The sequence below is a fragment of the Myotis myotis genome, unplaced genomic scaffold (assembly GCF_014108235.1).
Source record: "Myotis myotis isolate mMyoMyo1 unplaced genomic scaffold, mMyoMyo1.p scaffold_m19_p_6, whole genome shotgun sequence".
Lineage (NCBI taxonomy): Eukaryota > Metazoa > Chordata > Mammalia > Chiroptera > Vespertilionidae > Myotis > Myotis myotis.
The window spans coordinates 20,469,817-20,608,715 of NW_023416368.1; the positions used below are offsets into that span (position 1 = coordinate 20,469,817).

At 48.8% G+C, this 138,899-nt stretch overlaps 4 protein-coding genes and 3 long non-coding RNA genes across 28 annotated transcripts; 3 read left to right on the plus strand and 4 right to left on the minus strand.

Moving 5' to 3' along the window:
* The first annotated feature begins 4,392 nt into the window (after positions 1-4,392).
* TNIP1 (TNFAIP3 interacting protein 1) lies at positions 4,393-56,154 on the plus strand. 19 transcript variants are annotated; one of them, XM_036313651.1, is made up of 18 exons: positions 4,393-4,533; positions 28,077-28,248; positions 29,400-29,552; positions 30,468-30,553; positions 32,180-32,260; positions 34,028-34,219; positions 37,717-37,811; positions 39,600-39,720; positions 42,855-42,944; positions 44,752-44,817; positions 44,951-45,082; positions 47,653-47,781; positions 49,935-50,063; positions 51,974-52,099; positions 52,636-52,701; positions 53,244-53,408; positions 54,744-54,834; positions 55,385-56,154. In XM_036313651.1, exons 2-18 carry the CDS (start codon positions 28,113-28,115, stop codon positions 55,417-55,419), a joined length of 1,893 nt encoding a protein of 630 aa, XP_036169544.1. In that variant the 5' UTR covers positions 4,393-4,533; positions 28,077-28,112; the 3' UTR covers positions 55,420-56,154. The 19 variants fall into 19 exon arrangements, 16 of the variants coding, with proteins under 16 accessions (XP_036169544.1, XP_036169546.1, XP_036169536.1 ...); XM_036313650.1 differs by lacking the exon at positions 4,393-4,533 and adding an exon at positions 12,443-12,574; XM_036313652.1 differs by lacking the exon at positions 4,393-4,533 and adding an exon at positions 28,538-28,634 and having other exon boundaries at positions 28,106-28,248.
* On the minus strand, positions 10,994-12,431 carry LOC118658305. The gene is made up of 2 exons (XR_004968281.1): positions 11,923-12,431; positions 10,994-11,538 (listed from the first exon to the last, which is right to left on the minus strand). It is a non-coding gene; the product is annotated as an uncharacterized LOC118658305 (long non-coding RNA).
* Positions 56,155-56,676: 522 nt separating the features above from the next.
* On the minus strand, positions 56,677-64,128 carry GPX3 (glutathione peroxidase 3). Its single transcript, XM_036313656.1, has 5 exons — positions 63,961-64,128; positions 59,632-59,785; positions 58,424-58,541; positions 57,878-57,977; positions 56,677-57,713 (listed from the first exon to the last, which is right to left on the minus strand). Exons 1-5 carry the CDS (start codon positions 64,042-64,044, stop codon positions 57,492-57,494), a joined length of 678 nt encoding a protein of 225 aa, XP_036169549.1. The 5' UTR covers positions 64,045-64,128; the 3' UTR covers positions 56,677-57,491.
* Positions 64,129-87,070: 22,942 nt separating this feature from the next.
* Positions 87,071-94,774, plus strand: ZNF300 (zinc finger protein 300). Of its 4 annotated transcripts, XM_036312806.1 has the most exons (7): positions 87,173-87,210; positions 87,918-88,020; positions 88,380-88,459; positions 88,581-88,624; positions 90,879-91,005; positions 91,243-91,338; positions 92,821-94,774. In XM_036312806.1, exons 3-7 carry the CDS (start codon positions 88,384-88,386, stop codon positions 94,314-94,316), a joined length of 1,839 nt encoding a protein of 612 aa, XP_036168699.1. In that variant the 5' UTR covers positions 87,173-87,210; positions 87,918-88,020; positions 88,380-88,383; the 3' UTR covers positions 94,317-94,774. The 4 variants fall into 4 exon arrangements, with proteins under 4 accessions (XP_036168701.1, XP_036168699.1, XP_036168698.1 ...); XM_036312808.1 differs by lacking the exon at positions 88,380-88,459 and having other exon boundaries at positions 87,071-87,210; XM_036312805.1 differs by lacking the exons at positions 87,173-87,210; positions 87,918-88,020 and having other exon boundaries at positions 88,369-88,459.
* Positions 88,455-91,249, minus strand: LOC118657993. Its single transcript, XR_004968165.1, has 3 exons — positions 91,116-91,249; positions 90,231-90,416; positions 88,455-88,589 (listed from the first exon to the last, which is right to left on the minus strand). It is a non-coding gene; the product is annotated as an uncharacterized LOC118657993 (long non-coding RNA).
* Positions 94,775-104,958: 10,184 nt separating the features above from the next.
* On the plus strand, positions 104,959-106,993 carry LOC118657992. Its single transcript, XR_004968164.1, has 3 exons — positions 104,959-105,700; positions 105,807-105,858; positions 105,973-106,993. It is a non-coding gene; the product is annotated as an uncharacterized LOC118657992 (long non-coding RNA).
* Positions 106,994-111,833: 4,840 nt separating this feature from the next.
* SMIM3 (small integral membrane protein 3) lies at positions 111,834-129,933 on the minus strand. Its single transcript, XM_036312810.1, has 2 exons — positions 129,681-129,933; positions 111,834-113,184 (listed from the first exon to the last, which is right to left on the minus strand). Exon 2 carries the CDS (start codon positions 113,171-113,173, stop codon positions 112,991-112,993), a length of 183 nt encoding a protein of 60 aa, XP_036168703.1. The 5' UTR covers positions 113,174-113,184; positions 129,681-129,933; the 3' UTR covers positions 111,834-112,990.
* Positions 129,934-138,899: the final 8,966 nt, after the last annotated feature.

Below are 138,899 nucleotides of genomic sequence, written 5' to 3' on the forward strand. Positions count from 1 at the left end.
TTTCACCTCCATCATGTATAATGTTCTAAAATCTGTCGTCCTTATGGTCTCTGACCCTGGTGCTGAGAAAGCACCTTCCCTGACACAAAAAAAGGGGAAGAGGTGGGGAGAGATCACAGAGCCCCAAGAAACTGTGAGGTCCTGGGGCCACCTGCATCAGATCTGTTAGAATGGCCCCTTTGAGAGCGATAGTCCCAACTTTGAACCAACTGGGAAGCTTTTAAAATTGCAAACCCAGGCCACACCCTCTGAGATCCTGCTGTAATTAGTCTGGGGTGGGACCTGGGCATCTGTGTTTTCACAGGGCTCACCAGATGATTCTAATGTGCAGCCAGGACTGAAAACCGCTGATGGAAGGACCCACCCGAGACCAGATAGATCAGATGATTCTGATGGACACTAGAGTTGACGAACCCCTGACCTATGTTATTCTTTGCAAAGTTATCCTAACGGGTACCCCTTCTGGGCATATGCCCAGGGTTGTAGATGGGCACAGAGCACTGACCCCCTTTCACAGATGAGGAAAGTGTGGGACAGAGAGAGGAAACGACTTGCTGAGGTCACACGGGGAGTTCAGGAATGGCAGTGGGCCTGGCACCGAGTGGATGTTCACAGACTCAAAGCGCTTTTGCAAAAATCACGGACTGGATGCTTGGGGGACCCCGAGAAGCACTAGCCTACTGGTACCTCCTGAGGGTTCATGACACTGAGGTCTCTTTGGCTGCCTGTCTACAAGCAGATACTTCTCACTTTGGAGTTGGAAGGCCCAGCTTAAGGACTTGGCTTTCTCAAACTCTCCTAAGTACTAAGGTCACCCCTGGGAGGTTATTAAAAATGCTGCCTCCAGTCCTCCCTCCACCCGAGAGTCTGATTTCTTAGGTTTACAGTGGGACCTGGATCTGCCCAGACTCCTGGGCTAGGTCCTAAGAGCATGAGGAGTCCCCATCCTGGGGAGCTTTCAATAGAATTCGTGAGTCAGGAAACCCAGGCGCTCAAATCCATTCCTTCACTAAATAAATACTGATTGACTGACTATTATGAGACTGGCCTGGTGCTGTCCCCACACATTAACAAGGTGGAAGAGGTGGAGCTGAATAATTAAGCATCAAAGGCGTGGGCCTAGGAGGGGTTCCCATGTACACCCACATCTCACCCATCCTTCGAGGTCCAGCACCGAGGACTCCTCTCCAGGTGAGCTCTGGAGACATTACCTGGGTTTGTACTCCAGCTGTGCCACTTGTTAGCCGTTGGCCTAAACCACCATGAGCCTCAGCGTCCTCATCTGCAGAATAGCAGTACCAGTCTCTGAGGGCTCTGATGCGGAATGCATGCCATCATTAAGAACACGGAGGGCTTTGTCTGGTAGATGTTAACCCTAAATATTACCGATTATTTCCTGACCATCTTAGCCTTCCCCGATTTCTCCTTCTTCTGAACTTTGGGACTTCTGTACCGAGTCAGAATGGAAGGTCCCTTAGTGATGATCTAGTCTGACTCCTTTCTTTACCTCACAGAAGGGGAAATTCAGAGAGGGGGAAGGACTTGCCCCGGACCACACAGCAGAACCAGGACTCAGTCCAAGGGCCTCTTCTTCCTTGATGTCTATCGCATGAGCCGAACAGAAGAGGCAATTTCAGGGAATTCATAGCTGGAAGAAAGAAGAGGTGAGAGAGGTGTGAGAAGCTAATTGCCCTCAGCATCTTGGCAGGGAAAGAAACCCAGTGCTAATCTTCCCCTAGATGTGCAAGCCAAGTATTCCTGACTGGAGATTCCAGTTCAGGGGTGGGGTGGAGGTGGGGGACGGTAGGTGGGGGGGGGGGGGCGCGGGGATCCAACTCCTTCAGCCACCTTAGTGCTTTCAGGTCCCCCTGCCATTTAAGACTCCATGAGCAGGAACCCGTCTCAGTGGGGCTCCACGAACTGACAGAGGACTCACAGATTATTGTGGCCTCGGGAGAGAAAACATTGCGTTTGGAGGGAATGTAGCGATCCAGAAATATTAGGACTGAATGATACATTCTACTGAAGAGGAATCTAAAACTCCATTTCCTCCAGTTAGGGACATTTGTCAGTTTCACGGAAGGCTCTGGCTGACCCTGGGGGCTGATCCCAGGTCACCAGGAGATTTCACAAAGGGAGCCGGGACGAGATCTCTCTCCCTGATGCTGGGTCCTGCCACCAGCCCAGATGCCTGCTTCTGAGCTGTGAGGGAGGCCCTTCAGTTTGGTATCAGGGGGCAGAGAGAAGAGCATCTGACAGCATGAGTGTGGGAAGCTGTGTTTACTCCCAGCAGAGAAAAGGGTCTATGTGGAGAGAAGGTAGCAACCATCCTGTGCGCCTGGTCTAACTCAAGGACTGGTGCGTCTAGTCCTATAGAGCTTCCTATGGTGACGGGAGTGTCTGCCCATTCTGGTACGCTAGCCACTTGTGTGGCTACTGAACATTTATTATTTTTTAAAATATATTTTTATTAACTTCAGAGAGGAAAGGAGAGGGAGAGAGAGATAGAAACATCAATGATGAGAGAGAATCATTGATCGGCTGACTCCTGCATGCCCCACACTGGGATCAAGCTTGCAACACGGGCATGTGCCCTGCCTGGGAATCGAACTGTGACCTCTTGGTTCATAGGTCGACGCTCAACCACTGAGCCACATCTGCCGGGTGGCTATTGCACATTTTAAAAGTGTTACTGTCACCGAGGGACTGAATGTGGTGTGTGACCGAGCACTGGACTAGGAGCCAGGAAGTCCCTCCATGTACTCACTTGGACAGTCACTTCCCTTGCCTGTCCCTCACTTCCTCATCTGTAAAGTGAGGCCATTGAGCCAGGAGGTGTCTCTAGCATTCCCGTGGAATCCCAGTGTGAAGGGCACAGAGCAGTTGAGGATTGGATTCCGTGAACTCTCCCCCTCCTCCCTCCTATCCCCCACTTCACCCCCCTGCCCTACCCCCAGGAATAAATGTGGCTCCTGTGACTGGCCTGCCTATTTCCCCAGGCCCTACCTATGTTACTTCTCCTTGCCTGCTTCAAACTCCATGCTCCATTCAGAGCGACCGATTTTAAGTTCCCCCAATGTCGTCTTCTCTTTGCACAGTCTCTTCCTTTTGCTGAGAACACGCTTCCTTATGCTCTCGCTTGGTTACTTTCAGGTCTCAGCTAAGGCGTCACTTCCTCAGGAGGACTTCCCAGATCCCCAAATTCTGACCAGCTGCTCCCTTGTCCAAGCTCTGCAGCTCCCTGTATTTCTCCTGCCAAAACACATCTCTACCACGCTTTACTGTCACTGCCTATGAATTTGCCTACAGCCCCCACAGCAATGCTGTCCGATAGAACTCTTGGCAATGATAGAAATGTTCTGCACATGTGCAGCTAATGTGATGGCCATATGTGGCCACTGAGCACTTGAAATGTGGCTGGTGCTGAGGAACTGAATTCCTGATTTTAATGAATTTATATTCAAATAGCCACGAGTGGCCATTGGCTACTGTTCTGGACGGGCAGCCACCAAATCTGTGAGTAGGCAGGAGCTGGCTTGTCCACCCCTGTATCCTCAGTGGTCTGTAAGCCTGTGAGTGGTCTTGAAGAAACTGTAAGAATGAAGAAACTCTGTACCGGGGCTGATCGAGAGAGAGAGAGAGAGAGAGAGAGAGAGAGAGAGAGAGAGGCCAGCTCATCCACACGGCCCCCTCCCATCCCTTCTCCAGGCGTCAGCAGATAATGAACTGAGAACTTATGTTTGTAAAGCAGTTGATAGTTTACAAAGAATGTCTGCAATCCATTGTTTTACTTTACTTATCATCACAGGAGGCAGCCAAAGCAGGACTCACTGTCCCCATTTTCCAGCAGGGATCACTGAGACACCAGATGGGGAAGCAAGATTCCGGAGCACCCGCGCTGGTTCGTGCAGAGCTGGCTGCTCGGGGTGGTGCGGTCTCTAAGACCCCCCTCGACATCTGAATGAGGTCTGGCACAGAGGGGAGTAAGCTCTTCCTGCCCAGAGGAGAATCCACCAGACTAAGTGGAAACAGATGGGGTAGGACTGGGGGCAGGAGGATGTGGGCTGGACATCTGGTGATTTCCTCAGGGTCCTGAGCACTGGAATCCCCCATGTTAGGCAAAGGAGGAAATAGAGGTCCTTGGGAGAACCCTGGGGCGAGGTGGGGTGAGCAGACCAGGTGGCCCCTGCCTGCCCTGCGCCAGTCCTCAGACCAGCCCCGGAATCCGCAGGCTCCAGCTCTTCCCCTGAGCCGTCTCCTGGAATTCACAGCTAGCGACAGCCAGTCTGGGCAGTGACAGGTGGGGACTGATAGAGAAGGGCCCTGTGCTCTGCCAGGGGTGGGAAGGGGCCTCTGCTGAGCCTTGTGTGGCTGCCTGGCTCCTCCATCTCGGGGAATTCCCCTCCTGCTAAAAGTCAGCCCAGCCCAGCCCAGCCCAGCCCTCCTTCCTGCAGAAGCACAGTGAGTGGAGCAGCCTTCACAGGGCCGGCAGCCCCCGCCACACACACCCTGTCTCCTCCTGCCCTTCTCCAGGTGAGTGACCCAGCCTGGGGGCGGCGAGCCAGGCAGGACAGGGGAAAGGGCTCACTGCACCAGGGTGCTGGGCCCACCAGGCCCTCCCACCTCTGGGCCAAGAGCCACCAGCCTCCCACTTTCCTGCCTGCTGGGGTCGCTGCTCCAGGCCCAGGTTCCTCTTCCCCCACTTAGGGCTTGGGCTCTGGGCCTCTCTATGTCCCTGCCCGCCCGCCCAGCAGGCCCTGCCGTTCTCTTCTTGCTTCTCTCCCTCCTTTTATTTCCTTTTCCTGCCCTCCTCTTCTTGCCCGGCTTCCTCAGCCAGTCTTTTCTCTCTAGTCGCTACTAGTTTTTCCAAAGAGAAGGAAAAGAAAGGTCTATTTTTATCTTATTCTTCCCCCAAGAAAAGGGAGTAGGTTCCCTAGTGTGAACATGGATGTTTGTGTGTGTGTGTGACGACGTGTGTCTTCGTTGGTGAGCATGTGTCCAATCTACTGAGGTGTATATGTGTATGACCCTGTGAGCAAAAGTGTGTTTATACATGTCTGTGTGTGAGGGCAGTGTGTAGCTTTGTGTGAGTGTGTGTGTGTGTGTGTGTTTTGGTATTATGTGAGTGTGTGTGTGTGTGTCTGTGTGTGAGGAGTGTGTAGGGGTGTGTGTTTGGGTATTATGAGTGTGTGTGTGTGTCTGTGTGTGAGGGGTGTGTAGGTATGTGTGTGAGTGGGTGTTATGAGTGTGTGTGAGGGGAGTGTGTAGGGGTGTGTGTGAGTGTTTGGGTATTATGAGTGTGTGTGTGTGTGTCTGTGTCTGTGTGTGAGGGATGTGTAGGTGTGTGAGGGATGTGTAGGTGTGTGTGTGTCTGTGTGAGGGGTGTGTAGGTGTGTGTGTGTGTCTCTGTGTGTGAGGGGTGTGTAGGTGTGTGTGTGTTTGGGTATTATGAGTGTGTGTGTGTGTGTGTGTCTGTGTGTGAGGAGTGTGTAGGGGTGTGTGTTTGGGTATTATGAGTGTGTGTGTGTGTCTGTGTGTGAGGGGTGTGTAGGTATGTGTGTGAGTGGGTGTTATGAGTGTGTGTGAGGGGAGTGTGTAGGGGTGTGTGTGAGTGTTTGGGTATTATGAGTGTGTGTGTGTGTCTGTGTCTGTGTGTGAGGGATGTGTAGGTGTGTGAGGGATGTGTAGGTGTGTGTGTGTCTGTGTGAGGGGTGTGTAGGTGTGTGTGTGTGTCTCTGTGTGTGAGGGGTGTGTAGGTGTGTGTGTGAGTGGGTATTATGAGTGTGTGTGTGTGTGTGTGTGTGTGTGAGGGTGTGTGTGTGTTGGGAACTTTGTGATCTAAAGACTGGAAGGCTGGGACCCTATGGAGCACTCCCCCACCTGCTTCCCTCCCGGGGCGGCTGGGCCTTTCTGGGGTTGAACCTTTAACAGAGCCCAAAGCACCAGGAGGGGGTGAAGGGCTGGCAGCAGCGGCGATGCGGCCTCCTCTTTGATCACAAACAGTCCAGATTTTCCAAAGCTGGTCAGAGGCCCAGCCCAGGGAAGTCCCTGGCGAGAAGTGGCAAGGAGTGGAGGCCAAGTCACTGCAGTGGCTTCTGGCTGGGAGAAGCAGGAGGGGCCAGGCAGAGCGAGCATGAGAGGACAGGGGTGAGGCTGAGGGAGGATTGATTACTCTCAGGGCCCTGTCAGGGCTTCCCAGGATTAGAAATCGCTCTGGTTCCCATGGGTCTGCCTCCCTCGGGGGCTGGGCTGGGCCTGGCCTACCACTTCCCACTTCTGGGAGGATGACAGGGGGCAAGCTTGGATCTAAACCCAAATCCGATCGGAACCCTGACTGGAGACAGGGAGGCCAGAGGGAGAGGAGCTGGAACAGGGGAGGCCTGGCTCTTAGGAACTAGGAGAGGAGACTGATGAGGTCACGAAGGCCAGCATGTCCCTAGTGTCATTTTACCTCTCCTCTCTCTAGTGGTGCCCTAGAAACCCCAGGTCCAGGGACTTAGGGGAAATAGTTGGGGTGGAGAAAGAGGAAAACAGGAGAGCGCTTCCAGGCCTGGCATTTCCGAGAACACACTCTGTGAGGTCTGGGGCAAGTTCCTCCAGGCTCTAGGCCAGCCATGGGCAAACTACGGCCAGCGGGCCAGATCCGGCCCGTTTGAAATGAATAAAACTAAAAAAAAAGACCGTACCCTTTTATGTAATGATGTTTACTTTGAATTTATATTAGTTCACACAAACACTCCATCCATGCTTTTGTTCCGGCCCTCCGGTCCAGTTTAAGAACCCACTGTGGCCCTCGAGTCAAAAAGTTTGCCCACCCCTGCTCTAGGCTGTGGGGACCCTATAGGATTGATTGTAATTATTGTTGCTGCCTTTCACTGATGCCAGACCCTGTGGTATTTCACTTGCTCCACCCTGTGTGTTGGGCACTGTTCTAACCTTCATGCTGTGGATGAGGAAACAGGCAGAGAACAATCACGAGGAGTACTTGCTGACGCAGGGCTGTCCTCTAGGCCCAGGTCTGTCTGACGCCCTAATTCTCTCAGGCTCTGCTTCTTGGAGGAAGGGCAATCGTGGGCACAGCACATGGTTTAATTCACATCAGGGTGCCGAGTGAATGTGCAAAGCGAACGCTGTCTTACTGTCGTTGTGTCTGTGCCCTCATTCAGTTATGGTATTTGGGAGTAGACAGAATTAAAGACTGATTTACTTCTTACCAAGAAACACGATAACCTAGTACAACTTCAGTCAACAGAAACGTGCTTGACACCCATTTCTCATTTAACTATCGCTGACATCTCTCTTGTGTACACACACACCCAATACCAGAAAGCACCTAGAATCCAGAGAGGGTTTTACATCCCGGGGTGGCCTCAGGCTAAGGACACGTGGATCTAAGGAAGGGACCCAGAGCCAGGATTGTTCTTTTCTTTCGTCCGTAGCTGCTGGCCCTGAGTTTCACTGACCCCCCCAGCCAAGGCCCCGGCTCACTAATGCACACAATGGAATGATACACGTGCTTGTTTGAAAGCTCCATTTCCCATCGGTGGAGGGTGTGGATATAACACTGATCTGGAAGCAGGAGATGGGTTCCAGTCCCAAGTTACTAATCACGAACTTGTGAGATCTCCAGCACATCCCTGCTTCTCTGGTCCTCGGTGGCTTCATCCCTACAAGTAAAAGGCTGGGTTTGATCCTTTCTAACAGCTCTTTAAAAGGTCTGGCATTTTGAGTTCTATGTCTTGCTAGCTGGCAAGACTCCATAACACAATGCTTAGGAGTGTTTCGACTTTAAGAGCCTGGATCTTCCTGCTCCAGTTACCTGTTGCTGTATGTGACCTCGTCCAAGTCATTTAACAGCTCCAAGCCCCAGTTTCATCTGAGAAATGGGGATGATAATAGTCCTGACTTCAGAGCGTGGCTGGGAGACACAGTATGTGAAAGTGCAGGCCTAGCACACAGCAAATACTCCACAAATGTTACCTTTTAATGTTTTTAATATGTAGCCTTCACTCTTCTTTAGGCACTTGATTTAGAGTTCAATCAGTTATGGGAGGGTTTGGGAGTATGAACTTTTTGGTTAGAAGTACAAGATTTTTTGAAATTTATTTTTGATTGTTGACAGTATTACAGATGTCCCCCATTACCCCTTCCACTTGAGCCCCATGTATGTTCTTTGGTTAATCTCTTTCTGTCCCCACCACTCCCTCTCCCCTCTGAGATCTGTCAGTCTGCTCCATGTTTCCATGCCTCTGGACCTATTTTGTTCGTCAGTTTATTTTATTCATTAGATTCCACATTTAAATGAGATCATGTGATATTTGTCTTTCTCTGACTGGCTTATTTCACTTAGCATAATAATCTCCAGGTCCATCCATGCTATTGCAAAGGGTAAGAGATCCTTCTTTTTTACAGCTGCATAATATTCCATGATGGAAATGTCCCACTTCTTTATTTATCCACTCATCTACTGATGGACACTTGGGCTGTTTCCAGATCTTAGCCATTGTAAACAATGCTGCTATGAACATAGGAATGCATATAATCTTTCTGGTTGGTGTTTCCGGATTCTTAGGATACATTCCCAGAAGTGGGATTGCTGGGTCAAATGACAGTTCCATTTTCAATTTTTTGAGGCAACTCCATACTGTTTTCCATATTGGCTGCACCACCCTGCATTCCCACCACCAGTGTACTAGGGTTCCCTTTTCTCTACATCCTCACCAGCACTTGTCATTTGTTGATTTGTTGATGGTAGCCATTGTTGAGGTGATTAAAACCTCACTGTAGATTTAATTTGCATCTCTCTGCTGATTAGTGATGTTGAGCATTTTTTTCATATCTGTTGGCCAATCTGTATGTCCTCTCTGGAGAAGTGTCTATTTAAGTCCTTTGCCCACTTTTTAAAGTTGGATTGTTTGTGTTCCTGGTATTAAGTTCTATAAGTTCTTTATGTATTTTGGAAATCAACGCCTTATCAGATGTATCATTGGCAAATATGTTCTCCCACACATGGGTTATTTTCATTTTGATGAGGGTTTCTTGTGCTGTGCAGCTTTTTAGTTTGATGTAGTCCCATTTAATTATTTTTTCCTTTGTTTCTCTTGCCATAGATGTATCAGTGAAAATACTGCTATGTGAGATGTCTGAGATTTTACTGCCTATGTTTTCTTTAGAATTTTTATGGTTTGCAACTTACATTTGTCTTTAATCCATTTTGAATTTATTCTCGTGTGTGGTGTAAGTTGGTGGTCCAGTTCCTTTTTTTTTTTTTTTTTTTCATGTACCCATCCAATTTCCCAACACCATTTATTTTATTTTTTAAAAATGTTTTAATATTTCATTATTGAAATTTTCAAACATGGATAAATATAGAGAGAATAGTATAAAGCAGAGCTATTCTAAGTGCTGTTTATTTATTTCTTAAAATATATTTTTATTGATTTCAGAGAGGAAGGGAGGGGGAGAGAGAGAAACATCAATGATGAGAGAAAATCATTGATTGGCTGCCTCCTGTACGCCCCACAATGGGGATTGAGCCTGCAACCTGGGCATGTGCCCTGACCAGGAATCAAACCGTGACCTCCTGGTTCATAGGTCAGTGTTCAACCACTGAGCCACACCAGCTGGGCCCAACACCATTTATTGAAGAGACTGTCTCTACCCCATTGTATGCTCTTGCCTCCTTTGTCAAATATTAATTGACCGTAATGGCGTGGGTTGATTTTTGGGGTCTCCGTTCTGTTCCATTGATGTATATGACTGTTCTTATGCCAGTACCAGGCTGTTTTGATTACAATGGCTTTGTAGTATAGTTTAATATACAGTATTGTGACCCTCCAACTTTTTTCTTCTTTGGGGTCTGTTTTTTATTTTCCTCAAATGTGGATTTAGGTCTGACTTTGGAACAGCTTTGGTGGAGGAGGGGAGGGAGTGGCAGAAAGGAGATTAGGAATCTGTGTGCTTTAAAGCAAAGCAAAACAAAACACAGGCCTTTTGATTGTCCTCCCAGGTGGGGCTTTGCACAGGTGCTTGTTGTCACTCTGGAAGAGCAAGAGGTTCCCAGCTGCCTGGGTCGCTTAGCTTCCAGTGTGAGGTCAAGCTTCCTGGCTTGGAAATCTTCCAGATCTGGGGGGAGCAGAAGTGACAGGCTAGGGGACCTGTTTCCCGCCCTGCCAGGCCCCCGGTCTAGGGCCCTATCGTGGATGTGGATGGTGGCTGGCAACTGGGGAGACTATATTCCTGGGTTTAACTGTGACGGTCTACCCAATGCATGTAACCCATGTCTACATGCATTATCATTTCTCAAATGCCTTCTTTGTGCCAAGTTTTGGGCTTTACTCGCATTATCTCATTTATCCTCAGGATCATCTGAGGGGTAGGTTCAATGATCATCTCTACATTCAGAGAGAAACAGGCTTAGAGAGGCCACCCAGGTAGCAAGTGGTTGAGTAGGGATTAGAACCCCATTAGTTAAATTCATAGCCTATGTTCATAATGAGTGCTGAGTTCCTGTAAGACAGTACGAAAAATCATGACACTGTAAAGGCAACATGGTGCAGTGGAAAGTGTACATGTGCTGGGCAGCCCAAGTCCTGAGTTCCAACACTGGTTGCATCACTCGACACATGTGGCCTTTAACAAGTCCTTTACTACATTGAAGCCTCTGCTTTCCTACCCGTCAAGTAAGAGATTGTGATCAGTGGTCCCCATGGCCTCTAACATGGAGGGATGTTCTGAAGTCCAACAAAGACTTAAAAAAGGATGGAAGGGGTGGGTGCGGTCATGACTTTGAAGAGATGAGTTTTCTCACACGTTGTAATTGTTAAGAAAAATTATCCCAAAGTAGGAATACAGGCAACAAGATGACTATGTAACCTTTTTATGTCATACTAGAGCATTGTCCAAAAAAACCCACCTAGGAGTCGTCTGGTATTTTAGGGAATGGAATTATTTTCCTAACTCTCTAAGTTCAGTTGGACTTTTTATAAAAACAGCTGAAATAGTTTGGAAACAAAATTCAAATAGTTGAAGATCCTTCTCTCTCTCTCTCTTTAAAGTAAATGTCAATGTTCATGAGAAGAGAGGTTGGGCTTAGGAAGAGAGCATTCTAAGAAGAGGCAATTTGGGGTGTACAGATGAAGAACAGGAAGGAGGCTGGTGTGGGGACCCAATGGGTAGAGGTGATGCCTGAGGGCTGCCTTATAGATTCTAATCTCCCTGTAACCTCCCTCTTGGTGACACTCAATGGCGCTTTGGTGTTTGCATTCCTTGGCTCCCTCCCTTCAAAATCTGGGTATATGTGTATTTATTTTCATAATTAAAATGAACTAGAATTATTATTTTTTAAATCCTCACCTGAGGATATTCTTTCTTTTTTTTTTTTTTTTTAAAGAGAATGGAAGGGAGGGAGGCAGAGAGAAAAACATCAATGTATCATTGGTGCCTCTGGCACGCACCCTGAACCAACCAGCCAGGGCTGTTTTGAGAATTTGATAACACCTTTGAAGTAATTGAAGGCATCCCAGGTTGTCACCGAGCCTGAAAGGAGAATGCTTGGATTAGGCATATGCTTGTGTGTGTGTTTGCACAGAATCAGTTGATTGACAGATCCCTCAATTTGTAAAATGAGGGCCTGTGTGAAACAGCTCCTCAAATCCCTTCTGAAATTAAACTTACCCTCTGTAGAATAAAATTATGACCTTAAAAAGACCAGTGTTCCCAACCTTAAGCCAAACTACTGCTCCTTATGCATCTGGGAAATCCCTGGTCCACCTACCGTAAGATATACTCTGTGTTTCATATATTTATGGTAAAAATAAAATAAAATAAAATAAAATAAATAAAATAAAATAAATAAGGTGTACAAAACCCATCTCATTAGGGTGGCCGAGTAAATTGAAGTAGTGCGTGCAAAGTGCTTACAGTGTCTGGAGCAGTGCATGTTAGCAGCAACAGTGAGAGTCCTGCAGGGTCCCTCCAGCTCGGAATTTCTATGAGCTCTGCTCACAAGTCCGGGAGCGCCCAGCCCCGATCGCCGGGGCCCTGAGCAGCCGCTCCGGCTGAGCTCCAAACGCTATGTGCCTTTTGGCAAGTTCCTTCCTCGCTCTGGCCCGGTGCCCCTCGGCCCCAGGAAGTTGTGGGGTGGTCTCTGCGGCTCGTCTCCGCTCGGTAGTTTGGGCTTTCAAGTGGCCGCAGCCTCATTCCGGAGCCCGGGGCTTCCGGCGCCGGGAATGCCGTCTGGAGCTGCCCAGACCCAGGGCGTCCCCGGCCCGAGGGACGGACACCCGTGGCCGCTCGGCAGCTGCTCCGGCTGTTTACCTCGCCCGGCCCCACCCCAGCAGCCGCGGGCCCGCCCGTAGAGCACGGCGCGATTGGACGACAGGACTGTCAATCTCCGGGGACTTTCCCAGGGGTGGGGCCGCCCGGGCCCGGGCACTTCCTCGTCCCAGCCCCTTCCCAGGAGCCGGAGGTGTGCCGCCCGGGCCGCTACCCCGCCACCCCATCCCTGGAGCGTCCCCGGAGCCCGTGCTGGGCGCGGAGAGAGGGCGCTGTCCCTCAAGGCCCTCACCCTCAGGTAAGCCTGCCGGGCCGGAGCGGGGATGGAGGGGGAGGAAGGGAGTCTGAGACCGGCCGTCAGCCCTCGGCAGCGGCCTGGCATGGAGTGGGAGGTCAGGCCCCGCCAGGTGGCCTGGGATTCTCGGCTCCGGGGCAATGGCGCTTGAGGCCCCGGGTCGCGGGGCGCATCCTGGGGGTCCGGCTCTGTGGGGAATCGCTGCTCTCGCGGAGGGTGGTGGGTGCGCGTGCGCACTGCGTAGGCGCGCGTGTCTAGAAACGGGGTGCAGGCCAGTGCCGGGCTTGCAGGCGGTGTGCGCCAGCCGGTGGAGAGAGCGCGTGAGCTTGAGTCTGTTTACACTCACGCAGTGGTTCTCAACCTTCCTGATGCCGCGACCCTTTCAATACAGTTCCTCATGTTGTGTTGACCCCCAACCATACAATTATTTTCGTTGCTACTTCATTACTGTAATTTTGCCAGTGTTTTGAATCGTAATGTAAATACCTGATATGCAGGATGTATTTAGGCGACCCCTGTGAAAGGGCCGTTCGACCCCCAAAGGGATCGCGACCCACAGGTTGAGAACCGCTGGGGGAGGCCAGTTTTGGAAGCAGTGTGCATGGGTAATGAAGAGGAAAATAACATTCCTCTTCAAAATGAGTATTAGTATTATTGTTCCCATTTTGCTCCCAACCGAGGCACTTGGAGACTGGGGTCACACAGCTAGGGGGGTTGCAGGATTTGAAAGCTGGCATTTGTCTCCGAGTCCCCCGCTCTGCTGTTGACCATATTTGCACAGTGTTGGAGACTCCATCGGTGTGCATGTGCGGGGTATCTGTAAGTGAATTTCTGGGAATGATTTTGCGTGTGGAGTTTCTCCGTATGGGTGACTTTTCCACTGTCGGACATTGTGTGCATACATTGATGCGTATGGAAGCGATGGCATTATACATTCGTTAATCGTGTGTATGGACGTGTTTATGTGACTGGGCAACAGATTGTGTTTGGGTTGGGAGGGCGGGACTTTTGTGGACGATGCGGAAGAATCTGCAACATCCTTCCCCACCCCCTTGCAGAATGACAGCGCAGGGGAAGCTGTGGATTCCAAATGCATCATTTTTATTTCACAGTATAGTCAAAATGGAATTTAAGCAGCACTTACTCACTTTCCAAATAGTGAGGTATGGTAGAGGGGAATTCGGCATCTGATGAGAGGTCAGGAAAGGGGACTCTCAGCATTTTTTTTTTTAAAAATTCCCGACAATGGATATTGCATTAGGAAGCTGGAATATTTATTAGTACAGACTTATAGCAATCCTATGATGTTGTATCAATATCCCTATTTTACAGCAGAGGGAACTGAGGCAGTGAACAACCACTACTAGTAATAATAACAGCTTACATTTATGAACACTTACCATGTGCCAGGCCTGGTGCTTTACATTCAGTATCTCATTTAATATTTCAGCCATCCTACAAGATCATGACTGTTAGTAGCCTCAGTTTTCAGGTGAGGAAACTGAGGCCCAAAAGGTTAAGACTTGCCCCAAACTAGGAAGCTTTGAACCCTGGATCTTGTTCCTTTTCCACTGACCAAGGCTCTTGTCCTTGCTGTGTCCTGGGAAAATAATGTGAGCGGGGACTGGCGCTTCATGGAAGCACTTGATCATGTCCCTCTGAAAGCGGCAGCCGTGAGAGTCCTGTGTTCTACATACTTACGTGACCCTGTTTCCCCCCACCCGTGGGTGTCCCGTGGGTATGGCATGGCACTCATGCTGAGGGTTGGTGCCTGCCCCTATGCCCACACCAGTCCTTTGGGGCCCCAGGAAGCCGTGGGGTCTGACTCATACCCTTACCCCCAGTGCTGCTTGTGACTTGGGCCCGGATGTCCTGGGTTGTGTCGGGCCGACCTGATTTGCGCACCTTAGACTTGTAAGAGGTTGTTTGCCTCCCTCTCTGAGTCCCCTGGGTACTACCTTACTTCTGCTCTCACTGCGGTGTAGCCATGGCCCCTGCTTTTCTTCCCTGCCAGGCTTGGCCTTTCCTTGAGGCCTTTGTATATGCTGTTCCTTCTGCTTGGAACTCCTTTCTCTGGCTCTTTCTATGGCTGGTTCTTCCTTATTTGTCAAGTCTCAGCTCAAATGTCACCTCCTCAGAGGGGCCTTCCCTGACCTTTCTATGCAAAGTAGCCCCTTTTTTCACTTTCTGTAATAAAACTGTTGTATTTTTTTTTAATGCAGTTGTCATCCTCTGAAATAATCTTATTTTTTTGTGAATGAGAAAGTCTATGTATAGAACTCAGTGTCTGGCATATAGTAATTTCAGTTTGTCGTCTTTCTCTTTTTCCTAGAAGAGAAGAGTGAGAGCAGGGGCCTCTTTGGTTTCATGTGTGCATCCCTGATAATAGATAAGAGGGTCTAGGGTAAGGCTCTGTTGGCTTTGTTCAATGGGGGAGTAGAATAGAAGAAACTAGGATAATGGTGCATTTCCCAGGTGGGAAACTGAGGCCTAGAGATGGGCAGGCACTTGCCCCAGAGGGGTAGTGGCAGAGTTGGAATGAGAACCAGAACTTTCTTCCTGAGGCTTTTTTTTTTTTTTCATTTTTAAAGAATTTAATCTTTCCCATCACCCTTTATCCCTCTCTACAGTCAGCAGACATTTCCTGATGGCCCTCGTGCCTGGTGCTGTGAATATGGCCCGATGCTCAGGTGCATAGGAACTGGCCCTGCCCTTGAGGAGCTTGTAGTAAATGGGGAGGAAGGTGCCCAGAGTGCTGTCTGGAAGCCCTTGTGTGCCAGCAAGTGCCCGGCAGTAAGTCTCTGACTGTCATCCGGAGCAGTTTGCAGGTGCCAGGTGGGCTGGGGGCTTCTGGAGAGAGGTGACTCCAAGGCCAGGCCTGATGATGAGGTGCAGAGGGGGGCCTGAGCCCCTTCTGGAACTTGGTGGGCTGAGCAGCAGATGTGGGGTAAGGTTCTGCTGGGTTGGGGAAGCTGACCAGCTGGGCTAGGAAAAACCCTAAGGTCTTGACTACCAGGTAGAGACGTGTTGGTTTTTCCCTGTGGGCAGCATTGGGAAGTGATTAGACCATTTGGTTGGCAAACTTAAGCAGGCTTCAGCACCACCTGGGTGTCTTGTTAGATCGCTGGGCTGTGGCCCCTGGTGTCTGATCCAGTAAGTGTTGGAGATGCTGCTGCTGGTCCGGGCGGCTCTTTGAGAACCCCTGGTGTGGAGCCCCTCCTTTCGAGTTGGGCACTCCTGGGTGGGTGCTGCCTCTGCTTCCTCACCTGTAAGGTTCTGTGCCCCCCGTGCTACCTTCTAGAGTGGGGCGAATGAATGAGACAGTGCATGCAAGCACTCAGTGCAGGGCTGGTGCAGGGTAAGCCATCAGTAAATGCCACTGCTGACCTTGTGAATGGTGATGATCACAAGGACATTGAAGGGATTTTAATAGGAGAAGATGAGGATGGTCTGTGTTTCTGTGCTTCAGGAAAACTTGCCATCGACCCTCTGCCACCTATGGGCCATGCCGTGTCCTCTCGGACGGGGTCATCCTTTGCTGTCTCAGACCTCTTTCCATCCCTGATTAGAATAGTGGAAGCTTACCTGTGTGAGGGGCACACAGGACATCTGGCCCAAGTTCCCTCAACAGCACCCAGCACCCCAGCAGGTGATCATCCAGCCTCCACTTGATCCCCACCCTCAGGGTCAGGGAGCACGCTGCCTCCCGGTGTTGTTACAGATGGCTTGCTTTCACAGCAGTGCGGGGGAGGCTTGATGCAGGTCCTTCCTTTCTTACCTCCTCTTTGCTCCCTCCTCGCTTACCTGACCACTTTGGGGGAGAGAGGGAAGGAAAGAGACAGGGTCGTAGGGTGGTGAGGCAGAGAAGGCACAGCTGGCCACCGGGCCCCTCCCCTCTGCCTCACTGCCATCCCGTGCCACCTTGGGCAGGCCTCTTCGCTTTGCTGACTTTGGCATCCCAGCTGCAACATGAAGGGATTGCACTGGCTGCTGCCTCAGGGTGTCCTCTTCCAGCTCTGAAAGTTCTGTAGCCCAGCGATTGGGCGTCCAGCAGTTTCTGAGCTTTTCCTGGTGGGCCATGTCTTCCTGTGCCCACCCTCCCTGCTCCTAGAGCTGTGCCACTGCCCTCCTTTCCCGTCCTTCTCTGAAGGGAGGGTGTCTGGAGTCTTCTGGAGGGTTGCGCCAAAGAAGGCACAGGGAAGCAGGGAGAAGCTCCCCAACCCTAGAGACAGATCTTGGCAGCCTCCACAGCCAGTTGCAGGAAGTTCTCCATGTTTTTCCCCATGACCGGCCCAGGACAGTCACTCTTCCTAGAGGAATGGATGACTGGCCTGGGGAACTGCTGGCTCTTTGTCTGGGGCTGCCTTCCTGTGGAGCTCTTCTCTTCCCAAGGACCTTGCCCCGAGGCTGGTCTCTGTGTCCTTGAGCACCTATGGGTGGACTAACTGGTGGTCCAGGCAGATGGGTGTGTGTGGGGGGAGGACAAGGGGAAGGGTGCTGTGGGAGTCTTGTCACCGAGGAGTCATACTCAGAGGCCAGAGCTGGTATTTTTAGGGCGGGCGTGGGGGGTGACCCATGAGTCAGGGGGCCTTTGGTTTGGTCTCCACCCACACTGGAGAGTGCAGGCAGTGCTGGTCATTGCCCTCTGCCTTTGTCATGGCCAGCTTTGTCAGAGACCTCAGGAACCCTGGTCCCTCCGTACCCCACTTCTGCCTCTGCAAGTGCGACCCCCTCCCATTCTGGAGGCTGGAGATCGAAGTGCCTTACAAGTTTGTCACCTGGGAAGAGGTTCTGAGGACAGCAACATGGACTTTTAGAAAATACAAAGGAATCTTTCAGGTATAGAGGGTAAGAGGCAGATACCTGGGCACCCACGAGGACACATTTCTGTGCACCTGAAATTTCTCCCTGATCATCCCCTTTCTTTCCCCTGAATTTAGAGTTTATCCTCTTGCATTTCTCCATAGTTTTATTATAAATGTATGCCTCCCTAAGCAATATGTAGTATTGTTTTGTATGTTTTAAAATGTTACTTAAATGCTATCATACTGTCTGTATTATTCTGAAACTTGCTTGTTTTGCTTAATATATTTGTGAGATTCATCCATGTTGATATCTCTAGGTCTGGGTCACTAAAAGTTCATTCATTTTTTATGGCTTTGTAGTATTTCCTAATATGAGATTGCCCCATTGTATTTACTCATTTTCTTTTTCATTAGGTAGTTCCCAGCTTTTGCTGTTAAAACAAGACCTATTTGGCTTTTATCTGAGTGTCCTTACCCCGTCCAGCTGTCTCTTTCCTAGCCATTATGGCTTCTGTTGGCCAGCACTTTAAAATCTACAGGGAGCTGGCGCCCTCTTAGCGCAGCAGGCAGCGCGTCAGTCTCATAAAATCTACAGGGAGCTATATGGTTTCTAGTTGGTCCTCTCAGCATTTCCAGAGGGAGAAACAAGGAAAGTGAGGTCACTCATTGTCACCTGGAAAGGGAGCAGAACCAGGATTTGAACCCATTCAACCTTCTTCCATCATATTTGTTATAAAGGAATTCTCACAAGTTGTCATCTTTCCTCTTAGAAAGGGTAATTACAGAGTTGGAGAAACCACCTCTGGGTATATTGGGGACTAGGAGACAGGAGGACAGTTGAGTTCCCCATCCCTTTTATCCCACAGTTGGGCCTAGTGCCCTTTGGCCCTGTAGCTGATAGTTGAGGTCCTTCTGGGTTGGGTGAGTTCCCAGCTGCTGGGAGGGAAGTGGGCTTCTAGTCATGGAATGTGCACACTGTGGACCCCAGAATCTGAGAGGAGGTGTGCATGGGGGAGAAGGAAAGTGAGCTGGGGTTGCTTGTGCTGCCTTCTTAGCCCTCCTTAGGGGCTGTTGGCCATGGGGAGCACAGGTGATGGTTCCGTTTTGTCCCTTGGGAACTGTGTGGCCTTGAGCCAAGTTCTGCACCTGTCTCAACCCAGCTTCCTCTCCAGCAAAGCAGGTGTCAAGCCCGGTGTGAGGACCCACAGGCAGTGGGCAGGGAGCTTGGCACCTGTACCCAGCTGAGGATGGTATTCAAAGCCCGGAGTTTCTCTTCCCACCGTTGCCACCTCAAGGCCAGCCCTGACCTTCCTGAAGCCAGATCCTTTCTGGCAGGTTCCAGGCTGAAACTCTCCTCTGTAGTTGCCAACTCTCCATCTACTGAATTCCTTGACTAGAAACCTTGCTCCTGGACTTAACCTCCTGATTTATGATCACATCCCTATAGCCTTGTCTGTCTGCATGAAGCAAATGCATGGCCAGGAGGCTCTCAACCCTCCCATAGCCCTCCAGCCTTCTTTGGTGCCGGAACAATAGGCTTTCCCTATTGTCCCAATCTTGTCAAGATACTTAAATTTAAAAAAAAAAAAATTATTTAAAAATCTCTCTTTAGCCCTCGCTGGTGTTGCTCAATGCTTAGAGCGTCGGCCTACGCCCCTAAGGGTATTGGTTCGATTCCCTGGCAGGGGCACATACCTGGGTTGCAGGTTCCATCCCCGGTGCTGGTTGGGGTGCATGCAGGAGGCAACCAATCGATGTGTTCTCTCATATCAATGGTTCTCTCTCTCTCTTACTCTCTTCCTTCCTTCCTTTCCCCTCCCTCCTTCACTCCCTCCCCTCCACTCTCTCTATAAAGTCAATGGGGAAAAAGTTACAGAATAGCATGTGCTCATTGGAGAAAAAAATACCTCCCTTCAGACTCAACCAATACGAAGGTATAAAGTAAAAACTGAAGTTGTCTTCTCTCTTCTTCCTCTCCCCTGCTCCGTCCCCGTTGTATTTTAAAATGAATTTAAAAAAATAGAACAGAACTAGATTTCCCTTTAAAAGAGCTAAAATAACTGTAGGTAACAATAAGAGCTTCTTTTGATTCTAGTCTTGTATCTCAATTTCTCCTCTAGAGCTGTCTACTAGTAGCAGTTTGGTATATATCTTTCAAGAGCTTTTCCTATACACATTTGGGATTTCATACACACACATACACACATAGTTATGTGTGTGTTTGTTTTTTAAACCCTGTTTACATATAAATCTGTACTTTGCTTTTTTCCTTAACAGTATCTTACAGGCACCTTTCTTGTCGTTGCAAAGCAGTCTGCCCCCTTCTTTTCTATGGCTGTCTAGCATTCCATTGAGTAAGTTCACTGTAGTTAATTAATCCGATCCCCTCTTGATGGGCATTCAGGACAGTTTTGCTATTACAAAGCATACGACAGTACACATCTCTGTCCAGCGCCCTGTGTACAGTGATGCAAAGATTTCTAGATTCTTAGATAGGGGATTACTCAGTCAGTTACCTGTGGGCCTTTAGATAATTGAAACCTCCTCAAGCGTACTCTTCTACAAGAGAACTTTGTTCTCAGCAGTCAAGCAAACAGCAGTCTCAATGTTGACATCATTGAGAAAGGGCATGAGTTACTGTGGGTGACCAGCTGTAAGAAAAACAAATATTTATTAGGTGAGATCAGTAGAAACATAACGTATAAAAGGGTGGAGGAGAAAGTTTCTCTGTTTGGTCAGGCAAACCACACCTGGAGCCTGTGTTCCATTTCAGGACCAGCTACAAGCAGCGCACAGGAGGTGGGGGTTGAGGGGAGTGGATGGAGAGGGGTCGGTCTGGAAGCCAGTCCCTGTGAGAAACCATGGAGGGCACAGGGGCTGATCAGCTTTAAGAGAAAGCATCAGGGTCCAGATCTCTTCAGGGCTGAAATGGAGAAGAGAGGCAGGCATCTTGTTCCTTATTCCAGGAACCCCAGAGTCAGAGCAAGGGCTGGTGGAAGCAGAACTGGGAGTAGCCGACTGCAGCCAGTGCTGGCCGCTGAGGGGAGGCTCCTTGGGAAGGAAGTCTGGGTCACTAAAGGTGATCAATGGCAGTCCCTCCGCCCCCTCCCCTAGGCACTGGACAAGCACGGGACTGAATTTCCCCTGAGCTTCCTTCCAGCCCGAGACCTAAGCCCTGGTGACTGCTGGTGATTAAGGGCAGCCTGGGATCTGATTGCATGCAAGGTTATAGCCACACAGGCAGCGCTGGGAACCTGGGGCCATGTTCCAGATAGCCGACAGCAGGACTGGTTTCCTCCCTCTGAGGTTCAGTCAGTTGCCTCTGGGGCAGTGCAGGCCGGTGGGAAGGGCATGGGTATTGGATCGAGACTGGATTCTTTGTCCTGCCAAGAACCAGCTGTGTGTCCTTAGGCAAGTTACTTAACCAATCTGAGTCTGTTTCTGATCTGGAAAATAGGAATAATGCTACCTAGCCGAGAGGATTGGTTTCCTTGCTGGAACCCAGGGATAATAATTTTTATCTCTGTGTGGGAGGGAAAAGTGAGCCAATGTGCTTCATGGCACAGCCCATGGCCTGGCATATGGGAGACTTCACAACGGTCAGGCCCTCTCCCAGCTTTAAGTAGGTGCTCCTTAGTCTTCTTTTGCAGTGATTCCAGCTGGCTGATGGCCCTGATCTACCCCCCTGTCTCCAGGCTGGTGGTGTGGAGCCTAGGTCTTGCAGGCTGAGTGGAAGTTCCCTCTGTGGGTGAGTCAGAGGAGGGGACAGGAGGGAAGGGAAGGGAGAAGGACACAGCAGGAGGGTAGGACCTTGTGAAGGGGTGCAGACATTATCTGGGAGTTTCTGACTGCTCTTGGGGAGGCGACAGCACCCCCCACCTCCATAGCACTTGTGGGAGGGCTCATGGGTCAGGGAAATCCACTTGGGTGTTAGGAGGAATTGGGGCTGCAGAGAGTAGCCTTCTCAAAGTCATAAGGTTATAGAAAGGGGTGATAACAAATTGCAAGTTCTGGACTGTTAGAATTAGAAGGGGCCTTAAAGATTGTCTAGTCCCCCCATGATGGTATTGCTATTGTTGCAAACTGAGGCCCAGTGAGGGGAAGATGTTTGCTCTGATATCCCTTGACTACATCCCATGATTTCTGAGCCCTGGCTCCTCATATTGCACCCGATGCCTGCAGCCTCTTGATTGCTGAATTGGTTGCAAAGACTTACTAAGTCCTTGGCTCCTCACTGGCGAGGATGCCAGGGTGGGCTCCCTGATACACACCATCAAAAGTAGGTGCTGTGTCTTTGCTGACAGTCATCAAGAGGGCACAGCCAGCTCTCTGATTGGATGGGCCTGGGACCACAGTGTCCCTGACCGTGAAATGGGCAGGGAAAGATTTTTGCTTTCGTTGGCAAGATGCTTTTAGGACACCTCAGTTCCTCTCATCTTTGGGGGGAATTGAAGGACATTTCCATTTACAGTTGAGGAGAATGAGGCTCAGATGATTCTCAGTCTTGCATGAGTGTGGTACCCTGCTCCATGGCTGCTTCTACCTACATCTTCACTGGCTGTAGTATTGTGCCAGTGTCCCTGCTTAATGGTTATTTGCAGTCACCAGACATTGAGTAGATGCCACGACCTAGCTTACAGAGCCTACAGATGAACCTTAAAACTTGTTAAAAGAAGGATTAAATGGGGTTGGGGGAGACTTGGCCCTTAAAACAGCTGGGCACAGTTATGGGTACCAAGAACCTACTATGTACCAGGTACTTAGCTAAGTGCGATAAACACATTATAACTATTTCAGAAATTTTATTATAAAATGAGTACATTTCTTGTTGCATTAACCAAATAATGAGGAAGTATGAAATGAGAACTCCCAACTGTACACATATTGCTTCATGTAATGTTTTTAATCTGATACCAGCTACTTCTATTATTATTCCTACTAGAGACCCAGTGCACAAAATTTGTGCACTGGTAGGGCCCCTAGCCACTGCCGGCTGCTGGCCGGGTCGGCCCCGCCCCCTGGTCAAACTCCCAGATAGCTCCCAGTCGAGGGGACAATTTGCATACTATGCTTTTATTATATAGGGTTTTTGCAGATGAGGCAGCTGAGGCTTAGAAGAGGTGAGGGACTGGTTTGGTATCACTCAGCCTGCAGGGGTGGACAGAGCTGGAACTGGGGTGAGGCAAGGGCAGGTGTGGCCCCAGGTGCAGCACCTGAGGCACTCAAGGTCACGTGCTTGCATGTGAGTGCCGCTTCAGCACTGCACCCTGCATGCTTCACCTGCTCCACCCTGTTTGGACCCTTTCTTCCTGACTCCCAGGCTGTATTATCTCCAGTGTGCTGGGTCCCCTCTCTTTCTGTGACTTGCTGCTGGGCCTCAGTCAGTCCTCAGGCCAGCTTTAAGCCATCCCCCAGCTTCTCTCTAGTGCAGGCTCCTCCCTGTGCACACCAGGGAACTAAGGTGCCGGGAGTGGGCAGGTTTGCCCATGGCCAGGAGTAGCTGAGTAGACGCTAGGACAGTCTGGCTTTCTGTCCTGTGCCTTCCTCCCTAGAGACCCCTCTGCTTCACATCTCTGTCACCTCCACCCACCATCATCCCTGGAAGCCCCTGCCGCTTCTGGTCAAGCTACCTGGTAGTTGACCGTTGGCCACTGTGACCTTCCACCTCAAAATACCTGAGATCTGCCTGGACTTTTCCCTCTGGGACAGGGAGAGCTTCAGGACCTCCCCCCCCCTTCCCCGCCCAGCCCCGCTTCACCCCCCCCTCCCCCGCCCCTCGGCTGTAGGGTATAGCTGGCCCCAGGATGCAGCCAGTTCCCAGCAGCAATAGATCGGGCGATTAAATCCCCAGGTGGGCCTCAGTTTCCTCATCTGTGAGCATCAGCCCTGCCTTCCTCCCAAGGCTGTGTGGCAATCAGAGGGAAAAACAGTGCTTGGGAAACTACTAGGTATTTTGCAAATGTTACTGGTGTGCAAATTTTCATCGTTTGGGGGGCCCGGGAGCTCTCCTCCCGGTGACAGCACATGACAATCTCAGATGGACTGAAGCACTTCAGGGCAGAAGCTGGGGTGTAAATTTAAATCCGAATCTCACCTTTTTCAACCTTCTTCTTCTTGGGTGGAGACTGTGATTTGGACCCATGCTCCCACCCCCTCACACTTCCTTAGCTGCTGCCTGTCACCCTGCCACCTCCTCTTTTTTGGGGGGCTGGTGACTCCTCCTGTTTCAACAGCATCATTTTACATCTTCACTCTGTGGTCCCTGCCTGGCCTATCTGTCTAGACTCTAGGCCCTTTTCTGCCCCTAAACTGGGTCTCTCAGGTTCCAGTGGGCACCCCCACCCCACCCCCTGCCCCTGCTGAGGTTTTGTTTTGGAAGAAGGTCCGAGCTGGCTGCCTCTTCACTACCGTCTCTTTCTGTTTTTGGAGGGCGGGTTGGTGTCCCTCTGCTGATCTGTAGCTGCCGGAACAAGGCCCAGGTGGATATGGGGTCAGGGCCAGACCCCGCAAGAACATAGGGTGGGGCCTCTCCTTGCAGTGGGATCCCAGTAATGGAGGAGGGGTGTGTGTGTGTGGAGCCGGGGGGGGGGGGGGGGGGGGTGTGTTGGCGGGCAGTGGGCAGGCTGGAGAGAGCAGAGACCTTCTGGTTCCAGCCCCGTCCTGACTTTTGGTGACTTTGGTCTTCGTGCTCTGGCCCTGACTGGTGGCCTTCATATCATGAGGGAGAGTTGGAGGGCCCTAGGACCCTAGGCACTGAGCTCCCGCACTGCCCCAGGCGAGGGGTGGGATCTGTGACCCCACATGCTGCCAGCCTGGCGGGCAAGATAGTGTAAAGCCGCCTCTCATCCAGAGAGCCCCTGGACGCCTGGGAATGGTCTCGGTCTGGGCCTGGCCTCATTGCCCTTGGAGATTCCTGTGCAGCTCCGTCATCCTGGGAATGATCCTCTCTCCAGGAAAGGGTGAAAAAACCACCCTGGCCAGGAGGAGATTCCTTTCTGCCCAGCAGCATCCTGGAACTGCTGACGACCATCTGGGCGTGAGGTCAGCAGGACGTGGAAATTCCCCATTTTCCTCTTTGTCTGTCTTTCCTCCAGAAGCCAGGGTGGCTCCTCTGACCTCCAGAGAGGGTTTCTCAAGGAGGCCCTTTCGCCTTTCTTCATCCACCCTCTGCCTGTTCTTCTCCCTGCTGAGGCTGGAGGTGGGGAGAATGGTGCTGCCTGCCCCCTCTTTGGCTTCTCTTGAACCTCCTTCCCTGTCAACCCCCAGTGCCGAGGAAGAGCCTGAGCATTGTGTGGTTTGCAGGATGTGGAGATGGGCTTTCAGTTCCTCTATCTTGCATCCTGCCGTGCGCTTGGCCCTACATCTGGGCATCTCTAACGGAGCACGGCCGTGCCAGCCCTGATTTTACAAGTGTATGGTTGCTCAGAGTGCCTCCGGTCAGTGGGCCACGGTCAGGCTCTTGGATGTTTGCACATGGCCTCTCAGGAAGCAGGGGCAGGGGCTCCCCCACACCTGATTAGAGATGTATTAAGGCTTTCTTCTGGACCACTCTGAAGATACTTTGGTGGACAAGATGGACTCGGCCTGGCTCGCCTGGAGCTTCTAATCTATTGGGCAAGCCAGATGTGAAGCAAAAAGCATACCCAAATTATCACGTAAAGTCATCTGTCAGTCCCATTCTGGGTGGGCGCGGAGTGGTGAGCAGGAACCAGGACTCCTGCCGCCCCTTATCACCAGAGGTGGCTACAAGTCCCTTCCAGCTCTCAGCCTTCCCCTTGGTGAACTTCATTCAGCTGTCAATCATGGCTCACCTTCCAAGTGCCAGACCTGTGAAAACAGGGAGTTCTCTGTCAAATGTGCGAATGCTTATGGCACTCAGATACATTCCACGCTGGTCCGTAGGTTTTGCTAGAGCAGCACATGAAGAGGAAGGGGAGCATCAAGGAAGTCCCCCCTCCCTCTCTCACACACCTACCAACATTTCTGAGTACCTTGCTCTGTGCCAGTCATTGCGTTAGTGCTTTACCCACACTGCCTCTTAAGTCAGTGAACATTTCAGGGCTTTCTTGTTCTACTGTGTAGTATTGACCTTTCAGCTTGAAAACAAGCCCCCTTCCCCCACCCCCAAGATGAGTGATGACTTTTGTGTGGGGTGGGCAGGCTGCTGTCCTCTGCCTCTGTGGGGCCCAGCAGGGCATGGGTGCCTCGAGAAGGGCGTGGGTGTATTCGTCTTCTCTGTTTGTCAGGCTTTCAGGGAGGGGTTCTGCTCACCAGAACTTTATTTTTCGTTCTGACCTATGGCAATGTGGACCCTCTGGCCAAAATCCTTGTTATTTCTTATGCTTCAAGGCAGGGGACACTGCCCAGAGGGTACCTAAGAGCCCCATGTTACCCTACAGTATGGCTTGAACTCCTCTGGCCAGAGCCTTTGGGGAGCTGCTCAAGTGTAGCAGGGGGCAACTGGGCTTTCTTAGGCAGAGCTGGCTTTTCATCTCCCCTGTCACCTGCTGGCCATGTAATCCTGGCTCTCTTATAACATGAGGACAAGTTAGTATGTATCTTAGGGTCATTTGCAGCTTACCTGAGATAGTGCACCTGAGGCGTTCAATGCCTGGCGTGTAGAAGATTCATGGATGGTGGTTGTTATCATTAGTCCCTTTTCACTCTTCTTTCGGGGATCATTGTGGGGATGGTGATCTTGGGAGGGAGGTTTCAGGGCCCAAAGTCCTTCTGAGGTCCCAGTGGAGGCCTTTGGAACTCCTTAGTGTTGGGAAGCTCTTTGTAGGTCTGGAGGCTGGATCCGTTTTTCAGCCTCAGAGCCTTTGCACTCACTGTTCTGTCTGCCTGGAGTATTCTTCCCCCAGATATCTGTCTGCATAACTAGTCCCCTCTCCTCCTTCAGATGTTTGCTAAAATAACCCCTTCTCTGTGAGGCTTTTCCTGACAGTTCCATGTACAATTAAAGTCCCTGCCTCGTGCTTCCTGTTTAAATTTTGTCCATAGATATTTTGATATTTTCATCACTCCTAATACTGTGTCTGTCTGTCCATCATCTATCTATCTATCTATCTATCTATCTATCTATCTATCTATCTATCACATCCGCCACTAGAATGTAAGCTGCATAAGGGATTTTTGTCTGTTTTTTTAGCTGATAATTTCCCAAACTAGTACCTGGCAAGGAGTAGGTGCTCAATAAATAATTGCTGAATGAATGAACAAATGCAAGAATGAAGTTTCTCTACTAAGTCACAGATCTAGGAGTCTAAAATCACTTCTCAGAGAGGTTTCAAATGAAAGAAAGCAGATGAAATTGAACAGATAAATGTGAAACACTTGAGCAAGTAGTTAGTGGTTTGGTGGAAAATTCATCTGTTCAGTAGAAATGCAAGGGACAGGCCATGCATGATAGGAGACTAGAGGAGAGTGACAGTGTCAACTAGTATATTAAATATTAGTCAGGGTTTTTTCTTCTTTCTTTTTAAAAAAGATGACATACATATAAATGGAACTTGGGATTGGATTGACTGGCTTAACTGTTAGGGCATAAGCATTTCACTATAAAGTCCTAATTTAGTGAACAACTTTCATTTCCCCTCTGCAGGGAGGGGAAGGGACTGCCCATGATTTCATAGTGAGTTAATGGTTAGACCACTTATTTACTTAGTGTTTATTGGGCACTCTTTTATAGCTAACTAGGAGCCCAGTGCATGAGTTTGTGCACCTTGAAAGGAACTGTACTCTGCGAGGCTGCAGTGGGCACAGGGGCAGGTCTCGGCCCATCCTCCGAGCCCCAACCTGTCCCCTCCCGCCGTGGCCCCCAGTCCCCTGTCTGCCAGCAGCCCTGCTCCCTGATGGCACTGGCCTCACTCGCACCCGCTGACAGCATGGAGTGATTGGGGCTGGTGCCAGCAGCGGGCGCAAACAGTGGCTGCTGCCCTGATTGCCCCTTAGGAGCAGGGGGAGGTGGAGAAGCCTTGAGAGGTGATTGGGGCTGGCGCCAGGCTCTGGCGCCAGCAGCAGGTGCAAGCGCTGGGTGGGACCGCGGCACACAAGAGCAAAGAATTTTCAGTAATTACCAGAGGCTCACCCCAATGACAGCAATCTGCACCCCACCTTGGTCTGGTGTCCCCACTCACCTGCTCCACCATCCCACACAGCCCACACCTGCCATGTTCCACACTCTGCTGCCTGCTGCCGATGCCCACCAAGTTCCATGCACACACCCCCTGGTGGTCAGCGCATGTCATAGCGACCAGTTGTTCGGTTGTTCATTTGTTCTACCATTCGGTCTATTTACAGGTTAGCCTTTTATTATATAGAATACTGTGCTGGGTTCTGGGATCCTGTGATGCAGGGACCCTGGCCTCCTGGACCCCACCAATAGGACATGAACTCAAGTATTTTTACTCTGAGTCTAGTGCTTTCTTATACTCCATCCACATTGTACTTCATAGTTGATTGCTGTTGCAAAGGAACCAGCAGTGAGTGTAGTGAGGCCACTGAAAGAAACTGATGCCATTCTTAGGTTGCATTAATAGAGGCAGAGCATCCAGATCAAAGGAGGTGACTGTCTTCCTCTGTTATGCTGTGGCCAGACCAGTCGAAGTGCTATGTTCTCTTCTGGGTTATGGGGACTGCCTTCTGGGGCACCTCAATGGCCTGGCCAGCCCCCTGATTTCCTGCTGTTGTCCTTACAGCCAGGCGGGCACCCCAGCAGGGGCTGAGCCACCCTCATGGAAGGGAGAGGACCGTACCGGATCTACGACCCTGGGGGCAGCATCCCTCCGGGAGAGGCGTCCACAGCTTTTGAGCGCCTAGTGGAGGAGAATTCCCGACTAAAGGAAAAAATGCAAGGGATAAAGATGTTAGGTAAAGCAGACGCTGCACTCTCCCTGCGAGCCATCTCCCTGTAGCCTGCAGTGCCAGCTGGCATATGCCTCCACCCATGTCATCCCTCTGCCCTTCCCGGCCCTGCCCTGGCTCCTGCCCCACAGCTGTGTCTTTATGCACTTCCATAGCCCTGAATCCCCAGCACCCAAGAACCATGGTGACAGGACTCAGAATACCCTGAGGGGCTGAGAAAGAGGTGTGGGGTTAGGGAAAGGGAGCTAGAAGGCCCATTTTGTGGATGTGGAAACAGAGTGGCCTTATTTTCCAGAACACCAGCGAAGGGGGAGCTGGCATCATCTGGACCACCAGGGCTCGGTCCCCAGGTGTTGGAGCAGGGAGCCAAGCTTGGCTTGAAGCAGATGGGAGTAGGTCCCTTGATTTCTCTTTTCCTGGCTTTTGCTCAAGCTGTTCCCACTGCCAAGGAGCTCCCCTTGCCTTGCATGACTGTCATCCCCATCCATCAGCACCCAGCTCAGATGCCACCTCCTCCTCCACGACATTCCGTGATTTCCCCGCAGAGGGGTCTCTCTGTCCTCCACACTCCTACAACTACTCCTTTGCCTTGCTGCCACCTTCGCTGGTCTTAGGCTTTGGGGGCGAGCTCAGTTCCCCAGTTTTCCAAATGCTTTCTCCTTGCTTCACAGACCGCTGCTTAAAATGGCAGATTGGGGAACGAGAAGTAGAGTTGCCTCTTCTCCACCTGTGGGAGAAGGACGACTGAGGCCCAGAGGATAACTGGCATTATCAAGGGGCTCGTCCCTTAAGACTGCCCCAGGCTGTGGGTGGCCCCTGGGTGCCATGATGGTAGGTTTAAGAGAGCCCTGACTTTTTGTGGAGTCCCAGCCAGCTGTGGCGGGATGGAGCAGGAAGAGGGAACCAGGGGCCAGGAGTTTGTCCTAGATTCCCCTCCACCTCTTCCCTGATTGCAGGGCCCTCTTCCTTAGGGCCTGTCTCTGATTGTGGGCTGGAATGATGTTCGTCCCACTCAACCCATAAGGCAATGGTGGCAGTAAAGTCCAGGGCCTGGAGCATCCAAAGCCAGGCCGAAGCAGGTTTAGGGGCACAGGGTGGAGAACCCGCGTACAGTGCTGAGTAATTCCTCTTGCTCCTCCTTTCCCCGTTCTTTCCAGGGGAGCTTTTGGAAGAGTCCCAGATGGAAGCATCCAGGCTGCGGCAGAAGGCAGAAGCGCTGGTCGAGGACAGTGAGCTGGGCAAGGACAGGCAGCTGCTCCCACCACCGTCTCCCACTTTGACTTCCTTCGACCACCTGCCTGAGCTCACAGGTCCAAGGGCACCAGCTTGTCCTCTGCCTTTCCTTGTAACTCCCAGCTCCCAAAACCCTCAACAGTGGACCCCTTCCTGTTTAGAAGTCCACATCTCCTCCACTTACCCTTGGGCCACAGGCCATCCTTCCAGTCATATTTTGGATGGGACTCTGCACTCCCAAGGCCCTCGCAGACATCAGTTATGGATCACAGCGATCCACTGTACCCGAGATATGGCCTAAGATCTTCATCAGATAAAGATCAGCATATTTATGCAGCAAATATTTAATGAGCAGCTGCTATGTACCAGGCCGAGCACGCCAGTAGATGCCGGGCTGAATGGACACATAGAGGAAAGTGATGACCTCAGAGTCCACTGTGCCCATCAGTGGGTGTTTCTAGTCTCTACTTGTCCCTTCAGCAATGTTTGCTGAGTCCCAGATTGGTACTGGGCCCATCCCCAGGGCGAGATGTGCAGCTACCCTCAAGGGACTCCCTATGGCAGGAGCCCCAGAAGGTCGGGGGGTGGGGAGCCAAGTGTGAGTCCTGGTTTTTCAATCACTGGCTCTGTGACTTTTCCATGCCTCAGTGTCCTTACCTTTAAAATGGGAATTTGGAGCCGCCATGAGAATTGGCTGAGATAATACATATAAAAACGCTTTGTTACTTGTTAATCATCATCCTGTCATTATTGAGGCAGGTCTAGGGGAGCAGAAAGCAGTGGCCAGCAAGTCCAGGAAAGTTGGTCTCTCTGCCCAAGCTCTGTCCCCGCTATTCCAGGGCCGGTCCCTGGGCCTGGTGGGACCACCTCCCATTTTCCCAGACTCATGGAGGGAACTCGGAGACGTCTTCTGGCCAGGACTGTCCTGGAGGGGGCGGTGTCTGGGCTTTCCCCTTTCCCTACTGCTCATCTATGTTTTCTCCATTCTCCAGGAAAGGATGCAAATGTCCCAGCACCCCCTACTAACCCTGCACCCCCCAGTGACAAGCCAGAACCAGTCCAAAAACCTCCATCCAGTGTAAGTTGCATTTGGAGTCCTGGCTGAAAGCTGCCTGGACTTCGAGGTCCCTTTGGCAGATACAAGGACATGAAGAGAGAGGATTGGCATCTGGAAGCCTAGATTCTGACTTGCTGGGTGATGTAGGGCAGGCCGATCTCAATCTCTCTGGGGTCTCAGTTTCCCCATCTTTAAATGAAGGTCACAATTAAAACTTGCTAGGAAGACCCTGCTATGCACAAGGAGTTCCTCCCTTATGCTAAGTCGCAGAATGTGAAGCATGTATCTACCTACTACACAGTGCTAGGAAAGCAAGTGGATGTGACATAGAACTCATTCTCAGAGGGGCTGAAGAGTCGCCTCGAGACGTTTTGCTTGGTGTCCTAGGCCTGGAAGAGACTCAAGGGATCGTATCCTGTAGCATCTTTATCCTACAGATCAGGTCCAAAGTGAGAAGAGCATTTTCCACGGTCTCGCAGACAGTGGGGGAAATGTAGAGGTGAACGTGAGGTTTTATAGGACACGGCCAAGATTCAGAGCTGGCTTCCTGGTGGCCATGAGGCTCAGAGCAGAGATCCAGAAGCTGCGAGTGGAGATCCTCCCGTCCATTCCCATCCATCTGCCCTTTCCGAGGGAGGGCTGCAGTCAACTTTGTAGACCAGGTTGATAGCAATCCCAGAGCCAGTTACTAGTTCAGAGGGACCATTGGCCTATCTGTTGGTTGCACAACCAGTACACATTCCACTTGGAGTGGCTGAGAGATGAGAAAAAGGCTGGGAGTCTTTTTTTTTTTTTTCTTAATAGAAATGTCTTTGAAATTTTAATTTTCACATTATGTAACAGATTCCTGACCCCATTCATAAAGCATCAAAGTTCAGACTCAGATTTCACTGTTCTTTGTTGTTAATCCTCACCCGAGGATATTTTTCCCATTTATTTATTTATTTATTTACGTATTTATGTATTTATTTTTTAGAGAGAGAGAGTGGAAGGGAGGGAGGAAGAGAGAGAGAATAGGGTTTTCTGGAGCTGGTTTGGTAAGGCTGGCACAGAACCACTTCTTTGTGGCCACACTGACTGCTGTCTGTTCTCCATCCGAATAGTCAGGGGACACCTGGACCTGGGAGACAGCTCTGAGGCCGTAATAGGAACATTGGTTTTGCAGGCCTTGGGTTCACCCCCTACTTTTTGCATTAGCTAACAAAGTACCTTCAGTTTCCTTATCTGACCAAAGGGGATATAACTCTCTCACCATAATGGAGTTCATGAAAACATTTTAAGTCTCTGTGGGAGAGATTTTAAAAGTACAAGTTTAAAAAAGAAAAGATCCTGAAGTTCTGGTGGTTCAAGGTCAGCTAGCCCAATATCCCTGTTCTCCAGATAAGGAAACTGGTCACAGAGGGCCTGTAAGCTCAGACCTCACAGTGAGTGGGTTGTGGGCAGACTTGGGATCCTGCTTCATGGTTGCACATGAACTGATGTGTAACCGCCCGGGGAGCTCAGCTCTGCATGGAGTGGCTGCCGGGATGAACTGGATGTGAGAAGAGATTTTTGTCCTTCCATTCCCTGCCCCTCCCTGCTGCTGTCAGCTGTGGGTTGAGTGTTTTTTCTCTCAGGCAGCCTGTAACTAACTCCCTTTCTGCACAGGGCACTTCCTCTGAATTTGAAGTGGTTCCCAACGAGCAGAATTCTCCACCCGAGAGCAGCGGCCAAACCAGAAACATGATGGTGAGTGGATGGCAGGTCCCGGCATATCCCATGTCTCCTCTCTGTTTCAGTCACCTGCCCCGGGTCAGAGGCACAGGGTCCCTTGGGCACCCTGGAGTCAATTGGGGACCCGTGGGGGGCCGGAGGAGGGGATGCTTCTCAAACATGCAAATCCCTTGCTGGTGACTTCCCCTACTTGGGTCACACAGGCGCCCGATCATTGTGAAAGCCCTGCTGGTCTCCATGAATGCCGGGCACCTCCACACACTATGACTCAGCCTCTGGGCCAGTGGGCTCCTAGAAGGTGGAACAGAAAGGGTCAGGGAGACCCAGAGCAGCTTAGCCAAGCAGTTTACCCTTTTGTGCAGGCTGAGTGTTAGAAAGGTTCTGAGTTTTGTCTCCTGGGAACTTCTGTGCCTTTACCCTGCTCTGTCTCTGAGGGCTCTGAGAAGCTGGTGGAGGCGGCAAGAACCCCCTGCTCAGAAAGTATTTGCCCTATGACCTTGGACCAGTAACATTATCTCATTAATAAGTTCCTCCTTAGCCCCACCATGTGCCTAGTCTGTGCTGAGTCAAGACAAGACAGCCTCCCTGCCCTCTGGGAGCTTGTAGGCTAGTTGGGGAGATGAGTGGATGAAGCAATTCATAGACCTTAAATAGAGCAGCTTTTGCCACCTCAAATCCTTTATGAAGAGAGGCAGTGGAGGATGAATGCAGAGTCCAAGAAGCCGCGTTATCTCCTGTTAGAATAAAGTGCTAACAGTATTGCATAGGCACTTACTGAGCATCAGGAAGCCTCAGTTCCAGTCCTGGTGCTGCCACTGAGCCACTGGGCGGCTCTGGGCAAGTTCCTGTTCCTTGTAGCTTAGTTTCCCAGCCTGAACCCGGAGGCTCCCCATAGCTCTACCATCCTGCAACATCCATGTTTAGGGGATGCCTGCTAGAAGAGTGGAAACGTGGGCAAGGCCAGGAAGGATGAGCAGAGGGGACACTGGGAATGGAGCCATAGGAGGTGTGTGGGGACGGTGGGGTCTCAGATGCCTGGCAGGGTAGCAGTTAGCTGCAAGGGGCCACTCTGGATCCTCAGGCACAGTGTTGGCATAACTAAGGCACTGTCTTCGGAAGGAATGTTCTAGACACAGGAGAGATGGAGAGAGAAAGATTGATTGATTGTTGACATTGGACTCCCTTGCCCATAGTATGCTACTGGATTGGGTTCTGTGAAATATCTAGATTATGGTTCTTAACCTGTCTTGAGTCTTGGTTCCTCTGAGAAGCTGATGAATGCTGCAGCTATTCCCCAGAAGACACACAATAGACATGGAAGTCAGGCAGCTCTGCTCTGTGTAGCTCCCTTAGCAAGACTCCCTAAGCCAAAGGAGCAGTACTGTGGAGTGAGACCCCTTTCCTGGGCTTGCTGCCTTCACGTGGCAGTTCACCCTCCTGAGCACCCTGTGAGCTCAGAGGGAAGCAACGGGTGTGTGCACATTTGGTAGATGAGGATTCCGAAGCCCAACAGATGAGCGATCCACCCCCAGGCACTCGGGGAGGCCCAGAGTGTGGGAGGAAAGTGGCTCTACTGCTGGTAAGCTAGCTGCTGGCCTGGGAGTCCCGGTCCTGCCCTGTGAGTCAGCCCCAGACAGGGAACCTGCGTAACTGGAGAATTTCCCTGGGCTGAGCTGGGATCAGAGGGGGAAACTGAGTCATGAGGAATGGGGAAGCAGGAGAATGGCTGACAGCGCCTACTCAGACCCTGGTAAAGAACGGCCCTGTTCCCCTCCTCGCCAGGAGCTGGGTCCTCTGCCCCACGAGGACAGCAACCTGATGCTCCACCTGCAGCGCCTGGAGACCACCCTGAGTGTGTGCGCCGAGGAGCCGGACCACAGCCAGCTCTTCACCCACCTGGGCCGCATGGCCCTCGAGTTTAACCGGCTAGCCTCCAAGGTGCACAAGAATGAGCAGCGCACCTCCATCCTGCAGGTGAGGCTGGCCGGGAGAGGGTCACCTGGGGTGGGCAGGTGTGCTTCCCCTCCCTCCTCCTCTAGCTCTTCTTGGGAATCCAGGGTACTCGGGGGACTTCGGAGAATGACGTTGCCATTGGGGGCTGACTTTGGGCTTCTTGTTTGGGGTGGTGAGCAGGGTAAGGAAGTTGTGGGAAGGGGTGAGGAAGAGGAAGGAAGTTGGGAAATATGGGATGGGCAATGCAGATTTCATGGTTAGGGGTCATGGATGTGGGCAGGCTGGGAACAGCCCTGCCTTGTTCTTCACCGACAGACAGGTGGGGAAAGGGAGGGGACCAAGGCAAGGGGGCCATCATTATCCCCACTTCACAGGTTGCCCAGCTGGTAGATGGTGCACTTGGGATTTGAACCTCAACCTGTCATATTCCAAAGCCCATGCTCTCCACCACCATCCCAGCTTATCTCCCAGTAGAGGAGGCTTCCTTTCATAACCTTCCCCGTGCCGTGGGAATGAAGCCAGATTGACTTCTAGGCCAGTTCAGGCCTTGAAGCCATATGGTCCTTGGTTTCAGTAGGGACTCTATTGCTGTATGACCTTGGACAAGTCACTTAACCTTTCTGTCCCTCACTGTCCCTCTCAGTAGCATGGTGCTGGGAGTGCCTGGTCATGGGATTGCTGGGAGTAATAAATGAAGTCCAGTCTAGAACATTTAAGTGCTCAAAAAGTGGTCACTGTTAGGATTTGATGATGACCAGACTGCCATACTGAGCCGGGGGTCCTAGCCTTGAGGGCTTGGGGGTAGGGCAGGATTCACAGATGGCAAAACTGAGGCTCCTGGGGAACCTGCTCAGGACCTGAGCACCTATCCCCTCAGTGACAGGGCTGTAACTTTAAGTCCCCTGCCTCCCGCCCGGGCCCTCCTACTCCAGTCACTGGTCAGTGGTCTCATTCGTGGCAGCAAACCCTCACGTGCCCAGTTAATGGGCGAGAAGTCTACCAGGTGTGACCTCAAGAAGGGCCTAGGTTGACAAGAGCAGAAGGGCATCCAAGCTGGAGACAGTGTGAGGAGAGATGTGGGGAGCAGAGGACCCCAAGGAGAGTGCAGGACCCCCAACCCCCCTCAGGTGAGGGCACAAGGGAGGCAAGGCTGGAGGAGTGATTGGAGCCCGAGAGCCAGGCTGAGGGAGATTCTCAGATGTCAGCAAGGCTTAGAGGTGTCAAACTGAGCTCCGGGAGGCGAAGCCAGTGCATCGCACGGGTGACAGAATTTTCAGTGTCAACATTTTGGCCTCATCAAAGGGGGTCCTGTCTACCTCTGTTGTTTTTTATACCAGGCCCTTGTTTATTTCCTTCTTAGCTCTTAACATAGTTTGTAATAGTTTTATTGCATTAGGTGGTTTATTTGCTTTGTGGCTTTTTTCCTTGTACTTCCTGCTGGAATATAAGCCTCACAGGAGGGGCAGGGACTGTGTCTGTTATATGCATCACTGTACCCCAGTGCCTGGCACTAAATAGGTGCTTAATGCACATTTGGTGAGCAAATGAATGAATGAGTAAGTGAGTGGACTAAGGAACTCACAGGTTAGCTCTGTTACCCCTTCAATGGACTGTGACCTTTGTGACAACTCACCTCCGTCAGCTGCTTTGTAAGCAGGGCATTTCCCCAGAAGCTTGGAGGGAACAGCCCTCTAGCCTAGAAAGGTGGACAGCACACCCTGGCCTTCCCTTAGTGTCCAGGAGCAGGACATTCTGTTCCCTGGAGGCCCCACCCAGGGCTGTGGCATCCTGGGTATTTGCCCCGCCTGTGGGTAGAGGCAAATTAATCCGGTTCCTCTTCATTCATTTGTGGATTTGTTTCTTGGTTTACTCCACAACATTTTCAAGGCCAGCTATGACGCAAGGCTTCTGCTAGGCATTGGAACTAATTACAGTAGTTTTCTGTTCTCTGCCTCGGACCTCTCATGTCCAACCATCCCCAGTTCAGGCTTTGATGCCTTCCCAAGTCTCTCCTGGGAAACAAACAACTCTGAAATCCCTCAGGATAACAAAAGTTTTCCCTCAATCCCTGTAGCAGGGACTCCTCATTTCTGCTCCTCAGTTACTTAGCGGCCCCTTCATCTTGTGCCCTTTGGATTATGAGGCAGCCACAGGAAGAGAGACAAGAGAATGTGTATGGGCCAGCCCAGGACAGACCCTTATCACTTCCACTCACCTTTCCTTGGCCAGAAATAGTCACATGACCACAGCAAGGGGGGAGAGGGGAAGTTTGGGGAGAGACCAGATTAGGGCCTGCCAGATGGAGTTTAATCCCCCTGGTGGTTCTTAACAGCTGTTCAACCTCATGCAAATTAATTCACCTGCCTTAACCTACTTTAAAAATAGACATGAATTATGTCGCTTTGAGGACACTGTGAGGCTCCTATGATGCAGTGAGTGGAAGAGCACCCAGCCATGTGCCTGGCGCAGTTAGGTGCTCACTCAGTATTTGTTAAAGATTGAGTACTCAGTACGACACGGCACAGCACCATTGCTATTCTGCACCTCCCTCCCTTCCCCATCTGTAATGCCCTGAGTCTGGCTGTCCATCTTATATGCCCTCACCTCAAAGCTCTTAGAACACAGGTCGTCAGGTATTATCAGGGGACTGACAGTTCAAAGGTGCTTGCCCTCTCTCGGTCTTGTTTGTCCTCTGAGGGACCCTACGAAGGAGGCAGAGAAGGCACAGTTGCCCACATTTTGTAGGGGAGGGAACTGTGGCTCAGAGGCGAAGGAAGCCTGGGCCACACCCGAGGAGTTGACCGGAGACCCTGTCTTCTGACGTGCCATTTGACCACCGTGGAAGCCTCGTCCACTTCCCAAATCGTCCACTTCCCAAATCGACTAAGCTTGTAGGGCTCTAGGTCTCAGATCTTTACTGGTTGTTCATTCGTTTGGCCATTCAGTCATTCAGTCGTACGTTCCTTTAACAGAGTTAAGTGTCAGCCTGTGTAGACCCTGAGCTGGGCTGGGATCTGGCAGTGGACAAGAGAATGGGGAGGGGTCCCAGGCCTCAGGTTGCTCACAGACTAGAGAGGGTGGGTTGGAGTTGGATATTAAGAAAATTAGGACAAAAATGGCTCTTCAGCTCTCATTGCCACAAGTACCGAGAACAGGGGGCTGTGAGCAAGGATAATGGAGGTGACCTAACTCACTGGGATGTAGAAATCGGGGAGGGCTTCTCCGAGGAGGTGGTGTTTAGGCTAACTTGAAGCAGGAGGAGAAATCGGGAAGGCCTGTGGGGAAGAGTGTTCTAGGATGAGGGAACAGCAGTGAAGGAGGGGAGATGGAGCTCTCTGCCTTGGAGAAGGAAAAGGCCCTTTGGTTGATTCTTGTGTGGGCATCTTCATGGCTGGTTTTATGAGGATGCTTAAAGGAGCTTGGGTGGGCCCAGCCCCTGTCCTGTCCTCCAACATCAGCGTGGATTAGGGATGCACCCCTCCCCTTCCCTTGTCCTCATCTACCCCTCTGCCCTTCAGACCCTGTGTGAGCAGCTTCGGAAGGAGAATGAGACCCTGAAGGCCAAACTGGACAAGGGCCTGGAACAGCGGGATCAGGCTGCTGAGAGGCTGCGGTAAGTCCAGGCTCCTCAGAGAGGGGATGAGGAGTCAGATGGCCGAGGAGGGGGCGGGTGCATGGCAGTGATTTCTGGGCTGAGGGCTCAGAGGCCTGGGGAACTCTGAGGCCTCTGCCCAGAGCCCTGCTTTGGATGTCTTTGGTTCTTCTTCTTGGGTACCTTGCGGGGTGTCTATTTATAAAGTGCCTTGAGAACTTCAGAAGGTCTGTACAAATTGCACTCCTTCCTTGGGAGCCTACGCCTAAGCTTAGCCTGTGAACTGTGAACAGCTGCTGGCTGGTTGTAGGAGAGCTCAGGACTGTGCTGCCCCCTGCTGGCCATCATTCTGTTCTGCTCTGTATTCCTGAGAACAGCCAGGGCTCCCTCATCAGGGCTAGTGGATCATGGACTTAATTATGCACCAGGATTACCGAGGATCAGGCAAGGCCCCCATTTTACACTCCCACACCTCCCTCCTCACCAAGATTCTGAGACTGTGGGTCTGAGGCAAGACCTGGGTATCTGCATGTTCCGAAGGGCCGCTGGGATTATGATGTCGGCTGGTCCAGGATCACACTTGAGAAACACCGATCTTGACTGTCAGAACTCGAAGGGCCTGTGAGATCTCAGGGGCTAAACCTTTACGTCATTATGCAGAGGGAGACTGAGGCCCAGAGAGGCATGTGAGGCCTGGATAGAGCAATAGTAACGACTGAGCCACCGTGCCACTTTGAATCTGCATATATTTGTTTACTTCCAAGTAGCTGGAGTTTTATAGCTCTAAGACTCCATCCATGGATCCAAAAGCCCAGGCTGGGGGAGATTCCTGACTAGAGAGCAGGTGTACAAAGCCGTGTGACCTTGGGAAAGCCACTTTACTTCTCTGTTTTTCTATTATGTGGAAACCCAGCTGGCAAACAGAACATAAATATTTTCCATATTCCAGTCACACTTTTATTATGTCCTGTATCACCTATCTTGTTATTTACTTAAGAATTTACTTTAATTTGAATCATGTTTTGACTTTAAAAAAATACTATAAAGAGAGCTTTCACTAAAGTAAATGGAAGACAGCATTACCTCTACTAAGTAAAAGGCAATTCCAGCGATAAATGTAGTGAAAATCAGAGGATGCTGTTGATTCTGGCAAAGTACCATTGCCCACTGAAGGCCCTGAGCCTGAAGCCTGCTCGCTCTCTCTCTCGCTCTCTCAGTAAATCATTTTTATTGATTTCAGAGAGAGAGAGATAAAAAAAAACCACATCAATGATGAGAGAATCATCAATTGGCTGCCTCCTGCACTCCCCCTACTGGGGATTGAGCTCACAACTCAGGCATGTGCCCTGACAGGGAATCAAACCGTGACCTCCTGGTTCATAGGTCGAGGCTCAACCACCGAGCCGCACCGACTGGGCAGCTATCTCCCTTTTAACAAGGGAGACTGGCGAGTACAAGAAAGATGCTCAAGACATGACGCTGAGACTTTTCCCCTGCTCCACACCGGGAGTTGGAAGATAATTGGGGAGGATCACTAGAGTGTGATCTAGGATTTAATGCAGGTTTGACTGCGTCCTGAGGATCCCATGTCTGCAGGCATCCCAGTTGGGGACACCCTGCAGTGATGATTGGCGACTCCTAGGGAAGCCCACAGATTGCCGCAAGGAGGTTAAGGATGCCTTTTGGTTGCACCAGAGGAAAGGTTTCAGGGCCTTGCCTTACACCCCAGGTCTCAGCTGCAACTCAGATGAATAATAGGTCTTTAACCCAGAGCCAGCAACATGATTTCTGTGTTTGCCTCTGACCCAGGGAGGAAAACATGGAGCTCAAGAAGTTGTTGATGACCAGCGGCAAAGAGGGTGTCTGCAGGCGACCAGGCTCACCTAAGATGGAAGGCGCAGGCAAGAAGGGGGTAGCTGGACAGCTGCAGGTATGTGGTCAGAAACTCCTTCCACAGCATCCCGCCTCCTGTTGCCAGCCTCCATTGCCACCTCCAGTTGCATTGAGCTCACTGCCTCCTTCTCAGCCAGTTCCGCTGTTCGAAGGTTCTAGTTGTTAGATGGCTTTTCCTTAGCTTGGCCTGACAGTCCACCTCAATGAAGCTTCCACCGCTCAATGCTTATTCTGCCTTCAGCCACATGGAGCATCCATTCCTTGCAACACACACGCAGGCTGCCAGCCAGGACCATGGCTCTGTGGCCCCCACCAGCCCTCTCTTCTCCAGGCGGAATAGCTCCAGTTCCATTGCTCAAAGACGGTGGTCGAGTCCTTGGCTCAGTGTGAGCACATTCCCTGAGCACATCCCACTTTACAGGGTGGTCCTGAGCGTCAGCATGACATCTCAGACATTCCTGGCTTCTCAAGGGACTCTGCTAAGCTCCTGTGATTGCCCCCGGGAGCCTCTGACATGGAGAGAGGGGGACATGGCCTGGTAATGCCACCAGGCCAGCCCACTTGCCCCCTACCCACCACCGCTGCTGTATCCCTGGCTCACAATCCAGTCCCCAGGCAGGAGCTGGCTCCTTGCCCTATCAGGGCCTTTCCCCTGGCTGCAGGGCTGAGTCCCAGTTTCTTACTAACACATTTTCTCCTTTAATGGAGTTTAATGGCTGCACAGCAGGACTCAATTGTATTTAATAAGCCCCACACCTATGTAATTGTCCTAGTAAAACTTAATTACTTCTTACTATTGAGTTTACCCAAGACTCAAAAATCCAATCCATCGTCCTATTTGGATCTCTTTTCCCCTGTGAGGTAGGCAGAGCCAGGACTATTACTCCATTACCCAGCCTTGCCTGGAGGCTGGAAAGCATGACCTTGTAGAGGTCATGTGGCATCACTAACCAAGCTTCCTGCACCACTCGCTGTGAGGCAGACCCGAGGCGGGGCCGGGAACCACACTGGGAAGTGGCCATCTCTGCTTCCATTTGCCCCTCCCGTCGGAGTCTGCCTTGTTTGTCCTCTTGTGGAAGTGACTTGGTTTCTTGGGATTCTGTGGGCAGGCCTCTTCACTTTTCCAAAGCCCTTTAATATCACCTCATCTCACTTGACTCCCCAGAAGGCCGGATGGTCTTTCCACCCTGCCCAGAGGAAGGCTCTGTGGGCTTCTGGGCAGCGGTGAAGCCAGTGCCCTGGAGTCCCATGTGGGTTGAATGCTGCTGCCACCTTGGACAAGTTACATACTCTCCGGCCTCAGTTTCCTCCTTTCATAATGGCGATATTAGCACCTATCTCAGAGGGTAGTTGGAGGGTTCAGTGATGTGCCTATAGAGTAGGTGCAGTGCTTGGCACGTGGTCAGCAGTGAACATTAGCTGTTGCTTTTAATGGCAGATTGGGTGCCAGCAGCCAGGTAGTCTGACTCCTCTCTTCTTTGTGGAGGTTAAGAATGTACCCTCTGGGAGCCTGGCACCCCCTTTTCCTCCTTCCCCAGTAATGCTAAGCACAGCTCCCCTCCAGGAGGCAGCAGGCTTCTAGGGTCAGGCCCATCTCATCTTTCTCAGAGGAGGTGGTGGTCCCTGGAGGGTTCCCCCAGCTTGCTCCCTTTACTTCCGGTTCTGTGGTGTGCTTACAGACTTTAGCCTGCAGGGGGCACTTGAGCCTCCCAAGTTCTGCTCTCAGGGCTCACCCCAGGCCTTAAAGTCCTACAAAACCATGGTTCAGTGATCAAAACTAGAAAATACACTTGGGCACAGTACTGTTAACTAAACTGCAGGCTTCAGATTTCACCAGTTTTTCACTCATGCTCTTCCGTACCGTGATTCCAGATCCCACATTGTATTTAGTTGTCACGACTCTTTAGTCTCCTCCAATCTGTCACAGGTCCCAGGGTTCCTTGTCTTGTCTTCCATAAGCTTGACACTTTCGGGTTATACTAGCCATTTCTTTTGTAGAATATCCCTCAATCTGGGTTTATGGGATGTTTGCCCGTGCTTGGATTGGGGCTGTGGACTTGGGCAAGAACATCACAGGAGTCTCACCCTCCTTACTGCATCATGTCAAGTGTCATTGCTGTGGCTAAGTGGGTGTCTGTCAGCTTTCTCTGTATAAAGTGATGAATTTCTCTCTGTAATTATTAAACACTTATTTTTAGGAGAAACTTGGAGGCTATGCAAACGCCCTGTTTCTCCTTCTGCTTTCGCTCACTAGCTTCGGTATCCATTGGTGACTTACTGCAGTGATTAGGAGAGCTGTAGTATTATAATGGCAGTTTTGCATTTCCCTCATTCTTTCCACAATCACTAATTGGAATTCTTCTGTAAGGAAGAGTGTTCCTTCGCCCCATTTATTTAATTATTCAGCTATATTTTTCTACCACTATCGACTCAAGGATATTTATTTTATTCTTTGGATTATAACCCAGTATTATCACGATTTTATTTTTCTGGTTTACATTGTTCCAGCTTGGCTGTGGGAAGCTCTTTCAAGTTGGCTCCTATGCCCATTTGACAGGCTGTTATTATTATCATTATTTTTTTGGCACTTTGCTTTCTGACACCATGAGATGCTCCAAACCCATTCCCTGCCCCAGCCCTAGAATTAACCCCTTGTCCAAGGAGTCCTGTTCCTTGTTGTTGGAGAATGGTATTTAGGAACCAAGATCTGGGCCTTAGGTGTGCTCGTTGCTACTGGAGTGTCACTGCTTTAGGCTCTCTCAGAGAACAGAGCTAGGAAGTATGTGTACGTGTACTAATGACATAGACATCTTTATTTTTGTATCTTCCTAAAAACATTTTAAAGTAGTTGTTTTATAAAACATTTAAAAATATATAACTCTTACCTCCAGGCCAGAGGATTTTGGGTTGACATGGGGATGGAGGAGGGGAGAGCAGTTGGCAGTGCCTTAGAGATAGAGCTTGAGCAGGGAAAGAAGTGACTGTGGGAGGAGGGCCTAGGAGCCCCTGTGGACTTCCCGAAGGGGTTTAGTCATGGCTGGGATGTGTAGCAGTGTCCTGGTGGGTGGGAGGGTAGAGAGGTGGGGACAAACAGCTAGGTGAGGAGCCTTAGATCAGTGAGAGTATTGTTATCTGAAGCTTCGCTAAAGGCCCCTCTGTGTTTCTCCCCAGGCTAGTGCAACAGCAAGTAAGATCCCAGAGGCGGGAGCCTTGGGTGCAGCCGAGAAGAAGGTGAAGGTGCTGGAGCAGCAGCGCACCGAAGTAGGTGGCCTCCTAGGACCCACAGGACTAAGGCCCTCCCTGTCCCCTGGCCCTGGTTAGTCCGAGGTCACCATGGTGAGTTGCCATGGTGACCGCTGAACCATCTGCCCATAACTCGCTGGACTTTTCTTAAATCTTCACCTGAGGATATGTTTTCATTGATTTTGAGGAAGGGAGAGAGAGAGAGAGAAACATCAATGTGAGAGAGAAACATGGACGGTTTGCCTCCTGTATGTGCCCCAACTGGGGATCAAACCTGCAACCGAGGCATGTGCCTTGACCAGGAATCGAACCAGCAACCTTTTGGTGTATGAGTTGACACTCCAACTAACTGAGCCACCCAGCCAGGCTGTCCTGGAATCTTGTCTCTTGGTCAGTCCCCTTGCCCACAAGGATCACTCTGAGGAGGTGGCATTTGGGGCACAGCCGCCTAAAATTGTTGGCAGGGGAGGGGTAACTTGGGAAAGCTAAACCTGAATGGTGGAAAGAGGTTGTGATAAAGTGGGTGAGTTTCAGCCTCAGGAATGGGGAGCTTGGGGTTCATCGGTCACCTTCTGACTGGTTTGGGGGGGGGACTGTCATAGAGGGAGATCCCACGCCTTGTGGCACTGCTTCTAACCAGCTGAGAACCCCCAGATCAAGGCTATTTCCTTGTCTCATGCCTGTTCCCCCTCCACCTCCCGCCCCCAGGTGGAGCCCAGCCCCCTTTGTTCTCTGAACCCCTCCTCTCTGCGGTGCTCCATCCTTCTCCTGGTCCTGGGCCTTTCTGCCTCCCTGGCCTCAGCACATTGGGAAGGCGGGCTCCATTAGTCCTTTACCTATGTACATATTAATTTTAGTTTCCTGCTTGCATTACCCTAAGGTATTTTATCTGATTAGCAAAGTAATATAATGTTCATTATAAAAAGATTGAGAATCTCACCTCCTAGAGTAACAATTAACGGTTAGTAACAATTCATTACATATTCCTTGTTTTCGTCTATGTACTCACTAATGTATAATCTGGTTTTTAAAATAGCAGAAAAAATTGTACATATTGCATTACAAATTTCTTTTTTTCTTTAAAATAAAATATATCTTTAAGGATGTACATATACCTGTACATATGTATATACCTTTAATATATATGTATATATTTAATATATATATTTCTTTAATTCTGAGTACTTTTTATTTTATGTTTCTGAAATTGGGATACCCTTTCCCATCATTTTATTTGTGATGTAGGATTGTTTTCGGTCCCGGAGGAATTGTTATATCGAGAGTATGACAAATAAGTAGTGTCGCCTTAGACTGAGGCAGCACATTAGGTTTTCTGAACAACTGCATGGCGTCCGCTTCTGACTACCCTGTAATACTGACACCCATCTCCTATGCCTAGGTTGGCCTCTAGACTGTTTTGTAATACAGACGTTGAAATGATCACAATATACATATATTTTTATGCTTCTTTTGGTTACTATTTTTAGAGTAGAATTACGGGGTTAGAGAGAACGAGAACTTAGAGTTTTTATACATAGTCCCAAACTGCCCTCTAAATGGGGGTGGTTTCATAATTCTACACCGAACTGATATACTGTTTTTGTGTCTTGGTGTTAGTCTCGCTGCCCTGGAAGGATAAAATGTGGCGGCTGATAGAGGGACTCTTTTTGAGGAGCACTGAGTTTTATTGAGAAGCAAGAGATTGAGGCAGCGTCTGTAGCCAGCGTTCGCACACACTGTGCGCTGCTGGGGAAGCTGGTGTGCGAGGAGTTGGCCGTCTGTGGTCCTCTGCTTATCCCCTGCTAACCCCGCTCTCTTCCCACAGCTGCTTGAAGTGAACAAACAGTGGGACCAGCATTTCCGGTCCATGAAGCAGCAGTACGAGCAGAAGGTAGTGTGGGAGTTATGGGAAGTCAAGGCTGAGCCCAGGTTCTCAGCTGTGGTCAGTGCATCTCCCCCTCCCCCCGCCGCCGTCCCTTGGACAGTCACGCTCACGCACCCCCTCCCTCTGCCTCTGAACCCAGATCACTGAGCTGCGCCAGAAGCTGGCGGACCTGCAGAAGCAGGTGACTGACCTGGAAGCTGAGCGGGAGCAGAAGCAGCGTGACTTTGACCGCAAGCTTCTCCTGGCCAAGTCCAAGATTGACATGGAGGAGGCAAGTGTGGCTGCTGGGCCCTGGGGGTTTGGCTCGGGGAGGCCTGCTCCTCCCTCCCCAGTGGAGTAAACACGCCAGGATTCCAGCTCCGGCTCTGGTGCAAAGGGCTGTGTGGCCACAGGCAAAAGCACGTTCCTTCCCCTTGCCCCACTTTCCCATCTACACATTGAGAAGATTGGATTAGCCATTGCTTTTTATATTTTCTTATTTTCTAACAGAACTTTTTGTTCAATTAAAATCTGTGGGCTAGGGAAGCACAGAATAGAAAAGAGAGAGAAGCAGGCCGGTTCTGGGGCACTTGATGGGGTGGGTGCTGTTGAGTGTTTGAGTTGTGATGGCTCTTGGTTGGGGACAGAGTTTCTTTATTCATTCATCTAGTCCAGTGATGGCGAACCTGTGACACGCGTGTCAGAGGTGACACGCGGACTCATTTTTTTGGTTGATTTTTCTTTGTTAAATGGCATTTAAATATATAAAATAAATATCAAAAATATAAATCTTTGTTTTACTATGGTTGCAAAGATCAAAAAATTTCTATATGTGACACGGCACCAGAGTTAAGTTAGGGTTTTTCAAAATGCTGACACGCCGAGCTCAAAAGGTTCGCCATCACTGCTCTAGTCATTATTTAACAGATCATACACTTGGCACTGTGCTGGGCGGAGAAACTCAGTGCTGAACCGTCCAGTCCCCGCTTTGAGGGGGAAGAGACACTAAACAACTGATTACAGAAGCAAATAAGCTGAAGCGTGTTAGATACTACACAGGAGAAGTGACAGGGACCGGGGAGGGGCAGGCAGAGGCATCAGATTCAGTCATGGGGCCAGGAATCTGCCCCCTGAAGAAGCAGCATCTGATCTGTCCTCCGTGTGACTGATTCCAGCCAAGGCCCTCGGGGTCCTGTTACGGCTGAAAGAGGAAAGGCCGCCTGACCCGCAGACTTCTGGGAGATTTTATTTATGTCGTGATGCCTTCCCTTTCATGGGAACGGCCCAGGCTATTATTGTTTAGCTTCAAAATGGACATTTTCAACACAGTTTGCATTTCAGAGTTCCCTCTCATCAGCATAGGTCACCCAGGGGTCTTGTCTGGGTTGTCGCCTGCCTCCGTGCCCACCCCTCCCTTGAAGATGAGGATTAGGCAGGACACTGCCTATCTTTTCTCTTCAGTGCAGTCACATCTTGTGACTGTCAGCCTGTGACCCCTAGCTCTTTGGTCCCTTCTCCTGGCTCACATCAGTAGGTAGACACGTCCCTGGATCTGACAGCACCTCCCTCTCAGCTGGGGGGAGGTGGGATGTTTGGAGACACAGCACAGCCCTGCAGATAAGGGCGCATGGCGATAGAGGCCGTGCTAATCCTGGAGCCTCTTCAACAGGAGTCCAGACCAGCTCCCACCCGTTCTGACCAAGGCTGCCCTCGGCAACCTCTGGCTGCCTGTCCCTATTTTAAACACTTCCTGTGACTTGCAAGGTGAGAGAGAGCGCTGGAATTAAGATACCTGGGCTCTCACCCCAGCTCACTGTGTAGCCTGGGAGAAATCAGCTCCCCTCTCTGCACAGTCATTTCCCGTCACACAAAGGGGCTAGGACTTGATGCTCTCTAAGGGCCAATCCAGCTGTGGCCCTGCAGTGAGGGGACCCTGATTGTTCCATAGTGGGTGTTGGAGCAGTGCGTCCACCTTGAAGCCTTCCCTGATTTCTTCTCGGCTATTGTGTTCTCTCTTTAACCTTACAGGACGGACTGTTTCTCTGTGTAGGAACACTTTCTGCCTTATGCTACTTTTATCTCTTTGAGTGTTTTCTCTCTAGGTTCAGAGACTAAAAAGCAGAAAGATCTTTTAGAGATTCTTAGTGGTTTCTCACTTTCTGTGTCACAGAAGATCCCTGTGCAAATCTGGCAGAAACTATGGCTTTTCTCCCTAGAAAATTGCACAGGCAAAATTTTACACTGTTTTGGGGCTCACAGACTTCCTGAGGTCCATGTGTGACTCATGTTAAGAACTCCTTGCCCTGGCCAGTGTGTCTCAGTGGTTAGAGCATCAGCCTGTCCACCGTAGGGTCTCGGGTTCGATTTCTGGTCAAGGGTGAGCACCTAGGTTGCAGGTTTGATCCTCGCCCCTAGTCGGGGCACATGCAGGAGACAGCCAATCTCTCACATCAGTGTTTCTCTCTCTCTCCCCCTCCCTCCCTTCCACTGTCTCTAAAAATGAAAGGGGGAAAAATATCCTCAGGTGAGGATTAACAGAAAAACAAAAACAAAAACAAAAGAAACTCCTTGCCTATGGCGGATAGGTAAGCTTAGACCAGAGCGGGCTGTGACAGTGCCCCAGGTCTCAGCTGGTGGAGGAGCTGGTGTCAGAACCCAGCGCCTTTCACTCAACCAAAGTGCCTCTTCTTTGAGGTCAGGCCCTTTGGGCATTACTGCTGTGACCCCAGGCGCCTGTGTGAGCACCGTGAGGGCTGCGGAGTGAGAGCAAGAGAGGAGGCATGCCGGAGAGGTGGGGCGGCAGTGCAGGGAGTCCCAGTCTCCTGCAGAGGCTCCAGCTTACCCACCCTGTGCTCCCTGCAGACCGACAAGGAGCAGCTGTCGGCAGAGGCCAAGGAGCTGCGCCAGAAGGTCAGGTATCTGCAGGATCAGCTGAGCCCGCTGACCCGGCAGCGGGATTACCAGGAAAAGGAGATCCAGCGGCTCAACAAGGTGGGCGCCTTGGTCCTGGTCCCTCGGGCACCAGAGCTTCCCTGAGCCCAACTCCCACCACGCCCAACCCTCAGCTCAGGAGGAGCAGGTCTGGGTCAAGGCAGGGGTGCTGAGGGCCTGGTGTCACCCGAGGTTCCCACCTCTGCCTTCTCCCCGCATGCAGTGGCCAGCCCTGGGACAAGCCTGTGCTCGCTCCCCTCCTGCCCTTTACGTGCCGTTTCCTCACTCAGTGCCACCTTGCTCATGGTTCAGGTGCAGCGAGGCCTCCCACAAATCTGCAGGTCGCCCTGTTCTGCGCACCTGGAGTACCAGCAACTTCTTTCCCGCCCCTTCTCACATTTTCTTGTGATTACTTATTTAACATCTGTCTTCTCATGCAGTGGTGGGAGGTGCACGTCTTCACAGGGACATATACCCCCAGTGCCTGGCACAAAGCACATGCTCAGGGAATACTCGCTGATGGGAGTGAGTGAGCACACGCCCCGGGGTTCCCACCCTTGTGAAGTAGGACCCAGGGAGACAGGGCGCCCGGGGTGGGCTGGGGAAAGCAGAAACCCTCTCCTCTGAGTCAGGCGAGTGGCAGTGAATGGGCCAGGTCTGTACCCTCTCTGGGCCTCCACGTTGTCATCTGAACCCTCCCTGGACTCATTCTGGCCCTGCCCACCTTCCAGTGCAGGGTTAGAGGAAGTTATTGCCGCCGGGAGCGTTGGGAGGAAACCTCTCTGAAGGCCTGGAGTTGCTGAGTCTATGGGCCAGCTTTTCCCCTCTGTTGGTTTTGGTATTTGAAAAGCATTGATCATGATGAGTCTGGGTCCTTGGGACCTGATCTCAGAGAAAAGAATGATGTGTTCCGACCTGGGGGACTTGGGGTTAAAATCCAGGCAGAATACTGTACATGGTGCTGGTCATAGGGATGGCCCAGGCAGGATCATGCCCCCCAGGTTTCCTTGGCATAGCTGGGGACAGAGACACAGGTGTGGATGACTGATGCCAGGCCCTCCCTGCCCCTGGACCTCCATCTTCCCACCTAAAAAATGGGGCAGCCGAAACCGGTTTGGCTCTGTGGATAGAGCGTCGGCCTGCAGACTGAAAGGTCCCAGGTTCGATTCCGGTCAAGGGCATGTACCTGGGTTGCGGGCACATCCCCAGTGGGAGATGTGCAGGAGGCAGTTGATCGATGTTTCTCTCTCATCAATGTTTCTAACTCTCTATCTCTCTCCCTTCCTCTCTGTAAAAAATCAATAAAATATATTTAAAAAAAAAAATGGGGCAGAGGGAGTAGGAGGATGAAAGGGAGCCATAGCCTCCCCTCGCAGCATCCCGAGTCGACTCTTGACTCTGCTTTGTTTCTGGAGGAGTCAAGCTGACCAAGTGGCGGACCCCATCCAAGTTGGGGGAGGTTTCCTTGACCTCCGTGCCATCCAGGAAGGCACCTTGGGCAATGCTGCCACGTGGAGGGCAGAGGCCCTGCTGTCTAAGGGGCTGAAGCTGAGGTGGGGATGAGGGTGGCCAGTCGTGAGAGGTGTTCCAAAGTTCTCGCCTAACAAGTTAACAGGTCTGAAGGAGAAAACCAGTTAATAAAAACCTTTTAAGAGGTGAGCACGTTGAAATTAAAATCCAGTCTAATCTAACTCCAGGAGAGAGGAGGATGGAAGGGTTGGTTTAGTGGGAATGGGTTGTAAAAGCTGACGGATCTCAGGCCAGGCCAGACTGAAGATTCTCTGGAGGGACTTAATATTCCTTCTAGGTCTGGGTGCTGGGCTTGAGCCACACCTGCTCCGGGAAAGGGAAATTCTCCCTTCTTCATGAAGTTTAGGCTGCTGGTTAATAGCACACACTGGATTTGAATCCCCACGTTGCCACTTGCTGTATGGCTTTGGACAAATCACTTCAGGTCTCGGAACCTCAGTTTTCACATCTGTAAAATGGGGATAATAGCCTTTTCTTCCTGGGACTGTAGAGAGGATTCGGTGAACTGATGTGTGCATAGTATTAATGACTAGGGTAGCATTTATTAAATAGTACTGGCAGTGGTGGTTATTGTTATCATTATTGTCAGGAAGGGGGGGGCGTCCCTAAGGATGACCCTGTCAGTGGAACCTGACTTTCAGGGCTTCTGCTGATGGACCCATCTTCTCTCTTCCTGGTCTCAGGCCCTAGAGGAAGCTCTGAGCATCCAGGCCTCCCCATCGTCTCCAACAGCCTTTGGGAACACAGAAGGAGCTGGTGGCCTCCTCAGAAAACAGGAGCTGGTCACACAGAACGAATTGCTGAAACAGCAGGTGAGCCTTGGGGGGAGGCCAGGTAGGAAGGAGGTGGTAGTGGGAGCTGGAGTATCCTGAGCACCAGGATGGGCTTGGCATCACGTGGAAGCAGTTACTGGTAGTCCACTTCCTGCCTTTGGCCAGGACCCCAGTCTGGTTATAGGTTTATCCTTTCCCGCATTGTGTCCCTAACTAGTCATTGCTCTATGAGAGCCGTGGGCAAACTACGGCCCGCGGGCCAGATCCGGCCCTTTTGAAATGAATAAAACTAAAAAAAAAAAAAGACCGTACCCTTTTATGTAATGATGTTTACTTTAAATTTATATTAGTTCACACAAACACTCCATCCATGCTTTTGTTCCGGCCCTCCGGTCCAGTTTAAGAACCCATTGTGGCCCTCGAGTCAAAAAGTTTGCCCACCCCTGCTCTATGATTTAGCCACCCTTACCCCAACTATGCCGTTATCTACCTAGTATTTTAAGAATAAGTTTTAAATAAATTACTTTCAATAAGTGTAATTAAAAAGGAGCTTTATATCACTATCATAAATAGAAAAACCTGTTTGTTATTTTCCATAATTAAAAAACTAGCTGTAAGCAAGCAAAACAGTGTTATTAAACTTGAGCTGGATACTCTTGTCTGATGAAGACTCTGAACTTGAGTCCTCATTCCCTTCCCTTAAGGCGGTGGTTCTCAACCTTCTGGCCCTTTAAATACAGTTCCTTGTGTTGTGACCCAACCATAAAATTATTTTCGTTTCTACTTCATAACTGTAATGTTGCTACTGTTATGAATCGTAATGTAAATATCTGATATGCAGGATGGTCTTAGGCAACCCCTGTGGAAGGGTCGTTCGACCCCAAAGGTGTCGCGACCCACAGGTTGAGAACCACTACCTTAAGGGAAACTAACACATACCAGAAAGGCCTTAAAGTCATACTAGCATAAAACAGACTTTCTCCTCAAGGGACGGGAGGTTTGAAAGGAGGTTGAAAAGGTCACGCTGTCCCGTGTGTTTCCATGTGATGCCATGCAGGTCACAGCCTCTTCCCTGCCAGGCTCCCAGGAGCTGCGGGAGAGCTTTGTAAGCCTTTACTCTGGGAAGGTCTTCCGTCCACACTCTGGTCCCCTAGCCTCGCCTCTGGGGCCAAAGCAGAATGATAGGATTGGACTGGCTAATTGCTGTCAACATCCCTGCCCTAACCAGTTTGGCTCAGTGGATAGAGCGTCGGCCTGCGGACTGAAGGGTCCCGGGTTCGATTCCGGCTGGGGGCATGTACCTTGGTTGCGGGCACATCCCCAGTAGGAGGTGTGCAGGAGGCGGCTGGTCGATGTTTCTAACTATCCCTCTCCCTTCCTCTCTGTGAAAAATCAATAAAATATATTTTAAAAAGTCATGCATCCCTTGTTTAAATGAAACCCTGTGTTGAAGTCAAGAATATAAAATAGGGGGATCCACACCTGGCTCAGTGGTTGAGCACCAACCCATGAAGCAAGAGGTCACTGGTTCGATTCCTGGTCAGGGCACATGCTCGGTTTTCGAGCTCTGTCTCCACTAGGGGATCAAGAGGCAGCAGGTAGTTGATGTGTCTCATTCATTGCTGGTTCTAGTTCTCTGTCCTTCTTCCTTCCTCTCTAAAAGTCAATAAAAACATATTTTAAAAAAATAATGTATCTAAGACATAGTAAATAAATAAATAAAGTAAATTAGGGGGATCCAGAACTACTTTGTTTGAAGATGGGGGTGGGGCTGGAGGTGTACACATTCCCCACTCCCTGGGGGCTGTCGAGATGGGGTGACACCAGCTCTGATGTCTGTGACTCTCAGCAGCCAACCCAGGATTCTGGGCCTCAGCAAGTCTGAGCCTCCACTCAGAGCTGTCCCTCCCCCTTCACCCCTTCCCACCCTCCCCTCCTCACCCCTGCAGGTGAAGATCTTTGAGGAGGACTTCCAGAGAGAGCGCAGTGATCGGGAGCGCATGAATGAGGAGAAGGAAGAGCTGAAGAAGCAGGTAGAGAAACTGCAGGCCCAGGTCACCCTGTCAAACGCCCAGGTGAGAAGAGCTGGCCCGAGGAAGGGGCCATTGGCCTGCCCTCGGGACGGGGGCATGGATTGCAGGGTCCCTGGTTGTGAGCCTGGATGTCAGGATCCTCACTGCTTCTCCTTCCAGCTCTGCTATAAGTTTCTGTGGATTTCAGGGGGACATGCCCACCCCGCCCCTAACCTCTAGCTCTGCCTTTCCACAGTCAGTTTTGGTGCCTTTAAAGAGCAAATTCGGGGATTGGCCCTGAGCCCCCCATTGTCTCGCAGAATGCACCTGGAAAATGTTAATGTGGAAGCGCAGAAGCAGTGAGCGCACCGGACGCCTCCTGCCCGGTGTTCAGACCTTCCGCAGTGAGCAGGCCTTACCGGTAGCCCCCGGCCTGGCCTGTGCTCTGCCCCACAGGGCCCTTCCCCAGGGCTGGGCCAGGCAGGACAGCCCACGCTGGTGCATCAGCCCATCAACCCTGGGGCTGCTGAAGGCCGGGTCCAGGCTTGGCTCGGAAGCACCTGGGCCAACAGTCTTCTCTCCCTCTTTTCTTCCCTTAGCTAAAAGCATTCAAAGATGAAGAGAAGGCGAAAGAAGCCCTCAAACAGCAGAAGAGGAAAGCAAAGGTGAGGGGGCTCAAGGAGGAAGCAGCCTCAACTTCACTGACCTTCCTCAGAGCTACAGCCTGATGGGAGAGGCAGTGTTTGCTCAGGCGCCCAGCTAACTAGCGAGCAGTGCAGTAGAGCACTTAGAAAAGGACTTGGGACGGAGTAAGTCCTCAGGTCACATTAGCTGTCATCATTGTTGCTCTTCCATGCCATGTGCCAGCCTTCTGTGCCCATGTCCTTCAGAGAACTAACAATCTAGAGCAGCGGTTCTCAACCTGTGGGTCGCGACCCCTTTGGCAGTCAAATGACCCTTTCACAGGGGTCGCCTAAGACCATCCTGCATATCAGATATTTACATTACGATTCATAACAGTAGCAACATTACAGTTAGGAAGTAGCAACGAAAATAATTTTACGGTTGGGTCACAGCAAGAGGAACTGTATTTAAAGGGCCAGAGGTTGAGGATCACTGTTCTAGAGGATGAGAAATGAGATGGTGTTCCTGGGGATGGCCCTGCAGCCTGTCACAGGCCAGAGCCAGACATCAGCCTTTCTTGCAGGCCTCGGCAGAGCGCTACCACGTGGAGCCCCACCCATACTTCGGGTACTATGGTCCGCCCATGCCACATCACGGCTATGAGGAATGGTCCCAGATCCGCTACCCCCCGCCCCCCATGGCTATGGAGCACCCGCCCCCACTTCCCAACTCCCACCTCTACCCTATGGTGAGTCTGTGTCCCTCCTTCACCCCAGGACCCACACAGGGCCACCCCAGACACTTTCCAGAGGGCAAAGTCAAGCGAGGGTGTCAGAAACTCCACTCTGGACTCCTTCCTAATAGCATTGTGCTGCGCGGGCGGATGTCCAGGGCCCGGCTCTGGCCTGCTATCCCAGGGGCAGGACTCCAGCCCAGAGCCACTGATGTACGACAGAAAAGGCTGAGAAAGGGGGCTGGGTAGCAAGGAGGACTCCCTCCAACCAACCAGGCCAGGGTGTCAGAGTGTGGGTTTACTTTGTCTTCTAACTTCCACATGTGGTCAGGCACCACAGTTCCTTACATGCATTCTCTCCCTCCCCTTTTTCTCCTTCTCTTTCTTCAGTTTCATTTTCTCTCTTCCTCTTCCTCCTCCTCCTCCTCCTCCTCCTCCTCCTCCTCCTCCTCCTCCCTCTCTCTCTCTCTCTCTCTCTCTCTCTCTCTCTCTCTCTCTCTCTCTCTCTCTCTCTCTCTCTCCTTTCTTCTCTTTTCCTTGCTGGTCATTGTTTCTCCAAAGAGCTGCTGTCACTTGTCCCATCCTCTCCAGTCGCTCTGCCACAGCCCCCTCAGGCAGCCCCACTCTCACCTGGACAGGGCCAGCAGCCTCCTATCTGGCCTCTCTTTCAGCTTCTCTCCCTATGATCATTCTTTACTGGAGTATAACGTGGGGCTTAAGAGGTTGACTCTGGGGTTATAGAAATCTGGGATCTAATAAATGTTTGGCCACTTTTCTAGATGGATGAACTTTGAAAAGTTACTTAGCCCCTCTGAGCCTCAGTTTCCTTATCTGTAAAACGGGGATGGCAACCTGGATTATTGTAAGGATTCCATTACAGTTCCATTACAGTTGACCCTCCATATCCACCGGTTCCACATCCCTGGGTTCAGTCAATCGTGGCTTGAAAATATCCGGAAAAAATGTTATGTTGTTGTTGACATGCACCATGTAGTTAGGCCTACAGTGGTTGATTGTACTGAACAAGACCTTTTTAAAAATCATTATTCCCTAAACAATACAGTATAATAACTATTTACCTAACATTTATGTTGTATTATGTACTGTAAGTAATCCAGAGATGATTAAAGTATATGGGAGGATGTGTGTAGGTTATATACAAATACTACAACATTTCATACAAGTGACTTGAGTATCCTTGGATTTTGGTATCCTGGGGGTGGGGGCCATCCTGGAACCAGTCCCCTGAGGATACTGAGGGATACCTGTATACTTGATTACTATGTGTTCAGTACCTGCTATTGTAATTTTCCAGTGTGGTTGTTGATTACTAAGCACGTTTTGTTGCAGCCAGGATACACCTGGCGGCCACCCTATGGAGGGATGCGCAATCAGACCTCCCAAGTGATGGACTCGCCTACAGCCAGGCCTGCAGAACCAGGTAAGTGTGATCCCCAGTACAGAGGGGTCTGGGAAGGGTCTCAGCTGTGCAGAAACAGGGGTGCTCTGCCCGGAGGTCGTGGGCCCCTTCACGAAGGTGTGGGAGCCAAGGCTGTAGGCAGCTTGGAGGGAGTGAGGTTGGAGGAGTTAGTGGTTGGGAGGAGGGATTGGGCTGCTCATTTTCTCATGTTCCCCAGAGGCGGCCAAATGGGCAGGGCTGTCCTCTCTTCCGGAACTGCCCCACGTCTGGGATCGAGCGAGACTGACTAGGCTTCACCACTTCCTAGAACTGGGACTGGGGCCGGTTTTTGAAACCTCTGTGGGCCCCAGCTCCCTCCTCCATAAAGGGATAGTCACCTGCCTGCTTCATAGGGCTGAACTGGATGTATTGAATGATGAATGTACCTACGGTACTTCGCCCAAGGCCTGGCGCTTGGTAACACTTAATCACTCGAGCTGTTACTTTCACTGTTACTGTATTGGTTTCCACAGGACTTTGAAACCTACTGTACCACCTCATCTTTAAGTCTTCAAAATTTTTGTTTATTTAGACTCAGCAAAAAATGACCGCAAGGGGCCTCAGTGAGACCAGATTACTTCACTTGGCTCCACCTTCGTCCTGCAGAGCCAGCTGACCTCAGATTTCTGAAAAACTAGAGGCCACGTGCTCTGTGTGGCCAGAGTCTGAGCCGACAGGAAGCTGAGAGGGGCCACCTGCCTGTGCCCTGGCCCCAACCTGAACTGTTTGCAGATTGGGAGGCTCTACCCAGAAGGCTCTGTCTGCGCCCTGCCTTTGGCGCGACTGGAAAAAACTCACTGTCCTGCCACCGCCTGGAGAGAGGACCCGCCATCCTTTGTGGAATCCGCCGGGGGACGTCAGTCACAAGAGTGGGGTGCAGCTGAGACCCTTCTTTCAAAACTACCCCAGAAGGGGTTCCAGCCCCTCTGGGGACCACGTTCAGTTCATGTGTGTGTTTAATTTTGCTTCACGCTCTGTAGTAGCAGGACCTAGACCACGCCCATCCCTTCCCTCTGTGAGGAGCTGCGGGAAGAGGAGGTTTGCCTCTGGGAGCAGAAGAGAACGAGGGATGTTCTGCTGCAGGCCCTCCACCTCCGCCACGGGAGCCTTGCTCTGGCCACTGCAGCCCGGGATGAAGCCATGCCAGCCACATATGCTGAGGGTCCCAACCCTGAAGCGACCAGGCCCTCGGCCCGGCCACTGGAGGCTTGTGGTGCTGGAGGCCCGGATTGGGGTGGCTGTCCATTCCTGGGCAGCTCTTTGCACGAATCTTGGACATAAATCCAAATGGAAGTTTCTGTAGCTGGTGTTTTTATGTCGCGGCTAATGTTCCATCCCAGTCACTCAGAATGCTGCTTTCCTGGTCCCTGTCCTCTGTGCCCCACCCCACCCCCCACCCCCCAGCCTCCCAAGAGCATCACTGTTACTCTTGGCTGATGTCCCTGGGGTCCTGCTCAGAGCCTCCGTGAGAACGGGGCATCCAGGGGCAGAGGAAGGTGACCTGGTCTACATTCCAGTCCCGCACCGCTCATCAGGAGACATTGGGCAAGGCCTGGGCCTTCTGTGAGCCTCATTTTCCTCACCCGTCAAATAGAACACCTCGCCTCAGCCCTTGGAGAATTGTGGGAGGGAATGAGAATAGATATTTCATAAACTCCAAACGCTGAGAGAAGCAAAGTGGGCCTAGGTAGAAACCAAAAAGCAAGGGCCCGAAGCACTCCATGTCTTTTTTCTTTCTCATACCCTCCCATCTCCCCCTCCCCGGCCCTCCCCCTCCCTTGTCCGCTGGAGCGGCCCATTGAGAAGTACCACAGTAAGCTCAGCTGCTGCAGAAAGGCCTTTACTGGGCAGGTGGGGGTGAGTCTATGCCAATGGGCCAGGGTGAGGGGTGAGAGCACATCCTCCGAAGTAGCAGGGGTGGCATCCCTGCCTGGGGTTCTCAGCCTGAATGCACTAAAGGCTGGCCCCTCAGACAGGCTCAGGGGAGGTCCGCCCACTAGGGCTTCGGGCCCCTCCTTCATAGAGACGCCACTCCTGACGCGGGGAACGTGGCCCTTACTCTCACATCTGCCTTGGCTGCTCAGGGAGCACGGTGGGGTGGGGGGAGGGGCTTGGGAGGACCCTTCAGGAAGGAGCGAGACGTACAGAGGAGAGGAGGGAGGATGGACAGTGTGGTAGACCCAGGAACTTCTGGGCACTGCAGTGGTGGTACTTGGAGGCAGGGGGAGATGCTGGCCCCAAAGCTGAGGCCCAGGGAGAGCAGAATAATTGCATCTAGAGCTGGTTTCTTTGGGCTCGGCTCAGTGAATTATCACCGGGGCAGAGAACTGGAGAGAAAGGGTGTTATTTCCTAGCATTCTCCACAGCACACAGCCGTGGGCACATATTGGTACACATTCCTGGGTATTCGTCCAGGTAGACACATGTGGCTGCACACTCAGGTGCATTCACACATGATCTCACACCTGTGGGCAAACAGCCACGTGCACAGCAGTACAGACACATTGTGTGCACACTGGGGCCTTGTATAGTAAGAAGGGTCTGTGGTAGGAGTAGTGTGGCTAGAGATACGGGGTTCCTTCCTGAACAGAGTCCCTCCCTGGCCCTGCGTGGTGGACGTGGGGTGGGGCAGGCCTCGGTTACTTCCCCCTGACCCCCAGGGCTGCCTGCTCCCTCATGTAGGCCAGGATGTCCATCTTGACGTTGCTGACCGGGGTCCGGTGGTACCAGCGCATGATGGGTTTACCGTCCGGCCCCACCAGGAACTTCTCAAAGTTCCAGCGGATGTCATGGATCTTCATGGGTTCCCAGAAGAGGCGGCTAGGCGAGCCCAGGAGCTCCGAGGTGGGAGGGCAGGAGTTCTGGAACAGGGATGAAAAATGTTAACCTGCTCACGGCCCCTCCCACCTCCTGGGGAGGGTGGCAGGCGGGGCGGGCGCGTAGGGGCTGGAGCCCAGCAGCCCCGCCCAGAGCCAGCATCGCTGGGCAGAGCCCCTCCGCAGCGCAGCGGTGGCTGCGCACTCACCTTCAGGAACGTGTAGACCTTCTGCTCTTTCTCCCCGTTCACATCTCCTTTCTCAAAGAGTTGGAAATTGGGGACAAAGCCCCCACCTGGTCGAACATGCCTACGAGAAACGTTCGTAGGTGGGTCCCAAGGAGATGGATGGGCACAAGGCCCAGAAATGAGAGGAAGGGCCAGGGCAGGGCAGGGGGTGTGGGGAGTCTGGGTTCTATTCCATAGTGGGCAGTGGGAGCCCATGAGTATTGACTGGGCAAAGGCATAATGTGGCTCTGCGGTCTTCTCTTTCCATTCTGATACCTTCTCCGTCACCCCTGCCCCCCACATGCACCCTCGCATCCGTCATGCGCTCACAACCAGTCCTCCTGTCCCTGTTCCTCCCTGTCCCTTCTTCCCCTCATTCCATTGAGTGGGTTCCTGGGGAGGGAGGAGTTCTTCGGGGCTGATAAATGTCAGCATGAGTGGGAGCCAATGCAAGAGATGCCTGGCGCCCCGGCCAGGACGCGGCTGGCTGTGCTGGCGGAGCTTTCCGAACGCTGCCTGAGTACTCACTTGAGGGTAGGTAGGAGCTCCGAGTTCTCTCCTGGCTCCTGTTTTCCAAATTGGTTGCAGGGGAAGCCCAGAATGACCAGACCAAATGGTTGCAGCTCTTCCTGTAGTGCATTCAGTTCTGGGCCAGGGAGAGAGCAGAGACCGGTTGGCCTGATGAGGAGCCCTGCCTCATCGCACCAGCGCCTGCTCGCCCGTCGTACAGCTGAAATCACTGAGGCCCCACAGTGGGGGCTTGCCCAGGATCGCTCATCCAACGTGCCAGTGCTGGGAGTCAAGTCCCACCCTCCCGACTCAGCTGGATGGGTTGCAGGTTTGGGGGGGAAGCAAGTAACACCCTTTCTCAAATCAGTATTCAGTCACTGGCCCACGGCCAAGTTCCTTCAGGATTATTTCCTGGAACAAGAACTATCCCCCCCTGGGGGAAGGCAGAGGACTTCCCTGGGGTGAGGTGGGGCCCTCACAACCCTCCTATACTCTGGGAATCAGGGACCCAAGGGAGGCCCTGGCCCAGCTCCCTCTGCCCGTGGCCTGTACGAGGCCATGCCCAACCCTACTCCTGCACAAACGCACGGCTCTATTCCAAGGCCCGACAGAAGCATCCTGAACAGAGCATCTCTGCCCACTGTGCAGCCCAGTCGCCGTCACTGCACTTGCAGGAATTTCCCATAACTGTCAGGCAGGACACTCGGGTGCCCTGCTTCCTCCCAGCCCCTCCCAGCCCACTGTGCTCAGCCCCAGAGCACTTTCCTGTTGGCGCTGAGGTCCTGTGCCTGCGCGGCTGCCCGGCTAAAGGAAATGAGTGGGGACACTAGAGTTCCCAGAACCTGGGTGAAACGCCTCGAGCCACTGCCTGCCTTCCAGATAGGAGCCAGGAGAAGTACTAAGGGCGATGGGGCTGAGGCAGGTGAGAACTTCTCAGCAAGGCAACGCTACCATTCCTCTCCAGGGAAAGGACACTTTAGGCACAAATGCCATCTCCTCCATCCCCCTGCTTTTAGGGCAGTTGTGCTCAGGGATGAAGGATTGCAGGGAGTCTTCTAGAACATGTCCAAGGCAAGCAGATCTCAGATTTAGAGAATCATCTTCACAAGACCATGGCACAGAGGACCGGGATGCACGGTTTGGAATCACATGATCACTGTCCCCCTCCCCCCTTGAAATATTCCCAACTGGCAGAAACGGTCCAGAATAAAGCAGAGGGCTCTTACCAATGTACTGGCTCGTCAGGCCTCAGTAGCTGGCCACGTTGACAAAGAGGACGTATTTGCCGGCATACTGCTTGAAGGGGATGTACTCCTCCCCGTTGAGGGTGAGGGCTCCATACTCATAGATGGTGCCGCTCACACCAGCATGGCAGTCCGTCTGGAACAGAGACCAGTGCCAGGGAGTGGTTAGAGCTAGAAGAAACTTGGGCATCTCCACTTTCAAGACCATGAAAGACCCAAGACCACTCCAGGCTTTGGAACTAGACTAGCACGGAGGCCTCCTAATTCCTTGCGCAAGAAAATGATTATGGAAGCACTTAGTATGCTGGTGAGTGCCATGGAAACCTGGAGGTGACTTACTGTCATCATCACTGCACAGCACACGTGGATTCATAAAGATTTACCAGCCCTGAGGGACACCACGCTGATACCGGCGGGTTTGTTACTGGATGGGTTGATGGAGAAGGGGTGGACGGCTGTCACAAGAATCCAGGCAAGTGATGATGCGGCTGAACTAAACCATTGAAAAGGCAGAACTGAGCAGGAATAAGGAAGGGGCAGAATGGAGAGGTGATTCAGAGGTTCCAGACTAGGGGACTGGAAAGCTGAGGCTGTGGGTGTAGAATAGGGACACAGGAGGAGCCAGGAATGGGGAAAGGCCGCCGTGAGGATGAAGGGTAAAGAACAGCGCCTCGCATATATCAGATGCCCCTATGAGTGAGACGTTGTGACGACGACCCTTGTGCCTTCCTCTCTGCCCAACCTCTGCTCCACAGTCAACCTCCAGGACAAGTAGGAACAGGGTACAATGGACTGCAAGTCGGGGGACCTGGATTCCACGTCTAGCTCTGCCCCTAACTTGCTGTGTGGTCCTGGACTGGCCCTTTCTCTTCTCTGGACCTCAGCTTCCTCATTTATAAAATGAGAATCTTGAACTGGATCAGCTGTTCTCAACCACGATGGCTGGACAGCATGCTGTCAGTGGGAATGCTGCTAACGAGCACGAGGTTGGGCAGAGAGGAAGCCCTGAATCTGACCCCATCTCAATCTTCCCAGTTGTTACAAAAATCTGGGTCTGTTCTTGGAAGGATGTCATGGCGTCAATAACACAACAGGTAGGTGCGCTGGTCATGATGGGAAAGAAAAGAGCTTGCCACTATTGTATCAGGTCATCTCTATGGTGCTTTCTGGCCCTGACTGCCTTTGCATAGGCCCTATGCAAAGTAGACCCAGGCAGACAGACACAGGTGAATGGAGTTAGAGAAGCAAGTCCACACCCTCTCTTCCGGTCAGTCCCCGGAAGACGGAAGACGGAAGACGTGCTGTTGAGGTGAGGTACCTGGGCCCAAGTGGGTGAAGGGAGCCCTCTGGGCTGGCAGGGCGTGGCTCCAGGAGGGTGAAGAAAAGCCACCTGTGTCTTGAAGAGGCCACAGGTCTGCTGAGCCAGGTGAGGCTGGGTCCCACCATTCCCTGGCAGCCGCAAGCTCTCTTGGCTTCAGTGCAAATTCCCTGCTTTACATGAGTCTAATATTCCACGCCCATGACTTGGTGGGTGCAAAAGGCAGGCCTTAGACCTAAGCTCAATATTTCTCCAGCCATTGGGCCTCCAAAGCCCCATCTGGGATCATTTCCTCCTCAAAATACAAACAACTGAGGGAACAGCAAACACACCCCAGGGGGCACAGAGGTCTAGCAGCCAGAGGCAAGGCCTCCCAGCAGCCTCTCCACCTCCTCCACTCTGCCCTGACCCAAAGACAAACTCTGGGGAAGGAGAGAACAAAAGCCAAGAGGTTGTCCAAATAACCAAAGCCTGTAAACAACAGGAGGATCCACCTACGGGCACAGTTTCAGGGTGGGGGTGGGGCGAGGGGAGTCCCCTCTCATCAGGTTTCAGTCGTTGCTGGCTCACTCTGAGCCTCCCCAAATGGCTGTGAGAACCTGATGGCAGGTCCAAAAAGTCTTGAAAGCCTCTCTTGGAAAGAATCACTACCACATCCAGGGGTAGTGATTATTCTGCCTGCAGCCAGGGTAGAGGGCCCCTTGTTCCTACATTATTGTGAAGAGGCCTTGATGTTCCCCAGCCACTATGAAGGTGATGCACTGGCAGGGTGTCTCCAGGATGAAGGACCAGTGACAGAGCTTCCTCGCTTTCTACTGGGACCAGTGAGGTCAGTGCTCAGGGTTCAGACCAACAGGCTTGGAGTGGCCAGGGTCCGGGAAGCCATGGCTTGCTCTCACCACTGGGAACTGCAGCCCAGTTCTTACGTAAGCCTCCTTACGCCCTCTGGGCCTATGGAATCCCAGAGCCCTCACCTTAAACAGGGGAAGCCAGAGATTTCTCCTCTCCTATCTTACCACTCCCATCAATGGGATACTGTGGAGGGAGAACTGGACTGGGGGCAGAGACCTGAGCTCTGGGCCTGGCGTGCCTCTGACTCTGTAACTACTGCTCTCCCCGCTGCTTATTGTGAGATGGGGTCAGATTCAGGGCTGTCATAAGGGCCCTTCAACTCCATCCATCTGTGGTTCCATGATTCTCTCGGCCTGATTTAGTCACCTAGAAACCAGCGGTTACTAGGATCCTGTGCACGTCAGCAGCTGTTGCTCTCTACAGCTTCTGCACAGTCCTTTTGCAGAGCAAGGACAGGGAGTCTGGGCAGCCCGGAGCTGAACTGGAGAGGGGACACAGCAAGGAAAGGAGGATTCCCTTTGTTCTCTAGCCCCTCCCTTTGAGTGGGAGGAGAAAACCTCTCTCTGGGACAGTCACCTTTGGTCCTGCCCATTCTCCACGTGCCCCCTGTCTGACCTCTTGGCCCTGGGGTGAGGGTAATGTAAACATTTGAGCCCTAGAACCAGGGTTATGACATCGCAACTATCTGCTGACCAGGGAAGAAAGATGGGCATGCCCAAACTGTTATTAGCCAGCAAGTCCTAGCCGGTAGCATCTGATAGGATCATACCTACCCTAAGACTTTTCTTGGCCATCCCCATCCTGTTCTCTTTAAGTCCATCTATTCCTCCCCAGAGTTCTACAGAGAACACACAGCTATGATGAAGGAACCCTGTGCTTGGAACGGGCTTCCTGAGCAGTGGACAGCATTTTGGAAACAGAATCATAGACTCTGTTTCATAAGATCTTAGAATAAAGACCCAGAAGATTTTAGGAACACAGAGGCTCAAAGCTTCTCTTGAGCTTGCACAAGCCTGGTATATGTGTGTGCTGGGAGATTGGAGACGGGAATCTCTCTCTTTGGGTCTAGCCCTAGGCCTAGCTTTTGCCTCCCTAAAGAGGAGAAATCCTAGGGCCCACCTTGGCACATGCCATCCAAGGAGATAGGCGTGCTAGGTCGTCCTGGCCTCAGCACCCCCACTCTAGCGAAGGGTCACAAGGCCTGCTGGGATACACTGAGGCTCAGGAGACTTCTGCCTCTCCCACTGAGCTGGCAGTGCCCAGCTTGCTCCAACTACCAGGTGTGCTCAGGCCAATATGGGAAGGTGGGGGTTAGGGATGGGGGGAGAGGCTGCCCCAGGGCAGGAAACCCTACTGAGAACAGCTTCTCCAAGCATCATCCCGTCTGAAGTCATCAGCTTCATTTTGCCACTGCCGTCCCCCCCCCCCCACACACACACGCACACCCCCACTCCACCTCAGCCCACACTCACCTCCTGCAGATGGAGGATCAGGTCCTAAGGAGTAGGGACTAGCCAGGGACCTGGGAGTTGTGCCCTGCCGGTCCAGAGCTCCTTCTGTCTCAGATCTCTGCCTCCTCTACCAATGCCCCGAATCCCAGTGCATCTGTACCTGCGTTTATTCTTGGACTAGAAGAGCCCCCAAGGCAATTCTTCAAAACAAGGGACCACCCAGCTGCAATTTTCCCCCCTTCCTCCTGCCCTGTCAGTCTCCCTGGGAACCTCCACAGCCAACCAGTTGCCAAGTCTCTAGGCCTTTTCTGTGAGCGCACCCCCTTCAGGCCTGCCTGGAGGGAAGCAGCTCCGGGCCAGAGGTGGCATGGATGTAGCAAGGCGACCCCAGGTAGCCATGGGGGAGAACTCGCGAACTCGGGGAGAGGGACTCCGCCCCCCCCCCCCCCCATTCACTGCACACCCGGGGCACCCAGGCTTTCTACAGACGGAACTGTGAGGAGGAGACGGAGGATCTGGGTTTGAGGGTCCCGGCGCAGGAGAGGGAAGCAACCGGAGTTAAAGGCGTCCCTCTCCCCTAGGGTCGCCCTTCTGGAGGGGAGCCCGGGAGGAGGGGTGCCTCGCCACCGCGAGATGGACACCTGGGGGCTATGCGTGTTCCCCCGGCCCCCACCCCGGAGGCTCACTCACCTTTGACTTCTCCTGCCCCAGGCTCGGCACGAGGCCGGCCAGGAGCAGGGAGAAGAGGCAGGATGCCCGGAGCAGCCGGGCCATGGCGCGCGGAGGGTGCGTCTGGGACTGGCCTGGCCGCTGATCCCGGGCCACCGTCCGTCTGAGGTGTCCAGTGCGCTCAGCCACCTTTCAAGCCCTCGGCGTTGACCAATCCGCGACCCGCCCCGAGTCCTGGCAGCCAATCGCAGGGCGGCTGGCATTGCAGGGGCGGGCACGATTTCCCTGCTTCTCCCCCTCCCCAGGCTCGGGGCGACAGTGACGTAAGCAAGTCTGGACAGAGAGGTGGGAGCCAGGTCCTTGTGAACCTGAGAGGCGCCCCCCTTCTTTTGGCTTTAAAGTGCGGAGGAGGCAGGCAGCATGCCCGCCGGCACAGCCCGGGAAAGGGCTTTAGACAGCCCGGAAGAAGTGATGGAAGGCTCAATGTTGGGACGGCTCGAGCCTAGTCTAGAGCCTTTCTTACTCCTGGGCTTTAAAATACCCCATGGCGTTCCCTCTTTCCTCCCCGTCCATTCGGTTGTTGAGGATTTAAAATGTCAGCCAGATCTGGAGTTAGACTTCAAGGAGCATTTATTCTGTATAGGTTTAATGTTTAGGAAGCAAACTGTGGGTGTCCTGGGTAGAACATTGGGATACTTCAGCTGCTTTGAGAGCAAGAAATTCATTTGCTCCTGTGTAGTCTCGAACAACTTGCTTCTCCTCTCAGGGCCTCGGTTTTCCCATCTGTGTAATGGGATTGGTTGATGATCTCTATCTAAGGCCCTGCTGGTTCTGGCTAGATGGCTTGCTTCTAAAATAAGTGACAGATCAGGAGTCCCTCCAGAGTAGGGACCATAATCAATACCTGGCACAGGGCCTAGAACACAGCAGGTGCTTAATATTTGCTGCATTACTCAATCAATGAATTCATTTCTCTGCCTGGAGATACTGATGCTCAGGTCAGGCAGCTCTAGGTCTGGGCTGTCGAGGTATGATTCTGTCCACAGATAGGGGAATGGGTTGAGATCAGTGCTTTGCAAACCTGTCTGCCTACCTGGGAAGCTTGTAATACAGACTCCCAGGCCCCACTTCCAAATCACTGCATTAGAATCTCAGGGGCAGAAGCTGAGAATCTACACCAGACAGGTTCCAAAGGTGATTCTGAGGCAGGTGATTCTCCGTCTTCTGTTGGAGAAGTACCTTGGGATACCATGTTTTTATTATGATTTAAGATATTATGTTCCCGTGGGAACTTGGAAGGTCTGTCTCAAGTCCCACATTCTCTGTGAAGCCTTCCTTATCTCCAACCACTGACTGTTGAAATGAAGGGAACCTTACATGCCAGGAAGTCTTGAAATGAGTTATAGCACAGAGAACAGTGGCTGAAATAGACTATGTGCTCAATAAATGTGATTTACTAACCCACCTCATTTCACTGAAGCCTGGAGATGGGGAACAATTTACCCAAGTTCCCCTAGCACATAGGTGGCAGAGAAGAGACCAGAATCCAGGGTTCTAGGCTCCAATCTCAAGCTCTCTTCACTTTGTTCCGTTGTCTTTTGTTGGTCATATACACCCAAAGATACAAACACCTGTACACCTATCAGTTTGTCAGAAATTCATTGTGCATTACCATCAGTAGGCATCTAGTGACCCTCAAAATGTGTGCCTGGCATGTCAACATCATGAGAGATGTCAAAGAGTTTTCTTGAAGTTATAATCCCTGCCCTCAAAGTGTGACCCAATAGAGCGAGGGGTACGATGATGCAAGTGGCACCTAGGATGGAGCTAGTGGCACCTAGGGCAGTGATGGCGAACCTGTGACACGCATGTCAGAGGTGACACGCTAACTCATTTTTTTGGTTGATTTTTCTTTGTTAAACGGCATTTAAATATATAAAATAAATATCAAAAATATGTCTTTGTTTTACTATGGTTGCAAAGATCAAAAAATTTCTATATGTGACACGGCACCAGAGTTCAGTTAGGGTTTTTCAAAATGCTGACACGCCGAGCTCAAAAGGTTCGCCATCACTGGCCTAGGGTCATGGAAGTGCAGAGCTGGCACCGGAGAATGAGCACCTCTCTAAATTCTGCACTCTCTGCGCCTGACTTGCCTCACCCTAGTCCCAGCCCTGCTGTTCCTTTTCTTTTGGGGGAACGAGAAGGCCTCAGAGGTCCTGCAGTTCCAAGGGCATAAGGAAGGCCTGTGCTGCACCAGACTCAGGAGTCCTGATTTCATGGGCAGTGGGGTGAGAGGTCAGAGAGCATGGCTGGGCACTGAGGAGGCCTTCAGGCTATAGAATACTTTCAATGGAGGTCTGAGCCTTAGTACAAAGATCATGAAGACGAAAAGGAAAACAGTACTTTCCAGGCTTCCACCACCAGCTTTTGAAGCACATTTTGGTGACCTGTTCCCAGAAACCCATGTTTTGAAAGATGTTATTCTCCAGGCTGTTTGCTCTTACCCTCAGGTTAAAGTCCAAATTCCTTAGCGCTTCATTATCCTCAAAGTCCGGCCGCCTCCTGTCTTTTGCCACACTCGGCCTGTTCTCTCTAGCCCAGCTGTGCTGGACTTTAGTTGATTCTTCCCACACACCGTTCTCTCTCACCCCATGTTTCGTCTATGCTGTTCCTCTGCCTGGAGCACTCCATGGTCTCTCTTTAACTGCTTCTCTCCTACCGTTTTATCAGGTCTCAACTTCGATGTTATTTCTTAAGAAAAGAGTTTTGTCCAGTACCCCTTACAATTTCTAGAACATTGGACACTTTCTACATCAACCCTTGGTGGTACTTCGTCATCATTTCTTGTTTGTCTATCATCTACACTGAATCATAAGGTCCACAAAAGCTTCATTCCCAGCACTTTGCACAGGGGTTAATACATAGTAGATGCTCAATAAAAATCCACTAAATAAATAAAACACTATTTGGTATAAAGAATAAGCAGAGCTTTAACTCAGTGCATGCTAAGAAGTTTGAGCCCTTAAAACTGGTCTGATTCCAGCTGCTACCAAGACTCGAGCCATGGGAGTTATGCTGACTGAGCTTGTCAAAGGAGGATAGATGATTTGCATTGAATATCAGGAAAGAAAAGGTGGAAATAGATGCTGTAGACAAATCATAGGGCAGTTCTGCTCTCAACCTGAGAATGTGCTCTGCTGCATCGACATGTGGGCACCTAGTACCTCTTCACCCTCTTTTTTTTTTTTTTTGAGACATCTACAGGGAGCTCACTATCTACCCAGAATCTTTGCTTGCTGGTGAATGGAGACTGCAGATGACTTAGAAGGAGGTTTAAAAAACAGAGCTGATAGACCTGGCCTGGTGGTTAAGTCAGTTGGAGTGTCATCCTGTGCACCAAAAAGTTGTGGGTTCAATCTCCTGTCAGGGTGCATACGGAAGGCAACTGATCGATGTTTCTCTCTCACATATGGATCTCTCTCTCCCTCTCTCTCTCTCTCTCCCTCCCCCTCTTCCCCTCCCCCTCTTTTTTCTCTCTCCCTATTCCTCTCCCTCTTTTCTCCTCTCTTTAAACATATCCTTGGGTGAGGATTAAAAAAAAAAAGAAAGTGCTGATGCTCTGTGTCTTCGAGGAAGGAAGACGAGTTAATAAACAATAGGCTGTAAAAGCCAACAGTGGAAGCCAGCCCTGCCATTGCTGAGTAAGCACTGAACTCAGTGATGGGGTCAGCCAGCCCAACTACTGGGTCCGGAAGGAGGCAGCAGCCAGGAGGCCCAGCCCCCATCTCTTCAGTGCCAACTTCAAAGAGTGGCCCTGTCTGGCCGTCCAAACAGGACTGCAGAACCCAGGTAGGGCCATTTGCTGCTTTTCTGAGTTAGTGGCAGATCCTGTCTCAGAGCCAGCCAGCAGAGAGGGAGTCTATCAGGAGGAGCCGTGGCATTTGCTTTTGAAAGCAGTGCCTTCCAAACTCTGAGCCTGTTTCCTCATCTATGGAATGAGGAGTTGGACAAGTTGATCCCAAGAGCCAAGCTTTTGTATAAGAAGAGTAATGGCCAGCATTCACCCAACATCCTGTATGAACCAGGTGCTCCCTTAGATCTGTGCACTTTGTGAAAAGTCTGTGCAACCTCATGAAGTAGTTAACATTATTATCCCAATTTTACAGATGAGGAAAGAAATACATAGAGACGTTAAATACATTTGCTTAAGGTCGTGCAGTTGTTAGGTGGCAGAACCAGGATCCTGACCCGGATGTCCTGTTTCCAGAGCCCTTGTCATTCATCTCCAGGCCTGTGCCATCAACATAGCAGCCACGGGAGGGGTGTGGCTAATGAGCACCTGGAATGTGTACATTGAGATGTGCTATCCCTGTAAAATGCACACTGGATTTGGAAGACTTAGTATGAAAAAAGGAACATAAACATACCTCAATAGCTCTTTATATCATTACATGTTGAAATGTTAACATTTTATATATCGGGTTACAGAAAATATTTTTCTTGAAATTAATTTACTTGTTTCTTTTAAATTTTAAAATGTGACTACTAGAGAATTTAAAATTTAATATGCAACTGATCTTACGTTTCTACTGGACAGTGATGGTTTAAGCTATTTAGGGTGTCCCAAAAAGTAGGCACACGCTTGGAATAACTATAAAGGCAGTGTATACTAAAATACATTTTGTTTTCAAAATTGAGCCATGAGCTGTTAAAGTGTATATACAGTGTTTGGGACACCCTATTCATGAAAGGTTGGTGTAGGATTATGTCTCTGTGAAATCTAGGCTTATCTCCTGTCTGAGGTCCCCCAAGCCCACCTCCAGGTTCAGTGATCCTAGGACAGTGATGGCGAACCTTTTGAGCTTGGCGTGTCAGCATTTTGAAAAACCCTAACTTAACTCTGGTGCCATGTCACATATAGAAATTTTTTGATCTTTGCAACCATAGTAAAACAAAGACTTATATTTTTGATATTTATTTTATATATTTAAATGCCATTTAACAAAGAAAAATCAACCAAAAAAATGAGTTCGCTTGTCACCTCTGACACGCGTGTCATAGGTTCGCCATCACTGTCCTAGGAGGACTCGCAGAGCTCAGCATGTGATCACAGCGAAAGGATACAAAGCAAACTCAGCAAAGGGAAAAGGTGCAGGGGACAAAGTCTGGAGGGAACCAGGCACAAGCTTTCAATAGTCCTCTCGCAGCTGAGTCACACAAGATGAGCTTAATTCCTCTTGCAACAAACCATGACCACATGTGTAAGGTATTGTCCCCGGAAAGCTCATTAGAGACTCAATACCCAGGGCTTCTACCGGGGGCTGGCCACGTAGGCATCCCCTGCTGCGCATGTAATTCCAGACTCCCAGCAGGAAATCAGGTGGTCAGCACAAACCACGTTGCTTGTACAAACAGTTGCGCCACAATTATCAGTTCTGGGGACAATAGAAATCTCCTGAAATCAAAGTTCCTGAATGCCACCCAAGGACAAGCGGTGCAAGCAGATCTTTCTAAGGATAGCAGTCTTGGGCCTGCTTTGATAACTCTTTTCCTCAGTCTCCTGGTTTAGTTTCAACAGGACTTGGCCTGGCAAATGTAGGCCTTGGCACATGCTGAAATGGACTTAATGACTCCCACTCCCTCCAAAGTCTGCATTGTTGGAGGGAGAGTTACAAAAAGGGGAAAAGTCCCTAGAAACTATCTCATTCATCTGAGCGGCTGCGGCTCTCAGAGGCTGAGTGATTTGTCCAAGGTCCCACAGGAACGAGGTGTCTACAAGAGTCAGACTCAGGCTGGATACAGTTCCACGCTTGCAGTCAAAATGTCCCTTCCCTTCTCTTGATGTCCTTATATGTTGCCGGAACCCAAAACATGTACTCTTTCTCCCATTTCTTAGTGGGGAGCCCTACCTATGCCTCTGCTAGCCTCACTCCACCCACCCTCCATCCTCTCTAGGTTATTATTAGCCGGGAGATAACAGTGCTGGAGCAGCAATAACAACCTTCATAAACAGTCACCAAACAGTGAGCAACCCACATCCTACTTCTGTGGGTTAACTAACAATGCACAGGGGCTAGCCCTGGCCAGTGTGGCTCAGTTAGTTGAGCGTTGTCCTGTGCACCGATAGGTCACTGGTTTGACCCTTTTAGGGCACATGCCTGGGTTGTAGGCTTGATCCCCAGTAGGAGTCATGCAAAAGGCAGCTGGTCGATGTTTCTTTCTCACATCAATGTTTCTCTCTCTCTCTCCATCTCCCTTCCTCTCTCTCTCTCAAGTCAATAAAAAATATATTTTTAAAAAGCCTAAAGCAACAACAACAATGAGGTCTAGAGGGAACCAATAAACTCTAGAGTCGGACAACCAAAGGGGGTGGGTAGCTTATCGCCCCTCCTGCCTCTCTTCTCCCAACGGGACCACAGCTAACAAATGGCCAAGTCAGGTCCACATCATTCTTACCCCTTCCTCAACTCAGAAGGTTCACGTCAAGGGAGGTGCATGTGAGAAAGTTTTGGACTGAAAGTCTGGAGTCCTGATCCTATCTCAGTATGTGCCTTGGCCTCAACCCTTCTCTCTGAGCCTTGGACTCCCTCCAGTTCTGAAATGAGGAAATTAGAATTGTGAGGTTTTGTCCATGCTCGTTGGTCTATAATTATAGTTTCTCATGAACTGGCCCGGGGGAGGAGTTCCTGAGGACGAATGGAGCAGTGCTCTAGAGTGTCTGCCCAGTCGGGGTTGGGTTACAGGGTGAGGGGGACTACGGGTAAATCCTTTGTGGTTATTATCACCCTCGAATGGTTATTTTGATTTTACGTGAGTGAAGACACTTAGTTCAGAGTCTACATATTACCACCCCGTCCACATGCCCTGTGAGATGAAGAGGTTAGGCCCGATGACATCTCCCATCTGAGGGGTGACCTTCCCCAGCTGTTACATGGGGTCAATAATTTCTGCCCTGTCTACTGGATAAGCCATTAAGGAGGCTCTGATGGGGGCGGGGGGGGGGGGGGGCGGGAGATGCTGGACTCTGAACTCCAACAAAGACTGAGGAATTGTTTTTTTCCTTCCAATTCTTCTTTGTCTCCAAAACCATATCTTGTCAATACTTTTCCTCATATTACTGAGCTCCTAAACTTACTGCGTGTTAATTAATTCAACAGGTGTTTATTAAGGCACTGTGCCAACCGCTGAGGATTCCATCGTTCAGAGCAAACAAGACATGATTCCTGACCTCAAGGGGCTCACAGCCTGGTGAGTTGATGACAGTCAACTGGCTTCACAGGGTGATGGATGCTCTTGTGGGGAAAGGACAGCACAGACAGAAAACTGACCCAGATCAGTGGTAGCAGGGCTGGCCTCCAGGTGGAAGTATCCAGGAAACTGGGAAGGAGGACAAGGAGCAGCTGGGCGAGAGACGTGAAAGTGGTAGGGGAAAAGGGAAAGCATGTTTGGGGTAGAAGGAACCACATGATCACATGATCAAAGGCGGAAAGTAAAAGTGAGAAGGTTGGAGCACTAAACAGGGCAGATGGTGATGGGCTTTGATGGCCTTGGACTTTATCTTGAGGACAGTGGACAGAAGAAAACTCTGTCACTTTGTTTTGTCATTGTTTTGTTATTTTTTTAATTACTTTTCACAATTTTAAATAATTGCATTCATTTATCTACCTATTTATGGTCTATGCCATTCTCCTCCCAACGGGAATGTAAGCAGCATGAAGTCTAAGACCATGTCTATTTTATTCTCTGTTGTAACTCCAGCCCCTAGCAGAGTACCAGGCACATAAAGTACTCAATACATAGTTTGTGTGTGTGTGCTTATAAATGAATGAATGAATGAATGAATGAGAAAAAGAAGTGGGGCACATAGATTTGAGAGTGTGTCTTATTCCTGATTTGTCCTTTGCTTTTATTTAGGGACAAGCCTGAGCCTCCCACCCTCCAAAGGGGAGGGGTGTGGCTCGGAAAGTTTTGTCTCTTGCCTTCAGGCAGTGAAGTGCAGGTTAGGCTAAGAAATGAGCCAGTGAGGAGGATCCGGATAAGCTGACCCTGAAGTTGAAAGCCTGCCTGAGCTCTGGGCATAAAGTTCCTTTTTCTTAAGGGGTCTGTGGTCCATGGGAAATAAATAGCCTGGCCCTCATGCTGAACTCCAATGTCTTTTAGGGTAGGGTCAGAATCAGTTCTTGTCCTACTTCTCAGGCTCTGATCTCTCAACCTCGTAGAGACTATCAGGCCAGAAGAGTCCTTGGAGACGACCTAGCTCCTTGCTACTCAAAATGTGGTCCTGGGACTCTACTGACAGACGTTCCCAAAGCTGCCTGCCCTGCCCGTGGCTATCTCTTTTCCCATCTAGTGTAACAGGACCTTTGGGATCTAGTTCTGGCTTTGTTAGCTTTTATTAGCAACCCCCATCCGTCACCCAATGGGTCCCTGAGGATCAGCTCTGCAGGGTGGGCACTGTTATCCTCCTGCTTCAAGTGATAATTTTCAAATCTGAGAGAGGATTTGCCCACGGTCACAGGGCTTGTACACGGCAGAGCTGGGTGATGAAAGGGCCTTTCTGATGCCCCATCCGTAACGTTCCACCTTAAAACCACACATTTAACCAGCTGTCCCACATGAAACACAATCCACACGGGGGTAAGAGATTATGTTCAACCTTTCCCTCCCCCGGTTCCTCCTCTTTAAGCCCTTTGTAAGCCCATTTTAAATTGCTTTGTGGAAGCTTTCTTTCCCTGTCCTAACCTGTTTCTCTTAAAACCCACCCTTGCATTCCCTCCCTCTTGACGTGGTGCAGTGGGAACAGCATTGAGCTGAGAGTAGACTACGTGGTCCTTGTCACTCAGCCCCGAACCCCCTCACAGGACTATTGTCTTCTTACCTGGAGAAGGTGGGGGAGGCATGTGGACTAGATGACCGCGAAGCCCTTCAGATTTAAGTCTCTCTGTGCCCCAGATAGTGCTAACCGAGCCCCTGAATGGGCAAGGCCGAAGGACCCTTTGGGGAAAAAGAATTTCTTTCCCAGGCCTGCTTTATTGCACCCTCCTGGATGGTATTTCTCCAAGCAGCTCTGCAGTCTTTCTCGTGTTTAATTGCCATTCCTAGAGCCACACTCTGGCCTTGCCCTGCCCTGGTCTGGCAAGGCTCTTTGAATGCATGGCTACACCCAGCCATCTGTCGTGCGCTGGAGGGATACCATTGTCAGCTTGACACTCAGCGTTTAAGCCACTGTTACCCACCCTGAACTCTATGATGTTAAATCCCTTGGATTAGGAACTACCATGGCATCTATGTTACAGATGCTGAGGCTTATGGCGTCAGAGAGTGACTTGCCCAAGGGTCATAGCGAGCCAGGGAGCTAGACACTAACATGCAGGTCTTCTGACCCAGGTCTCATTCTCTCCACCCGTATTTTCATATGTTTATTGGGCACCGACCATCATCAGGTCCTGGGCTGGGCACTGAACATATTCTAGTGAACTAACAGATGGGTTTCCACACGTGTGGGAAGGCAGACTGTATAACGTAAATCATATGTTTCTTACACTACAGTAAAATAACAGATTCATGTCAACTTTACATTTTTTTTTGAGAGGAAGAAGTTTCTTTTTCAGGTTACCCCCTTTCTTGCATCTCCTCCCACTTTCCATTTGTTCCTGATCTTCCGTCCAAGTCGATCAAGGCCCTGGCTGAAGTTTGGGCAAGTCAGGCCCATAAGCTTCCCCCCAGGTTCTAAGCCCTCCTTCCCCGCCTCTGGCAAAAAGTAGCCACCACTTCTCCCCTGACGGGGCGGGGGGGGGGGGGGGGAGCAGATAGCATCAAGGCAGGGCCCCTGAAGGAGAGGATGATGTACTCTCCCCACACGGGCTGGTCTCCCACTGTGGCTCGCGGGTCAGGGTGAGCAGGCTGGGAAGATCACCTGCAGCCCAGGCTCACCCATTGGTATTATCTGCTTGGCCAGTCAGTTGGACAAAAATGAAAGGCCCTTATTTTTCTGGGTCGTGCCCCAAGCCCCAGGTGAGGCTGGGAAGCACTAAAAGCATGTCACATGAGCACTCTGGCTCTGGCATCCGAAAACCCTCGACTCGAATCTTAGCTCTGCCTCTTTCTAGTTGTTTCACCCTAAGCAAGGGTTCTTGCCTCATCTGTAAAAGGGGATTTTGTGTGGACTGAGGTAATGCATGTAAATACATTTGGTGCAGTGCTTCGGATATATTCCTTCCTCCTCACATGGTTATCACTAAAGACATCAATGAGGCCCAAGTATCTTAGCTGTGGAGTGAGTGCACCCTCGAACCCTCAGCATTCTACCAACCACTGCCCCCTCGCACCCCTCCGTGCTCTGAAGTCACCACCTGCAGTTCTACAACTCATCACAGCGTCGTCCCTGTAGTCCCTGCCCTTTCTGCTCCATGGGTCACACGGCCTCAGGGCTCCACCTGGTTTGGGAAACCTTTGACTAGTTTCCTAGGGTCTCCCTGGGACAGGCAAGGACTTTGTGTACAAGATTCTGAGCTCTTCTCCAGAGGAGGAATGTGAGGTTTCAGGACTTTAGAATGCCTGCTCTCCCCATGGGCACACACCCTCTGTTCAACCTGCCATTCACATATAATCGCCGAGATTAACTGAGTGATGCCTACTATGGGCTAGGCTCTGGCCTAAGTGTTTTAAACAGACTATGTAATCCCATAACAACTCTATAAAGTATGTATAATATAAATTCCATTTTAAAATTGAGGAAACTGGGGCACAGGGAGGTTAATAACCCAAGCTAGTAAGTGGTGGGGACGGGTTCCATTTCAGACAATCTGGCTCCAGGGCCTACACCCTTCACTTCTATCCCACACTGCACTGAAGCCCAGAGAGTGAAGGGGATTTGCCCGAAGTCACACAGCGACTTATGCGACGATCTCTGACCATTAAGCCACTGGAAGAGTCATATATGGAAGGCAAATATAAGCCAAAGCTTAAAATACCCCAGTCTCTCCCATTCTACATTATCCTTCCACCCCCAAATCCTATGACTGTTTAGTAAAAGCAAAGAGGCCTAGGGTGTGTCCTTGTGGGCTTGGCTGGTCCCACAGTGGTCAGCCCTCTTTAGAGCTAAGCCTGGCTCCCTCTCTCACCCACCCAGGCCCCATAAGCACAGTCAGAGGGGGCGGAAGTGCTGGGGATGGAGGTGGGAAGCAGGACTGGAGCAGGAAAATAGACAGAGAAAAGGGCAGGGGCCAGGGTTAGGGAGGAAAGGAGGACTGAAGGGGGGGAAAGGGGAAAACAAACATGTTTTAAATACCCACAGAGTGCCAGGCACAGTGCTGGGCACCTTCCCATGCACCCTGTGAGGAGGGCCCCATTGTTACCCGTTTTTGTCTTTTAAAAATATACTTTTATTGATTTCAGAGAGCAAGGGAGCGGGAGAGAAGGATAGAAACATCAATGATGACAGAGAATCATTGATTGGCTACCTCCTGCATGCCCCACACTGGGGAGTGAGCCCATCAACCTGGGCATGTGCCCTGACCGGGAATCGAACCGTGACCTCCTGGTTCATGGGCCGATGCTACGGCTGGGCAGTTACCCCCATTTTTTTAAAAAAATATTTATTTTTGTTACGAGGGAGGAAACCGAGATGCAGGGATGAATTATGGGTGCGCCTACTGTGAAAATGGATCCCCTTTCCATTATAGAAGAAAGGAGAGAGTGACAGGAGACAGGAAAGAGGAGAGCCACAGTGGGAAGAAGGGAGAAGGAGGTGAGGTTTGAGGGCCTTGGTGATCTACCCCGCAAGGGCGATGGGCCTGGAGTTGTCCTTGCATCCCAGAAGGCTCCCTGGGCAAATGTTTAAACATTCAGAAGCAGTGTGACCTGTTCCCAACCCGTGACTGCGCCTGGATATAAACAGCCTGTTTATTAACCCCGGGAAACTGGCTCCTCTGCTGCTTAGCTTTATCGGCTGGGGTGGGCGGCCATGGAGAGCAGGAGGTGCCTGGCCAAGAGTTTCCAGACTGGGAGGAGCGGCTGCCAGGAACTCGATGATCCTTAAAGAGCTGGGCCAGAAGAGGCCACCGAGAGTGCACATCCTGTGTCCACCCCTCGCTGACTTGCTCAAGGCCCTATAGTAGGTTAATGGGCCCTAGAAGCCTTTGACCCAGTGGTTGCCACTTTAAGGGAATTACAGCTTGACTCATCTCGCTATTTTCCCTAATGGCGCCCCATTAGAGCATCGTGGTGAAATCAGATGACATCATGGCTGTAAGGGCACTTGGCAAACTGAAGCCCCCTGAGCACCTGAGAAGTTGTTCCCTAATCCAGCCCCTCCTCCTCCCTAGTCCCCACACCCCACCTTCATTCAGTCCCTTAAGACAAACTCGAGTAGTGAGACACACACACACTCACCTACCCCATCTTACCACCACACACCAAGTCTCAGCTATGAAATGAGGGTTGTAATAGTATTGACCTACTGGGTTGTTGGAAGGTTAGAGATACTTTCTATGAAGTTTGGCACAGTGCCTGGCACCTCCCCGAGCTCAGTCTTAGCTACATCTATTCCAGTGTCCCTTGAGAAAGTCCATCAGAGGCCTCTCCCAGCAATCCTTTCACACGTGACCTGGATTGGGACTATGCGGCAGGTTATTTGCTGGGGCTGGATGGTTGAGGGAGTGGATTTCATAGGCAGCTTGAAGGATCAAAATGACATCACCAAGAGCAACCACTGTGGAATTTCTGGGAAAGAGGGGCAGGTGCAAACACAGGAATTGGATGAAAAGTCCTAGGACATTTACAACGTAGAACAGTCTCATTCTAAGGCCAGTGGTGGGGCATGGTGACCTTTCAAAGACACAAGAATTTGTGCTGTAATTGAAAGGTGTTAAAAACTAACTGAGCACACAGGGCCCATCCAGCAGGCTGCCTCTGCAGGGTTAGGAGTGCAATAGCGGCCCCCTCCACCTCGCACTTCCAGAAACGTCTTCCAGTGCTCCCAATAACAGTGTCCAACCCAGTCTCGGAATATGTGCCTCTCTCTTCCATTCTCTCTTCTTCCCATTGAATCTATATATTTTTTAAAAGTTTGAGAGTTTTTTCCACATGAGTGATATGTGATTACATTCTCCTTGTAAAATTAAAATTTAACAAGTAAGGCTAAAATCCCATTTCACCCGCTCTGCTCTCCATTTTTGTCACAACACGTCTCTAGCACAATTAGCATGCCGGAGTCCATTCATTGTCTTCACTAGCTGAGTTTAGACAGAGACCCCCAAAAGCTAGTAACCTTTGAAGTCCTAGCAAAGGTCAGGACCGTGCACCACCCAGTTAATTTAGGTAATGGTAGTTGAAGCATCATCCCCACCTTAGTTCACTTAATTCCTTAGATACTTGTATAGATCCTTGTTGATTATTGTTGATCAGATACTCTGTATATTCCTGGAAATTGTCTGCTGATCTGTGTGTCATTGAAACCTTCTTACCCTAAGGGCTACTCCAGATCAATAAAAGATTGGAGCGGCCTGAGCAGCGGTGGAAGTCCTTCGGGACTTGCCTGCCTGGTCCCCCAATATTGCAAAATTATCTCGTGTCATTTCTCATTTGTATGCGGCCCCTCTTTCAGATACCGAACCCTACTCCACAGAGAACGTGGAGGGAGTCTTACACGACATTAGCAGTATGCTTATTCTTCCAGAATGTTCTCTATACGCACACAAACGCGCACAGTCAGCATTTAAAATGCAGAGGTGGCAGCATTTTGGGGCTTTCTTCTTCTTTTTCCATAAGTATTCTTACACATTATTATTGTGCTGCCACTTGTTTGTCTCACTACTGTATGTTTTAGAGATCTGTCCACGTTAGTATTTTTAATCTACTTAATTTTTAACCATGGCACCGTGTGGGTGTTGTATGGTTCATTGGCGCACTCCTCTGGCCACCGGTCTCTCGAGGCTGCAGCAGTGCTGCGTGACTGGCCTCCGCACGCCTTCCTGTGCACCTGTGATTGCATTTCCTGGGGACAGAAAGCTGGCAGTGGAATGACAGATTATTTTAAGTACTTACAGACTCAGAAAAAGTTCCTGGGTCTGAAAATCTACCTCTGTAAGCGGAGGGTAGGGAAAGACTGAAGAAAGCCGCCCAGTTCAGTCTGGTAACTGACAGAGGGAAGCTTACCTACGAGGCACGTCTTGGGTGGCCGCAAGGCAAATGGATCCCTGCACGCTTGCAGGTGCCAAACAATTACATAGAAAATAAAAGAGGGTCCTAACCGGTTTGGCTCAGTGGATAGAGCGTTGGCCTGCGGACTGAAAGGTCCCAGGTTCGATTCCGGTCAAGGGCATGTACCTTGGTTGCAGGCACATCCCAGTAGTGGGTGTACAGGAGGCAGCTGATCGATGTTTCTCTGTCATTGATGTTTCTAACTCTCTATCCCTCTCCTTTCTTCTCTGTAAAAAATCAATAAAATATATTTTTTAAAAAAAAGAAAATAAAAGAGGGAGGGGGGCTGGAGGGGATCAATGGGGGAAAGAAGGGGACATATGTAATACTTTCAACAATAAAGAATTATTTTTAAAAAGGAAAATAAAAGAGGGATAACACGTGAATGCTACCAGGTATGGGAAATTACCATACATGCTTGACCAGGTCAGGACAGTGACCTGTTCCGGGAACCAGCATGCACCAGGAGGCAGAGGAGGGGTGCTGGTTTATGTCAGCTGGTCTATGTTGATATGATTAGTCCCCAAGGGAGGTGGGTTTGCAGTGAGCAACCTCCATTCTGACCCAGGTCCAGCTCCCAGGACAGACAGCCGTCAGGTCTTGGAGCAGCCTCGTCTCAACAGTTCCCACAGCATGAACACCCCCCGCTGAATCTCAAGTATAGACTCTCCCTGGCTGGCTCCCCGGTCATTTCTTCTGATTCTCAGGTAGCACATCTAAGTCACCAGCTTCCTACTTCTAACTCCCCACTGAACAACCCCACCCAGAGGTGGCTCAGGTTCCCCAATCTCATATAACAAAAGTGACCTCGCCTCTTCTTTCCCCTCAGCCCCTCTCTTGGTGGACACCCTCACATTCTCGCAGTTGCCCAAACATGGAAACCTGAGACACAGTTCTCTCTCTCCTCGATATATAATGAGATGTCAGATCTTGTGGATTTTATCTCAGTGATGGGTTTTTTTTGTTCTCATTCCTTCTTATCTTTAGCCAGGATTATGTTAACAACCCCCTAACTAGGCTCCTCATTCCCTTATGCAATGCACCAAAGTAATCTTCAGAAAGCACAGGTGATGTCATTCTCTGCGGTTGGTTCCCCGCCTGAATATAAAATACAGTAGGATCTCCTTGGCTTGTTACTCACAGACTTCTCCAATCTGGCTCAGTTTTCTTCCTCTAGTTTTAATCTCTTCAGATTCTTCCTCTTTCATACTCCAAGCACACTGGTCCCCTTGTATTCCCAAATGTGCCGGCATTTCCTGTCCCCCAGATTTTGTCTCTGCGTTTCCCTCTCTATGAGTCTTTCTCTGAGCTCTGCCCATTGAAGGTCTACCATCCCTTCTAGACCCTACCAAACAAACACTGAGGGTTTGGGTTGTACTGCTTTCTGAGTCCATGGGAGATTCTGCCTCCCATGATTAAACGAGATTCTGCCTCAAACAGAGAAAATGCTAAATAAACCTCAACTCTTATGGTTGTCATGCCTCTTTATTAAAACTGTGCCCAGCTCACTGTCAGAGCGACTCTCCTGCCTTCCTGGCCTCTCTGCATTCTGGGGGCATTTAGTTATTCAACTATTTATGAATAAGTCTGTCCTCACAGTTGATCATGAATGCCCTCCCCCAGGAGCAAGGATCCTCTTACTCGTTTCTGAATAGAGCCCAGCACAGTTCCTAGAACTGAGTGGGACGTGGGGAGGAGGTCTGCCTGCTGCCAGCTCTGGAAGCACAGTGACAAGCGGAGAGCCAGCTCGAGGAACCAGAGGTCAGCTTTCAACGCCCCCTGGGCACTCACTGTTGGTGAAAATCCATGCACCTTGCTTACTCTGCCCACTGTGTTCCCTTATCCAGACAAAGGGGAGACACTAACGTCTGCCGCACAGGCTTGGGGTGAGCTATGTGTGCTAAAGGAATTTCTGGTATTTTGTTTTGTTTTGTTTAAAAAATCTCAGCTTGTCTTCTCACAGTAGCCTGCTTCCCCCTTGTGGATAAAATTCAAATCGCATATTAAAACCAATCAATATCAATAATCTAGGAACCAGAGGTTTATCTCAGCATTGTTGCGTGTGTTTGTTTGTGGTTGTTTTTTGTTTTTTGGTTTTTTTACTGAAAAATTGAAAAGTAACCAGGCCTCCAAATAGGAGTTTGGCTAAATATGTGATGATATACCCACACAAGGGAATATTATTGAGCCATTTTAATATAACGACTTCTATGATGTACTGCTAAGTAAAACTCTAGCTGTAAACATATAAACTTGGCTCCTTTTCTGTAAACACCTAATGTTTATCGTGTTCATGTTGGGAAGTGAAATTCCGTTGCTTTTCACTTTCTTCTTATAGTTGTATGTCCGAGTTTTTAACAATAAGCATTGCTATTCGAAACATTTAGCTCATCTAATGTGGGGAATCTATTAGTAAAACAAGAACCCCATTGGTTGCCTGTTGTGACAGGCCAACCTGAGTCAGGAAGTACGCTGAGTCATATATCTTAAAAATATCTCATGCTCCAGTACACGGCATGCACATATATAAACCGATGTTTACGTTAAACCGAGAGACGTGGGCCTCGCTGAGAGGCAGCCTCAACAGTCATTTTTCTGTTCCTTGAACCTGCTCCACGCAGAGAGTCCTGGGTGGGAGAAGGTGGGAATAGGGACCAAGGAGAATGAGGAATCCAGGGCAGTTGCTCGAGGGCTGCCAGGGGTGGGCAAACTTTTTGACTCGAGGGCCACAATGGGTTCTTAAACTGGACCAGAGGGCCGGAACAAAAGCATGGATGGAGTGTTTGTGTGAACTAATATAAATTCAAAGTAAACATCATTACATAAAAGGGTACGGTCTTTTTTTTTTTTTTTTAGTTTTATTCATTTCAAACGGCCGGATCCTGCCCGTGGGCCGTAGTTTGCCCACGGCTGGCTTAGACATTACCTATTAATTTACCATAATCTCCTTCAGATTAATGTTAACTCAGTTCCAGTGATATATAAAATATTTGCCCCACTCTGCACCCCTTCGTGCTATTATTATCATATATGTCTATATATGCTAAAAACAAATATTCTAACTGTTGTTCTACCTAACTTTATATCTTTTGAAGAAACTAAGAGAAGAAAGGACACACACATATATACATACACACAAATATATAATTTTTAGAAAACATTTACCATTGCTGGCACTCTTCAATTTTTCCTGCGCTTTCAAGTTACCATCTGATGTCACTTCCTCACTCCCTTGTAATTTCTTTCTCCCTTCCTTTGTACTGTAAAATAAGTTAAATCTCTCTATGTTATAGGCCCAACAATTCAATTTTTTAAAACAGATTTATGGAGATTTAGTCCACATACCATAAACTCACCCACTTAAAGTGTATAATTCAGTGATTTCAGTATATTCACAGATATGTGTTTTTATTATCACAGTAAATATTAGACATTGTGCCCTGGCCGGTGTGGCTCAGTTGGTTGAGGATCGTCCTGTGCACCAAAAGATTGATGGGTTTGCTTCCCGGTCAGGGCATATACTCAGCTTATGGGTTCAACCCCTGGTTGGGGTGCAGTGGGAGGCAGCTGATCGATGTTTCTTTCTCACTTCGATGTTTCTTTTCTACTCTTTCCTCTCTCTCTAAAGAATTTCAGAGGGAAGGCGGGGTGGGGGTTGAGTGGGGAGAGATTAAGCAAATAACTTGTATGCATATATGCATAACTCATGTGGCGAAGGCCTGGGGGTGGGAGTCAATAGGGGAAAAAAGGGATATATGTAATTCTTTAAAAAAATATACTTTTATTGATTTTAAGAGAGAGAGAAAAGGGAATGGAAGAGAGAGATAGAAACATCAATGATGAGAGAGATTCATTGATCAGCTGCTTCTTGCACACCCCCTACTGGGGATCGAGCCTGCAACTTAGGCGAGTGCCCTGATCCAGAATCAAACTGATGACCTCTTGGTTCCTGGGTCAATACTCAACCACTGAGCCACATCAGCTGGGCTATAATACTTTCAACAATAAAGATAAATTTTAAAAAACATATTTAAGAAAATATTAGAACACTGGCATTGCCTCACAAAGGCATCCTATACCCTTATCCATCATACCCCTACCCCCTCATCCCTTCCTCTAGTCCTAAGCAACCACTAGTCTACTTTTTGTGTCTGTAGAATTTGCCTGTTCTGGATATTTCGTATACATGGAATCATAGGACATGTGGTCTTTTGTGATTGGCTTCTTTCACTTTGTATAATGTATTCAAGGTTCATCCAAGTTGTATCATGTACTTCATTCTTTTTTTATGGCCAAAGGATATTCTATTGTATAGTTATATACCACATTTTGCTTATCTGTTCATCAGTGGATGGACATTTGGGTTGTTTCTACCTTTTAGCTGTTGTGAATAATGGTGCTACGAACATATGTGTACAAGTTTTTGTATGGACATGAGTTTTCATTTCTCTTGGATATACCTAGGAGTGGATTTTTAGGGTCCTATGGTAACTCTATGTGTCGTCATTTAAGGAGCTTCCAGAGTGTTTTCCGAAGTGGCTATATCAGTTTACATTCCCACCAGCAGTGTATGTTGTCCACAAGAAACTCATATATAAAGACAAAGATTAAAGGACAGTTTCTCCCTCCCATTATTCATGACATGGCTACCATTCATTTCACTTATCCATAGGCTACAGTCAACCAATATATTGACATTACTCCTTTTTAAAAATAAACTTATTAGATCAATTAAAACTAAAATGTCATGAAGGCAGGGATTTTTGTCTGTCTGATTCAGTGTTGCATCCCCCAGCACCAGGAACAGTGTCACAAATTCTCTCTCTCTCCCTCTCTCTCTCTCTCTCTCTCTCTCTCTCTCTCTCTCTCTATATATATATATATATATATATGAATAACTTTCATAAAAATCCTTATCATATGGGATACATATATGCTATTTTACTTAATTTCTGAAATGCCTGCATACAAGAGTAGATACTGCAAGATTCCATGTATATGATGGTGAAGAATGGCAAAATTAACCTATAGAGATAGAAACTGGAAAACTGGTTGTTTGGGGGCAAGTGCAGGGCGGGGTTGACTGGAAAAGGGCAGAACTTTCTGGAGGATTAAAATATTATATTACTTTGATGAGTTTACAACAAATTTTACACTTTTATTCTCTGTAAATTATGTGCAAAACACTCTATGTAAATTGTATCCCAACTTAAGAAAAGTACTGGCAAATAAATATACTGGTCTTCAGTCACCAAGCAGATTTAACCATCTATAGTCACTACTGGGTTGCTGCCCATAGTTTGAAAGACTGGCTTACAAGGTTGCTCTAAGGTTAAATTTAGTCACCTATGGAAACACTTCATCTGGAACATTTGTCCTTCAGTAAAGCTTGATTCTCTTTCCAGACCCCAGAGGCACTCCTCATCATAGTGTCAGGGTTGGGTACTCTTGGGAGCGCAGGGCAGGACACCTAGGTGCAAGTGTACCCGCAAGAACGCAGTCCTGGGCCCACCCACCGGTCCGCCCGCCCAGTTTAACTTGAGCACAAGGACCAGGTTATGGAGGGTCACAGCAGCTTTTTTTTTTTCTAATATATTTTTATTGATTTCAGATAGGAAGGGAGAGATAGAAACATCATTGATGAGAGAGAATCATTGATTGGCTGCCTCTTAAACACCCCCTACTGGGGATGTGCCCGCAACCCGGGCATGAGCTCTTGACCAGAATGGAACCTGGGACCCTTCAGTCCCAGGCCAACGCTCTATCCACTGAGCCAAACTGGCTAGGGCTCACAGCAGCTTTTGACACACTCCAGTGCACACCTACCGCAAAGTCCTGTTGTTTGACTGCACCCACTTCCTCGGCTCAGCACACCCCCAGTTGTGACTAAGGCCAGCCAAGTGAGGGACTTGGCCCCTTGGGGTCGTGCTAGGAGGGCAAGGATTGCACTTGCGCAAAAGAGGGCGCCTGTTCCTCCGCCTGCAAACTGCATCTCCCAGAATGCCTGCGCTTCGGCGGGGCACAGGGCGCAGTGATAGGTCAGGTGCACTCAAGGCTTTAGGCCAGTTCCACCCGATTCCGCATGCGGTCCCCACCTCCGTTCCCAATACTCTCCTTAAGAAAGACGCAGGCCCAGGGAGGCACAGGCGGTGCTTGGCGACAAGCCTAGGGATAGCCACCAGGCCTTCTCCGTTGCAAGAATTCTGCCTGGAGAGATCACATTTCACTGAAGATGTGAGGGCTGCACTGTGAAAACTGAGTTTGAGCCCAAGGCCTTTCCTACTTCTTGTGGGCAGCATTTCCACTTCCCTGGATGGATCTGGGAGTAAAACGTTATGACGAAAGGGGAAATACATCTTAGAGATTTCTTTAAAATGCCTGCAAATCAAGGCTTGCAGTGCTTTAAATTAGTATTCTGTGACCAAGTGGCTTATTTCCTAAGCACACACACATGCATATAGATTACACAAATATGAAGACTAATAGCTAAGCCCTGGCCGGGTAGCTCAGTTGGTTAGAGCATCGTCTGATACACCAACATGGTGGGTTTGATCTCTGGTCAGGGCACATACAAGAATGCATAAAAAAGTGGAACAACAAATCGACATTGCTCTCCCTTCCTCTCTCTCTCTCTCCCTCTATCTCTCTCTCTCTCTCTCTCAAAAAAAAAAAAAAAAAAAAAAACAAAAAAAAAACACCTTAAAAAAAAAAGACTAATAGCTAACTCGTCTGAGTAATATTTAAAAAGAAAAACTTGAAAAAGCTGAGGCAGCTTTCCTCCACAGGACAGTGTAATATTATAAAGATGCTGTTCCTCCAAATTGATCTAATGCAACATTAACCAGTGCCCTATCTGATAGGCAGCCATGCTTCAAGGGAAACTGGTTATTTGGAAAAAAGAAGATTGGATAATCACCTTTCGTGTTATTACAGTTTTCATGAGGCTTGAAAATTACAACAAAAAGAAAGGCCTAAACAGCATTTACTATTGTGTAATAAAGAATTTGGCGCCCTAACCGGTTTGGCTTACTGGATAGAGCGTAGGCCTGGGGACTGAAGAGTCCCGGGTTCGATTCCAGTCAAGGGCATGTACCTTGGTTGCGGGCGCATCCCAGTAGGGGGTGTGCAGGAGGCAGCTGATCAATGCTTCTTTCTCATCGATGTTTCTAGCTCTCTATCCCTCTCCCTTCCTCTCTGTAAAAATCAATAAAATATATATTAAAAAAAAAAAAGAATTTGGCTGGCTTTTGTTCTAGGTTCCTGAGAAGTAACCTCTTAACCCTGATTGTTTTGTGACCTTTAAACTTTTCTTGTCAAAATATTAAACACTATTTTCCTGTTGGTTATAGCTGTATAGAGAAATGGAAATATAGTAAAACTACTACCCTGCAATTGATTAAACCTTGAAAATAATGTTTTATTTCTTTTCAAAAACCTATGTTGAATAGCTTAAACGGTATTTACCTTCCTGTGATTGTATAACTTATCTTCTGTGCCTTAGTGAACTGTTAGACTCTTTTGTAGGTTGGATCAGCTTCCAACATTTTATTCTTTGTGCTTTCAGTGTTGTGAACTAGCCACGGTAATGTGGCTAGTTGTCTAGGTATACTCCCTGAGGTTTATTGAGCTTCTTGGATGTGTAAATTAATGTTTTTCATGACATTTGGTAATTTTAAAGACATTTCTCCAAACATTTTTTTCCTCTTTCTTTCCCCTCTTTCTATCATGCCAATTACTTATATGCTAGAATGCCTAATATTGTTCCATAGATCACTGAGGTTTTGTTTAATTTTTTATAATCTTTTTGTTGTTACTGTTCTTTGGATTGAATAATTTGTAGTGACTTAGCTACCAGTTTACAATTCTGATTTTGCTTTGTGCTTTGTCAAATCTACTAATGAGCCCATCTAGTAAAATTTTTATTTCAGCCTTGGAATATTTTTGTCTTTTAATTTATATAAAATACATATTACTCCTTCTTTAAATTTTGACAAAGACATAAAGTGAGTTAACTACCTCCCAATCATGACATAAAAAAGCTCCATTATTCTCAAAATTCCCTCTTGCTGTCTCTTTATAGTCCAACTCATTCTTTTATGTACTTTCTTTTGAAATTGCCTATTTGTTCATTCACTTTTATCATATTTTCCCTTAAATATTTAATGTTTATAATAGCTTCTTTAATAACTTTGTTTGCTAAATATAACATTTACACCCACTTAAAATCTGTCTCTATTGACTGATTTTGTTCCTTAGGTCATATTTTCCTGTTTCTTTGGTTGAAAACTACATTGTAGACCATTTACTGTAATGTGGTGTCTCTGAATTCTGCTGGTCCTTCTGAAGATTTTGTTTTTGGTATAAAAACTTTTAACTTGCTTAGACTCAAACTGTGACATTTGTTTCTCCCATGGAGTGTTATTACCGATTTCTCTGCTTAGTTTTTTGTTTTGTTTTAAATCCAGGGTCTCTAAGGGGCTCCCCTGCACCTGCACAAAATAAAAGTGAGTTAGGGTGTTGAACAGAAGTTATATCAGACATTTAAAGCCAGTATGGCTCCCACTCTTTGCCACCTGAATTGTGCATGTGTCAGAATGCTTTAAAAGGATAGCAGATTTGCAAGTCTCTAAACATTCAGTCATTGCTGGGCTCTTTGCCCAAATATTTTAGCAGTTAGTATTCCCCAGCACTCCTGTAAAATCTCTCTGCAAAGTTTGCACCTCACTGGATTGTATCATCCTCCTTTCCGTCCCTTGCCCTCCCTCACAGCCGCCGCTGCTAACCACAGCTGGGAATGAGGAAGTCCTCCGCGTACGGAACTGCAGGGACCCCTCAACAGGGCGGCTCCCAGTCGCACACAGCGCGCGGGGGCGGCCACATTGCCTCCTGAACAAAGCCGCTGAGGATGCGGGGCGTCAAAGCAGCCCTGTACGGACCGGCGCAGGCTCGGAGGCCCCTCGCTCTGCTCGCCCAGACAGGAAGCGAGAGAGTTCATCCATTTGGATGTGACAGTCGCCTCTCATTGAGCCGTGACCGGCGTTTGGAGACCTGAAAACGGAGCCGCAGGTCAGAAGGCGGATTAGCAATGAGGAGGGAGGGGTCCGTGAGGGTCAGTGGTTGGAGCTTTAAGAAGTCTTGGCGGAGAAGGAATGTGGGATTGGTGCTGCGTTTACTTGGGAGTCTGGGGTGGTGTGAACTATGAGACTAGTAACTGGGGAGTGCTGCGTCATTGACGGGGTTGTCTGTGGAATCTGCAGTGGCGCGTAAGGTGACACACTGGTGGGGATGACTGGGTCGGTGGTTTAGGGGACTCTGGGAGTCAGTGATTGGTGAGGGGGCTGTGGACTAAATGATGGGGGCGTCCTTGTGGTGGTCAGTGATGTGATGGGCATAGGGGAGTTCTGTGGGGAATGTGATTGCTAAGCCCCAGGATTCAGCGATTTGGATGGAGCAGTAATGGTAGCAGGGCATCATGGTGATCAGCCCTAATTTACTGGAAAAGGTTTTACATCCATTAAAATTTCCACAGGTCATAGGACACTTGAGTTCTTAAATCCATCATTGCACCCTTAATCTGACGCTCCCCCCAGAAATGACCATTTTAAAACAAGACCAATCAAAAAGGATAGGATTATTATGAAAAGTGTGATTTTGGACCTACTTGTTTCTAAATTTATTGAAATCATTTTATATTTTATTCAAGAAACATTTAATGAGTACCTGCTGGGTACCGAGATATTGGTGTGATTTTTTTCTCCTGGTTTTCCTTCCAGATCTGTTTTGATAAAGTGTCCGTGTCACGGGAGCGCTAACGTCCTCTGAACCAGTTCAGTCCTGTCTGCATGCCTCCAACTGGGACTGAGAAACATTTACCAGGTATGTACCTTCCAATAAAATTTAAACAGAAAACAGGTCGAAATCAACATTTAGGTCCATGAATATTGATTGGCAGGAGAGTTTGCCGAGTTGAAGAAAAATAATAGAGTATTGGAATTCAGTTGCTGGTTCTTTCTAAGGAATAAAGAAATACATTCCATAGTTTTCCATTTGGTCATTGCCGTTCTTATTGCCAGGGATCTCCATCTGCAGTTAAATCTTTATAGAGATCTATCCATGTGTATGCCTTATGAAAACATTTTACAAATATAATTGCTGGTTCATAGGTGGGAAAGTAAGTTGTCAGTAAATCAACATGTAACATCTTCATTCTATACAATTAAAAAACCTTGTCTAAGTTCTATGTGGTCAGAAGAGGACTTCCTTCACATGGTGCTTGCTGAACATTCTGTGAGGACCCAACGACCTTCTCCCACAGGTTGGCCTGTCATCCACCCAACTTCTGGTCCTAGTTGTTTGTAGAATGGTGAATACGGAAGCTGCATTCTGGGTCTGGTCTGTGAAAACGTCCTTCTGATCACCTGTTTTGCTTTCTTCAGGCATCCGTTCTTTTAGAAGAGAGCAGAAAAGGATGAAGTCCCAAGTGAGTTGCTTTTATTTTTAATTTTTTAAATTTCAAAAATTTGGTTTTTCATATATTCAAATGGAAAAGTTAAAAAGAGCTAAAATTTGGATTGGGGCAAAGGTAGGCAAAATAAAGATCAAATCCTAAAAAGAGTTGCTAGGTAATGTGTAGATAACCTGGCCTGAAACCATTTAAATGAATTGATGTGCCGATTTTTCAGATCTTCCTTGCAGACATCATCAGTTACATGATTTGCAGGTCTCTAAAGAGGACTATCTCAAGAATGGTTAGGCATAGTTCTTTCCTAGGAGGAATGAGGAAGAAAAAAGGGGTAAACCAAGTGGAAATCAACATTGACATATGGGTGCAAGGAACTGTTACAGCAGAGAGGGGAAAGCAACTAGCTTTATAAGGAAGTTGGAAATAGGATTAAAAGATTATTGAACTTTGGGTCATGAAGGAAGGTAGGGTGAGGATGGAAAACAGCATTTGCAAAAGTAAAAAGAGCAGAGTGGTTTTAGGAAGGCTGAGAATTTGAGGAAAACCAAAGTGGAGGCTGTTTCATGGAAAGTTTGACTACAGGTGGTATTGAAGTCATAAAATATAAAAGATCATGTTTACAGTAGCAAGGAGGAAGTGGTCAAGAACCTAAACTACCAAATCAGAACACGTACTTTTAAGTCTCAATTAATCATATATTCAGTGTGTAACCTCTGGCAAGTGGTTAGTTAAGCACTGTAATCCTCAGTTTTCTCAAACATAAAATGGGAAAATTAATAGAGTTGTTATGAGGATAAACTAAATGATTGGCAGCTTGATGGTCTGAATATGAGATGTGGGGTGGGAAGAGAGAAACTATAAGATTGAGATGAAGCTATTTGTATGTTCCAGAAGGATGGGTCCAAAGGAGGCTTTTTAAGCCAGGGAATGTTGATATTTGAAACAATATTTAATTTGTTTTCATTCTGAAAGCAGTGTTTTATAATAATGGAATATTTAGGAAAGACTGATAAATAGCTTAAAATAATACAGACCATTCAGATTCTGTTAGATGACAACTGTTGTGAACATAATGCTGACATCATTAATATAGTTACTTCTCCCTCCAGAAACACCTTCTGGCTCTACACTTGCCCAAGTCCTTCATTTTAATGCCATGTCAATAATTTCTTGGTGGGGTGTTCTTCCCCCTCCCCCATGAATATTTCCTGCACATTTCTTAAGTTTGTTCTGTGATATTGCTATTTCAATTGATGTATTTCATTATATTACTGGCTATTGAGTATATGTAGTAGAACTGTTGGATTTCAGAGAAGCTAAGATTATGTTTCTATAAAATGAGGGGATCCGATTATGATCTAATTCAAGAACTCTGACATTCTGTGATTTCTAAGTGTTATGCTTAGAAAGGCCTTTTCTCCTCTATAATTATTAATAAAAATTCTCTCATGTTTTGTTCTGTTACTTTTATGGCCTTCGGTATTTTTTATAATTTAAATTTTGGCTCCCTTTGGAATGGGATTTTTTCTGTTTTCTAAGACATAAGATATGGTGTATTAGTTTGCTAGGACTGTCATAACAAAGTACCACAAACTGGGTAGATTAAACAACAGAAATTTATTACCTCACAGTTCTGGGGGCTAGAAGTTAAAACTCAAGATGTCAGTAGGATTGGTTTCTTCGAAGGTCTGTGAGGGAAGGATCTGTTTCAGGGCTCTCTCCTTGGATTATAGCTGGCCATCTTCTCTGCAAGTCTCTTCATATCATCCTCTTCTCTCTATGTCCATCTGTCCCTCTGTTCAACTTTCTCCTATTGATATGGACATCAGTCATATTGGATTAGAATCCACCCTAACGACCTCATGTAACTGACTACATCTGCAATGACATATTTGCAAATAAGGACACATTCTGAGGCATCGGGAGTTCGAATTTCCACATACGAGGGGATACAATTTAACCTGGATTCAGCATTATTCTTTACCTGTTGACTATCCAGTATTTTTACTACTATCCATTGAATAATCCACTTTCCTCCTAGTTATTTGAATGCTGCCCTTATCATATATCAAGTTATCATTTGTATTAGGTAGATATTTTATTATTTGCCTCTTCTGTTTTCCAGGTCTATCTGGCTCTTCCAGCTAATGACAGTATATTACATTGTTTATCCTAAATAACATGATATAAAACCAAGTGTAGCTATAGTATTGCATGCTCTAGTAGAAATAAGAATGGCCACTTCAGATTGAACAGGAATATACTGTTACAGGGGTTAGTATCATTCAAGGATGTGGCCGTGGATTTCACTCAGGAGGAGTGGCAGAAACTGGACCCTGCTCAGAGGACCCTGTATAGGGATGTGATGCTGGAGAACTACAGCCACCTGGTCTCAATGGGTAAGGATGGCTTTCTGCATAACTCAGACTTGTACAATCCAATACCTTTCCTTATCAGTTGTTGTGGTTAGATGGTTCCTGACACATAATAACTTTTATGATCCTCATACCTTCCCAAATGGAGGTCATTACTCTGTTGAGGGCTACCTGGACTGCTTCATTGTACACTTGAACGGTACCCTCTCTTCTTCCTTCAATATAGTGTATCCCAGTTCCTCTGTGTTTTCCATTTAATAGGGCATCCAGTTTCCAAACCCGATGTAATCTCCAGGTTGGAACAAGGAGAAGATCCATGGATCATTAAGAAAGACATATCAAATTGGATTTATCCAGGTAAAAATCTGGCAGATGGGAGACAAGAGAAGTGAAATATCAGCTTGTTTGTTTATTTTATTTAACAGATTGGTGCCCAAGGCTTATGTTTCTATCCTTATTGAAATCTCTTATTCTTTGCTGCTGTGCTGAGAATTTAGTAGGCATTCAACTAATAAGCAATTAAATAATTATTAGTCTTACAGGGGGATATATATGAAAGAGTGGGGATCAGTAAGAAATAGCTCCCCCTGTAAGACTAATAATTATTTAATTGCTTATTAATAATTATATATATATATATATAGCTTATTAATAATTATATATATATATAATGAAAAGTCTTAATAGGCCATACAAGATACATAGGTTATACTTTAGAAGGTAAGACTTCCAGGTGCATGACTATACAAAATTAAATATCGAATATAGCTTCCAATTTTAAAAGTTCAGAGAAAATTAGAATCTAAAGAGATGCAACAGAATTTGAGAAGGTATTTTTAGAGTATGCAGCAGTAGCTGCTTTGAAAGATATCAAGTATTGATGATGCCAAAGGAGGAAGATGAAGTCAAACTGCTGTAGTGTGGTGGGGAGGAGGGAGTATATGAGTTAGGGAAATATGGCTCTTCTGGGTGAACTTTGCTAGTTTTATTTGATGCATATAGAACAGGGGTCCTCAAACTTTTTAAACAGGGGGCCAGTTCACTGTCCCTCAGACCGTTGGAGGGCCGGACTATAGTTTAAAAAAAACTATGAACAAATTCCTATGCACACTGCACATATCTTATTTTGAAGTAAAAAAACAAAACGGGAACAAATACAATATTTGTATTTGCATGTGGCCCGCGGGCTGTAGTTTGAGGACCCCTGATATAGAAGACAAATGTACTGAATGTGGGAAAGATATTTATGAGGAATAGTGGAATTCAAGTTTGGATTCTTGGTGTGAATCTGATATTGAACCCATAAGAGGATTGTAGATTATTCTGTTGTTTATATTATTTGTTAATTAGGAATGTAGACAGAGAAGTAAAGTATTTTGAGTACCAGAGAGTACTTATTTCTTTAGATAGTGGTGGCAGGACAATAATATATATGTAATCAAATGGTTTATAAAATAAATGAACTAAAAAGGCAAAAGGTGTTTTCATTAAGAAGGCGGTGTAAATGGGAAGATGCTAGTATAGTAATCCAAGATTAGAGTGATAATAACATGAACACTTTTCTATCTTCTTCAAGTCTATCTTTGCCATGAATATTTCTCTTTGAGATCTCTGTATGTCCATTCACCTGATCATACTATATGCTGTACTATCTTACAAAATGGCCTGTCTCCACTCTTGTTTTCTGAGTTCATCTACATTAGATCAATTATTTGTTTCACACCTCTGTGTTCTGTTAACTGTTCTTTATGATTGTTTTATTTATCTTTCTTTTCTTTAGACAGGAAGAGTAACCTTGAAAACCCCCAATCATGTATTTTTGGATCTTTTTCCTTCCAGGAGTCACAAAGGATGGTTCATTGTACTCCATTTTAAAAGTATGTCATGTTGATGGCCAGCTGCAGAGATGTCCACAAAATCAAGACAGACTTTTCAGTCAAGTAACAGTTATCAGTAACAACAGAGTGACTGTGGAGGCAGGCCATAAATATAAGGTATTGGGGAAAATGTTTCAAGAGTTCATAGAGCCAGATACTTCAAGACAAAGACCCCATAACTATGATGAATTTAAAAAGTACTTGAAATCTAATATTGACCTACCTAGTTGTAATGAGATTGGTTCAAGAAAAAATCCTGATGAGAGATTTGGATGTGAAAAATCATCTAGCCACAATGTGTCCAATTCTAATCTTGAGAAAATTCAAAATGGAGTAATACCCTGTGATGGTAAAAACATTTTAACTAGACAATCCCTTCTTCATTATAAGAATGTTGAAACTAAAGAGAAAACTTGTGTATGTATTACATGTGGAAAAGGCTTTGCTAAGAAGTTACAGCTTATTGTACATCAACGAATTCATACTGGAAAGAAACCATATGATTGTGGTGCATGTGGGAAAGGGTTCAGTGAGAAGTTTCATCTCATTGTACATCAGAGAACTCATACAGGGGAGAAACCTTATGAATGTTCTGAATGTGGAAAAGCCTTCTCTCAAAAATCATCTCTCATTATACATCAGAGAGTCCATACTGGGGAAAAACCTTATGAATGTAGTGACTGTGGGAAAGCCTTCTCCCAGAAATCACCCCTCATCATACATCAGAGAATCCACACTGGAGAGAAACCTTATGAATGCAGAGAGTGTGGTAAGGCCTTCTCCCAGAAGTCACAACTGATTATACATCATAGAACTCATACTGGAGAGAAGCCATATGAGTGTACTGAATGTGGGAAAGCCTTCTGTGAGAAGTCCCACCTCATTATACATAAAAGAATTCACACTGGAGAGAAACCCTACAAATGTGCTCAATGTGCAGAAGCCTTCAGCAGGAAGACAGAACTCATCACACACCAGTTAATTCATACTGGGGAGAAACCTTATGAATGTACTGAATGTGGGAAGACCTTCTCCCGGAAGTCACAGCTCATCATACATCAGAGAACACATACTGGAGAGAAACCCTACAAATGCAATGAATGTGGAAAGGCCTTCTGTCAGAAATCACATCTCATTGGACATCAGAGAGTTCACACAGGAGAAAAACCTTATATATGTACTGAATGTGGGAAAGCCTTCTCTCAGAAGTCCCACCTCCCAGGACACCAGCGAATTCATACAGGAGAGAAGCCTTACATGTGCGCTGAATGTGGAAAGGCCTTTTCTCAAAAGTCAGACCTTGTTTTACATCAGAGAATTCATACTGGGGAAAGACCCTATCAGTGTGCTACATGTGGAAAAGCCTTCATACAGAAGTCACAACTCACTGTGCACCAGAGAATTCATAACAGTGGAAAAACCATAATGAAGTGTACACAGAAAAGCTTTCAGTATTAGCTCCAGCCTTAATAAATACTAGAAACCTGAGTAATTTGATAAATTTGTGGAAGACATCATTATACATAAAATTTTACAAAATAATTCATGTCTGTAGTGTGATGATATGTAATTTAGCAAAGATGATGCAAAACTTAATCTACATGGCATGTATAGCTTTGAACTGAATGGTCAATAGAACAAATTATGTATACAGAATGATGTCAAGTTACATATTCCTTATTACACAATATAATAATAACCAGACATTGTGAAATTGCTATTAGCTTATCATAGTTTTGGCCATACAGCCAGACCCTATAGAGGACATGGAGAAAGCTTGAATAAAAAAAAAAAATTCCTAGAAATTGCATTATAAGGAGGGGCTTAGCATGACTCCTAATGATACTTGTAAAATTCTTGTGCAATGATGGAAAGAGATAGTTAATTAAATGCAATAAAGGTGATGTTTATATGTTTCCCCATCTCAAGCATATAGATTGACCTGTATCTCTGGAAGTGTCCTGAACCTTGAAATGGATGCTTCTTGACCAGGTATCCCCTTTGTTTCCTTCACTGGGAATTTGGAATGGTGGAAAGACTTTGGTACAGAACCAGATGGTCTTGGGTTTAAATCCTGGCTCTGCTATTCAAAGATCGTGTGACTTCAGGCAAGCCTGCTTTGCCCATCTGAATATTTTTTTCTTATTGGTAAATAAAAGTGTAATACAGAGCAGATTTTTAGTTAATATTAGTCCTCTTTAATACTCTCTCTCCTGCCATAACAGGGTGCTAATGTCTAAAAGACACATCTGTACTTGCACTTCAGACACTCTTGCTTTTGATATCTCGTTCCTATGACTGGCTCATTTACTGTCTTTGGTCTTGGTGGCCTTGCTTATTGCTGTTAAAGTGACATTTTATATTTTATTATACTCTTATTATGTTTTACATACACTTGTATAAACTGTGGTGACTGCACATAAAGACCCAGTCTAATATCTCTTCAGTTCCTTTCTGACCCCTGCCCTGCAGCCTCAGCTGTTCTCCCTGAGAGCTGAGGGTACTTACAGAGGAAACTGTTGGGGTGAGAAGTCATGCCTGCCATCGATTTGAGCATTTGATATCTCTAAATTATTTCCTGCCCTCCTTTCTGTGGTTTTACCTGTTTGTTCATAAGCAGCTTTAGAGGAGGACCTGTGTTGGAGGTGCCCTGTAGGAAAGCATACCTGGAAAGGATGAGGGTGTCTTTATGAATAAACAGTTGACCCATGTTCACCTAGTTCCCACTTGATTCCTTCACATTTCCTGCTCACTTGATCCCTTTCTTGCATGGCTGAATTGTCCATTGTGAAAAGACAGGCCCCTTTGGGGAGAACCTCTGCAGAGGAGAGGGCACACCTGACAGAGATGTGGGCCAATTCCTGTTTCATTATGAGCAGTGAGGGGGCTGCTCCCCAGAGGGAGAGCATGGGCTGGGTCATTTGTCTGGAGGCTTTATCTCTTTCTTGCAGGTGGGAATCTTAGGGGAAGTCTCAGGGGAGGGTTTCAACAGAATCCTGGTCGTTACTGATTGGTCATTGTCAGAGCAGGGGCTCGTCAGTCATTGCAGCTGATCCTGGTGTCACCCACATGGTTTTGCTGCTCTTCTGGGTCTGGAGCTGAAATGCAGTTGAGGCCTAGATGTCATTTCTAGGGAGGTGACCTTCTGTATCTGGGTGAATTACTCTGCCAGTTTGTTTAGCTCTCTGCTTCAGTTTCCCTAATCCACTTGTCTTAGTTTACTGGCCTGTCTCGTTATGAGCATTAGCTATGACAGTAAAGTGCCAGTTTCACAACACCTGGCACAGAGTAGGCAAGCAGCACAATGAAGCATTTCTTCCCACAGGAGACATCAATTCATTACACAGTAGACCTGACCTCGTGCCCTATGGAGCTCATAATCCAGAGAGGAAAACAGCCAGATCCTTTTAATATTACTTGGTGGTTTTCTTGTGGTACCTACCAACCTACCTTGCATGATACATGATTTAACATTTGTGACCCTCATGAGCCTGAGCCAATGAGGAAAAGAACTACTACAGTTCACCAGTGAACATCCTCATACACCTTTGTACACTTTTGTTCATATATCTGCAGAATACATTCCTAGAGGTGAGACTACTGGCCAAGGGATATGCACATTTCACATTTTGGTAACTACTAACAAATTGTCCATTGTGTGCACAAGCACGTTGAGCTACCTCTGACATATAAAATCAGTTCCTGGCCATCATGGGGAGCTAGACCGTAGTTAAAAATACAGTGCTTCCTCAGAGTTAAAAATAACCCGCATCAGGTCAGGTTGCCTGGGTTGGAGTAATAAGTTTTCAAAAATAGAGTTGGTGATCTGGATTCTGTAGAGGTCATTAAAGAAGCTGACATCTAAGGAATCTCTGAAATTCGCCCTTGGGAAAACCTCTCAAACGTGGCTCATTTGGCCCCGGGCCCTTCCAAATGTGATGTTTTTTCCAGATGAGTCTCAGAGAGCACCGAAGACTGCGGGGCCAGCCTTTGACTCCTTTCCCTCGTCACTCCAGCCTCGTCTTCTAGAGTTTCTGCTAAGTCTTAACCTCTGGTCTCTGCTTGCCTTTTACCTCAAAGACAGGTATGTGCATCGTGCCCTCTGTGAAATGGCCCACATGTGGTTGTCGGGCTCCACTGGTGATCTCAGCAGGTAAACAAGGTTTTCACAATAAACAAACAAACAAAAAGATGTTCTCTTGCATCTGAAGGGAGACACAGGGGAAGACAAAAAGAGCGGCTAGTGGCAAAGCTTGACATCAGATGGAGGCGGCCAAATGCAGGTGTTTGGCTATGATTTTGAAGCTCTGTGGAGGAGCTGGGCTGGTGGTAGAGTTGGAAAGTCCTCAGCACAGACGTAGGTAAAACCAGGAGATGGATGAGTTCACCAGAGACAGGGGAGAAGAAACAACTCAGGAAGGAAACAGAGAAGGAACAGTCCAGGAAATAAGGAAACCAGGAGAGTGGGTTGTCATTGGTGCCAAGAAGGCGTTTCTAGTAGGAAGAAGTGATCAGCGACACTTTTATACAAAAGCCAGAAAAATGACTCCATTCGAGCAATGCCAAAGTCACTGTGACCCTAGGCTGATATCACACAGCAGCTGCCAAATGTCAGCCTCATTTATTTAAACAGCTCACACGCAAACATTCTTTTCTCAGGTGCTCAGCCATAGAGATTCTCATGTCTCCCCATTTCCCATCAAAGTTTAAACCATTTTTTTATGGAGCCCTGACTGATTCCGAAATTATGGGAACACAGTGGATGTCTTCCTATATTCTTCACCCAGTGCCTTTTCGATCTGCTACTCGCCTCAGAGTCAGCTCAGGCCAGCAAGGGGGTAGGTCCTGGCATCCACAAGTGAAAATGGATTCTCTCACTATGGGGTTTACCTCCCATCTCTTTTCATCTCTAGGTGAGGGCAGTGCCCATCTCAGTATCATGAAGTAATGCTTGTTGTAACTGCGATGGTGCCCCTACCATCCATCACCCCTCAACTTTGGTGCTGGTGTGATGTTTGCAGACAAGCGGATGAGTATGTGTGAGTGCAAAGATTTTGATGGCTCCGTGTCTTAGAACACAGCTGTGTACAGGGAACAGGGGCTGTTGGTATTGCACAAAAGACCCCAGTGAAGTGGGATGACTAGGATCTAGAACACAGAGGGAAAGTGGGGTCTAAAGAGGACCTTTCTTTTCTGATACAGGAGGAAAGGGTGGTGTCTCAATCCATTCAGGCTGCTACAACAAATTACATAGACTGGGTGGCTTATCAGAAACATAAATTTATTTCTCACAGTTCTGGAAGCTAAAAGACCAAGCACGGGATGCCACGTGGTCCTGTCCTGGAGAGAACCCTTTTCTGTAAGGGCCTAATCCCATTCATGAGGGCTCAATGACCTAATAACAACCTCATCCCCCTCCCTCCCGCTGACAGTGTGGGACCAGTTGTTCGGTTGTTCCACCGTTGAGTCTATTTGCATATTAGGGTTTTATAGATATAGAAGCTTTGTCCGTGTGTCTGCAGAACAGATTCCTAGAAGTGTTGGCCAAAGTGTACGCGTATTTTACATTTTGATCGCTGCGAACAAATCGTGAACATGCACAGTGTGCTGCACGGCCTCTGATGTAACCAAAATCGGTGCATGGTGGTCACAGGGAGAGAGGTTACAGCTCAGATAAAAGGGCTTTCTATTAGTTAAGAATGTCCCACAACAGACCAGACTGCCTGTATTGGGACTGTAAGTGTTCAAGAATAGATTGGATGGTCAGTGTGCTTTCATGGGCATCACAACATGGGGCATGAGGACGCAGGAGCTGGCATCCAGGGGGCTCTGAAATTCACCCCAAGAAACAGAGCAATTTGGAAGCACCAGGAACCTTCTCCTCGTGACAAGGCCCCCAAATGGTGGCTCATTGATCCCTGAATCCCTCCCAATGCGATTCGTTTTCAAGTGAGCCTCAGAGCACTACCTGCTTTGCAGGGGCCAAAGCACACTGGCCCCATTCAGAGCCTGCAAGCTAGGCATGTGCCCTGATGGGGAATTGAATCCTAACCTCCTGGTTCATAGGCCAGCGCTCAACCACGGAGCCACACCAGCCGGGCACTGCACTTTTTTTCTCGCTTCTCTTCCACCTTTGCCTCACTTTCCCAGTTTCCTCACTTGGATTTCCTGGGATCGTCTTCCAAATAAACACTTGCACCCACGTCCTTCTCAAATGCACGTTCTGCATCACTGAGCTTGGCGTGTGCTGACAGTGTGGTGGTTGTCAACAGTTTACTTTTACACATTAATCAAACTCGAGTTATGGAAATAAACAATATGGTTGTAATATGCCATTAAATAGATAGATGGGTAGAGAGGGGGCGAGAGAAATCGATTCAGCTTCCTAACATGGTATCCTATAGTTTTCATTCCTTATAATGTCCTTCTCAGGTTTGGGCATCCAAGTTGTGCTGCCCTTTAAAGTGAGGCGAGGAGTCTATCCTCTTTTTCTGTTCCCTGCAAGGACAATTGGAAAATGCATATGCAACGCTTTACATTAAACAATAATCTTTGACCCTTTCTTAGGAAATTATTGCCAGGAAATTATCAGACAGCTGAATGGGGATGTAGATGCAAACATTCGTTCTTTATCAAAATGAAAAGTAGAAACAAAGTAGGTCCTTTCCAGGAAGGGATGCTACAAAGAAAAGGCACTGCAGGAAAAAGATGTCAACAAGTTAAGAAACGAATGAGTTTTCTCCCAATAATCAAAAACAAAAACAAATGACTAAAAAAGAATAATTGTGATGATCACCAGATGGCGGTGTGGCTCTTTTTTTCAAATGGAGCACTTCACCATTAGTTCCAGAAGTTTACAACTTCGTAAATCAAGGTTCTTATTAGGAGAGTCCTGAAATCAAAACTGAGAGCTCTAAGGGACTCAGAACTTACCTAGTCCCGACTCCTCACACCTTTCCCACGCCTGCCTTGTAGGAATCTCCTTCACAGGCAGCCTCCGTCAGGCAATAAGGTTAACCCCAGCACATGCGAATGCCACTGAGCGAAGCAGCCATGGAGATGTGAGGGAGCTGTGTACCATCAAGTTCTCTAAATGAAATGTACCAGTGACCGGTCAGCTCTGCTCTCTTGTGCCCCGTAGAGCTCATCTGCTCTCCCCTCCAGAACTTTTTGCGGTTTTTTTTTTGTAGTGGCATAACAATTTTAAATTTAAAATAGACACTCATGAATAGGTTTAAAAAAATAAACTGCAACAATCTTGTGTGAATTTAACAACAGACTAAACCAATAGTCACAGACTAGTTTCACAATTGGCTCAAAAATGCACATTATAGCAATTACATGCAAGCGTTATTTTTTTTTAGACAATTTTAAATTTAATTTTACTTGAACTTCACAAAAGAAAAAGAAGTTGATGGGATTGCTGAATTCATATATTTCCTCTAGGCAAGAGATACCTCCCCTAAAATATCCCTTCAAGATTAAAAAAAAAAAATGAAGAAACTGAGAACATTAAAGGTTGAAGTCATTATGATTTTTTCCAAGGACATATTTTCATTTTTGTTTGTATAAACTGACTTCTTGCTGTGAAAGATGAGTTCGTTGGCCCAGCCACACTGGCGTGAACACGCAGTTCTGAAAATACTGAAGCCCTTCTGTACCAGTGAGTAAATGTCAGATACTGAACTCTCCCCAGGGCCCTCCTCTCTCCTGGCTGCCCCATCCCACCGCCAGGACCAACCCCAACCCCCATCTCCCCAGGGCCCAGAGCTACAGAGTCCCATCTCCCAGTCACCTTCAACATCCACCACTTCACCCCAAGCAGCTTAGTTTCCATCTGTTTTATATAATGGCCGTCAGGTAAGGCTTTGTTTGCAGAAAGTACAGTGGGGCCTTGACTTACAAGTTTAATTCATTCGGAGGCCCCACTGTATTCAGTGTGAAAACCGTTTGAAAAACCCTGCTCAAGGTCAGCCCTCAGGCCCTTGCAAGTTTGCACAGTCAGGATTTCAGAGAATGGAGGCCTTTCTCCCCAACACACTAGCTCCTTATAAAGTTAAGTGCACGTCTGCATCCTGGTGCAATTACCTTGCATCCAAATGGACAACAGACACAGGCCTGTGGGTATGGAGAGGACCCCTGAGCCGGCTGCGAATCAGATGAGGCAGAAGGTGCTGGAGCCCGGGCTCAGTGGAGGCGGCAGGAAGAGAGTGGGCTTTGCTCCGTGCCCAGGCCTGTGCCAGGTGCTCACGGTCCAGATCCTCTCCAATCCTATAAGACGCGTTTCTTCGCTCCCTTCCCTCCCTCCCTCCTTCCCTTCCTTCTGGGTTCACTGAGCACCTGTCTGTGCCAGGGGCTGGGGTACAAAGGCAAAGCTAGCACCCCAAGACCTCACCGCCCCGTGAGAGCATCATCCAGAAAACGGTGCGGGATGCAGAGGGAGCCCCAGGTGACTCAGGGAAGGTTCACTTGGGGCTCCCCCTGCATCCTGCACCGTTTAAGTGGAGTTAAAGCCGAGCTAAGATTGGAAGGATGAGGAAGGGCATTCAAGGTGGAGGGAACTGCATGCGTGAAGGCAGGGAGGCAGGAAACAGCCCGCCTGGCCTGGGGACTGTGGGATGGAGATGGAGCCCAGGTGCAGGAAATCTGCTGGGTGAGGTTGGGGTCCCAGAACCCACTACCTGGACCCTCTGCCTCCTTGACCTCCTTTGCTCCTGGCTGCCTGGCCAGGAAGAGGCCCCTGCTGACCTGCACAAACGGAGGCTGTGAAGCTGGAGAGAGGGAGGAAAGGGACCAGCTGGTGTTTATTTTTGGATCGCTTCTTGTTAGGTTGGAGAGAGCCCAGGATCGGATACATGCAGACATGACAAGATAATGGACTTCCCCTGGAATTTCTCACAGATCAAGGTGCCAGACACAGATACCAGCTTCTTCTCCCTGAATTCACATACCCCCACACAGATAAGAACTTCGTCCTGAATATTCCGCCCATTCCCTGCAGCAGAGAATTCCTCAGCTCATGTCCCCGCCCCTCACCCAACCGCAGTATAAAAAAAGCGCCCCCCTCCCTGTTGGTGTGAATCCACGTGCCCTGTCCTTGGGGTACGTGGGTCTCCCGGGGACGCAGAATAAACCTTTTCCTTTCCTTTCTTTTCTGATTCACTGGACTCTATTTCTTGCGCCGCCTCCTGAGCCACCTAACCTAACATTTGGTGCCTTGAAACCCGGGTGGCGCGAGCACTCCATTTGGCCGTCCCTTCACGGCTCTGGGTGCCCGCCTCTCCCTCCTCGTGGCTCTGGACCCATCAGGACCTCATCTCTTCAGCTCAGCAACTTTTCCCAGTTTGGCAGCATCAGCGGTGAGTCCCGCCCTGCCCCGTGCCGGTCCCAGGTGGCCGCCCGCCCGCCGGCATCTCTGTCCGTAAACCGTGGCCACGTCAGAGATTGCCTCTCCGGACCCTTCCAGGAAGGCTCCTCCGGACCTGGGGGGGTAGCAGGGACGCCTCTACCCCGCCCACGGTCCCTCCGTCCCTCCGTAGCGTGGGTTAAACTGCTGGGACGCCAGCCTTTAGCCCCGCTACAGGCCACAGGGATCAAGCACAGGGGGAATCCAAATTCCAAACCTGACCTGAGCACACCTCTAGGGTGCCTGCTCGCTGATCTGGCTAAACGCTGGGCCTGCCCCGGACCTGTGTCCTCAGTATGAAAACGGGACCCTGACTTTACCGTCACACCGACCTCAGTAATTTCTGCCAGCGAATTGGGAAATTTGCCCAAGTCTCTCTCTCAGTCTCTCTCAGTCTCTCTTTAAGCCTCTCTCCATCTCTCTGCGTTCCCCGTCCCCCCCCCCCCCCAAAGTTCCTTCCGCCATTTCTCCTCCTCCTGTCCTTCCTCCTCCCTCCGGGCTGTCCCTGCGCCGTGCCGCTCCCCGCACCGCTGAGCCCGCGGTGTGTGCGGTGCATGTGGGGGTGGGTTCATGTGCTGTGTGTGGGTGGCGGAGCGCCGTAATCATCATCATTGTCTCCGTGCTCTCCCACCCCCCCCTTCACCAGAGGCCACCACAAATTCCCCCGTAAGCCGCCGCTCTCCCACCGGCCTCGTGCCCCAGTCCGTCCACACTCTCCCCTCCTCCCTCCCTGCCGGACTCTCCTCCAGCCACGCCTTCCGTCGACCCACTGACCCCGCCTCCCCTCTTCCCCCCGCCCCACCGCGGCCGAAAACTCAAACCGCCTTTCACAACCCCACCTCCGTCCCTGCATGCCTCCGGCGCCACGCAGTCGGTCTGTCCGCGCACCGCCACAGCTGCTAAAGCCGCAGCCGCTAAAGCCGTAGCCACTGCGGGAGCTGGCAACTCAAGTCCCCTGCCGCCTCTGCCTGCTTTCCCAGTCGGTGCACACACGCCTCCGTAGGCTCTACCTTCCTTCTGTCCTTCCTCCTCCGTTCTGCCCCTGGGAGGTTGCAGCTTTTAAACTCAACTGCCAATACCTCTCCCAAACCCACCCAGGCCACCTCTCCCGCTCTCTCCCCTTCCATTACAGGCCTGCCTTAGTAACCTGTACCCCACTCAGTGCCCTCTGTAAGGTCTAACCGTCCGCCTTCCGCTGAAACTCCGCCCCCATGACTGCCAGCACTTTAGTTCACAGGTGGCCGACCAGTTCCCTTTGCGAGAGGTTGCAGCTGTGCTCTCTTCAGACCCTCTTAACGCGAAGCTTCCTTCTCCCCTAGAGCCCAACTCCTAAGAACGTCAGCTCCAAAACAGCCTCTTCCATTTCTGCGCCCATTCTACCCCTGCCATAGTCCCGTCCAGGAACTGAGGGCATAGTCTGAATCTATGCTCCCCACTCTAACCCGACTTTAAGGTCTTCATTGGTCCTCAAACCCAGGTCCGAGATCGAGTGAAAAATGGCCTTGAAGGTTCTTAATGCCCTGGAGGAGCAGGCACAGTCAGGATGGGAGGCCTGCCTTCCACAGGAGGTAGACCTGCAGACACGCCTTAGTTGTTTGTGGCCCTGAGGTGGACGGCAGCCGCCATGGCCCTAAGGGGGCTGTGCGCGGTGGGGGTGCAACGAAAGGAACGCCACCGGAGAATGCTTCAAATGTGGAAATGAAGGCCACTGGGCAATGCAGTGCCCCTGGCCCCAAGCTCCGACCAAGCCCTGCCCGGCATGCGGTCAAAATGGTCACTGGAAGAGTGTCCCTGGAAAAGTGGCGGGCCCCTTACGCCTCAGCATAGGGGGACCACCCTTCCAGTCCAGGACCCACCCGCTGGCCATGTTGGAACTGGCTGAAGACTGAAGAAGCCCAGCCTCGATGACTCCAATCCCCTCGCTGAGCCTCGGGTCACAATGAAGGTAGTAGGTCACCTTCCCGGTTGACATGGGGGCTGCCTTCTCTGTCCTGCCCTCCTTTTTAGGGCCCCTTTATCCTTCCAAGATCTCGGACATGGGTATTGACGGCAATCCACCTGCCCTCTGGCCACTGGACCCCTTCCCTGCCTCCTTGATGATAGCATGCCCCATGCCCCTGTTAGGACGAGACATCCTCACCATCCTAGTGGCCACTCTGCAGCTCACTCTGAGCCCTTCAGCTTCCCTGCTCCTCCCACTCCTGGCCCCCTCCCTTTACAGGGACACCGATCCTCCACTGCCATGCATCCCGTCATGGGGCCCTGTTGTCCCAGACCACAGTAGCCTAGCTCAGTCTTTGCCTAGCTCAGTCATTGCCTACCTCAGTCTTTGCTGTGAATGCCTTTTCTCCTTCTCTCCACCACAACTGTCCCCTCCTCTGAACTGAAAACTGCTCTGACCTCGCCCCATCCCCCTCCACCCTCCCCAAAGGAAAAAATGCGGCAGTTTTAAAATCCAAGCGGCTAGAGGTCTGGGAACAGGCTGCGCGACCTGCTCCCTCCCTCTCCGCCTTTTCTTCAGCCTCCAGGTCCCTGGCTTCCACTGCTCCTTCCATTTTCCTTTGGATATCAGCGCATTTTAATGTTTTCTCCCACTTTCGTTGCAATACCTACCTCTCTCAGGCTCACCGAGTGCCTCCCACCATCCCCGAAGAAGATTCGGCGACACCATCCAGGACCGGATGACACATTCCTCACAGGCTCTTACCTGGCAAGGGACCCTCCAATTCTGCTCAGGTTTTTCATATTTTCAGGTGAAACGGACACGGAATGATGAGGGAGTCATCAATTCTACTGTCTGGATGGGAAATCCTCTAATGTCGCTCTCTACGAACCCTGGACCTACTCCTATGCCCACCCTCATCAACACAACTTCCCATCTACTCTCTAACATCAATCCCTCCTCCTCTACATCCTGCTGGATTTCTGTCACTGGCTCGAACCCTCATCATAGCCACTCAATTCCAACCTATTGAACCATCTAACTAAACTCTCTCTAGAAATTCGCAGCTCCTGGCCGGACCTCCTGCCCATGGCCCTGGCCAAACTCCAGCTACACCAAGGAGCCCCATTTTCTTGAGCCCTTTTGACTCTTCTTGCTCAACCACCGTCTTCTGACTGATCCCCCTCCCCTGGGTACGTCTCTCCCATATCTGTCTTTAACCAGGCAATTGCTCTGAGAACACGAGAGCAGGTTTCTGCCCAAGCCAGAGCCGACCGACCAGGACTCCCAAGTCCAGCCCTTCACACTGGTGACTCGGTCCTCCTTAAGAACCTACAACCACAAGCCTTGGAGCCTAGGTGGACGGGACTTCACACTGTAATCCTCTCAGCCCCCACTGCGGCCAAGCTGCTTGGCGACTCCAGCTTGACGACCTGTCCTGGCACCACCTCTCCAGACTCAAGAGGACCCCGGAGCAGCATGACTTCTATAAATGTGAGGTGTTGGGCCCCACTAAGGTCTGCCTTAACCGCCCTCCCCTCCTCCTTCTCCTCCTGGCCCTGAGCAACCTACACCCACCCCCACCCGCTTATGTGTGGAGGTTCAAGGTCCGTGAAACCTACTACCAGAACAGCAAACAAGTCACCTGGCAGGTAGGATCTCAGGACTGCCCTCTGTTCGGATGTCAGACAAAGATCCAGATGGCTGTCGACATCCAGTCAGTGTCCAAAACTGGCTGACCCTATGTCTGTTTTGCTTACAACCAGCGGAACCCAGACAGATGTAATCAAGATGTCAACACCTATGGGGTTGCCACAGAAGAGACTATCATACCACATTGCAGCCAGTCTCACCAAGGCCAGCCCAGGTACCTTCTTTTGGTGCAACGGCACCTTAAGGAACTGCATGAACTCCTCTGACCCCAGGCCTTGCTTCGTGGTCACAGTAGTTCCCCAACTAACCTTGTATGGAGAGTCGGAGCTCACTGGTTGCTCCCTCCATCCCATCCCTGGACCCGCTGGGCTGCCTTCCCCCCTGTCATTTTAGGGGTGAGTATCGCTGCCTCAGTAGGCCTCACTGGGGGGACCTCGGGAACAGTCTGGTCACTGCTCAGTACTTTAATGACAAGCTCCAGTTAGCCGTGGAGTCTACTACCGCCTCTTTTTAGCCTCCCTACAGTGACAAGTGACATCAGTAGCCCAAGTAGCCCTGCAGAACCAGCTCGCCTCAGACCTTCTGACTGCAGAAAAAGGAGGAACCTGCATATTCCTTCAGGAAGAATGCTGTTACTACATCGAGTCCGGAGTAGTGGAGCAAAACGTAAACGTACAGACCCTGACTAAGCTGAGTGAAGAACTACATGCAGGACACTTCCAGAACAACTCTCCTTCCGGCTGGTTCCAAAGCCCCTTAGCCACCTGGGTCCTACCCATGATAGGGCCCCTGATTCTCATCTGTGTTCTTTTTTCTCCTAGCCCCCTGCCTCCTCAAGTTCATCCACTCCCGAATCTCGGAGATGTCACGAGTGACTGTGAATCAGCTCCTGCTCAATCCCTACACTCGGCTCCCCTCCGACCTGCCTCTGCCAAACCCTGGCCTTTAACCGCCCCCCCTACGCCGCCCGTGGTCAGCTGGAAGTAGCTAGAAAGAGTCGTCGTCCCCTATCACCAAAAGGCCGGGATGTTAGGTTGGAGAGAGCCCAGGATCGGATACATGCAGACATGACAAGATAATGGACTTCCCCTGGAATTTCTCACAGATCAAGGTGCCAGACACAGATACCAGCTTCTTCTCCCTGAATTCACATACCCCCACACAGATAAGAACTTCGTCCTGAATATTCCGCCCATTCCCTGCAGCAGAGAATTCCTCAGCTCATGTCCCCGCCCCTCACCCAACCGCAGTATAAAAAAAGCGCCCCCCTCCCTGTTGGTGTGAATCCACGTGCCCTGTCCTTGGGGTACGTGGGTCTCCCGGGGACGCAGAATAAACCTTTTCCTTTCCTTTCTTTTCTGATTCACTGGACTCTATTTCTTGCGCCGCCTCCTGAGCCACCTAACCTAACACTTCTCAGAAATCTTCTCCTCCTCCGACATCATAGCAACCAGGTGGCAGCTGGGGAAGCCACCTGTGAGCTGGGCTGGGTTGAGGGGGAGGTGGGGTAGGGGTAGGGACCTCTGCTCCCCCTCTCTGAGCCTCAGTTTTGGCATCTAGAATATGGGCATGACAACCAGTTGCTGGCTCCTGTCAACCCAGATACTCCAGGAAGCTGAGGTCCAGGCTGGACTCATTAGGGGGAAGGCCTGGGAGGTAAGGGCGGGACTGGGGAGTGCCCTCCATCATCCTGCAGCAAGGCCGCCATGAGTCCCCGAGCCACGTAGCCTGCACTTCCCACCAAGCAGCCTGACCTGGTGTGCCCACTGCACTGTCACTGCCAAGGAGCCGCCTGGAGGAGCGGGAGACAGGGCCGAGGCAGACACAGGGATGGATCTCCCTGTGAGCCCTGCAGCGAGAGGTCTAAGGGGTCTCCCCTGCTGGGGAACAGGGCTCAGCAATTCCCAGAACCCAGTCAAAGCCCCAAAAGGAGGGGCAAGGAACGGTCTATTTCCTGGGGCTGCTGCTCCGATGACCACAGACTGGCCTAAACAAACAGGAACATGTGCTCTCCCCGTTCTGGGGCCAGAATCTGAAATCAGGGTGTCTGGGGCTGTGCTCCTTCGGAGGGCTCCAGGGGAGGGTCCTTCCTGCCTCTTCAGCTTCTGGGGGCTCCTGGCCCATCCCTTCAATCTTCACCTGGCCCCACCCCCTTGTTCAGGTGCCTTCGCTCCTGTGTTCATGTGGCCCCGCCCCCCTGAGACCTTGCATGGTCTGTTTCCAAGTGCCACCTCCCTGGTTGGCTGGCTGCCTCCTGCTCTCACCCCTGTCAACAGTCTCTCTGCCAAAGTCCTTCCAGAAAATCGTTTGCGCGTGCCATCTCTCTCCTGCTGGGACTGTGAAGCTGGGATTGAAAAGGAGACAGGAGAGCAGTGGCCAGTCCAGAGTCCGTGCAAGGGGTCCAGAGGGGCCTGTGCAGTCCCTGGAAGGCCCAGCTGCAGGGTAACTGGGTGCTCTTGCCCTCTGCTGGCCGGTTCCTGTTACTGCAGAAGGTCAGAGTCATCCCTGCTGCCCAGCCATTTCCCACTGGGAACAGCCCAGCACACCATTCCCATTTCACAGATAAGAGCCAGGCCTGGGCGCTCCCCTCAGCTGGGATGGAGCAGAGCTGGACTGGGAATCAGGACGGTCTCTGCTGCTGATGTATGTGGTCCCCATTTTCCCAAACCCAGGAGGCTCCAGGGCCCTCTGTGCATCTGTAACTGTGGCTATGTCGTTGTATTACCCTGCAGGGAGGTTGCCAGAGTTAACGTCCCAGAGATATAGACACCCACCTGTATCCACTTGTGCTTCAGGGCTGATTGAATGGCAGCTGCTTCACTTGTGGCCTTTGACCCACTTCAATCTACACTCGGAGAAGCCTTGGTTTGGAGTCAGGAAATGGTTCTTGTCCTGCCTGTTACACCCACGGAGTCCCCGGGCCTGACAAGTTCCCGGTGCGTGCCTCGTCTCTGACATGATCCCGTGGGACTTAGAAGCTGCCCGAGATCCCTCGGTTCTGAGAGCGTGTGACCCGCTGTCGTAATGATAGACACCTGTGAGTCACGAGCTTATGGGCGCACAATGGAGATAGAAACGAGGGACTTGGTCACTTCGTCCCCCGCCAATCCAGGACCCCAGCCCAGCCATGTCTCTGTAACGTTCCCTCTGGCACAGCCCACGGTTCGGTCAAGCTGAGGGCCTCGTTTTCTGCCTCCACAGGTTCGAGTGCTCCTGGAGCTCGCAGTTGGGCCTCTGCCCACGTGTAAGCCCTTTTCCACGGGCACTTGAGTAAGAGGGAAACCATGGGCCAGGTGAAGATGAGCATCTTTGCCCAGAGATGTCAGATGTGCTCTGAGCCTCCATTTGAGGTTCCAGAATTCACGGAAGAGAACGTCTCAAGGATCCTGAACAACCTGGTGTTCCGGATTCCGAAGAAATGCTGTAAAGAAGGATTTAAGTCCATGGAGGAGATTCCTACAATCAAGGAATCTCTCTTGAAAGGCCACATGACACTGACAATTGCGAGGCGTGTCTGCAGGGCTTTTGTTACTGCGGAAGGTAAGAGTCCCCTTCACTTCCCACACTAAGCACACCTACCTTCGGGGTCCCCATCTATAAACCTTCTCTCACAAGGAGTAGCACCATAGTGGATACAGTGACAGGGGGCCTGGGTGAAGAAAGGAGAGGCCGTGCACAAACCCTGGTTTCCTGAGCACCCATGGGCTAAGAGTCCCAGAGTGAACACCAACTACCCGGGAAAGAGTATAGTCCGGGTCTCCTGCCCGCCCCCAAGGGAGTATTTGTGTTCCCACACAGAATTGCACACGCTGCAATTCTGGAATTTGCTGCTATTCAGTCATTCTAATCCTAATCATTGTCATCGTGGTGGTGATTGTTGTTAAAAACACTATATGAACCTCAAAACCACGGTGCTACGTTTAAAAAATCAGACACACAAAGTTCATATATTGTATGATCCCGCTGATGCGAACTACTCAGACTAGGTAAATCAGGAAGTAGATTTGTGTCCCTACTACTGTTGTGGCCGGTGTGGCTCGGTTGGTGGAGTGTCATCCCATGTACCAGAAGGTTGCCGGTTTGATTCCATCAGGGCACATGCCCAGGTTTCAGATTCCATCCCCGGTTGGGGTGCAGGCAGGAGGCAGCTGATGGATGTTTCTCTTTCTCTCCCTCTCCCTTCAGCTCTCTCTTTGAAACAGGTGATGAAGTTCTGCATTTTGGAGTCATCCAGGAAAAGCTGGCCCTGGTGGTCCATGTAGTAAAAGTACTCGCGGGTGCAGGCACCGGGCTCTGGCTCTGAGTGTAGGCGACGCCCCCAGCCCCACTGCAAGCCCACACCCCCAAGGACCACACCAAGGGCAGGGCCCAGGCCCAGAGTGCCCCACACACCAGCCACATCCTCCCCATTGTTTTTTAAAACCCATATAGTGACATTATGTTATTTCCCCGAGACTGTCATCTTCTGAATGTATTGGACAGGTGCCTCTGCTGTAAGTCACCAGCAATATGACTAACCTGGCTGGTCTCCATTACTGGTTCTGGTGCTTGCAGTTCTTTCTTAGAGTGTTATTGGGGGCAGGGGAGTCAAGGTTAAACTGTCCAAAGAGCAGTAACACAATGGAGTTCTTTAGCTTATACCCGCCCATTCACCAACTGGGTTACGTGAATGCCCATTTGCCTGGTATATTATGGTGACTTCTGGATTATTATTGCCTTCAGAACTTACTTTAATTAAAAAAAAATTAAAGTAAGGCCTAAATGTATTGTTAGCCAAAAAAAAAATGAGTGTGTATTAGTCCAAGCTGTTGCTTTAGTTCTCAGTGGCTCCCAACCTGGGGTCTTTCCTGTCAGTGCTTAGATTCAGGCAAGGCAGAAACCAGTCCCTCCTGCAGCCCCTGAAAAGGTCAGAACGTTGGGTGTTGGGTCCACTCCTCTCCCTTCCTCCCCAGGGAGAAGTTGGGAGCTGAGGGTTTCCTTGTGACCATGTGCCACTATGCTCGGAGGCGGGGGGGGGGGGGGGGGGGGGGTAGAGGGAATTATGGCAAGACCGAGCCACAGATGTTCCAACCAGCTCCAATACAGCTAGGTTTGTTCTCACACTGGGTACAGGATCCTCAAAATTGATCGTAAGGTTTCTCAGAAATGGAATTGGTCTGTGTGCTGTTCAATCAGTGTGTCCACGGGGGGATGAAGGGTCTGCATCCTAGAGTGTACTCTCTACTCATAAGGAAGAGTCTGCTGTGAACTACTGTGCCATCTTATGCTGGCAGCAACCGCATACATTTTGTTTACCCTTGACCACTTTTCCCGATACCCTCTTCTACCTCCTGCCTCTGTGCGACAGTCCTGTTCCTGGGAAGAGTTGTCTGTTCCCACTGTGTCCACTTCTAAGCTCCCCCTTGTTCCTTAATTCTCAGCGTATATGATCCCTCATTATCACCCCTTACCACCTGACCTTCTCCATCTCCTGGCTTTGCTTGGTTCTCTCTAGACCCCTCCACTACTCTGTAGTGGTCTCCAGGTCCTGCATCTAGCGCCTCCCCCTCTCAGCCTTACACTCTGCCTGGCTGCCCCTGTCCACTGCTGTGCCACACCTGCCCTATGCAGGTGACCCCCCCCCCCAAAACCCAACTCCAGCCATAAGATCTATCCCAACGAACAGACCCAGGTTCCCAACTGCACCCTGAAAGTGTCCTCCTGACTATCACAAGCACCTCAAACACAACACATCCAACAATAAATTCTTATCTTCCAAAATCTGTCTTCTCTGCACTCTGTGTCTGTGTAAATTGCACAGCTCTCCACCCACCTGCCAAATCTAGAACCCTGGAAGTCTATTTGATTCTTCTCTGTCCATTTCTGTTCCTACATTCAAACTGTGTCTCTATGACCCATAAATTCAGTGGAGTCTTTGACCCCAGTTCCTAAGTTTAATATGTATTAGGACTCTTTAAAGAAAGACTCAGACATGCTCGTTCTAGTACTTTATTGGAAATTGGTTGTGTACATCAATGAGATCAGATCAAAGTAAAAGCATCATGTTCACACAATAATATCCTGATATCTGTGCTACCTTTTTACATAATTTAATAAATCCAATGGGGCTCCTGATTTGAGTCAAAGAGCTTGAGTGGTCCAGAAATCTCTTTATATAAATATAAATCATAGCATCTAAAATAGCCATCATTGTTTTGAGCTAGTTTCCAGAGTCCTGGGAACATCTCTTAAAACATTAGTCTGTACCTCGGATTGTTTGCAGTGCTGGTGGGAGTGAGTGAAGGGGGTACATATACCGTGGAGCTAATTCTAGCAGGAGCTGGGGCAGAAGGGGCAGGAGGCGCTGGGGACTAGAGATGCTGAAAGCTGGCCGGGGAACTCAGCTATCCTGCATTTTCCAACATTGCTGGAGTGTCAGAGCTATGAGACTCCAGAGCAGAAAGAAAGAGTTGCCCTAGCTCCCTTGGCATTGCCAGGACGTGGCAGAGCCCTCCTCCAGATTGTAGACCGGCAGAGGTTCTGGCACAGAGAAAGTCCTGGAAAGTTCCCCTGCCCCTCCCTCCCACTGCCATGATGCACTCCCTCCCAAATTAGAAAACTTGAGGGAGTGGCACATCAAAGAAAATCACTCTGAGCCAGTGGCTGCTGGCCCCTGGAATGAGGACAGGGTGCCTCTGCTTGGTCTGGCCTGAGGGGCACTGACAAAGGCTGCTCTGGCCCCATTGCCTCCCTCCCACCTTGAAGGCCATCATCACTAATTGGGTTCTTTGGTTCTTCCGAGCTTCTCAGCATCCAGCAGTAACACCTGTAGATCTGCGTTGGCTTCATTGCTCACAAACAGCCTTAACCTCCACCACGTCATTGGTTCTCACAACCCTATGAGGTAGGCAGGGCAGGGATCGCAATCCCCATTTGAAAGGCAAGGAACCTGGAACTCAGAATTAGGTCCCCCAGGGGAACTCATGCAGCTGGTCAGTGGCAGAATCAAAACCAGAACTCAGGTCTCCCCTCCCATATCAAGCTTCAGAGTCTACACTCCCAAGTCCCTCCTGCTGCTTCTCTGAGAAAGCGGGAGAGCCTGGGGGAGGGGCCGCTGCCCGCATCCCTCCCCTGCCCCCTCTCGGCAGGCTCTCAGGCAGCCCCGTTGAGGACAGGATGAGTCCGCATGCGGTAGATGATGACCGCCGTGGCCGGGCACAGCAACAAGGAGGTCATGATGACAATGGTGGCCAGGATGATGAGGACAATGACCCAGATATCCAGGATGTGCTTGGGAAGCGTGCCTGGCGTGGGGACCTCACTGCCGGCGTCCATGCTGCTGCACTCTGTAACAGATGTAACAGACAGCGAAGAGGAAGTCACTGTTTGGTACCTTCTCCCTGCCTCCCTCGTGGGGAGAAAACCTGCTCCAGGAGTCAGAAACCCGAGTCACTGACGAGCTGTGTGATCTTTAAAGTTGCTTGATCAATAATAACAATGGCCTCATTCACGGAGGGCTTCCTGTGTGCCAGGCACCGTGCTAGACACTTACAGGTACTAACTTAGTCCTCACTTCAACCACCAACCCGAGGGGGCAGGGACTCTCGGGCTTTTTTGTGTGTTGGCCTTTATCTTCAGTGATTCCCATTTTAAAGACGAGGACTCTAAAGCCTTGCAGGGTGTAGATGTAGTTAATTTGCCTGAGGAAGTGAAGCCAGCTGGGTGGGACTCCAGCACCTCCATGTTTAACTATTGAACCACCAAATTCCCAGTGTATTTCTTCTCCTATAAAATGGAAGAGTCATTGCTTTTGGTTCTGTACCCCTTCTCCCATTCTCCTGGTAAGAGAACCCCCTCTTTTCTGTGAAGAACCTACATACTCCATGTCTTAAGGTGCTTGCCTGAGGACAGGGGTGGATATGTGACTTGGGCTTGGCCATTAAAAATCTCCATAGCCTCAATTCAGGAACAGGTGAGCAACCCAGGGTAGATCGATCAAAGTCCTCCCAGGGCTGGTATGCACAAGCTATTGGGAAAGATGACCCTTTCTGCTGGGATGCTAAACTGAAGGGTATGAGTCTGAAAGGATGGGTGTGGGGCTATCTTGCCCATATGTGGAGAGCCTGTGCTAGAGATGGAAAGAAAAATAGAGCCTGTTTTGAATCCAGCCCAGTCGGACACCATCTGCAAACCAGGACACCCCAGATTATAAACCAACTAGAGGCCCAGTGCACAAAATTCATGCACTCGGCGGGGGGGGCTCTCAGCCTGGCCTGCTCCCTCTTGCAGTCCGGGAACCCTTGGGGGATGTCCGACTGACGGCTTATGCCCACTCCCCACGGACCTAAGCCATCAGTCGGACATCCTTAGCGCTGTGAGCCTGCTTCTGGCTGAGCGACACTCCCCCTGTGGGAGTGCACTGACCACCAGGGGGCAGCTCCTCCTTGGTGGTCAGTGCACATCATAGTGACTGGTCATTCCACTGTTTGATTGATTTGCATATTAGCCTTTTATTAAATAGGATGGTTTCTGGGTTTTGCTTAAGCATTGCCAATTTGGTTTCTCTGACTTGGAGCTAAAAGAGTTCTGATGGATACAATATATAAATCAGTTGTTCCCAAACTTTTTCAATTCACAGCGCCCTTAATGTCTTAGTAATTTCCTGACAGCACTCCAGGCCAAAAGAAATAGCTAGCAGTTCTGTTTATTACGTAGTTAAGTTCAAGGAACTTAATAAGCATTTATGTCCGAACTAAAATAGTAACTATTTGAAAAAAATAATAGACACAAATAGAAAGAAAAAAATATGTTTTTAATTCTTAACCACTTATTGAGTAATGGGATGTGTGCAACATTTGGACACTGCACAATTTTTGAAACTTAAGAGTCAGATTGGACAATGAGATGCTCACTTCCTATTCTACATTCATTGGTGTGTAGTACTTACTGTATCATAGCAACCACCCAAAGCTCAGCTCCACAAATCATAACATCATCAAAAGGAATGTAGTAGGATTAATGTTAAACTGTAAGATCTCTTGAGCCAGTAGTTTACACAGTGTCTGAGAGATGTCAAATATCACTATTCTTGTCAAAAATATTAAAGATCTTGCAGTCCCTATACACCCAACTTTCCAGTGAGTTCACTGTGGCTCCCCAGGGCCCAGTGCACAACTTGAGAACATCATACATTCCCTGCCCAGAGGCTGGTATAAACAACCTCCCAAGGTTCCTTTTAGACCTAAGGTCTTTTTTATTTTATTTTATTGATTATAGAGAGAGGACGGGAGAGGGAGAGAGGGAGAGAAACATCAATGATGAGAGAGAATCATTGATCGGCTGCCTCCTGGACGCCCCACAGTGGGGATTAAGCCCAAAACCTGGGCATGTGCCCTGAGCGGGACTCGAACCCTAACCTCCTGGTTCATGGGCCGACGCTCAACCACTGAGCAATACCAGCCAGACTAGATCTAAGATCTTTAATCCTGGTGATTCTAGGTCCCAGACAAAATCCCCAAGTCCAGTCCTATTTCCTGCTTTTAAGTAATTAGTAACTTTTCCTTTCTAGTCCCTTTGGCTTCATGCCCACTGTTGCCACTCTAAGTACAGTACTTCTAACTACAGTACTGATTACCATACTTTGCTACTGATTATAGAGTCCCCAAGATGTACATACAAGGATGCTCATTTCTGCATTGTTTGTTATATCAACCAACATAACAGAAATGTCCATAAATAGTAAAATAAAGTAGGGTATATCCATATAATGAAATACCTTACCGCAATTCCATTCATTCATTTAGCAAATATGTAGTGCTTACTACACATCAAGCATTGTCCCAATATTACAATATTAACTTATTTAATAGTTATTAAAAAGAATGATGGTCTGTGGGGGGAAATTAAGTGCAGGATAATATGGATAGGATCATTCCTTTGGTTTGGATTTCATAGAATTAATCAGATAGATAGGTAAGGGTATAAAAATGAAAAGTCTTTTATGAGCGAAGTCCCAGGACAGTGTTAATAGTGATTACCTTTGAGTGTTAGACTGGGAGTGGAAGGTTTTGCTTTTCATTCTTCATGTCTTTCCAGTGTTTGAATTTTCTACATGCGCAAGTATTGCTTTCTTTGAAGTTACTGTACTGAAAATGTACTGCAATTGTTATTTTTATTGGTATTTATAGAACATCTGCTAATTGCTTCGAATATTCTAAGATTTATGGGGATGGACATAGATTTTCTATTCACTGGAAGCAGCACAGGTGAGGAATCTCCAGGGCCTAAGAATTTGATTTTGTCCAAGAAGCAACCCCATTTTCTTTCTTTTTTTTCTTCTTTTCTGCATTTTTTTGTTCTTTTTTAAAAATTGAGGTATAATTGACATAGAACATTATATTACTTTTGGGTGCACAATGTAATGATTTGAAATATATATATATATATATATATATATATATATATATATATTGCAAAATGATCCCCACAATAAATCTAGTTAGCATCACCACACATAGTTAAAAAAAAAATTTTCTGACGATGAGAACTTTTAAGATTTACTCTTAGCAATGTTTGAAGATGCAATACAGTATTATTAACTATAGTCACCATGCTGCACATTACATCCCCATGATTTATTTATTTTATAACTGGAAGTTTGTGCCTTTTACCCCCTTCACCCATTTCGCCCAGCCCCCACCACCTGCTTCTGGTGACCACCAATCTGTTAACTGAATCTATGAGTTCAAGTTCTGTTTTGCTTTATATTCCACTTATAAGTAAGATTATATGGTATTTCTCTTTCTCTGCCTAATTTCACTTAGCATAATGCCCTAAAGGTCTATCCATGTTGTTGCAAATGGCAAGATTTCGTTATTTTTGAATAATATTCCATATTTATATACCACATTTTCTTTATCCATTCATCCATTGGTGGGCACTTGGGTTGTTTCCATGTCTTGGCTATTGTAAATAATGCTGCAATGAACATGAACATGAGAGTGCAGTTATCTTTTCAAATCAGTGTTTTCATTTTCTTCTGATAAATACCTAAAAGTGGAATTGCTAAGTCATGTGGCAGTTCTATTTTTTAGTATTTGAGGAACCTCCATACTGTTTCCTACTGTGGCTGCACCAATTTACATTCCCAACAGCGCATGAGACTTCCCTTTTCTCCGTATCCTCACCAACACTTGCTATTTCTTTTTGATAACAGCCATTCTAACAGGTGTAAGGTGCCATCTCATTGTGGTTTTGACTTTCATTTGTATGAGGTGCTATCTCACTGTGGTTTTGACTTGCATTTCCCTGATGATTAGTGATGTGGAGCATCTTTTCATGTGAATGCTGGCCAGCTGTATGTCTTCTTTACTTTTAATTTTTTTTACATCAACTGGATGGAGGGACAAATGGAAACGGGCCGGGGGAGGGGTGTCTTTATAATTCTCTGTATTAAAAAGAGCAAATACATACATTTATGATGTTTTAAGTCAAATAAGATTCTAATCTGAGACTAGATCAGTGGTCACCAAGTGTTATAGAGTGTGCTCAGTGAGAGCCACCTGCGGACAGTATAAAAAACACTAATTTCTGGGTCCTATTCCAGACTTAGTGAATTAGACTCAAGAGGAGATGGAAGGGGGGCTTTTCTCCCCATTTCCCAGGTGATTTGAATGTGCAGCCAGGTTTGGGAGCCCCTGGACTCAACAATCTCTAAGGCCTCTACAACTCTTTCTAGCACTAGGATTTGAGAATTGATTCCGAGGTGCTCCGTTGCCAGTCTGGTCAGATCTGGGCAAGTCTGAGGTTAAGGAGAAGCCTCTGGCCAGGCTCCCTCAGGCCTGCGGAGGAGGGAGAGGCACTGGCTGGCCCTGCCTCAGCCTTGGAAACGTGGTCACTCTCTCCAAGGTCTACAGCGTGGAAGCATGAGTCACCGGGACGCGCACAGTGCTCGGGAGTACGGGGGCGGAGCGGTTATTCTCTGTGGTCTCCTGACTACATCAATAGCTAGCTTGCTTTGGGCCGAAAGAACCCCACATAGCTCTTTCTGGTAAACCCATTAACATGAGTCTGTGACTCCAGATGCCAGGAACACATCATCTCCTGGCTGGTTTTCGTAAGCAAAACCTGTCGTTTACAGGAACTCAGGCTTCAGGGCTCATCCACAACCAAGACTCACAGAACACTGAAGCCAGAGCCAACCTTATTTCACAGATGGCAACGCTGAGGCCCGAGGCTCCCCCCCTTCACCCCCACTCCCTTCCCGAAGAATCATCCCAAGTCATAAATCTGATCAAGTCGCTGTCCCATCTAAGAAAACAGAACAAGTACATGAATGGATGAAACTTTTTCTGTAAAGTGTATTCTTGACTGTACTAATATTACTCTTTTGCACATAAGATTGTTTAACGCCCCCTCCCACACACACACACACACACAAAACACACACCACCTATAAAAGTGCAGCTGCTCTAGAATGCCAGGGAGGGGGTGAGGGAGGGAGGTTTTGGGGCCTACTCAGTCAACAGGGCTGGATAAATATCCTTAGAGGCCGTAAGCACTAAAGATTAGAGTGCTCACCCCCTTCACATATACAATTCAAAATAAAAGTAATACTACACCACAACACAAAAACGTACATGTTACAATGACATTAAAGTCGCTTTTTTTGATAACTGAAAACATCGGAGGAAATCACTTTTCCCAGTTATTTTGTTGGTGTCTGCTTAGCACAGCCTGCTCACCTGGTACAGCACAGCTGTCCAGCATCCCCTTGACCCCTAGGTCGCAGGGCTCCCAGGCTGGCCATCCACGTAGCCAGACGACAGAGGGTACAGGGAGCACCATCTGCCTGTGTCAACCTTCTCAATCCTTGAGCCCGAGTCCTCGTGCGGGCTGCTCCTTCCCAGGTGACAGGGATTCCACTCACTTCCACCTCCCCGCTCTGTGAAAGAAAAACTCTGTCCCCAAAATAAGAGCTCCGCAAACGTTCAGCATCCTTAATGGAATACTGGAAAAATCCGCTTGAGAAAGAGCAGGGCTCTGAGCTGCTGCAGCTGACTTCTGTTTGACCTCTGTTGGCATCCGGGTGCACTGGCTCCTTGTGAATGCATAAAACCCTGCTTCTCGGCACATTTAATTAATAACCAAAGATAGACCTGCTTTTCATTGGCTTTGCAGATATATTCCTTATTATTTCTGATTAATGAATGGGTCACGTCAGACTATGGCCCAATCCATTCACGTCACAAACTTAACCTTATTACTGATAAAAATGTGATGTTTTTATGACCATGGGAGGTAAAACAGCTGTCAATCCTAAACTCCTGTCTTTTTAAACTGGCATCCTTTATCTGCTGACCTCATTCATGAATAATAAACTGGACATGTGTTTAATGTAAGTTTGTCTAAGAAACTGAATTAACACCACCCTGAGCTGATAAGCAGGGAAGCCACTGTTCTCACCAACCACTGACACCCCCAGGTCCCTACACCGCCCTGAGTGTGAGCAGTATGGACAATGCAATGCAAAAGCTAATAATCCCAAAATGACTGTTTTTGTGTCCATTAACAAAATTAAGTGTAAGGATGAAAAATTGTAGTTTCCTCCAAAGGAAGAAAACATTGTACCTTCTCCAAAGGTGGAAAATCCATCCCATCTATCAAGTACTGTACATGGTCCAGTCTAGGAAGGGAAAAGGATGGGTGTCCCGTCTCCTGCTTGGGGAAACCACGTTTGATTCTGAGACCATTTTTGTAAGCAACTAAAAATCCTTTGGCAAAAAAAATAAAAAGTCACTGTTCCAGCCAATTCCATCATATGGCAAAGTTTTTAGTTCTAATAAAAAATATATAAATTTCCTACATTAAAATTTCCTACCAAGTCAGAATTTTAGAATAACTGAATTCAAGGGGAATAATCTGTGCTATCTACCCATCTTTTAATTATGAGGCTCATCCCCAGCAGCAACTTTACGTCTCTGACAGAGCAATATTGTTTTTGATTGGCACTTACCAGAGCAAGTAACTTTGTCCAGGACATTTGTTCGTTCATTCGTTAGTTCATTCGTTCATTCATTCACTTGTCAAGTACTTGCTATATATAAGTTACTCTTTTAGGAATTACCATTATTTACGCAGAAGACATAGCTCTTTTACTTCCAAGGAGCACAGAGAAGTTAAGTACCCCTCTCCTTTCTACCCTTAAACATGGAAGCCCACAAGCCAGCCTTTCTTTAATAGATGTATGGGGCAAGTGCTAAACTCTGTGCTAGGCCTTGTCCCATACATTAACTTATTCAACCTTCCAACAATCCTGTGCAGGATATGTTATTTCACAGATGTGGAAACTGGCTGGTGACCATAAAGCTAAGTAAATGGGGTTCAAACTCGGGTCTCCTGACCTTGCCTTCACCACAGCCCACAGCTACCTCCAAAGCATCCACATGGCCCCCACGTGTGCGAGCATGGCGTACGGTGGAACCACAGCTCTCTTCTAAGTCCAGGTGAGGCTCTTACTGCTTTGGCCAAAGCCATTTTAGATTTAGAGAATTAAGAAGAGATACGCAATCTACAAAGATCAGGACTTTTATTTCCAGTTCTAGACCAAATGCCAAACTAAACCATTTTGACCAATACTCACTGAGGACAACTGAAAAAATTGGACCCAAAAAATATGCTTGAAGGCACTAAGAAATAACAAAACAATGAATTACCAGGCTAAGATCTGGGAGTGGACAGAAATCCAGGGCGCTGAGTTTGGCATTTGAAGCGGCATTTCCACTGGTGGGGAATGGAAACTGAGCAGTGTTTCCGACAGACTCGGGAGTCCACGCCCGCCAAGACAGAGAGACTTAAACCCTTGCATTTTGAGGTTGGATTTCAGTGAGCACTTTTGGTGCTGAGCGTGTCCTAGATGTATACCAAGCAGCTTTGAATCATCACAGTCCCTGAAACTGAATTAAGGTTGTTCCAGATTGCCAGGTGCCTGGCAGAAGCAAACCTTTATCCTCTCTCAAGGAGATAACATCACAATAGGCTTCAATTCCCCCTGCCCCCGCCCCCTCAAACATAATGTTCAGTACATAACCAAAAAATAAGCAGGAATAAAAAAGGGCAAGATGACATGTACAGAACCATCAGAAACAAGAGACAATAGAAAAAGATCTATAGGACTCCAGATACTGGAATCGTCACACTTGAAATAACCTTGCCCACTATGTTCAAAGAGGAAAAAAAAAATTGAAGATTAAGAAATTTGACAGAGAACTGGAAACTGTGAGAAAAAAATACAACAGATATTTTTAAAGAACCAAATAGAAATTCTAGAACTGGAAAATATAATAATAGAAATAAATGGAAACTGTGAGATCATGAATGTATGTTTTAAGCCACTAAATTTGTGTTAATTTGTAATGGCAACATCAGAAAACAAATATTGCAATACTGGGTTTGTCCTGTGCAGATGTAACGTCTACAAACTAATGGAATTCTGGAAATCTACACAGAATTTAGACACTATCTAGTTCAAACCACGTAACCTACTTTCCACTTTACAGATTGAAGGCAATGACTCCCCCAAAGTCACAGAGCAAATTCATGGCAGGACAGAGGGGAGAACTCTTTTCAATTCCATCACTAGCCAGGTTTCTTGATTATACCTTTTTACTTGTAAACGGTTACAGAGGACCTTGAGGCCAGGAACCCTAAGCAACTTCATCTTGGTGAGATTGTTTTCCAGGAACACACACACACACACACACAGATGTCCTGTCAGAATCGGTCCTTTACATTCCATCCTTTTAACTTAAGGCCCAAATACAATTAAATCTAGTTAAGAAGGTAATGGCCAAACCTAAGGCCCAAATGCAATTAAATCTAGTGAAGAAGGTAATGGCCAACTCTTGTAACTTATTTATTCCTGGCTCTGGGTAAGAACATCAGAGAAGAGAGGGGGAGACACTGGAATCCTATTTGTAGGGGGAGATTCCACCAAACTGGGGGAAAAGCTCACATGCATATGGGATGAAGGACTGGGGGAGCAATGGATAACTTTGTGTGGGCTCCACTCTGCCCTGACAGACTTCACCCAACCGACCTCACTTTTTCTCACTAAATGCCTTTCCTCTCTCCTCAGTGGTATTGATACTGAGCAAACAATTCTTAAATCCACAATCCCCAAGCTCCTGTATTTGGGAATGCAATAGGTGGAGGGAATCCTGGGAAATGGCAGGAAGTCACACTCACACTGCAGAGTAGTGTTAAACGCCCAGGCTTAGAGGCCAGGGGGCTTGGATTTAAATCTGGTTCCACCACTTTCTAGCTGACCAACCTTGCACAACTTACTTAAATTTCATAATGCTTTTATATCCTCAGCTGAAAACAAAACAACAAAAGTGAGGAAAGAATGGGATCTACCCCATAGGGTTCAGAGAATTCCACGGTACAATCACACATAGTTCTCAGCAGTGTTCCAACACACACAATTAGTACTCTATGAATGTTTGTTCTATGATTAATAATTCCTGGCCTTATGTAGGAACTCATTGATCCAAGCAAATATTCCACCCTCCTTCAGCTAGTTTGTTAGAATCCCTAACTTGGATCATATCTTTATCAACAAAAATGATAGGTGATTAATCTATATTAATGATTTTAAAAAATCAACCAGCAGCATGCTTGATTTGCCTGACCTATGCCTCCAGTTCAAGTATGCAACTGGTAGAGTAGCAATTGAATCTAATTCAAGACACATTCACGGCACTGTAATTAACACTGGGGATCAAGGAGTGGTGTAGAGACAGAGATAAATAAAAGTGTTTGTCCTTAAGAAGTTCACTCTCTTATGGAGGAAAAAAGACATTAATTACAACTTCTAATTGCAATAGAAGGCAAAGAAATGTTACCTGAAGGTACAAACCACATGCTACTGACAAGAGGGAAGAATTAAAAAGAGCATTGACTCTGGGGTGAAGAGGATCTTAATTTGAATCCTGCTTTCCACCCTTATTGGAGGTGTGACTTTGGAAAAGTTATTTAAAATCTCCAAACCTCAATCTTCTGATCTGTACACTAGGAACACTAAAAGCACTGCATTGCACCATCCTATTGTGAGGATAAAGTGAGGCCAAACATATAAAGTCCTTGAACATAATAGATGCTCAAAAATATTAATTCTCATTCCTTTGTTTTTGTCTAAGTAAAATAAAAGCCTTTACAAGGAAGGAGGCCTTTGGACATGGGCTTTGAAGATAAGTAGGAGCTCAAAAAAGAAGAAATGAGGGGAAAGGCAGGATAAACAGGATAAGCCCAGAGGTGATGAGCTACCAGGTGTGTTGGGAGCATATGTAGTCCTTGTGGCTTTGGCAAGAGGCTGGCCTCTGTAAGCTTCAGTTTCATTTGTAAAATGGAAATAATAACAATTAATGACAGTAACTACTTCATTGGATGCCAGGCAAGTTGAATGAGCGAATACACATAAAGCACTTGGGACAATGGCTGGCACACAGTGAGGGCTTCATATATGTTCAATTGAGCTAGTGAACACAGCATAGCTCCTAAATTCAAAGAGTTCAGAGGCCTCACCCTTAGTTTGGGTGCCGTGACTGATCTGAATCTGGTCTCGGAAACCACAGTGATAGTTTCATAAACAAATACCTTTGATAGTCTGTCCCAGCTTTGACCTTCCACCAGACACGCACACCCTCCACATCTGAACTGCTGCTAAAAGTTAACTTTTGAGAGATTGCCAAGGTTATCTGACCAGTTTTATCGCCAAGGAGTTCACTGAGGAAGAAGGCAATAAAAGAAATGACTTCCTGCTGGCAGGCGAGCTTAATTACCCCAAAGTGGGAGAAAAGGCAGAGAGAGGCAGGTCGCTTCCTGCAGGTGTCACTGCCAGAGCTCACAGACAGTGCTGCTGCTGCTGCTTCATTCCCACCAGACACAAGGGCCAGAGAGGAGGCAGCTAGAACCAGCTGTGCGTCACTGACACTGGCGGCATCTCTTCAAGCATCTTGCAGAATGTGAGCAATGAGGCTGATGGTTCCCAGGGCAGTAGACTTGGGAGTTTACCAGCATCACACAGCTTATGGGACCCCTGTAAAGCTCTACCCTCAGGAGCTGGTGAGACTGGAGCATTTATTTTTATTTTTAAAAAATATATTTTTATTGATTTCAGAAAGAAAGGGAGAGAGAAACATCAATGATGAGAGAATCATTGATTGGCTGCCTCCTGCACACCCGCTACTGGGGATCAAGCCAAGCAACCTGGGCATGTGCCCTTGACCAGAATAGAATCTGGGACCCTTCAGTCCATAGGCTGACCCTCTATCCACTGAGCCAAACCAGCTAGGGCTGGAGCATTTAGACAAGACATAGAAGACAACCCAAGTACCGAGATGGGGCCCCATTGGCCACCTAGGAGCTTGGGTAACCTAATGACCTGTGTCCCAAATGCTGGTCCCACTTTGAGACCTCTGTTCATGCTGTTCCCTCTTCTTAGAATGCTCTTCCCCCCATATCTTCCTTTTCTTTTCTTTTTTAAAAATATATGTTCATTGATTTCAGAGAGGAAGGGAGAAGGAGAGAGAGATGAGAAAGAATCATTGATCGGCTGTAGCCTGCATTCCCTACACTGGGGATCAAACCCACAACCCAGGCATGTGCCCTGACTGGGAATCAAACCATGACCTCCTGGTTCATAGGTCAATGCTCAACCACTGAGCCACGCAGGCCAGGCCAGATCTTCCTTTTCAACATCCAGTGTCTCAATGTCCACAATCTCAACTTAAATGTCACCTCGTAGGAAAAACCTTTCCAGATTCTCTATCTCTGACCTGGTTTTATTTTCTTTGTGCACTTTTCACGATCGAAAGCCTGCTTATTTGCTTGTTTATTTGTTTTTATTGCCCCTCTTTACCTGCTCCAATACAAGCCCAAGGAGATCAGAAGCCTCAGCCTTGTTCGCTGCTGTACCCTCAGCACACAGTAAATGCCCAATACACTTGAGACCGGTGAAGGAATGACTATGGGCTAACCGGGCAACTTCCGATTTGAGCTCAACTCCTGGAACTAAAGTGCTGGAGGTCCAGAGAGGATTCTCAATCCCGCAGGAAGTCCAGTGACCCTAAAAGTCAGAACCCTATCTCTAAAATAATGACAATCTCTGATTTGATCATTTTCTGGGCTCTCTGTATATCCAGGAAGGATTATGGGCATCTCTTTGTTTCCCAGCCCACCCTGTCCTTATCAGGCAGAGGAGAACTGGCCTTTCAGAATAATGCCTTCTAGAATCTGCTCTTGCTCATTTGCTGGGGCTGGTGAGCTCCTATTAGTGTTTTGATTCGCTGTGCTCAGATGCTGGGCATTGAGGTTGGTGAAGGGATGTGGGAGTTGCTGCCCAGGGTCTGAACCTTCCTTTCTTTGTTCTTAGAAGAGGACAGGGAGGCTGATAAAAAGGGAGGAGATTTCCCAGGCCAAGTTCGGTGTGAAAAGGCCATCCCAGTTCACATTCATATTGGAAAAAGTTCCCCTCCTATAATGTAAGAGTTAGTCTCAAGCATTTACCAACCCAGTACAGAGTCCATTTCACCAGGGACTTTTGTTCCATGTTAAGGGACCGGAGGGAGGAATGGTCTGGACACACAACTATCAAAAATGTGAAATAAATCAAATCGGAGGCATTTCTCCGATGACCCAACGTCCCTGAGGAGCGCTCTGTTCTCATTTTACCCCATTTGGCTTCTGTCTCTTCCAAAATTCTTAACAATCTAAAGACTTGTTCTGTGTCCGAGTTTCTCTCTGTTCCTCTGTGGCTGGAAAATGGAAAAACACCAGGATACTTCAAAGAGATCAGAAAGCAGGCAGAGCTGCACAAGACTGCACGTACCATCCGAGCCAGCCAATCACAGAGTCTTAGAAACCAACAGGGAGCCAGCAGAGGAGAAACCCAGGCCAAATCCACAGCATCCTGTTTAAACCTCCACCATCCATCATTGTGACTTGCCAGTGACTAAGTGTTTGCTGCCTGCTGGCCTGACTGGGAGACTGTCCATAAGGTGGGCTGTCAGGGGGGCTCAGTGGCAGCTGCAAGGGCACTAGAGTGGCACGAATCCCCTGCCATGCTACATCTGGTAGATGGAATAATGGCCCCTTGAAGGTGTCCATATCCTGGGCCCCTGAACCTTGAATACGAAAAAGGAAACATGACTCAGAGGGTGGAACCATGTGATTAAAGTTAAGGACTTTGGGATTAGGAGATACAAAGTGGGCCCAATCTAATCACGAGTCCTTAAAGGTGAAGAGGAAGGCAGAAGATTCACCATGAGAAGGACCCGGCTCTCCGCTGCTTGCTGGGAAGATGCTGGAAGGCGGCTATGAGCCAAGGAATGCAGTGGCCTCCAGGAGCAGAGAATGGCGCTCAGCTTACAGCCAATGAGAAAACGGTGACCTTGGTCCTACAACCAGAGGAACTGAATTCTGTCAACAACTCAGAAAAGTAGGGAGCCAATTCTCCCTTAAAGACTCCAGAAAGAACAACAGCCTAGTGAAGCCTTGATTCTCTTCTAGGGAAGCTTCGGACCTACAGAATTGTGATATATTAATCCATTTGATTTCTCTAAGCCATTAAATCTGTGGAAACTTGTGACGACATTAGAAAACCAATGCACTGTGTGATCCTAAATAATCCTTTCTTTCAAACTGGGCCTTAGTTTCCTGTCAGTCAATTGGAAAGGATGGACACGGTGATCTATCTCGAAGGGTCTGCCTCTGCTCTCCTGACATTCCACCTCCCCGAGAGCCGTGCCCCAAGTCCAGGACCTCTTCGTTTGAAAACCATTAAGGAAAAAATGGGAAGGAGTGATGGGGAGAGAAGATTAATCTTTAAAAAGCCCCAAGGAGTCTCCTAAGAGGCAACCAGGGCACTCAGAAGGAGATTCAATTGTACCCCAGGGGAACGAAGTGGGAAGTCTGGAAGAGCAAGATAAAAGCTTCACAGTCAACTGGTAGAGGTTGTCCAGAGCACTGAGTTCAGAAGGATTTCCTAGCTCGGCCGGTGTGGCTCAGTGGGTGAGCATCCACCTATGAAGGAGGAGGTCATGGTTCAATTCCCCGTCAGGGAACATGCCTAGGCTGTGGGCTCAATCCCCAGTGCAGGGCATGCAGGAGGCAGCTGATCAATGATTCCCTCTCATCATTCATGTTTCTCTCTCTCCCTCTCGCTTTCTTAAATCAATAAAAAAATTTATTTTTTTTTAAATCAATAAAAAAATAAAGAAGGATTTCCTGGCTTCGTGGGGGTTCTGTGCAAGGCCCTGATGATCAATGTCTGCCTGGGGCCCGGGATGGGGGAGTAGGGACATGTGTGTCAGATATGTGTCATCACTAATTGAAACACAGTTTAGTTTTTTCTGTCTTTCCTTCTCTCTCTTCCATTTCATTTTCCCTGATCCTACATAGTGGGTCACCAGCAATTCACATGCCCAATTGCCCAGTCAAAGGCCAAATCAGTCCAAATAAGGAAGCTATCTCTATACACAACTAAGCAATTTAAAGTACATGGTTTCGTACTGAATCTGGTTCGCTGTTGGCTAATGTGTCCGGCGGTTATAACTCTGACTTGTTCCCCTTTCTGGCCACCTAACTTCTGGAAATACACCATTCTCACTTGACACTCATTGTCTGTTTCCTCAGTGAGTTGAAAGGGTACCAGGGCCCCTCGTAATTCACTAGTCCAGCAGCTGTCATTTAACTCCCCCCTAGGTCATCCTGCAAGTAAGTGACTGAGGCAAGATCTAAACGCATAGCCCCCAATTTCAATGCAATTCAGAATCTAGGCCCTGGAGCCACACTGCCTGGGTTCAAAGTACAGCTCTGCCACTTAGTTCCTGAGTGACAGTGGGTCTCTCTCTCTCTCTCTCACTCTGACGTAATGGATGTAATAATGGTCTCTACCTTATAGGATTGAGGTAGACTAAATGAATTACTGCATATAAAATGCTTACAATAATGTCTGGCTCATAGCACTCAATAAATGCCAAGTATACTACATCATTCATCTTACCTAGCCGATCAGGGTGGAGGCCTGCGGGGTGTGACAATGCCAACATTGGCTCCTATAAACTGTGAGTGTGAGCACATGTGTCTGTCTTTGATATACAGTCAATAGCGGCCGTGTAAGATCGACTCAGATAAAGATCCTCTTTCCTTGGAGTTGTTTCCTTTGTAGGTTTCATCCATGGAGAGGACACAGAAGTGCATCTTTCAAAGAAGGATCAGAATAAGGCTGGGAAAAGCCCGGAGGCTGCGACTGCCTCTTTACCCCTGTGTATGTCACCCCTGGGCTCAGAACACAACCCGACCACGTCAGACCCATCCCTCCTGCCCCAGTTTCTACTTTGTTTTATGTCTCACTCAGCTCGGTGATTCTCAGGCGGTGCTAGAAAGGGGGAATCCCCCAGACCTTTTATGCTATGGAGCCCACAGTCCTGACGCCCTGAGAGGTCAGTGTTTGGGAGAGTTGATGGAGCATGACTGTAACCTCCCACAGCGTGACTCATGACCCGGGACAGCTGGAAACAGGAGGTCCCTGCTGGAGCAGAGAAGCGCTTCTCCTCGGCTTTTTCAGTTGTTACTGCAAACAGTGCGTGCTGTCCTGAGCTCAGCGGGGCTGCCTCGAATGTGCTCAGAGGATGGCTACGTGGCCTACGGAACCCAAAGAGCACGTGATGCCCAACCACAACTGCCCATCTGTTTAACCCCCACTTCCTCATCCCACAGATGGGAAGGCGCGGTGCAGACCGTGGAAGGTAACTCAGTGTCTCCTGACTCCCAGGGAACTTTCCACCTCCACCCCCCACTCTTGACCCCATTCAGGCGTCCACACGCCCTCCTGCTACTTGGGCACTGCAGTGGTGGCACCATTTGCGGCAGGTGTGCACGGAATCTCTGATACTTGAATGACTGGGCCACTTGCACACCGGCAGTCTAGCACTTTGGGGAATCTATAGATGGAGGGGGAATGTGTGAGCCCAAGGGGCCAACAGGACCAGTGCTGTCAGGAAGAACCCAGTGGAGCTGCAGGGGACCCGGAGACGCGCTGGGACCGGCCCAGTGAGTAAGAGCCCAGCCTGGCCGCTCCTTCAAAGTCAGAACCTCTGCCCCTGGGACAGGTTTGTGTGGCTCACATTTCTCGTCCTTTCCCTCCGTAAACAGCACTGTCAGGCCGGGTGCCAAGTGCTGAGGATCAGAGATGCGCCTAGAGACAGTCTCTACCCTCAAGGAATCTATGGAAGGGACATGGATGCAAGGGAACTGGCCACCCGAGCAACCAGGTCCCCATGCAGGAAAGAGGCCGAGGAGGAAAGGAGGGAGCCTGGAAGGAGGCCTCCTCTCCAAGGTGCTATGCACACCCCCGTCACACCTGACTTCTGTAACGCAAAGGCTATTTCCTCCGTTTCACAGATGGAGAAAGAAGGCTCCGAGACGGGGCGCTGACAGTGCAGTGACGGCCAGGGCGGCCACCCACCACCCCGGACCCCAAACTCCCGACCGGACAGAAGTCTGTCTCCTGTGGGGCTGGAGCGCACCCGCCTGCGGTCCGGCCTCCCCTGAGGCCCAAGATGTGTGTGTGTGTGTGTGTGTGTGTGTGTGTGTGTGTGTGTGTGTGTGTGTGTGTAAGGCAGCTGGAACTGACGGCTGAGAGGAGGAAAAAGGGGAAATGCAAAAGTACTGAAGCGGGAAACGAGGGCGCGGAGAGGACAAGACGGGAGAGTTGGGAGGCACTGGGACAGGGGCAGCGCGAGAACCGAGCCCCACGCGCGACCCCGACGGCCCCACTCACCGGTTCCGCGGCTGCTTTTAAAGCGCGGCGTCCACCGCAGCTGGATCGCAGCTGGATCGCGCCGGGTCTGAGAAGTTCCTGGGACGGGGCGGCCCCAGCGCTACTCCGAGTCCCCGGAGCGGGACGCGGCCCCGGCCCTGGAATCTCCGTGCCCCGGGAGGCAGGCGCGTGCGGCGGCGGCTGGGACGAGCGGCTGGCAGCGGACGGACGCTCTGAACCGGAGGCTCAGGAATTCGTGGCTGCCAGGGACCGCCCCCCGGAAAGCAGGGCTGGGCGCTGCCACCCGCCTCAGCTCCTCCCCCTGCTGCCCCGGGGCTGCGGGTGAGAAATGAGCCAGCCCCGGAGGCAGGAGAGCGAGGGGTCGCGGGTGCCCCTCGCAGCCTCGTCACGCACACGCCCTGAGGCCCTGACAGTTACTTGGCCCGTGTGTGTGTGTGTGTGTGGGGGGGGGGGGGCTCTGCTCTCTATATTGTATGTAAGCCCTGCAGGGCTGACCCAAAATGTGTCCTCCAAGAGCCTTCCCCGCTGTAGGCTACGCAGGGAAAAGCCTAACCCACGGGTAAGGATGGAGGAGCCGGCCTCGGAGCCGCTGCCTTGCAATGTACTGAGTGTAGGATCCTTAACAAGAAACTTCGCCTGGTGGACTTTCATTCTCTGTAAAGTGAAGGTACCAGCAACTGCCTCCCACCCCTGTTGTGAAGTTTGGCTTAGAGCAGCGATTTTCAACCATTTTCATCTCATGACACATGAGCTCCTGACTAAAACTCTGTGGCACACCAAGTATGTTATATTTTGACCAAAAAAATAAGTATAATTTTTATTCATTCGAACTGGACAGCTGTTGTTGTGTTGGCTGTTGTCATTCGTTTATTTGACAAGGGAAAGGGATCAGGGCCCCCTGAATAAACAGTCAGATATTGCATGCTTTAAACATTCTTGCAGCACACCGGCTGAAAATTGCTGACTTAGAGGATCAGGGTGAAGCTGGTCGGTTGTTGGCTGTAACATATCTCTGAGCATCCTGTTTATTTTCTGATAACAGTGAGATAGTCCAACCCAAGGTGATCAACGGCCCATTAGAGCTGAGCCTCAGAGAGGCCTGCCATGCCCTACTAGTCCCCGCCCAGCTTCCACACAGGACAAAGCCAGCTCTGCCATCTCCTGCCCACCTCCATGATCCACCCAGCGACCAGGCTGCAGGGCCTATTGTGGCACCCACAAATGTTACTTCAGCAGTCCAGCGTTCTTCACTCTTACTCTTCTGAAAAGCAGGAGCTCAGGCCTGGAGCATGTTCAAAATAAAAGGGGAAATTGAAGACCATCTCATCCCAAATGGCTCCTTTTATAGATGGAAAATCTAAACTCAGGCTCAGGAAGGTGGAGTGACGTACCAAGGTCACCAGAATAGGTCTGTCTGATTACAGAGCTGAAAGTCTACGCCCTCTGCACTAACGATTTGGGGCAGGGTCTGATTTTATTAAGGTCTTAAGTTCAGAACTCTGGGACCATGAAAAGGGCCCTAAGCTGACACTAAAAGGCACTAAACCTTGCCTTCTTGCCCTGGCTCTAGCACTGCCTTGTCGTGTGACTCCAAAAGTGAAAAGAAGGGAGTTGAATTAGCTATTCTCTAAAGTCACTTACACTTTCAAAATGCTTTCGAAGCTGAGGCTCAAGGATCTTAAGATTATTACAGTTTTGAGTTAAAAGCATGTCTGTGTGGGGTGATCCATCTTGTCCCACTGATGGACACGTCCTGGCTGAGGTATTAGCTCCCTCCTTACAGACCCCAAGACAGCTCAGTTCTTCCTGAGGAGGCAGGCACTGAGACTGCCCTTGTCTCTCGCCCTCCCTTCCTCTGTCCCGCTGGAAAAATTCCTGAGGTTCTTTTTGCTCTACAGATCCTTGGGCAAAATGCCTCTATTCTTTGAGGAAGCCGCACTTGCTTGCTGACCTTCAAAAGAAATATGCTTTTAGTCTGAAAACTGATGTAGGAATTTTTATTTTTAATTACATCTTTTAAAATTGTAGCTGGAAGACCTACCTGAGCTAATGATTAGGCAAGGAGGTAAAATGGTGGAATTTTCCAAACATGTGGTATCTGAGATAAAACAAACTGAGCAGACAGGAAGAAAGAGAAGGAAATGGAAGGGTTGCATTTTACAGCTTTGAAGTGGAGCGATAGTCATGTGGTCTCATTAGTGTGGTTATAATTATTTGAATCCATTCTCATGGCTTAATTCCAAAGTGTTCAATTATTACACAGTCACGTAGCTGAGAGACAAAAGATTGCTTATTACTGGCAGATACCCTCAGTCCAGCCCGTCTAATTTTTGAAGTAAATGTGGTCTCAAGAAAAAATACACTGGTTGGGGGAAAAGTCAGTTTACACTTGTTCTTATGGAAAATAACACAATAAATAAGAAATAATAATACAAGAATAAACTGTTTCATGTATTCACAACTGTAAACCCTCTTGCCCCACCCTGCACAAAAAAAGCCTCTGCCTTAAAAAAGAAAATTTACTTTAAGAACACTTCTTGAACATCTAACATGTAGCAAGTGTTTCACATACATCATACCATTTAGTCCTTGCTACAATTCTATAGTGAAAATGTTAACCCCCATTTTACACATGAGAACAGAGGCCCAAAAAGGATCAGTTGGATTGTCTAAGATTAGCTAGCCAGTAAGTGGCAAAACTGTTTCTAAATGTTCTACACCTAACTGACACCTACTGAACCAAGTCCCCTCTGCACTTCTGTCTTTTACTCTATGAAATGGGGTGATTCCCGCCCTAGCTAGTGCACAATGCAAAATACAGAAGCACAAGCAGACCATTAGATGCATGACTGTGATAGACGGTAGAGGACAATAGTTGTGGGAATCAAGAGGAAAAACTGTTTTGACATCTAAACAGTGATATTAAATTTAGATGGTCGGGAAATATTACTTATTTACTTTAAATATGAATGCAAGTTTCTTTGTCCCTCCAGATTCGCCCTCCACACACTTCTCCATCCTGCTTTGTGCATGGGGTGGTACCACATCTGGCCCCATCAAGGAGCCGTGTAGCAGGCACGGTCAATGCCTTGCCCACATTCCTCGGACCTCACCCAACTTCAGCTCTCGCCAGATTTCCAACTGCCAAGACCTGCATCTTTGTGTCTGAGGACTGTCCCAGACCCACAAGAAGGCCAGTCTGCCAGCCTGGCAATCCACAAGTACCCAAGAAATAGCCCAATCCAGGAGCAGCCCTCAACCAGACTCCAGGGGCATGAATGGCCCAAAGCCCTCACCTTTTGGAGGAATGCGTCTGGGGCATGTGTTTACATTGTTTCCCAGAGTTTCTCTGTGGGACTAAACCCTTATTGTAGCCGGCCTAATAACACAATCTTATTGGTCACCTTCTCTTGGGCATCACGCCCTCACGCTTCTACTCGTGCACTCTGAACTTCTTACATGAATTTTCACTCAAGTAGACTTTCTTTTTTTTTAAATATATTTTATTGATTTTTCACAGAGAGGAAGGGAGAGAGATAGAGAGAGTTAGAAACATCGATGAGAGAGAAACATCGATCAGCTGCCTCTTGCACATCCCCCACCGGGGATGTGCCCGCAACCCAGGTACATGCCCTTGACCAGAATCGAACCCGGGACCTCTCAGTCCACAGGCTGACACTCTATCCACTGAGCCAAACCGGTTTTGGCAAGTAGACTTTCATTTAAACCCTTATCCCACCATCTGCTTCTGAGGGAACACAAACTAAGATAGGCTTCCCTGAGGTCTGGCTTCCTGTCGGGTTCAGCTCAGAGGGAAGTGCCAGCAAGAGCTGAGGCGTGTTGCATTTCTACTCTCCACCCCAGGGGCTGCCAATGCCTGGCTCTGTCCTGGACCCACAGGTCCTGCTCCCGTCAGGGGCCTCTTCACACAGTTCTCTCCTGGTTTCAGGAAGCAGAGGCTCCCTCCCTTTACGCTTTCAGGCCATAAGCAGCACCCACCTTCACTAGCCCTGGGATACTGCAGTATTCCTTGTGATCGCTCTCCACCCTCTTAATAATCCCTTTATTAAACCTTTCTCAGATTCTGATGTTAGCCCACCATTGCTCCTATTGGTATCACTAGTGATTCAGCAGGTTTGACGACTTCTGGATTTGGCCTCAGATAGTTGGTGATGAGGATATATGGAGGGTGCACAGGCAATGACAAGAATGGTGGAGGGAGCAGAGATGGAGAGACAAGTGCACAGTGCAACAAAGGCTAACTGGTAAGGGAGGGTGGGTATATTAGAGAGCTATTGCCGTGTAACAAAGTATCTCAAAATTTAGCAGCTTAAACATTAATTATCTGACAGTTTCTAGGGGTCAGGACTCCAGGAGCTGCTTAGCCAGGTCGTTCTGGCTCAGGGTCTCTCATGAGATTGCAGTCAGGATGCTAGTTGGGTCTACACTCAACTCAATACTTGACTGGAGCCGAGGAATCCACTTCCAAGCTCATGTACTGGTTGCTGGCAGACCTCAGTCCTCACTGGCTGTTGCTGGAGGCTTTAGTTCCCTGCAACAGAGCTGCTCAAAACCCAGCAGCTTGCTTTTCCCAAGCAAGTGATCCAAAAAAGCACCCAGCACAGGAACTACAGACTTGTATCATCTCAGAAGTGTCCTATTGCTACTTCTGTTGTGTGCTATGGGCCACAACCCTGGTATAATGTGGAAGGAGTGCACACAGGGGTATGAATGCCACCGGGGGCAGATTTGGAGGCTGGCTTGCACGGGTGCGCAAGAGTAACAATACATCCCATTGAACTTCCTTCCCTGTGAGGGCAGGAAGGTTTTCAGATGAGGCACAGACAGCTCCAAGTCTAAAAGAGCTTCCCAGAAATGAACTGTAAGAGGCACCCAAGATGGGAGTGTGGGCAAGACTGGAAATCCCAATCATCCAAACATAATAAAAGAAACCAATTTAGTGCTCATTAAGTAAGCGGGAGATCCAGTGTAACTTCAGGCGAACCACTTCCTCTCTCTGAACCTGTTTTCCCACTTGTAATACTGACTAATCGCTGTGGCCTAAAAACAAACACTTACATAGCAACTTATGATGTTCTATGTTCTACCCACATTAACTTTTATTAACTCATTTTGCCTTCACAGCAGCGGACAAAGCTTGTTTGTTAGAGCCCTTGGCACCGTTCCAAGCAGGCTGGGCTCTGTCCCACATCAGTTTCTCCTTCTCAGCCCAAGCTAGAGCCCTAACCATGCGATTAATGTGTTTAGGGAGGACTGGCTTTTTCTCTGAGCCTCTTGTGAAATATGCTTTTCTGTGGGGTAATCAGAATGCTTTGTGATTTGGAACAAAGTAAACTAGAGACTTAACAAGTTAGCGTCATCTCCTTTCCATGATGTTTCCTTTTTGACCTCGGAGAGAAGAAACAAATAGTCTTGATAATTTCTGAGCAAATAAACTCCCAGTGGCTGAATTCGGCCAAACCATGAAATGGATTATCCCCTAGCCCATCAAGGGCCTCCCTGGTGTGTGGCTCCAAACTACCCTTCACATGGCAGTCTACATACATGTCGTCCCCCCCATACCCCCCTGAGTTGGGCCTCAGGCTCTACCTTCAAAATATAGTCAGAATTCCTGGTTCCTGGCACTGTCACCTCAGGCCTGGATCACTGCTGTAATCTCCAGACTAACCCCCTGCTTCTGTTCTTGTCTCTCTGCAGTCCAGTCTCAAAACAGTGTCCAGGGTGACCCTTGTTCACTGTAGGTTCAATCATGTCACTGCACTGCTTACAATCTTGTGATGGCTCCCCAGTTCCTTCAGAGCAAATCCAACATCCTTAAAATGCCCTTGAAGATATTACATGAGTGTACCCCCCACCCCTTTACCTCTGAGACTTCGTCACCTATACCTACCTCTCCCCCTTGCTCACTCTTGAATGCCCCCCCGCCCGCCTCCTTGCTGTTCCTCAGTTAAGCCTTAGAGACTTTGCTCAGCCTCTGCCTGAAGGGCTCTTCTGCCACATCCACGAGACCCACTCCCCTCCTCCTTCAACTCTTCCCTCAAATCTTTCCTTCTCACAGGCCTAACCTGACCACCCTATTTAAAATTGTGATCTACCTCCCTTCCCTTGATTCTTCTAAAAGAAGGCGCTGCTTAAAAATCAAAAGAAAAATATTTTCCAGTTACCATCTTCCATCTTCCAGCAAGTTTCAGAGAGTTGAAGATGGCATTCACCCATCCAACAGATACTTACTGAGTCCCTGCTCTGTGCCATGCACTGAGCGAGGCAGGAATTCAATCTTCTGCTATTTTATTCAACTCAACAAGCATTACACTGGTGGTCTCCAGCAGCGAGCCTTTGGGTTGGTTGGGGAATTGTGTCAAGATGGAGACTCAGCCAAGTCAGTGGAGACAACCAACTTGACAGGAAGACCTGTGTTTAAACCCTAGCTTCACCTCTCACTTCCTCAGTGGCCTTGGGAAAGTCCTTTCCTTTTCTGGGCATCAGTTCTCCATCTATAACAATGAAAGCGTGATATGCTAATTAGACCAGATAGCCAAATGACCTTCCGGATGTCATTCTGGGACATCCTTCTGGACGAAGCCACAGCAGCGGGGGCTGAGGCAGAGGCGGTTAGGGGTAATCAGGCAGGCGAGTGGTTAGGGGTAATCAGGCAGGCAGAGTGGTTAGGGGCAATCAGGCAGAGTGGTTAGGGGCAATCAGGCAGGCAGGCAAATGGTTAGGGGTGATCAGGCAGGCAGGCAAGTGGTTAGGGGTGATCAGGCAGGCAGGCAGGTGAGTGGTTAGGAGCCAGCAGTCCTGGATTGCGAGAAGGGTGCAGGCTGGGCTGAGGGACCTGCCCCCCCCTGCACAAATTTCGTGCACTGAGCCTCTAGTCTTTAAAATAAAGGGAGTGGACTAGGAAATCTCTATGGTTACTTCTGGCTTTACTGTTTCATGATTTTACTCTTATTTCACTAAGAACTATGGTCTCTTCAGTTGGTTGTGAATCTCAAGGGTGAACAGGCAAACAAGCAGGAGGAGAAGAGTGGAATAGTGTATGGCCATGAACTGTCTGTTATGAGTCAGCACTTTGGGGGCCAGAGGTCTTCCTTAAGCACTAGCAGCCATTGGGTAACAGCTGTGGTGGTTAACCCAAGGCCACTCTGTGCATCCTCCAGCCAAAATAGGGTGCCCAGCTCATGTCTCTGTATCCTCAGTAGAGCACAGAGGAAGTGTTCCTTGGTGCCACAGAATTGACATTAGCTTCCAGTTAGTCCACTACGCACAGAGAAGGGAGCATGAGAACAAGCTTTGGTTAGGCTTGAGGTACCCTTGAGAAATTCTTATTAAAACCAAGGGGAGAGCATTCCAGAGATGTTGAAACTCATGTGCCCAAAATGACACAATTCCAGCAAACTTCCAGGGCAAATTGAATAGGCTATCCATTAGCGTCTCACTTTCCCTTGCAGTTGCTTTCTTTTCTTTATTTTTTTAATATATTTTTATTTTTATTTCAGAGAGGAAGGGAGAGGTAGAGAGAGACAGAAACATCAGTGATGAGAGAGAATCATCAATTGGCTGCTTCCTGCACGCCCCACACTGGGGATTGAGCCTGCAACCCAGGCATGTGCCCCAACGGGAATCAAACTGTGACCTCCTGATGCATAGGTTGATGATCAACCACTGCGCTACGGTGGCTGGGCAACTTTCTTTTCTTTTTAAGCGTTGTTAAAAGAGCAACAAATTTCCTACTTGGCTATGGGTATGAATGAACTGATATGGTGGGCAAAGAACAGCATTTATAGAATTAGAGAACAGAATATGATACTAGGAGTGAGAAAAACTGTGGGCATCTTCCTTTGACTCTCTGGGCCTCATTTTCTCCATCTGAAAAATACAAGGGTTGAACTAGGATCTTTTTAGTACGTGATGATTGTAAGCCACCTAGTCTACTCCATCAGGATATTATGGCAATAACAAACTCCAACCTATGGCTTATGTTTTTGTAAGCCTGCAAGCACCAGTGAAGCAGCCTGGCACTGCGCACCTTGGGAACCAAGCCAGGTGTCCTCCTGGGTTACTTCTTTCTCCCTCTGAGCCTCAGTTTCCTGCACTGTAGAATAGAGATGATGATAATAATAACTGCCTTTGTGAAAATTGAATAAGATGATATATATAAGGTTTTGACACAGTGTTCTGCACTCAATAAGAGCTCAGTAAATGTTAGCTAATATTCAGTTCCATTTGTTCTCAATCACCAAGTCAAATGTCAGACAGTGTTGTAACGATACAGCACTAATACAGCGAGAAAAGCATAGAACTGGTGTCAAGTACTGGTAACATGGGCTCATCTTTGCTCGGTCAGTTCCAAGTGGTCACGTTAGCCCTGACCGGTTTGGCTCAGTGGATGGAACGTCGGCCTGCGGACTGAAGGGTCCCAGGTTAGATTCCGGTCAAGGGCATGTACCTTGGTTGCAGGCACATCCCCAGTGGGCAGCTGATTGATATTTCTCTCTCATTGATGTGTCTAACTCCATCCTTCTCCCTTCCTCTCTGTAAAAAAAATCAATAAAAATATTTAAAAAGTGGTCATGTTACATATCTAAACCTTAGTTTATGCATTATAAAAATGTAAATGTAAACCTAGGTTCACTCATTAGTATCATTCCATCATTAATCAATACATATTGAACATCCGCCATACAGTAGTCCCCCCTTATCCATGGAGGATACGTTCCAAGACCTCCAGTGGATGCCTGAAACCACGGATAATACTGAACCCCATATATACAGTACTGTTTTTTCCTACATATACATACATTTGCATTTACAGTAAGCACTTTATGGCTTCTCTTTAGCATATCTGAACTGCCAGGATCACTATTCTTCCACTTCAAGGTCATTATTAAGTAAAACAAAGGTGACTGCAATACCACAACTGCGATATCAGTTGATCTGATAACCAAGTCTAAGTGACTAATGGGCTGGTAGTGTATACAGCATGGGTATGATGGACAAAGGGATGATTCACTTCCTGGGGAGATAGAACGGGACGGAATGAGATTATATCGAGCTACTTGGAACAGCTCATGTTTTAAAACTTATGAATTGCTTAATTCTAGAATTTTCCATTTAATATTTTCCGACCAAGGTTGAAACACAGAAAGTGAAGCTGCAGATAAGGGGTCTACTGTGCAGACTTAATCCTAATGCTAA

What these genes read in the sequence shown, in the direction of transcription:
- TNIP1 (XM_036313651.1), top strand. Translation starts at nt 28,113, where the DNA reads ATGGAAGGGAGAGGACCGTACCGGATCTACGACCCTGGGGGCAGCATC. An exon ending in AGCGCACCTCCATCCTGCAG is followed by an intron (nt 34,220 to 37,716) that starts GTGAGGCTGGCC and finishes TCTGCCCTTCAG; the next exon opens with ACCCTGTGTGAGCAGCTTCG. An exon ending in ACGAATTGCTGAAACAGCAG is followed by an intron (nt 50,064 to 51,973) that starts GTGAGCCTTGGG and finishes TCACCCCTGCAG; the next exon opens with GTGAAGATCTTTGAGGAGGA.
- ZNF300 (XM_036312806.1), top strand. Translation starts at nt 88,384, where the DNA reads ATGTGGTCAGAAGAGGACTTCCTTCACATGGTGCTTGCTGAACATTCT. An exon ending in AGAAAAGGATGAAGTCCCAA is followed by an intron (nt 88,625 to 90,878) that starts GTGAGTTGCTTT and finishes ATACTGTTACAG; the next exon opens with GGGTTAGTATCATTCAAGGA. An exon ending in ATCAAATTGGATTTATCCAG is followed by an intron (nt 91,339 to 92,820) that starts GTAAAAATCTGG and finishes TTTTCCTTCCAG; the next exon opens with GAGTCACAAAGGATGGTTCA.
- SMIM3 (XM_036312810.1), bottom strand. Translation starts at nt 113,173, where the DNA reads ATGGACGCCGGCAGTGAGGTCCCCACGCCAGGCACGCTTCCCAAGCAC.